Source organism: Phocoena phocoena, chromosome 9 (assembly GCF_963924675.1).
Source record: "Phocoena phocoena chromosome 9, mPhoPho1.1, whole genome shotgun sequence".
Classification (NCBI taxonomy): Eukaryota; Metazoa; Chordata; class Mammalia; order Artiodactyla; family Phocoenidae; genus Phocoena; species Phocoena phocoena.
In genome coordinates this window covers 48047834-48182965 of record NC_089227.1, presented here as the reverse complement: position 1 = coordinate 48182965, position 135132 = coordinate 48047834, and the positions used below count along the sequence as shown (strand labels likewise).

General features: G+C 38.8%; 2 protein-coding genes across 8 annotated transcripts; one reads left to right on the top strand and one right to left on the bottom strand.

Moving 5' to 3' along the window:
• Positions 1–46519: 46519 nt before the first annotated feature.
• On the bottom strand, positions 46520–113957 carry SGCE (sarcoglycan epsilon). 7 transcript variants are annotated; one of them, XM_065883425.1, is made up of 11 exons: positions 113778–113957; positions 88067–88189; positions 86060–86217; positions 80047–80119; positions 75502–75700; positions 64346–64508; positions 61760–61971; positions 60791–60817; positions 59875–60063; positions 49604–49647; positions 46520–46794 (listed from the first exon to the last, which is right to left on the bottom strand). In XM_065883425.1, exons 1-11 carry the CDS (start codon positions 113884–113886, stop codon positions 46778–46780), a joined length of 1314 nt encoding a protein of 437 aa, XP_065739497.1. In that variant the 5' UTR covers positions 113887–113957; the 3' UTR covers positions 46520–46777. The 7 variants fall into 7 exon arrangements, with proteins under 7 accessions (XP_065739497.1, XP_065739494.1, XP_065739495.1 ...); XM_065883422.1 differs by lacking the exons at positions 46520–46794; positions 49604–49647 and adding an exon at positions 97508–97615 and having other exon boundaries at positions 59871–60063; positions 113778–113886; XM_065883423.1 differs by lacking the exons at positions 46520–46794; positions 49604–49647; positions 60791–60817 and adding an exon at positions 97508–97615 and having other exon boundaries at positions 59871–60063; positions 113778–113886.
• Positions 113958–120621: 6664 nt separating this feature from the next.
• On the top strand, positions 120622–122969 carry PEG10 (paternally expressed 10). Its single transcript, XM_065883971.1, is given in 2 exon segments — positions 120622–121792; positions 121795–122969. Coding segments are annotated over 2 exon segments (2064 nt in total). The 5' UTR covers positions 120622–120903.
• Positions 122970–135132: the final 12163 nt, after the last annotated feature.

The following is a 135132-nucleotide window of genomic DNA, read 5'->3' as shown; positions in this document are numbered from 1 at the left end:
ATGCTTGAAAAGCACGTTTAAATCTGTATTGGTCTTTTAATGAAATCCCTCCTAGCATCTTGTATTATATGAATTAGAATTATAAAACTTCCGTAAAAGATCCATAAGGTAGTATAAACGAGACTTATTTTCCAAAAGTAGAGTTGAATATATTATGAGCTATAATACATCTAACATTAAGAAATAAGACTTAAATTTCTGTGATTAAAAAACTTCCGACAAACAAAAAGTCCAGGACCAGATGGCTTCACAGGCGAATTCTAGTAAACATTTAGAGAAGAGTTAACACCTATCCTGAAACTTCCCGGAAATTGCACGGGAAGGAACACTCCCAAGCTCATTCTACGAGGCCACCATCACCCTGATACCAAAACCAGACAAACACACTACAAAAAAAAATTACAGGCCCGTATCACTGATGAACATAAAAACAAAAATCCTCAACAAAATACTAGCAAACCGAATCCAAGAACATTGTAAAGGGATCATAAACCAGGATCAAGTGGGATTTACCCCAGGCATGCAAGGATTCTTCAGTATATGCAAATCAATCACTGTGATACACCACATTAACAAATTGAAGAATAAACGCCATATGATCATCTCAGTATATGCAGAAAAAGCTTTTGAGAAAATTCAACACCCATTTATGAGAAAAACTCCAGAAAGTGGGCATGAAGGGAACCTACCTCAACATAATAAAGGCCATATATGACAAACCCACAGCTAACATCATACTCGGTGAAAAGCTGAAAGCGTTCCCTCCAAGATCAGGAACAAGACAAGGATGTTCACTCTTGTCACTTTTATTCAACATAGTTCTGGAAGTTCTAGCCACGGCAATCAGAGAAGAAGAAACAAAAGGGATCCAAATTTAAAAAGAAGTAAAACTCACTGTTTGCAGATGACGTGATACTGTACACAATTATTTACAAAATACTTTTTTAAATACCATTCCAAAGCATAAAAAGGGGGTAGATCAACATTTTAAAAGGAAATTTATGCTTACCTAGAAGTGTTTGTCATGTGCAGGCAAAATCTTCATCCTTAAAAGTAACTTTTATGATATTTAAATTCAGCTGATTGTATTAGCATTTACTTCACTAATACCTAGTGGTCCTATTATATAGAAGACATTTGAGAGAATTTTTTAATAATGAAAATCACTTAAAAGGATGATAAAACTTAACAAATTTTTTAAAATTCTATAGCTACCACAGATGGATTATTTCTTTTAATCGCCAGTCCTAAAATAATAAACTAGAATTTAGCACGTGGTAAAAGTTCTCCATGTTTATGTCTTTTTAATATGAATTCCAGCCAGACCAATCTTACTGTTCCCCAAATATACTATTCCTTTGTTCCCACTCTTCATCTACCTAGATCCAACTTCTTTAACATAGGATTTAAACTCCGCCTTTTCTGTGACACCAATACTTTATCTTTTAAACTATTCTAGCATTAGTTACCTGGTGCCATTATGTTGTCATTTCTTCCATTCCTTCAGTAAGACTGTAACTCCAGAGTCAAGATGGATATAGTAACGTGTTATACAAAGTAGGTATCGAGAGGCTTGACCATCAGCTAACGGATTCTGGCTTTATTTTCTCCCATCTTAGAAACAAAATTCCTCTATATTTAGCATTCCCAAAGCAACTGCTTCGTTTATCTTCTCCTCCAGACCTGAACTGTTCTTGTCAAGATCAGCAAGAGCTTCCATACTGCTAAATCCATTGATGAGTTCTGAGTTTTCACCCTACTTGACCTATGGGCAGTATTTGACGCAGTTGATTTAATGCCTCGCCTTTCAACCATCTCCTTCACTATGCTTCCAGGACATCACCATTTCCCATTTTCTCCCTACCTCAGTAGCCATTCCTTCACAGTCCTGGATACTGGATCCTCTTCACACCCTCAGTCTCTAAATAATTTCCCAGAGGTCAGTTCTCAGAACTTCAGGTGATATTACTTAAGGAGTGAGTATGAATAGTCACATAGCTTTAAACATTATCTATATTTTGATGTCTACCAAATTTTTGTCTTTAGTCTGAACTTCTTCCCGAAAATTCAAATCCAGATACCTACCTGCGTACTTTAACATCTCCATTTGAATATCTAAAAGACATCTCAAACTTAACAAGTCTAAAACAAAACTAAGCTTCCCCACTACTGGCCACAAACAAAAACACCCACAGTCTTTTTCTCAGTAAATGGCAACTACATTCTTCAGGTGCTCAACTAAAAAATTTTTGACTCATACTTTTTGTCTTATATTTTAGTAAAACTTGTCAGCTTCATCTTCAAAATATATCCATAATTCAACCACTTTTCATCATCCCCTATGTGATCACCTTGTTCCAGAAGTCCACCAGCTCTTTCCTGGATTATGGTTACTAGTCAGCTTCATTTTTCTCTGTAGTTCCAACATACTTAACACTTTTTATTTTCCTATTTTTTTAATCTTCCATCTCCCCCCATTAGAATGTAGTCTTTCTGAGGACAGGGATTTTTCTGTTTTACTCTCTATGGTATCCGCAGCTCCTAGAACAATACCTTTCAATTACTTGCTGAATGAACTAATAAATAAATGCTCCAGAAACTATCAAGTACTAACCCCATACAAGGCAGGTGGGCAGCCCTGCAAATGATGAAAAGGAAAATTATTTTCCCAACTGCCTTCTTAGTGATTTGGACAGGAGGCTAAAGATAAGCTTTATTTGGCTGTTAGCATGTTGATTTGAATAATGTTATAAAAAATTTAACCCACTTATGCAGCCAGCTAAAGAGTGAGTTTAAATAGTCACATGGCACATAACCTGTGACTCCGCAGCAGGGTAAGAGTCTTTCTGTCCTGGATGCAAACTACTTGCAGACCTGAGTGCTTGCCATACCTGGTAGAACATAAGCTTTCACTCGCTGTGAGTCCTACCGTTCTTCATTTTTTTGCTTTATGCTGGGGCAAAATGTCAACTGCAATTTGTCTTTGTACTTATACTATTATATTTGTTATAGTAGAGAGAATTATTTCTTTGGAATCCTATCTCTATCAAAAGTGGAAAATGAAAAGATAAACTAAGAAAGCCATGTATTTTTAAAAAAGATTGTGCTTTTTGTGGAAGTCAAAAATATTCTTCTGTGTTCAGATAAAATGTGACTATGTCATAAAATACTACTTAAAAATACTACTTAAACCGTTATGAAATAAACTATATTAAAAACTATTGCCAGTACCTAGAAATATATATATGAGTGCCAGTATAAGTAAAATCAGATTAACTAATTAAATGGAAACCTGAAATTTCAACAGGACTTTAATGAAAATTTTTTAAATGATAATGCTGTGAAATTCTGATATATATTAAGTGAAACAATTGCACCAGAACATTTAACAGATGGTAAGTTTTAAAAGCATATCCATTGAATATCGCAGAAATTACATGCCAAAAAAATAAGCTTTTGAAAATAGAAGGCTAACTAGGAAAACTTATCTCCCTTGGTATATCAAGATATGGCTGAGAACTTATAGAGAAAGTTTATTAAAAGTGTAATTTGTGACATTTTCTACTGCACATTGTGTTGAAATTGTCTATTGTCTATTTCTTTTTTTTTTTTTTTTTTTTTTTTTTTTTTTTGCGGTACGCGGGCCTCTCACTGTTGTGGCCTCTCCCGTTGTGGAGCACAGGCTCCGGACGCGCAGGCCCAGCGGCCATGGCTCACGGGCCCAGCCGCTCCGCGGCATGTGGGATCCTCCCGGACCGGGGCACGAACCCGTGTCCCCTGCATCGGCAGGCGGACTCTCAACCACTGCGCCACCAGGGAAGCCCTATTGTCTATTTCTATTGTGTTAAGAGCACAGATATCAGCAAACCACCTAGTTAATTATATTTTGCTTACACAGAGAATTCTAATGTAACGGACTCAGAAACATACCTATGTCATGTTCATTATAGAAAATGATTTACTGATTTGATTGAGATCTTAAAGTTTGATATAGGCTAATATTAATAAAGTTAATTAGTAGGATAACAGAAAGTGCTATTGTGATGATCCGTGGACTTACAAAATAAGACTGAAATTAATGATGTTTTGCAAGGACATGGAACTTAAGTCCACTCATTTCACTTCCTGGGAATGGCTTTATGCTAAATTTTAAAAATAGAATACATTCTGGATATAGCCATTGATATCATAAACTGGAAGTGTTTTGTGGGTTATCTTATAGACAGGTCAGTGTTTTGTTTGATAGATTGGATGTACCATATGGGAACCTGCTATATGACAGGAGGTAGATGGCATTGTACTTAGAGATCTTTAGAACTATTGAAAGAGATTAAATTTTTTACATAATTTAAGAGAAAATGACCATTAGCCTAATTTCAAAGACTGAAATAAAGATGGCCAATTTTGACTGGCAGTTCAATCTGTCTTACCAGTTTGAATATTTTTCTGCAAAGACATTCAAAACTGATTGAATATATGACTCAATTTGTTCATTCTCAGGATAATTGTGATTTGGGGAAATGTATTTGGCAACGTTTATTCTGGTTCATTTTCTTATGCTAAAAATGGTTTCCAGAGAAGGAACGATTGGCAACTACATTCCCAAAATTATAGGGTTGACGACTAAATTCTAGAAAACTTTTTCTGGTTTTAAATCTTATAAAATGTAAAAGCGCTATATGTTTTAGCTTTTCATGTTAGTAGTGATAGTAAAAATGAGATATGAGAAAAAAGTGGAATTTATATGGCTGCCATTCAATATGGTACCAGAATCTAAATATGACAAAATTTTGGAATACCTGAATTCTATGTAATACTAGGAATAGTTGTTCTAAAATATAAAAGCTATTATACAGGTATTTTATCCATTATGAAGAATTTTGGGGACTATGAAACAGGATAAAATGAAATACTTTGTCTTTAAAGGATTCAAAGAGAAAATTTTACTGAGCATCATAATGGAAATATCTGACACTTTATATCTTAGTAAAGAATGGTACCCAAGATTCTTTTTCCAAATTCAAGGTAAACCAAGAAAGAAAAAATTTTCCATTTTCTAATTTAAAATATCTCCGGTATTATAAATGTTTATGTTATATTGAAGGCTTACACCCTCATACATTAAAAATAAAAAGGTTTGATTCTCTATCTGGCAGTTGTGTTTTGTTTTTTTTGTTTTAATTCTTAACCTTCTTTATTCTACTTTCTATCTAGTCAAAGTTCTTGACTTTTGACCATAGCTTTTTCATAACTAGGTATGTTTTGTTTTGTTTTGCCTGGTAAGTCATAGGGTCAAGGTACTGCTAATGAAAGGATTAGACTCTCCTCTATGAGACTAGATTAGATATTAATGTTTGGAGTGGCAAGATTAGTTTTAACTAAGTAATTCAGGAGAAAAATAGTGACAGCCATCTCTGGTATAGAGAGAGTAAACTAGAACTAAGAACCCACATTTTCCTTACCTCATCTCCTTCCATCTCACCCCCACCTAGGAACACTATCACTAAGAGAGAAAAAAATGATGGAAAAACATTTAGTTGAAGGCCAAGGGGTCCAGCACTTTCAAAACACATTTGTACACAAGGGACACAGAGCTGGAGCACTTACAGACTACAAAATTAAAAATGGAAACTATAGAGAAGTAATACATGGGCACGGCTATCCAAAAAAGAATTTAAATAGAGTAATGAAAGGGGTAGGACTTGTACAATTAGATGTATAGACACATTAACCTACAGTTATCAGTGTGGGATAGATGCAAGAATATATAGATTGACAGAATATGAAACAAAAACATTTTAATTCCAACAATTAGAGTAAGGTAATATTTGATTTCACATTACTAAGGAAAGATAGACATAGTCTTTAAATGGTCCTCAGACAACTGCTTAATTATGGGAGTGGGGGCAGTAAATTCCCTTTCTTACTCCATATACTAAAAGATATTTAAGATGATTAAAAGGTTTAAAGACATTCAAAATAAGAATTAGAAATAAGAGCTTGTATGTTACCAAGTCCAAGCTCATACTACTCACTGCACAACAGGGTGACTCATTGAGAGATGAGCTGTTAGGGCAAGGAACAGTGACTTTATTCAGAAAGACTGAGAAGATGATGAACTAATGTCCGAAGAACCATCTTCTCTGAGTTAGAATTCAGGCTTCTTTTATATCAGTACTAAAAGGTGGGGGGGAGGGGGTAAAATCCTGGTTCTGGCCAGACTCTGGAAGGGATGTGTTAATTCCTTCCTTCCTGCAGCTGTTCGCAGGTAGGCCTAGTCAGGATGTTTCCTGTAAGCTAAACAAAGGTATATTAGTTTAATGCTCATTACCTGGGACGCAGGGTTCCCAGAGATAGGCCATTATGTGTAATTTAAGCTTATAGGCAACATCCCTCTAGTGATTAATTTGTAATAGAATACAAAGGTTCTTCCCTATTACAATTTCCCACTGTCAATGATCCATTCCCCAATCTTGGGGGAAAAGGGATGAAGACCTCTCTAATCGCTGTTGAACAGGGGTGACGAAGAGGTGATTACAAAATGGAATTGATGAACCTTGAACGGGAAATATTCCTTAGAGTCTTTTAGTCAGTAGTACAATCCTCCTTCCTTTTTTATCTACAATTATTTGAAACTGATTAAACCCCTTAGCACTTTATTGTCTAATTTAATTGAATTTGGGGTTTTGGTTCCTGTTCCCAATACGTATAAATTCCTGTGCTATTTATTTGGACAAAATTAAATGGGCTGACCCTTCCCTAGCAACAATGAAATTATAATCAATACTTCTTTTTTTAAAGAGCAACCTTAAGTCTTCTAAGAGCTCACAAACCCGTTGCTCTCCAGGCCTCTCAGAAGTAGGGTCATTTTCGGATGATAGTGGTGCTGCTTTTATCTGAGTGTGATGAATCCATGGTTTTACTCCAGCTAACTTGACAGATGAATGTGTGGTAAGTAATACCACGTGTGGTCCTGTCCACCTTGCAGTCAGTTGATGTTCAGGCCATTGTTCTTTCCAGGTTTTAAGGAGGACTCAGTCTCCAGGTCGGAAAGGATGTAAGGCTACTTCCGTTGGATAGGCAGACCGGTTGGAGGCAAATTCATGAACAGGGGTTAGTATAGTGCCCGAAGTTTTAACATAATAGACAACTGCTAGGTCTTTAGAGCATTTATAGATTCTCCCACCCAGCAGATACCTGGAATGGTCTACCATACAATATTTCAAAGGGGCTTAATTTAAGCTTGCTTCTGGGAGCCACTCTGATTCATATCAGGGCAACTGTCAAGGCCTTATCCTAAGTTAAATTAGTCTCTTGACATTTTAGCAATGCTCTTTTTTAATGGATGATTTATTTTCTCGGTTCTTCCTATTGATTGTGGTCTCCAGGATGAACATAGTTTCCAATTAATTTGCAATGCTTTAGATACCTGTTTGATTATACTGGAGACAAAAGCAGTCCTATTGTCACTTTGAAGGGTGTTAGGGAATCTAAATCAGGGAATAATTTCCATAAAGAGGACTTTAATCACTTCAGAGGCTTTTTCTGTCTGGGTGGGATATACCTCCACCCATCCTGAAAAAGTATCCAAACACTAGCAGGTATCTGAAATTTCCTGCAGCTCAAGGCATTTGAGTAAAGTCTATTTGCCAGTCCTCGGTGAGGCAGGTTCCTTTGTGTTGACTCCCCGTCTGGGGAGGTCTGACAGCAGTCTTCAGGTTATTTTTAAGCACAAATCACGCAGTTCTGAGTGGCTTGCTGGATTATCTTGTGTAGGTTAGACCCCATCACATACTTTTTAGTCCACTGTAAGGTGGCATCTCTCATAATGGGTACTATTATGAATGTGCTACACCACAGTGTCCAAGAGTGTCTCAGGGATGAAAACAATTCCTTGTGCACTATATTTCCAGCCAAGCAAGGTGTGATCAAGAGTGAAACCCCATTCTTTGGCCCCCTCTTTGCCCTTTTCTACAAAGGAGACCTTGGCCCAAAAGAGGGATTGGAAACTCTGACATATATAAGAATTTTTGTTTGGGGGTGAGGTCTCCTAGTTGGCATTCTAGAGATTGTAAGAATGAATGATTTCATACTCCTCCAGATACTCCCGTGACCAGGACGGATTGGGATGTTTTCTGTGCCACTTTGATGTCTACCACAGACTACACTGCACCCGTATCTATCAGAAAGTCAATCAGCTCATTCCCCAGGACTCCTATCGGGAAATGGGAATTAGGTGCCTCAAGTCCAAGGGAGCCCCTGGGCCTCTTCATTCATCAGAGTGTCCCTCTGTTTCTACCATATGAGAGGCTCCCGTCTTTTATTGTTCTTATGTTTTAGCTTATGGCAATCCAATGTCCTTCCTCCTTACAGTAAGCGCATTGTTCCTTCCCCAGTGGTGGCTTACCTCTCTTCAGGTTACTCGCCTCCCAGGAATCCAATGCCACTACCAGAAGAGTGGCATTTCTGTTAATATTTGTTTTATGTATTTAGGTGCTCCTATGTTGCGTGCATATGTTAATGAATGTAATATCCTCTTCTTGTATTGATCCTTTTATCATTATATAGTGTCCTTCTTTATCTTTCTTTATGGCCTTTGTTTTAAAGTCTATTTTGTCTGATACGAGTGCCGCTACCCCTGCTTTCTTGTCATTTGTTTACCTGAAATATCTTTTTCTTCCCCCTCACTTTCAATCTATGTGTGTCCTTTGCCCTAAAGTGAGTCTCTTGTAAGCAGCATATTGTAGTCTTCTGTTTTATGTTTTTAAATCAAATCTGCCACTCTTGATTGGAGCATTTAGTCCATTGACATTTAAAGTAATTATTGATAGATTTAAAATGGCAAATATATATCTTGTTTTCCAGTTGATTTTGTATTTCTTCTTTGTTCCTTTTTTTGTTTTCCCTTTTGTGGTTTGATGGTTTTCTTTTGTATTATGCTTGTGTTTTCTTTTTGGTTTTTGTGAATCTATTGTATGTTTTTGATTTGTGGTAACCCTGCTTTTCAAGTATGTTAACCCATTACTATATCTATTTGCTTTAGACTGGTAGTCCTATAGGCTCAAACACATTCTAAAAAAAAAAAAGTACATTTTCTTACTCTCCTCCCCCACATGTTATGATTTTGCTGTCCTCTTTTACATTTTCATGTTTTCCTTTTGCTCTTCATTGTAGTTATCATTGCTTCCACAAAAACTTTTTTGATTTTCTTTTTAAATCTGTATACTGGCTTATTTAAGTGATTTACTTTCCAATTGTTATTTTCTCTTTCCTATAGGTTCTTGCTTCTTTTCTATTTAGAGAAGACCTCTCACTATTTCCTTTAGGATATGTTTAGTATTGCTGTATTCTTTTAGTTCTTGCTTGTCTGAGAAATTCTCACTTTCTATTCTAAATGATAATATTTATTAATATTCTACCCAGCAAGATTAACAAACATAAAAGGGAGAAGTTGACAGGAATACAGTAATATAGGAGACTTTAACACCCTACTCACATCAATGGACAGATCTTCCAGACAGAAAACCCATAAGGCAACAAAGATATTAAGTTACACAGTAGAATAGTTAGACTTAAAAATATCAATTAAGACATTTCAGATTTTTTTTGGACATATACACATTCTTTTCAAATGCATATGAAACATTCTCTAGGATTGACCACATACTAGAACACAAAACAAGCCTCAACAAATTTAAGGATAGAAATTATTTCAAGCATCTTTTCTGAACAAAATGGCATGAAACTAGAAATCAACCACAGAAAGAGAAATGAGGGAAAAAATAATTACATGGAAACCAAACAACATGCTCCTGAAAAAACCAATGGCTCAATGATGAAATCAAAGAGGAAATTTAAAAATACCTTTAGACAAATTACAATGAAAACACAACAATACAAAATCTATGGGATGCAGCAAAAGCAGTCCTAAGAGAGAATTTAATAGAAATGCAGGCATTCTTCGAAAAACAAGAAAAATCTCAAATATACAACCTAACCTACCACCTAAAAGAATTAGGTTTTGTCACTCTTTTTCTAAAGTAAACAAAAGGAAGGGAATAAAGGTCAGAGAGGAAATAAAATAGAGATTTAAAAAAAGAAAAAAAAATCCATAAAATCAAGAGCTAGTTCCTTGAAAGGGTAAACAAAAATTGACAAACCTCTGGCCAGACTCATCAAGAAGAAAAGAGGACCCAAATAAACAAAGTAAGAAATGAAAGAGGATAAATAACCGATACAATAGAAATACAAAAAAAAAAAAAATAACAGAATACTATGAAAATTTTTGAAAAATTATATGCCAAGAAGTTGGACAGTCTAGGATAAATGGATAAGTTTCTAGAAACACACAGCTCATCAAAACTGAGTCAAAAAGAAAGAGATAATTTGAACAGATCAATCACTAGAAGTGAAATACAATCTGTAATTAAAAAAAAAAAAAACTCCCTATAAACAAAAGTCCAGGACCAGATGGCTTCACTGGGGAATTCTACTTAACATACAAAGAACTTCTTCTGAGCCTTCTCGAACTATTCCTAAAGATTGAAGAGGGAACACTCCCAAAGTCATTCTATGAAGCCACCATCACCCTGATACAAAAACCAGACAGACAATACCAAAAAAAGAAAATTACAAGCCAATATCTTTGATGAATATAGATGCAAAAATTCTCAACAAAATATTAGGAAACCAAATCCAACAACACATAAAAATCATACACCACAATAAAGTTGGATTCATCCCAGCGCCACAAGGATGGTTCAACATAAATCAATGTGCTACCCCACATCAACAAAAGACCAAAAATCACATTATCTCAATAGATGCAGAAAAAGCATTTGATAAAACTCAACATCCGTTTATGATTTAAAAAAAAAACTCTTCCCTCCTTATAGAGGGAACAAATCTCAACATAATAAAGGCCATTTATAACAAACCCACAGCCAACATAATACTCAATGGTGGAAAGCTGAAAGCCTTCTTGCTAAAATCTGGAGCAAGACAAGGATGCCCACTCTCATCACTTCTATTCAACATAGTATTGGAAGTCCTAGTCACAGCAAACAGACAAGAAATAAAAACATATCCAAACTGGAAGAGAAGAGGTAAAATTGTCATTATATGCAGATGACATGATATTATATATAGAAAACCCTAATGACTCCACACAAAAACTACTAGAACTGATAAACAAATTCAGCAAGGTAGCAGGATACAAGATTAACATACAGAAATCGGTTGCATTTCTTTATACTAACAATGAAATATCAGAAAGGGAAAGTAAAACAAGCAAACAAAATCCCTTTTAAAATCACGTCAAAAAAAATAAAATACTTAGGAATAAACCTGACCAAGGAGGTGAAAGATTTATATGCTGAGAACTGTAAAACAGTAAGGAAATTAAAGATGATTCCAAGAAATGGAAAGATATCCCATGCTTTTGGATTGGAAGAATTAATATTGTTAAATTGGCCATACTACCCAAAGCAATCTACAGATTTAATGTGAGCTCTAGCAAATTACCCATGACATTTTTCACAGAACTAGGATACTAAAATTTACATGGAATCATAAAAGACCCAGAACTACCAAAGCAATCTTGAGGAAAAAGAACAAAGCAGGAGGCATAACCCTCTCAGACTTCAGACAATAGCACAAAGCTACAGTAATCAAAACAGTGTTGTATTGGACAAAAACAGACATATGGATCAATGGAACAGAATGGAGAGCCCAGAAATAAACCAACACACTTACAATCAACTAATCTTCAACAAAGGTGGCAAGAATAGACAATGGAGAAAACAGGGTCTCTTCACAAGTGTTGGAAAAGATGCACAGACACATGTAAATCAATGAAGTCAGAACACACCATCACACCATATACAAAAATACACTCAAAATGGCTTAAAGACTTAAATATAAGACATGACACCATCAAACTCCTAGAAGAGAACATAGGCAAAACATTATGACATAAATCATATGAATGTTTTCTTAGGTCAGTCTCCAAAGGCAATAGATATAAAAGTAAAAATAAACAAATGGGACCTAATCAAGCTTATAAGCTTTTACACAGCAAAAGAAACTACAAACAAAACTAAAAGACAACCTATGGACTGGGAGAAAATATCTGCAAATGATATCTTTCCAAAACACACAAGCAGCTCATAAAACTAAACAAGAAAACCCAATCAAAAAATGGGCAGAAGACCTAAAAACACATTTGCCAAAGAAGACATACAGATGGCCAAGAGGCACATGAAAAGATGCTCAAATTTGCTAAATATTAGAGAAATGCAAATCAAAACTATAATGAGGGGGTTCTGAAGATGGCGGAAGAGTAAGACGCAGAGATCACCTTCCTCCCCACAGATACACCAGAAATAACACCTACACGTGGAACATCTCCTACAGAACACCTACTGAATGCTGGCAGAAGGCCTCAGACCTCCCAAAAGGCAAGAAACTCCCCATGTACCTGGGTAGGGCAAAAGAAAAAAAGAAAAAACAGACAAAAGAATAGGACCTGCACCAGTGGGAGGGAGCTGTGAAGGAGGAAAGGTTTCCGCACACTAGGAAGCCCCTTCGCGGGCGGAGACTGGGGGTGGCGGAGGGGGCAACTTGGGAGCCGTGGAGGAGTGCACAGCAACAGGGGTGCGGAGGGCAAAGCGGGGAGATTCCTGCACAGAGGATCGGTGCTGACCGGCACTCACCAGCCCGAGAGGCTTGTCTGCTCATCCGCCGGGGCGGGCGGGGCTGGGAGCTGAGGCTTGGGCTTTGGTCAGAGTGCAGGGAGAGGACTGGGGTTGACGGCGTGAACACAGCCTGAAGGAGTTGTGCACCATGGCTAGCCGAGAGGGAGTCCGGGAAAGGTCTGGAGCTGCCGAAGAGGCAAGAGACTTTTTCTTCCCTCTTTGTTTAATGGTGCGCGAGGAGAAGGGATTAAGAGCGCTGCTTAAAGGAATGCCAGAGACGGGCGCGAGCTGTGGCTAAAAGCACGAACCCCAGAGACAGGCGGGAGACACTAAGACTGCTGCTGCCGCCACCAAGAAGCCTGTGTGCGAGCACAGGTCACTAACCACACCCCTCTTCCCGGGAGCCTGTGCAGCCCGCCACTGCCAGGTTCCCGGGTCCCAGGGACAATTTCCCCAGGAGAACGCATGGCTCGCCTCAGGCTGGTACAACGTCATGCTGGCCTCTGCAGCCGCAGGCCCGCCCCGCACTCCACGCCCCTCCCTCCCCCCCCCCCCCCGGCCTGAGTGAGCCAGAGCCCCCGAATCAGCGGCTCCTTTAACCCCATCCTGTCTGAGCAAAAAACAGACGCCCTCCAGTGACCTACATGCAGAGGCGGGGCCAAATCCAAACCTGAGACCCTGGGAGCTGTGAGAACAAAGAAGAGAAAGGGAAATCTCTCCCAGCAGCCTCAGAAGCAGCAGATTAAAGCTCCACAATCAACTTGATGTACCCTGCATCTGAGGAATACCTGAATAGACAACGAATCATCCCAAATTGAGGAGGTAGACACTGAAAGCAAGATTTATGATTTTTTCCCCTTTTCCTCTTTTTGTGTGTATGTGTATGCTTCTCTGTGAGATTCTGTCTGTATAGCTTTGCTTCCACCATTTGTCCTAAGGTTCTATCTGTATGTTTGTTTTTTTTTTAATTTTTTTAATAATTATTTTTAAATTAATAACTTTATTATATTTTACGTTATTTTATTTTACTTTATCTTCTTTCTTTTTTCCTTCCTTCCCTCCTTCCTTCCTTCCTCCCACCATCCCTCCCTCCCTCCCTCCTTTCTTTCCTTCTTTCCATCCTTCTTTCTTCCTTCCTTCCTTCCCTCCTTCCTTTCTTCCCTCCTTTCTTTCTTTCTTTTCTCCTACTTCTACTAATTCTTTCTCTCTACTTTTTCTCCCTTTTATTCTGAGCCGTGTGCACAAAAGGCTCTTGGTGCTGCAGCCAAGAGTCAGTGCTGTGCCTCTGAGGTGGGAGAGACAACTTCACAACACTGGTCAAAAAGAGACCTCCCAGCTCCACATAATATCAAAAGGTGAAACTCTCCCAGAAATCTCCATCTCAACACCAGCACCCAGCTTCACTCAACGACCAGAAAGCTACAGTGCTGGACAGCCTATGCCAAACAACTAGCAAGACAGGAATATAACCCCACCAATTAGCAGAGAGGCTGCCTAAAATCATAATAAGTCCACACACACCCCAAAACACACCACCAGACGTGGACCTTCCCAGCAGAGAGACAAGATCCAGCCTCATCCACCAGAACACAGGCACTAGTCCCCTCCACCAGGAAGCCTACACAACCCAATGAACCAACCTTAGCCACTGGGGACAGACACCAAAAACAACGGGAACGACAAACCTGCAGCCTGCAAAAAGGAGACCCCAAACACAGTAAGATAAGCAAAATGAGAAGACAGAAAAACACACAGCAGATGAAGGAGCAAGATAAAAACCCACCAGACCTAACAAATGAAGAGGAAATAGGCAGTCTACCTGAAAAAGAAATCAGAAGAATGATAGTAAAGATGATCCAAAATCTTGGAAATAGAATAGACAAAATGCAAGAAACATTTAACAAGGACCTAGAAGAACTAAAGAGGAAACAAGCAACAATGAACAACACAATAAATGAAATTAAAAATTCTCTAGAAGGGATCAATAGCAGAATAACTGAGGCAGAAGAACGGATAAGTGACCTGAAAGGTAAAATAGTGGAAATAACTACTGCAGAGCAGAATAAAGAAAAAAGAATGAAAAGAACTGAGGACAATCTCAGAGACTTCAGGGACAATATTGAACGAACCAACATTCGAATTATAGGGCTTCCAGAATTAGAAGAGAAAAAGAAAGGGACTGAGAAAATATTTGAAGAGATTATAGTTGAAAAATTCCCTAATATGGGAAAGGAAATAGTTAATCAAGTCCAGGAAGCACAGAGAGTCCCATACAGGATAAATCTAAGGAGAAATACACCAAGACACATATTAATCAAATTGTCAAAAATTAAATACAAAGAAAGCATATTAAAAGCAGCAAGGGAAAAACAACAAATAACACACAAGGGAATCCCCATAAGGTTAACAGCTGATCTCTCAGCAGAAACTCTGCAAGCCAGAAGGGAGTGGCAGGACATACTGAAAGTGATGAAGGAGAAAAACCTGCAACCAAGATTACTCTACCCAGGAAGGATCTCATTCAGATTTGATGGAGAAATTAAAACCTTTACAGACAAGCAAAAGCTGAGAGAGTTCAGCACCACCAAACCAGCTTTACAACAAATGCTAAAGGAACTTCTCTAGGCAAGAAACACAAGAGAAAGAAAAGACCTACAATAACGAACTCAAAACAATTTAGAAAATGGGAATACGAACATACATATCAATAATTACCTTAAATGTAAATGGACTAAATGCTCCCACCAAAAGACACAGATTGGCAGAATGGATACAAAAACAAGACCCATATATATGCTGTCTACAAGAGACCCACTTCAGACCTAGAGACACATACAAACTGAAAGTAAGGGGATGGAAAAAGATATTCCATGCAAATGGAAACCAAAAGAAAGCTGGATTAGCAATTCTCATATCAGACAAAATAGACTTTAAAATAAAGACTATTAGAAGAGACAAAGAAGGACACTACATAATGACCAAGGGATCAATCCAAGCAAAAGATATAGCAATTGTAAATATTTATGCACCCAATATAGGAGCACCTTAATATATAAGGCAAATACTAACAGCCATAAAAGGGGAAATCGACAGTAACACACTCATAGTAGGGGACTGTAACACCCCACTTTCACTGATGGACAGATCATGCAAAATGAAAGTAAATAAGGAAACACAAGCTTTAAATGATAACATTAAACAAGATGGACTTAATTGATATTTATAGGACACTCCATCCAAAAACAACAGAATACACATTTTTCTCAAGTGCTCATGGAACATTCTCCAGGATAGATCATATCTTGGGTCACAAATCAAGCCTTGGCAAATTTAAGAAAATTGAAATTGTATCAAGTATCTTTTCTGACCACAATGCCATAAGACTAGATATCAATTACAGGAAAAGATCTGTAAAAAATACAAACACATGGAGGCTAAACAATACACTACTTAATAACGAAGTGATCACTGAACAAATCAAAGAGGAAATAAAAAAATACCTAGAAACAGATGACAATGGAGACACGACGACCCAAAATCTATGGAATGCAGCAAAAGCAGTTCTAAGAGGGAAGTTTATAGCAATACAAGCCCACCTTAAGAAACAGAAAACATCTCAAATAATCAACCTAACCTTGCACCTAAAGCAATTACAGAAAGAAGAAAAAAAAAAACCCCAAAGTTAGCAGAAGGAAAGAAATCATAAAAATCAGACCAGAAATAAATGAAAAAGAAATGAAGGAAACAATAGCAAAGATCAGTAAAACTAAAAGCTGGTTCTTTGAGAAGATAAACAAAATAGATAAACCATTAGCCAGACTCATCAAGAAAAAAATGGAGAAGACTCAAATCAATAGAATTAGAAATGAAAAAGGAGAGGTAGCAAGTGACACTGCAGAAATACAAAAGATCATGAGAGATTACTACAAGCAACTCTATGCCAATAAAATGGACAACCTGGAGGAAATGGACAAATTCTTAGAAATGCACAACCTGCCAAGACTGAATCAGGAAGAAATAGAAAATATGAACAGACCAATCACAAGCACCGAAATTGAAACTGTGATTAAAAATCTTCCAACAAACAAAAGCCCAGGACCAGATGGCTTCACAGGCGAATTCTATCAAACATTTAGAGAAGACCTAACATCTATCCTTCTCAAACTCTTCCAAAATATAGCAGAGGGAGGAACACGCCCAAATTCCTTCTACGAGGCCACCATCACCCTGACACCAAAACCAGACAAGGATGTCACAAAGAAAGAAAACTACAGAACAATATCACTGATGAACATAGATGCAAAAATCCTCAAGAAAATACTAGCAAACAGAATCCAACAGCACATTAAAAGGATAATACACCACGATCAACTGGGGTTTATTCCAGGAATGCAAGGATTCTTCAATATACGCAAATCAATCAATGTGATAAACCATATTAACAAATTGAAGGAGAAAAACCATATGATCATCTCAATAGATGCAGAGAAAGCTTTCAACAAAATTCAACACCCATTTATGATCAAAACCCTGCCGCAAGTAGGCATAGAGGGAACTTTCCTCAACATAATAAAGACCATATATGACAAACCCACAGCCAACATCATCCTCAATGGTGAAAAACTGAAAGCATTTCCACTAAGATCAGGAACAAGACAAGGTTGCCCACTCTCACCACTCTTATTCAACATAGTTTTGGAAGTTTTAGCCACAGCAATCAGAGAAGAAAAGGAAATAAAAGGAATCCAAATCGGAAAAGAAGAAGTAAAGCTGTCACTGTTTGCAGATGACATGATACTATACATAGAGAATCCTAAAGATGCTACCAGAAAACTACTAGAGCTAATCAATGAATTTGGTAAAGTTGCAGGATACAAAATTAATGCACAGAAATCTCTGGCATTCCTGTATACTAATGATGAAAAATCTGAAAGTGAAATCAAGAAAACACTCCCATTTACCATTGCAACAAAAAGAATAAAATATCTAGGAATAAGCCTACCTAAGGAGACAAAAGACCTGTACACAGAAAATTATGTCACTGATGAAAAAAATAAAGATGATATAAATAGATGGAGAGATATACCATGTTCTTGGATTGGAAGAATGAACACTGTGAAAATGACTCTACTACCCAAAGCAATCTACAGATTCAATGCAATCCCTATCAAACTACCACTGGCATTTTTCACAGAACTAGAACAAAAAATTTCACAATTTGTATGGAAACACAAAAGACCCCGAATAGCCAAAGCAATCTTGAGAACGAAAAACGGAGCTGGAGGAATCGGGCTCCCTGACTTCAGACTATAGTACAAAGCTCCAGTAATCAAGGCAGTATGGTACTGGCACAAAAACAGAAAGACAGATCAATGGAACAGGATAGAAAGCCCAGAGATAAACCCACACACATATGGTCACCTTATCTTTGATAAAGGAGGCAGGAATGTACAGTGGAGAAAGGACAGCCTCTTCAATAAGTGGTGCTGGGAAAACTGGACAGGTACATGTAAAAGTATGAGATTAGACCTCCCTAACACCATACACAAAAATAAGCTCAAAATGGATAAAAGACCTAAATGTAAGGCCAGAAACTATCAAACTCTTAGAGGAAAACATAGGCAGAACACTCTATGACATAAATCACAGCAAGATCCTTTCTGACCCACCTCCTAGAGAAAGGGAAATAAAAATAAACAAATGGGACCTAATGAAACTTCAAAGCTTTTGCACAGCAAAGGAAACCAAAAACAAGACCAAAAGACAACCCTCAGAATGGGAGAAAATATTTGCAAATGAAGCAACTGACAAAGGATTTATTTCCACAATTTACAAGCAGCTCATGCAGCTCAATAACAAAAAAACAAACAACTCAATCCAAAAATGGGCAGAAGACCTAAATAGACATTTCTCCAAAGAAGATATACAGACTGCCAACACACACATGAAAGAATGTTCAACATCATTAATCATTAGGGAAATGCAAGTCAAAACTACAATGAGATATCATCTCACACCAGTCAGAATGGCCATCCTCAAAAAATCTAGAAACAATAAATGCTGGAGAGGGTGTGGAGAAAAGGGAACACTCCTGCACTGCTGGTGGGAACGTGAATTGGTTCAGCCACTATGGAGAACAGTATGGAGCTTCCTTAAAAAACTACAAATAGAACTACCATATGACCCAGCAATCCCACTACTGGGCATATACCCTGAGAAAACCATAATTCAAAGAGTCATGTACCAAAATGTTCATTGCAGCTCTATTTACAATAGCCCGGAGATGGAAACAACCTAAGTGCCCATCATTGGATGAATGGATAAAGAAGATGTGGCACATATATACAAAGGAATATTACTCAGCCATAAAAAGAAACGAAATTGAGCTATTTGTAATGAGGTGGATAGACCTAGAGTGTGTCATACAGAGTGAAGTAAGTCAGAAAGAGAAAGACAAATACCGTATGCTAACACATATGTATGGAATTTAAGGGAAAAAAATGTCATGAAGAACCTAGGGTAAGACAGGAATAAAGACACAGACCTACTGGAGAACGGACTTGAGGATATGGGGAGGGGAAGGGTTAGCTGTGACAAAGCGAGAGAGAGGCATGGACATATATACACTACCAAACGTAAGGTAGATAGCTAGTGGGAAGCAGCCGCACAGCCCAGGGATATCAGCTCGGTGCTTTGTGACCGCTTGGAAGGGTGGGATAGGGAGGGTGGGAGGGAGGAAGATGCAAGAGGGAAGAGATATGGGAACATATGTATATGTATAACTGATTCACTTTGTTATAAAGCAGAAAATAACACACCATTGTAAAGCAATTATACCCCAATAAAGATGTTAAAATTATATATATATATATATATATATATATATATATATATATAAGTGAGGCATCATCTCACACTGGTCAGAATGGGCATCACTGAAAAGTCTACAAATAATAAATGCTGGAGAGGGTGTGGAAAAAAAAAGAACCCTCCTACCTCTGTTGGTAGGAATGCAAATTGGTATAGCCACTGTAGAGAACAGTATGGAGGTTCCTTAAAAAACGAAAAATAGAACTACCATATGATTCTGCAATCCCACTCCTGGGCATATATCCTGAGAAAACTATAATTCGAATAGATACATGCCCCAGTGTTCACTGCAGCACAATTTACAATAGCCAGGACATGGAAGCAACCTAAATGTCCACTGACAGATGAATGGATAAAGAAGTTGTGATATACATACACAATGGACTATTACTCAACCATAAAAAACCAATGAAATAATGCCATGTGCGGCAACACGGAAGGACCTAGAGATTATCATACTACGTGGTATAAAACAGAGAAAGACAAATATCATATGATATCACTTATATGTAGAATCTGAAAAAAATATATGCAAATGAACTTATACACAACGCAGAAATAGACCCACAGACATAGAAAACAAACTTATGGTTACCAAAGGGAAAGGGGAGAGGGAGGGATAAATTAGGAAGATGGAATTAACATATACACACTACTATATGTAACAGATAACCAACAAGGACATACTGTATAGCACAGGGAGCTATACTTAATATTTTGTTAATAACCTACAAGGGAAAAGAGTCTGAAAAAGAATAGATATTTAGAAGTATAACTGAATCACTGCTGTACACCTGAAAACATTTACAACACTGTAAATCAACTATACTTCAATATTAAAAAGTAACAGAAAAAAAAAGTGGCATTTTGCTTTGCAATTTCCTTTCTTTGTTCCCTGTTGCTGAACACTGTAAAAGCAACATCTACCAATTGAGAACTGTTCACTCCAAACTCACCATTTAATTTTTGCAAATTTCTCCTGATATCTGAGGCATCTTGCCCCAAAAAAGATCAAATTTACCATTCTCATATTTTCAGGGGCCTTGGGATCTGCATCAGTATAACGTCCGTAGGCCTGATAAATCCTTTCCAAAAATTCAGAGAGGCAGACCAGTGGAACCGCTGCCAGCCCACTCTCGGTCCACACAGCCCGTGGTGCCGGCCACCTGCTGCCATGGGGGTGCAGGTGGAGACCATCTCCCCCAGGGTCCGGCGCACCTTCCTGAAGTGCAGGCAGACCTGCATGGTGCACGACACGGGGATGCTTGAAGATGGAAAAAATTCGATTCCTCCTTTAAACAAGCCCTTTAAGTTTGTGCTGGGCAAGCAGGAGGTGGTCTGAGGCTGGGAAGAAGGGGTTGCCCAGTTGAGTGTGGGTCACAGAGCCAAGCTATCTCCCCAGACTATACCTACGGTGCCAGTGGAGCTTCTAAAACTGGAATGACAGGAATGGCTCCCCATCTTTGGATGTGCCATGGAAGGATCTGGTGCCTCCAGATGCACACAGTGAGTCTTCAGGGAGCTTTTCCTGATGTTCCACTACACTCTTTGTATAAACATCTTCCCTGACTGAATGTGTTCTGTCACCGGCTTTGCTCTTCCCCTTTCTCCTCGTATGTACATTGACCTGAACTATACGCCATAAACCTCAAGTTACTCATTTTAGTTTGTTTTCGTTTTGGGGTGAAGACTGAGTTTCAGTCGTTTGGATCTAGGTTTCCACTTAAGTATTAGTCAAGTATTAACAGCACAAGTTATAGACTAACTTTAGAATAGGAATTGGTGCATGGGGGTGGGGTGGAGTGTGTTCAAGAATCTATTTTATTTTGGGGGATGGAAGTTTTATCTATTATATATTAAACATTCTTGCTGCTGCTGCACTGCAAAGCCATGCCAGATTTGAGGCGCTTTTTTTTTTTTTTTTTTGCGGTACGTGGGCCTCTCACTGTTGTGGCCTCTCCCGTTGCGGAGCACAGGCTCCGGACCCGCAGGCTCAGCGGCCATGGATCACGGGCCCAGCCGCTCCGCGGCACGTGGGATCTTCCCGGACCGGGGCACGAACCCATGTCCCTTGCATCGGCAGGCGGACTCTCAACCACTGCGCCACCAGGGAAGCCCCATTGAGGCGCTTTTAAGGGCCAAATTATTCTCCAAGTTGAGAGATGTCCTTGGGTTGAATTAGAAGCCCTACCCAAAACTAAAATGGGATGCCCAGTGCCTCCACTGCCCCACCCCTGCCCTCCCCTTAAATCCTGTGCCTTTTGACAGCAGATCGTTTTCACTGAGATGGGGGACACTACAGGTATCTGTCCCCAGGCCATCAGGGACCTCTGAAACCTTCATGCCCTGGCTTTTTTTTTTTCCCCATCTGTGATTTTTCTAATGGATATTCAGGACACTTGTAATCTCACAGCTATACAAGCTCCACTTCCCAAAATTTAAAAACTGTAATTGAAAGTTAAATTGAGGGTGCTGCTTGTAGACACTTACCACCCATGAAAGCCCAGCCATCATGACAAATCCCATCGTCTTAAGAAAGTGATGTTGGCCATCACAGCTTCAGCATCTCCTGGTTTTTAATGCTCAGCTTCCCCCCTCTCTCACCTTTGCTGTCCCGTGTGGTGATTTGGTGAGAGAAATTGATGCCTATTCCCCCACCCCTATCCCCACCCCCTGCATTACATATGTTTCAAGTTTTATTATTGCAATAAAAGTGCTTTTATGCTGGCTTTTCTCCAAAAAAAAAGAGGAGTCTTCATTTGGTTTTTGCTGAATTTCTTGAGTTTTGTTCAAACTCTTGCTTTGGTACCCCTTTTCAAAGCCCTGCCAAGATGCACTTACGGTAGAGCTCATATAAGGGCATTCCTCACTCACTGGGGTCCCAATTTGGCTCAGCTGTGGGTACGGCCAAGTGGGCTTCAGGTGTATCATTTGAGTCTATTAGGTAGAGACAATACTCTTCTTCCCTGGCCTTATCAATGACCATTCTTCGTTCATCTCCTGTAAGCATATCCTCCCTCTCAGGAGGGTTGCGATCTTTCCAATTAAACAAGCCTGAGGTGGAGAAAGGAATATGGATCCATGGAAACCCAGCTGGTTTCCATTTGCATTAAGGCCTCCTAGAGGATATCGGCACAAGGGAAATTGCCCTGCTCCAGAAGTGGCTCCTGGTTCAAACTGAGTGCCTTGTGGAGGTCTTAGATGGGAATACCAGACTAGGTCCCTGCGCCCAAGGAACTAACACATGATTTTCTAGTTGCCCCTGTCAGAAGGTGGGGCAGTCTGACCACTTCCTGATCCCCAGCACCAGGAATTGGGGCTGGGTCAGAACAGGAGGCAGTGGAAGGGGTGGATATATTAGTATAATGGCTGGAGCAGCTGGGACAGTCAGCTCCACCAGAGGTTGGAGCAACATATCCTCACCCTCATTCCCTTTCTTTTCGTCTTGTATGACAGATTTTCCCTTGGTTTCTTTTACCATAAAGGTGACGACTGTCTGACTTTTCCTCACCCTGATGTAATAGCACAAGTGCTGCACACAGAGGATCATCTTTCTTCCCCGCTCCTTCACAGAATAGTTACAGAGCCATTCAACGTCCACCGTAAAACCATGAATAGCAATTGATCATCTCTAACCGTTAAAAGAATGCGTTCTTCCCTTGACATTAGCCAACCAGGCTGAATTTTGGAATGGTGATTTTGGTGATATTAGGAACCCAGTGGAAACTTTTTCTCCCTGAGAATATCCCGCTTTCAGACAAGAACAGACAGGTTTTTTGTTCTTGTTGTTCCTTTCCTCCATTGACATCAGTCTGTAAGCGGAGAAACGGTACCAAGACAAAATGAAATGAAAAACCCGAAGAACAGACAACCCTCAACAAACCCTCAAGTTTGGTCTCAGGGTTTTACATATCACAAGAAACATCAACTTAACCCCAAGGCAATGTGACTCCTTGGAGAGCTGTTGGATCCAGACCAACAACACAGGAGACCACAGACAATGTACTTGACACAACAAGGGTGACAGTACATGGTGCACAGGGTCCCAAGGTAACCTATCCTAAACCCCTTGTGGAGATCCTAACAGGTACTGTGGCCACACATCGTTACAATAAAAAATCTTCCTCTCAGTCATGGGTTCATAGCTGTAATCACATCACTTAACCAAAATGTGCTTCAGAAAATTTGCTTTAGGAATAGTCGAAACATTCCCCCTTTTTTTTTTTTTTTTTTTGTGGTACGCGGGCCTCTCAGCGCTGGGGCCCCTCCCATTGCGGAGCACAGGCTCCGGACGCGCAGGCCCAGTGGCCATGGCTCACAGGCCCAGCGGCTCCGCGGCATGTGGGATCCACCCAGACCGGGGCACGAACCCGTGTCCCCTATATCGGCAGGCGGACTCTCAACCACTGTGCCACCAGGGAAGCCCCTCCCCATTTTTTAAAGACAGAAATACAAGACAAACAAAACACAAATGGTGCACACAGATGCTAGCATTCAAAGAAACAAACAAACTTGTTCACCAATCGGGTGAAAGTCCAAGAACGATTTTCTCTCTCCAACAGGGTACTTCACTCAAATACAAAACAAATTGGCTCGTTCCAGAGGAAAAAGCCCCAAATAGAGGAAAAAGAGTTTCTGGCTGTACAAACCAGAGTGACTTACCCTACTGTATTGAGCCCATCAGCTTCCAGATGTCGATTCCTTGCTCCAACTGCCAAGCCCTGGGTCAGCCAGTTCCATTTCGGGGAATTTTGAAGGGAAGACCCTCAGGACAAGTGGTCCTGGCAGCTGCTAGGGCCTTACCTGAAAATTCCCCAACTGCGGATGGCTGCCCACCAGCGGCAAGGCTCCTGGCTAGCTTTGTCAAAATTTGTTAACTAAGTTCAAGATTGTACTGCTCACTGCACGACCAGCCAATAAGTCAAGAGATGAGCTCTTGAGGCAAGGAATAGCGAATTTTTTGGAAAGCCAGCAGACAGAGAACATGGCGGGCTAGCGTCCCAAAGAACCATCTTCCCCAAGTCAGCATTCAGGCTTCTTTTATACTGAAAGGGGAGGGGTTAAAGTCCTGGTTCCAGCCAGAACCCAGAGGGCGTGTTAATTTATTCCTCCTGCGGCTGTTCACAGGTGGGCCTGGTAAGGATGTTTCCTTTGAGCCAAACAAAGGTATTTTAGCGAAATGCGTATTACCTGGGAGGCAGGGTTCCCAGATATGGGCCTTTATGTATAATTTAAGCTTATAGGCAACATCCCTTTAGTGATTCACTTGCAACAGAATACAAAGTTTCTTCCCTATTACAAGTAAATATTTCAAGATGAGAAAAGATCTACTAAGAATGAAGGAAAAGATAAAACAGAATTGTTACATCCCATGACATAAAAATTTTAAACCAATATTCCAAAAGATATTAATAGAAAAAAATACAAGCCAGAAAAATTTAGAACATGAGTATTTGACAAAAATTTAATGTCCTGTGTATATATAGAGCTCTTAAAGTTTTGAAAAACCAAGATATTTTCCAAATTTCAGTTGGTTCCTGATTAATTCTAGACAGAAGGTCACTTCATTCAGATACCTTGATGTACATTACGCAAATAATTTAACTTGGAAGAACATCAGGAAATCACAGTACTCAAAGCTAGGCTTTCTATGGATGTTTTTTGGGAGTTGAGGGAGGGGAGGATTAATTTTAATGGCCACTATATTTAGTTTGCCTTTCTTACACATTTTGCAGACTAATATTAATTAAGACTAGGTTATATTGAGCAGAAATTTGGAACCTAAATGGCCCATCTGTCTGAGAGTACATATTCCATTCTTTTTTTCTAAAGAGAATCTTGGCCAAGCTTTAGAGTACTCCCTCAGAAACTTCTGATTCTTAGACTCCTAAATTATCCCAAAAGGTGTCGCTCCTACACTTACTCGATGTCCTATTGTGCTACTACTTTTTCCCTAGATCTCTGGAATAGTAGAACTCCAGGTGTAGGATATCCAGTTTTGAACTTTCAGCTATCTAATATCTATCAGCTATGGGTTTGGCTTGGGCCAAGTGTGTAAAGGAATATTAAAGATTTGGTTTTTACCACTTCCTCAGATCCTTTAAAATGTACCTCAGAATTAAGTCAGGCAAGCACCCAGAAAAGACCACCGGTGCAGTATCTTCCTTCTGTACCCCCAGGATTTGCCTTTGGTTTGAAGCCCTTGGTCAGCATTGCAGGACACTCTACAAAACCATTACATGAAATTTATCATCATGTCACTGTAAGAATGTTGTTGATTACGTTACACAATGGCCTCTTTATATGGACTCCCAAGAGTTATTTCATTCTGGCCTTAGCACTGGATATTTGTGCTTCTCCTGAACAGTTAGTTCATTTGCTACTATCTTATGGACACTGTGAGTTGGCTTTTCAAATATGCTGATAAAAAACTAGAGCTAAATTTGTGCTCCATCCCAGAATACAGGGCACTTTGGTCTCTGTTATTTATATTAGCCTCATTCTTGGCCCCTTTTCCCTCTCATCTACTTCAAATGTTATCTGACTATACTTTTGCCCAGCCCTGTAAGCCATCTTATGTCCTTTCTTCGAATAAGGCAGTGTGGTGGTCATAAAACTGTCTTCAGACCATACCACCCAGGATAGCAATAGAGGTATACCCAGTGTAGCTCATAAAATGTTCCATAAAGCGTTCACAGTTCTCCATCTAACTCTTCATAAAAACAAGGCTGAGAGTTCTCCTGCTGTTCCCTCTACCTTATTTCTTCCTTCTCAGCCAATACTGTTTCTTTTTTTTTAATTACCAAAAATTCTAGTGGTATCTGTCCTGGTTCCTTTCCTAACTCCCAGCTCTGTTTCCCTTCTGGAGGTTACTGCTCTGAGGACCAGATGCCAGGCCACAGCCTCAAGATGTTGGTACACATGTGCCCTCAGGAAAGGGCAGTGATCTCTTCCGTGGATACTTGCTTCTCACTGTAACATTGTTATGCTACTGCTCTGACAGCATCTGGCCCCGGCCAAGTGACTTCATTTTAATCCATAAATCAGATGCTGTCTCCCCACTAGAATGTAGTCTCAACTGCCCCCTTTTTCCTGTATCCCAGAGGATGCTGGAGGATTCAGGAAGATTCCTCTGTTTCTTGTGGCTTTAGTTTTCCTGGCCCTTCAGAAAAATTTAAGACACCCTAACGACCTGTTATGATGTTGACTGAAAGGAGAGTAAGGTCTGCCCCATGCTCAATCCCCACCCTACACACAGGGGCCTTGAGAGAAATAGCAGTATTATCTTTAGAGGGACTCTAACCCATGAATTCCCAATCTGTAGTCTGTGTCAAAGTGAGGAGTGACCCTTGGCAGAGAAGAGAGGAGGAAGAAGAACCTGGCACTTGGAGGAGGTGTTGAGTAGACCATTCAAGATAGGAGGTTACACTACTTCCCTCCTTATTACCTTTTCCATATTTTTTAAAAGGGGTCAGTGTTAAAGAGGCCTCTTCCATGCAAAGGTCAGAAAAGGCCTCTCTGAGAAGATCATATTTAAGCTCTGGTAAACTCATATATAGCTAAAGAATTCTTTGAGGGAAGGTGTTTTTGTTGGGTTTTCCTTTTTTTTTTTTTTTTTTTGATGGTTGGGCCGATAAGAGAATCAAGTCATAATTATTTATTTTCAGTTTTCAATTTTTTTCTTAATAAAGTGCCTATTCATTTCCTTTATCCATATGGAACTAAAAGCTTGCCTTTCGGTAATCTGTAAGCATTCATTGTATAATAGGATGACAACCCTTTGTCTAGTTTCGCAAATACTTTCCCTGGTTGCCATTCATCTTCTATTTTGACTGATTATAATTTTTTACATAAAAATGTTCAAGCTCAAAATTTATGTCATTTTTATTCATCTCTTTCCCTCAAACCATGATGCATTTGTGATACCTGTGAAAGGAAAGGGGAAAGGATAGAAATTTGGGTAAGGAGCTGCAGAGTGCATGAAAGCCTGAGAAGTCTCAGGCAGGCTGTTGAGGAGACCTGGAGCAAGGATCACCCATTCAGAGGAGTCCTGTGTCAGAGTGGAATAGCTCGGCTAATGGACACCCACCATGCTTGCTGTTGGCTGGGGGTAGCCCAGGGAGATGGAGACCTCAGCCCGAACAATGAGGCAGCTGCAAAGGTGCTGTATCTGCAGACTGTCCACTATGGCCTTCTTCACATCGGGTTCTCTTGAAGGGCGATGTGAACAGGGCACCTCCACAGCCATCACAGTTCACCCCTGGTGTTGGACATGAATCCGTATCCACACATTTCCAGAAGTTTGTCCCACATGATTTCCACCACTTTTTCTAAAGATAAATTTTCAAAAGAGAGGTGAGTAGGACAAAATACAGTCCTTGCATCTGCAGTTAGCCTTCGGGCCACAACTGATGCTCACACCTCCCTCCTCCGCTGCCAATTCTAAATCCCTTTTGCCCCCAGCCATGCAGCTCTCCGTGGCTTACCTGGAGTTGTGATCCAAACTCTCCTTCTGGAAGGGTCTGCGTTCTCGGTAATCATACTCTTATCAGGCTGGGTTCCGCACACATTCTTTCCATCCGCCATTGTGTAAAAGCAGTCCCACCTCCTATTGTTGATTAGGATCCTTTGTCCCGTCCAAAATGGTGACTCCTCTTCTTACATGCTGGTTCATGTGTTTTGAGGGGAGATCTGAGCAGCACACCTCCGTGGTCACCCCAAAGAATAATGAGGGAAGTAGTTGTACTCAACAGGAATAAAGAAACCCAGAAAATTACAACTAAATTCACGGGCTACATCAAAGGAGCAGAAGAAAAAGTTGGGAATAGAGTCTTATATACAGGACAATTCATAATATAGTGAACACAGAATTTTAAATTAGCAAGGAAAGGAGGGGAAAAAATACAACTTAATTTTAGTCTAATCTCTGATACAGAAAGAATAGCTTAAACATATACCCAAAAGAAGAAAACAAAACGCACAGCATTGGGATACTCATTTATAAGAAAAGAAGTATTTCTCTTGGTCAAAAGAAATGCCATAAATAAATTAAAAGGCAAATTGAAAAAAATATTTTAAAAATGAGTAGACCTGTTTTTAATATTCTTATATAAAAAACTTTTACAATTTTATTTTTTTAAAGCAAGATTTTCTCCAACTGATGGCTGGTTTGTAGTTTATGGTTTCACGTGGCACATCACTACATTCCGTTACTTTGGCTACATTACATAAATCGTTTAACTTGGAGGGTACATCAGGAAGCAACAGTGCTCAAAGCAGATCATTCTGTGGGAGCTTTATTGAGTTTTTCCTTTTTTTTTTTTTTCCAACATGCCACAGTGGGCTTTTGGTTACGCCTTCCTTAAACATTCTACAGAATAAAATTATTGAGTCTGTGCTATATGGAGCAGAAACTTGGGTCCTCAATGGCCCATCTGTTTGTGATTAAGAGCAAATTCCAGGTTTGCTCCTGAGGAGCATCTTGGCCGGTCTCTACCCCTCACACACCACTCATCCTGGTGCGGCACGACCATGGTTCTTCTGGTTTTCAAGATGGAGAGAGAATGTTTCCCTTAACCCACTGTCCCCTGCCAGTTACTATTTAAATCTGCACTCTGAATCAACCAGACAGAATAGCTGTACGCCAGATATTGCCAGAGGGGTTTTACATTTTCCTATTTATTCTGCTAACTGTAATTTTAGTCTTACTGCTTCTATCCTGTTCTATATTATTTTATTACTCTTTATTGTTGTGATTGATTTTTCTTCTCTAACATATTGCAGTCGTCCAATTTTTTTTCTTTTCTACAGATTTAAACCTTTGATATCCTGCCTTTACCAGACCCGTGGTTATCTTTCTTTCCTCAGAGTTCTAATTTTATCTGAGTGGGGACATGTAAAAGGAACAGGCATATTATTGGAACAAAAATTAAAATTGCCCATCACTTCCCGCATGAAGCATGTGTACACTTCATTTTTGGCAAGGTGCTAGCTTTGAAAATACCAATGGAGTTATAAGGAGAGATCAGAAAGAAGACACCAGAGGATTGGTAAGCCTCTCTCTCAGCATTCTGCTCGTCTTTAAAATACCAGGGGAGATATGTGGAGATAACAGAAATAGGAATGTATACTGGTGCCAGCCATGTCCTCTAGCATCTTCTCTCAAGGTCAACTTCGTTCATTATTTATTTTCATGTATTTATTTTTGAACAGGGAATATATTTAGATGGTTCAAAAAATATTAAAAGAAAAGTTTTATTTTTCCTCCACAGTCCGTCATCTGCCTAATTCTCATGACTGCTACTCCCCCAGGACATGTAGCCACTTTCACTAGCTTTTCATGTATTCTTACAAAGTCCCTTTATACAGCACAAAGAAATATATATTCCCATTACTTTAACGTAAAATATACTATCCTGTCCAGGTTTCTGTACTTTTTTTAAACTTAGCCATATTCCTTGGAGATCTTTCCCTATCAGTGTATAGTCTCCCACTGTTTATTATGCCTGCATAGGGTTATATGGCAACAGCAATCTACCATTCCTTTATTGATTCCCATATTGATCCACCATTCTCTTATTAATTTGTTCCAACCAATTGCTATTACAAATAATACTACAGTGAAAAGATTTATTTATAAGGTCTTTTCCCACCAGTATGAATCTATATATAAGTTCCCAGATGTGGGATTACTGGGTCATAGGGTATATGCATTTTTAATTTTCATATTTACAGCAAGATTGCTTTCCTTAGGGATCCTAGCAATTTATACTTCCAACCAACAACGCATCAGTGCTTGTCTCCTACAGCCCACAGCCCCGATGGAGTGTTATCAAATTGCATCCTGTCATATATTTAAAAGCAGTTACTAATTCCATTTCTGTGAATACTTTGCCTATACTGTTTGCTCATTTATCTATTGTTGGTCCTTATCAACTTCAAGGAATTCTTTACACGTTTAGGAGAGTAGCCCTTTTCTATAAGATACAGATACTTTTTCTAAGTCTGTCTCTTGCTTTCCTTATGGTGTTTTTGCTTTGTAGATGTTTTATATACATATAAGATTTTGTCAGTCTTTTCCTTTATGACTTCTGGATTTTTATTTTTTTAACATTTTTATTGGAGTATAATTGCTTTATAATGTTGTATTCGTTTCTGCTGTATAACAAACTGAATCAGCTATACGTATACTTGTATCCCCATATCCCCTCCCTCTTGTGTCTCCCTCCCACCCTCCTATCCCACCCCTCTAGGTGGTCACAAAGCACCGAACTGATCTCCCTTTGCTATGCAGCTGCTTCCCACTAGCTATCTATTGTACATTTGGTAATGTATATATGTCAATGCTATTCTCTCGCTTCGTTCTCAGCTTACCCTTCCCCCTCCCCATGTCCTCAAGTCCATTCTCTACGTCTGCGTCTTTATTCCTGTCCTGCTCCTAGGTTCATCAGACCCTTTTTAAAAATATTTTTTCTTTTAAGATTCCATATATATGTGTTAGCACACGGTATTCGTTTTTCTCTTTCTGACTTACTTCACTCTGTATGACAGACTCTAGGTCCATACATCCCACTACAAATAACTCAATTTCATTTCTTTTTAAGGCTGAGTAATATTCCATTTTATATATGTGCCACACCTTCTTAATCCATTCATCTGTTGATGGACACCTAGGTTGCGTCCATGTCCTGGCTATTGTAAATAGAGCTGCAATGAGCATTGCATTACATGACTCTTTTTGAATTATGGTTTTCTCAGGGTATATGCCCAGTAATGGGGTTGCTGGGTCATATGGTAGTTCTATTTTTAGTTTTTTAAGGAACCTCCATACTGTTCTCCATAGTGGCTGTATCAATTTACATTCCTGCCAACAGTGCAAGAGGGTTCCCTTTTCTCCACACCCTCTCCAGCATTTATCGTTTGTAGAGTTTTTGATGATGGCCATTCTGACCAGTGTGAGGTGATACCTCATTGTAGTTTTCATTTGCATTTCTCTAATGATTAGTGATGTTGAGCATCCTTTCATGTGTTTGTTGGCAACCTGTATATCTTCTTTGGAGAAATGTCTATTTAGATCTTCTGACTTTTTGGATTGGGTTGTTTGTTTTTTTGTTATTGAGCTGTTTGAGCTGCTTGTATATTTTGGACATTAATTCTTTGGCAGTTGCTTCGTTTGCAAATATTTTCTCCCATTCTGAGGGTTGTCTTTTGGTCTTGCTTATGGTTTCCTTTGCTGTGCAAAAGCTTTTAAGTTTCATTAGGTCCCATTTGTTTATTTTTGTTTTTATTTCCAATTCTCTAGCAGGTGGATCAAAAAGGATCTTGCTGTGATTTATGTCAGAGTGTTCTGCCTATTTTTTCCTCTAAGAGTTTTATAGTGTCTGCCCTTACATTTAGGTCTTTAATCCAGTTGGAGTTTATTTTTGTGCATGGTGTTACGAAGTGTTCTAATTTCATTCTTTTATATGTAGCTGTCCAGTTTTCCCAGCACCACTTACTGAAGAGGCTGTCTTTTCTCCATTGTATATTCTTGTCTCTTTTATCAAAGATAAGGTACCATATGTGCATGAGTTTATCTCTGGGCTTTCTGTCCTGTCCCATTGATCTATATTTCTGTTTTTGTGCCGGTACCATACTGTCTTGATTACTGTAGTCTGTAGGATAGTCTGAAATCAGGGAGCCTGATTCCTCCAGCTCTGTTTTTCTTTCACAAGGTTGCTTTGGCTATTCGGGGTCTTTTTTGTTTCCATACAAATTGTGAAATTTTTTGTTGTAGTTCTGTGAAAAATGCTATTGGTCGTTTGATAGGGATTGCAGTGAATGTGTAGATTGCTTTGGGTAGTAGAGTCATTTTCACAATATTGATTCTTCCAATCCAAGAACATGGTATATCTCTCCATCTGTTTGTATCATCTTTAATTTGTTTCCTCAGTGTCTTATGGTTTTCTGCATACAGGTCTTTTGTCTCCTTAGGTAGGTTTATTCCTAGGTGTTTTATTCTTTTTGTCACAATGATAAATGGGAGTGTTTCCTTAATTTAACTTTCAGATTTTTCATCATTAGTGTATAAGAATGCAAGAGATTTCTGTGCATTAATTTTGTATCCTGCTACTTTACCAAATTCATTGATTAGCTCTAGTAGTTTTCTGGTGGCATCTTTAGGATTCTCTATGTATAGTATCATGTCATCTGCAAACAGTGACAGCTTTACTTCTTTTCCGGTTTGGATTCCTTTTATTTCTTTTTCTTCTCTGACTGCTGTGGCTAAAACTTCCAAAACTATGTTGGATAATAGTGGTGAGCGTGGGCAACCTTGTCTTGTTATTCATTTTAGAGGAAATTGTTTCAATTTTTCACCATTGAGAACAATGTTGGCTGTGGGTTTGTCATATATGGCCTTTATTATGCTGAGGAAAGTTCCCTCTATGCCTACTTTCTGGACAGTTTTTATCATAAATCAGTGTTGAATTTTGTCAAAAGCTTTCTCTGCATCTATTGAGATGATCATATGGTTTTTCTCCTTCAGTTTGTTAATGTGGTGTATCACATTGATTGATTTGCGTATATTGAAGAATCCTTGCATTCCTGGGATAAACCCCACTTGATCATGGTGTATGATCCTTTTAATGTGCTGTTGGATTCTGTTTGCTAGTATTTTCTTGAGGATTTTTACATCTATGTTCATCAGTGATATTGGCCTGTAGTTTTCTTTTTTTGTGACATCTTTGTCTGGTTTTGGTATCAGGGTGATGGTGGCCTCAGAGAATGGGTATGGGAGTGTTCCTCCCTCTGCTATAATTTGGAAGAGTTTGAGAAGGATAGGTGTTAGATCTTCTCTAAATGTTTGATAGAATTCGCCTGTGAAGACATCTGGTCCTGGGCTTTTGTTCGTTGGAACTTGTCGCTTCAGGTAAGAAAACTGAGGTCACATGGCTAATAGGTGGCTGAGCTGGGATATGAACTCAGGGAACCAGGCTCCAATGTCTATACTCTTAACCACCACATGAAATGATCCTCCCTCTTCACCCTAGAGGATGCTCATCCTGCCCCTTTTACAGCTGAGGACACAGAGACCCACAGCCTATTTCATAGAAGCTCACACAGCTAGTGACGAGGCGGGCCAAAAACAAAAAGAGTTAAACTCATGTGTCTACTTCCAAGTCTTGTGCTCTCCTACATGGTACACCGCCTCCCTGTGCTATCCTAAAATAAATAAATAATTAATTAAAATTTTTTAAATTTAATTTATTCAGTCACATAAATGACCATGGCAAGAGATTAAGGGTGTGCCTCCCAGATCTTCCCAATCAAACCAGAGGGCCTCTAAGAAACATAAAGGTGCTGTCCCTCTGCCATCTCAGCAGGAGGCAAAGACAGAGAAGGAATTATCTCCAAAAAATCTAGGGATGGCTTTTGTCTACTGAAGTTGATCTCAGTGAGATCCATAGAAAGCCCATAAAGTTCTTGAGAAAATCATTCCAGTGGAAACTCTGCCAGCTGGGACTGAAAATGACGGCAAACGTACAAATTAAAGGACGTTGTCTAATACCTCTCACCCACCCCCAAAATCTACTGGCAGGAAGCAGGATGATAATACATGCTACCTTTCATGAAAAAGAAAGAATGAGGATGGAACCAAGAGTCACGTAAGATTATTCCCAAGCCTTGAAACCTAATCTAGGAAAAAACAGTTGCCCAACTGGATTTCAGAGCTGTTATGGATCAATGTTTCCGTTTTATCTACCATTTTCTCCCCCTTTTGAACCAGAATGTTTATAACTATTATCCTACATTTCTCTCACCACTGTAGCCAAGGTACGTTGGGGGGAAAAACTTGTTTCTTTAGTATCACAGGTTCACAGGTTAAGAGAAATCAGACTTCAAGAACTTCACTTAACAGATGACACCCAGGAGCCTTATCTGCATCTGATTTAAATAATGTTTGACAATGAGGTTTTGGACTTTGTGCCGATAATATCATGAAATTCAAACTTAGATGATGAGATTTTTTTACTTTGAGCAGATGCCATAATAGGACGATACTCCTGAGAACATTGCCCCTAGGAAAGGGGCAAATGTTTGGAAAGGACGTGAATCTTTGGGAATCAGAGGAAGGACTGTGATAGGCAGAATTCTAAGATAGCTTCCACCATTCAAACTTTTGGTATAATTATATCCTGTATAACCCCCTCTCATTGAGTATAGAAGGGACTAAGAAAAGGGGGTGATTAGGTTATTAATCAGTTGACTTCGAGTTCATTAAAAAGAGATTGTCCCCAAGTCTGGCGTAATTAAGTGAACCCTTAAAAGAGGGACTGAGCCATTCTTAAAGGGAGAGATTCAAAATGAGAGAGATTCTCCTGTTGACTTTGAAAAAGGAGATGCCACGCTGTGAACTAGGCAAGAGGCTACACGGCAACGAACTGAGAGCAACATCTAGGAAGTGAGAATCGTCTCCAGCCTGTAGCCACCAAGAGAGCAGGGACTTCAGTACTATAACCACAAGGAACTGAATTCTTCCAACAACCAGTGAGCTTGGAATAGCACCCTGAGTCTCAAATGAGATAATAGCTCAGGCCAACACCTTGACTTCAGCCTGGCGAGACCCTGCCCAGAGGACTCACCTAATGCATACCCAGCCACTTGACCCATGGAAACTGTGAGATAACACATCTGTGTTGTTCTAAGCTGTTAAGTTTGTGATAATTTCTATATAGCAATTGAAAACAAATCAATGACTGTTATACATCTCCAATGCTCCCTCTTTTAAAAAGTATCTATTTATTTAACAAGTACCTATCTCATCATTTTATGTGGAATTGTGGGAATGACGCAAATTACTCATAGTTTAGTATATGTCTCCATATCAAGAGAGACCACACACAAATAGAAGCATCTGAACCTGATGTAGATCATTAAATCTTGTACTTTAAGTCTGTTGCTGTGTTTGGATGAGAATTTGGAGTCTTGAAAGGGGTTTAGTGTATTTTGCATGTGGAAGGAACATAAACAATCAGGTCCAGCGTGCAGACTATGGTAGATTGATTGAATTAATGGCCCCAGTTAATAGCTGCCCCTTATTTAGTATACCTGTAATCTTATATTCTTCTCCTACTCTGATTTAGGGCTCAGGCAGTTTACTTGCTTTGATCAATGACATATTAACAACTGTGTCACAAAGAGTGGCTTGAAAGAAGATGCACATTTTCTGATAACTCTTTTGTGTTTCTGTCATGCTATGAGAACATGCCCATGCCAGCCCAATTAAATGAAATAACCGTGGAGGAAACCATGTTTTCCCACCATACCAGTTGAGTCCACCCTAGATCAATAGTTAGTCAACTCCACGACACATGAGGAAATTTAACTGAGACTGAAAGAAACTTCTAATAAAACCCAGCTTAAATGGTTGACCCAACGTGAGCTAAAAAATGCTTATGATTTTGGGGGTAATTTGTTACACAGCAGAACTGTAGCAGTAGATGAATGACACATCAAGACATAAGCTGTTTAGCATAATCTAGTTGAAGGATGCATCTTCCATCCAATTTAAAATTTTTTAGGCACTTGGCATTTCTCACAAAATAGAATATTTCTCACCAAGTAGGCTTGTGAGTCACTCTGATGCAGAATGTGTCAACATAATAGATCCAAGCTATTTTAAGAAAGACCTCACATGTCTAATCCATGATTATCGACTATAAAGATGTAGCACCAATGACACTGTTATGTCTCACTAGAAATTCCATGTGCAGTCAATAAAGAATTCTTCTATCTCAATGACCCTGACTATTTGGCTTGGCCTGGGAGTTCACAATCTCAACATTCTGATCCCTGAACACAGGAGGAAGCAATTTTAATTATTCATTTCAATTTTTCAATAATTTTCAGAGAGGAGGAATCACCACAGATAAGTTAGGCCATAACTCTATTTTGAAATGTGTTTGTTCTCCTTTAGGTTTGTCTAAGATAGCCCTGTGTTACACATTCACCTGAAACAAGAACCCTGGACTTCATTATCTGTATCCATGACAGAACCTTTGAACACTCTGCACTGATACAGACATTACCACGCATTAGTATACATGTCCGGTTAACGTTTTACTAATACTGTCTGCTGGAGCCAATAAAATTTGTTTCAGAGGCTTACCACAAACTTATATACACGAAAATTTGGCAAATGGCATAGAAAATTTCTCAGATTGCACGTCTACCTTGCTCTTTGCCCTAGTAACAGTTGGCCTTTGTAACTAGGAAAAATAAGTTCAGAACTAAACTCTTGGTTTTATGCTTGATATATATTCTTTGCTCAGCCTTCCCAAACTCAGTAAATAGATCAAAAATATACCCAGGAACTAAGGCCATAACTCTGGAGATTATTTTCATTCCTCCTTTCCCCACATTTCCAAGCCATCAACAAATCCTATCAATTTTATATACAAAATATTTCTCAAAGACAAATAGTTCTATCCGTTTTTTCTTCCTCATCCTATTTCTCAAAAGTTACTCTTCTTTCCTCTGCATTAACTCCTTGCCCTTTTATCCATTCTTAGTATTTTGTTAGAGTGCTATTCTTAAGAATTTTTATTTTCACATAATGTCAGACTTGCAAAACGTTTTAAGTATACTACAACTAGTACCATATACTTAAAGTTATCAAATGTTAATATTTTATCACACTTGATTTTTTTACTTCTATCTCTCTCTCTATGTATACAATTTATTTCTAAAAGAGCTGAGAATTCCAGCTCAAGATCACACATTGCATTTGGTTGTAATGTCTCTAGTTTCTTTTAATCTGTAGTTCCTCAGTCTATAGCTCCATGAGCTTGATGCTTTTGAAAAATAAGGCCAGTTATTTTGTAGAATGTCTCTCAGTTTGGTATTATCAAATGTCTCTTCTTGTTTGATTTAGGATATGCATTTTTGGCAGAAATATCATAGAAATGGTGGTTCTTTTGATGCATTATAACAGGAGGCATGTAGCATAAACTTGTCTCATTACTGATGGTACCTTTGATTGCTTGGTTAAAGTAGTGTTTTCCAGGTTTCTTTACAGTAAAGTTACTGTTTTTCGCCAAGGTAATTGTTAAGATATGTTGATCAAAGCAGCATGTTGAAGAGATATTTACACACCCATGTTCACTGCTTCATTATTTACAATAGCCAAGAGGTAGAAGCAAACCAAATGTCTATCAACAGATGAATGGATAAAGGAATGTGATATAGATATGCAATGAAATATTACGCCACCTTAAAAAGAGAAGGAAATCCTGTCATATAATACCACATGGATGAACTTCAAGGACATTATGCTAATTGAAATAAGCCGGTTATAAAAGGACAGATACTATATGATTCCACTCACAGTAGTGAAGTAGTCAAAAAGTAGCTGAAGTAGTCAAAAATCATAGAAACGGAAAGTAGAAAGGTAGTTGCCAAGGATTGAGACAAGGGGAAAGAGAAATCAGTGTTTAACAAGTGTACAGTTTCAATTTTGCAAGATGACAAAGTTCTAGAGATCTGTTGCACAACAACGTGAATACAGTTAACATTACTGAACTGTACACTTAAAAATGGTTAAGATGGTAAATTTGATGTTATGTGTGGTTTTTGTTACCACAGTAAGAAGAAAGAACAGGATGGCCAGAACACTATGTAAAAAATGTTCATCTTCAGTGATAAAGAAGTATTAAATAGAAACACCAGTACCAGCGATGAATATTATTACTTTTGTCATCTTTGACAACCTGTCTTTGCATAGGTTAGGATGTAAATTGAAAACATTACCTTCTTTGAAAGTATTTTGGCAATATAAATACATTAAACATGGGGAAATAAAAGGATATGTTGAAGTCCTAACTCCCAGTACCTCAGAAGTTAATTTATTTGGAAATAAGGTTGTTGTAATAGTTAAGAAGTCACACTGAAATAGAGTCAGCCCTTAATCCAATTTGGTTGGAATCCTTATGAGAAGAATAGAAGAGATACAGAGACACAGACACACAGGGAGAGAAGGCCATGTGATGACAGAGATAGAAGGGCTGCCACTACAAGCGAAGGAATGCCAAGATGGCCAGCAAACCCCCAGAAACTAGGAAAAGACAAGGAAGGATTCTCCTCTAAGGTTGTAGAGAAAGCAGGGCCCTGATGACATGTTGATTTCAGACTGCTAGCTTCCAGAACTGTGAGACGGTAAATTCTGTTGTTTTAAGCCACCCAGATTATGATATTTTATTATAGCAGCTTTAGGAAACTAAAACAGTAATTAATCATTACACTGTACAGAGATAATTTTGAGTCTATGTAAATATCCTATATTACTGTAGAGATAGAAGATGTGTGTGTGTACATATATACATCTATATATTTTCTAGCTCTGTTTATTGGGAGGACTTAGAAGCAATGACACTGTAGGATATCTAGTACCCAGATCTTAGTTTCTACTTAATTATCTATTTATGATTCTTGTGTTAAACAGTTTTCTCCGTGGTGGTTGCAAAATGGTGATTTGCTAATTCCATCATATCTTCTACATTAGTTGATATTCTACTGTAAGGAAGCATTTCATTCATTTATATCAGTACAGATTCAGGGACTCTTATCTACAGTTTATAATACATTACTATACTTATTTTGTTACCCAAATTGTCTTATATTTGGCCAGTGTGAGCCCCTTCTAGCTGGCTCCTGAATTCTTTTGTAAACCTCCATTATTCTTTGGACATTTAAAAATTTTCTGGCACAAGAAGGTGTTCTGGGTCCACGCTCATGCTATTCCATCTGACAAAATTGCTAAGGGTGACTGACAAGTGATCATCTTTCCAATTTTACCTTAAGTGTTTTCTCTTAAGATAGACCTATTCTGATCATTTAATCTAAGCAGCTCCCTTCTCCAGTCCCTATTACAACACTCCTTTAACCTTCACAGCCTTTACTTATTGACATTAGATTAATTCCTTCAACAAATATTTATTTAGCGCCAACTAGTGCCAGACATTGTACTAGACTTTGTTTATTGTCTTTCATAACACATTAGGTCTGTTTTATTTACCAAACGTAATTCAATGCCTAGAACATTACAGGTTCTAAATAAATATTCACTGCATGAATGAATAAAATGACCTGATACTAAATCCAATTAGAAATTTTGAGATGGTTTGGGGGAAAAAAAAGGAACAGGGATATATTATTCTGTTAGACCAATTTATCTCAATCTTACCTCATTGTTTTAGCACTTAATTTGCTTTAGGCACACACATGGACACCCAAATTTAGGTAATAAAAAGAAGCTTGTCATATAAAAATCATTAAATATATTATTTATAAAATTACTAACATAAGTCCACAGTACATTACTGAAAACTCTTGAGAACAGGTATATTTTAATATTCAATTGTTTTAAGATTCTGTAAGTGCAATTAATATAAGGTATGTTCCTTATATAACATATTCAATAAGGTAAGGGCAATATCCTGTAATAAATGTTAAACTTTCTATAGCAAAAAATCATACCAGGGCTTCCGTGGTGGCGCAGTGGTTAAGAATCTGCCTACCAATGCAGGGGACACAGGTTCGAGCCCTGGTCTGGGAAGATCCCACATGCCGCGGAGCAACTAAGCCCGTGAGCCACAACTACTGGGCCTGCGCGTGTAGAGCCTGTGCTCCACAACAAGAGAAGCCACGACAATGAGAAGCACGTGCACCGTGATGAAGAGTAGCCCCCGCTCGCCGCAGCTAGAGAAAGCCTGCGCACAGAAACGAAGACCCAACACAGGCAAAATTAATTAATTAATTAATTTTAAAAAATCATACCAAGTAGGATTAAGAAAGATAATATAAGTATCCTCATTTTTGTTCAGGTCAAGTTCTATCATTAAATGGATTTTCTATGAAGCTGTGAAAAAAACTGAGATCTTTGAATTTGGAAATAGCAGACAAGGGACTGTAAACTTAAAATCATATATTTTTCTAAAAGAATTCAATGCAGCATTTCTCCAAAATGTGTTTATTTAGCTCAATTATTATATCTAGGCATTTTCTGTTTTTAATTCCACTGAATTAAAAATTCTATCTGATAAATTAGGTCACTGAGGATGACAGAACTACTTATCTGCATAATTATGTCCTTCATTTTCACATACAGCTATTAGTCCACAAGCACCAATCACATGTTTTGTCCAGTCCACATCTGTGGGACAATGCTTGTGTTCACCACTTTTTCTTCCTGAGTACACAGGAAGACTACATTTCCTAGCATCCATGGCAATTATGTCTGGGTAACAAGACATTACCAACACCAGAGCGTAGATAAGAGTGAGAGATGCCATTTCGAAGCCCGTCTCTTAAAAACAACCAACATGGGCTTCCCTGGTGGCGCAGTGGTTGAGAAACCGCCTGCCAATGCGGGGGACATGGGTTCGAGCCCTTGTCTGGGAAAATCTCACATGCTGCGGAGCAACTAAGCCCATGCGCCACAACTACTGAGCCTGCACTCCAGAGCCTGCAAGCCACAACTACTGAAGCCCACACGCCTAGAGACCGTGCTTCGCAACAAGGGAAGCCACTGCAATGAGAAGCCCGTGCACTGCAACGAAGAGTAGCCCCTGCTCGCAGCAACTAGAGAACACAATTAGAGAAAGCCCAGACGTAGCAACAAAGACCCAACGCAGCCAAAAATAAATAAATTAATTTAAAAACAAAACAAAACAACCAACATGACCTTTCAGCTTTAATTTCCTTTTCCATAGAAATCCTGGATATCATGTGTTCCAAATCATATAGCATACAAAATGGAGGAAGGCTGACATAGTCGCATTGTACTGTGATATTAGTGAGCAGTCAACTTTCATTGTGTGAAGCCACTGTGATTTCAGGGATACATTTGTCACATCAACACAGCTCACAACATAATTTTTCCCTAAATGAAAATCAGTCCTCTCACCGCATGAGACTCCAATGATGGAGCAAAAAAGTCATCAAGCCATTCTCCCCGATAGATGAATCTCATGTATATCACAAGTCGACTTGTATGCTGTACATCAGTGATTTCATCTCACTGCAGACTGAAATGTCGGCTAATAAATACAAGTGATAGTAATTGCCTTTAAACATTGTATGTCAATAATACTATGCAAAATCCAGCACTGCCCCTTGATCAAGACATTTTGCTAATAGCTTATTCAGCTTTCTTTCTTTCTCGTCTCAAGTGTCCATAGCATCTCTGAGCTTCTCTGCCCCAGGTTTTTCTCCAGAGCACCAAGATCTCACCCAGCCTACTCACAGCCAGAGCCCAAAAGTACGTGAGTCAGTGAATAAAAGACTAAACCTTCTGTCACGTGGAGGGAAAACTCTGAGGTTTATGCTCCATAGTTCATTACAGAATCCGCAGTAGGACCAAGTTCTGCTTTCCAGAATAACAGCCAGATGCATGACATAACCTTCACTGTCTTTCCTTCTGACCGCCTCACTCTTTCTGCTTCTATACTCTGGCTTCCTGGGATTACTTCCCAAATGAACGAGCTATTCTGGGGGGGACCCAAACTAATTCAATACTTCTGTGGTACTGCTACCTTTCATGAATTTATCTATAAAAGCAATCAATTTCATTCCCAACTGTTTTTATTAAAAAAGGAATTACATATTGTTTGAAAATGATGCAAAAACAGACAGCAAACTAGTTACTGAGGTACTAGGGAACAGATTTCTGATCCAATAAAATCCACTTTTTTAAGATGAGCACTTTTCTGTTTGGGCTTCTTTTATGTAAAATCCTCACCCCAAATCATGTATTCTCGTACATAGAGACATATATTCTATATTTGCAGTCGGAGCCCTAATCATTCCATATGTTCATGGCATTACTTTGAATCACAGTACATGTACATATTGGTATAGTGTGCTTATTGTTGTCAGTTTTCTTCTTCAGTGAACCATTTTTGAACCACTGATCCACATTTGTGATTGGGAATGTAAAGCAATACTATAGAGATCCACTGGAGCCTCTGGAAAGTAGATGCTGAAATGGAATTGCAAGTGCAAAGGTTTATTGGGGCCAAAGCTGCGAAAGATAAGAGGGGATGGAAGCAGAATTGAGCGAGGAAAATCTTCAACCCATGATGGCGATCTGACACCTCTGAAAGGAAAGCGGGGGGGAGGGGAAGCTGGATTGAGCAAAGAGGTCATCCGACCACAGTGCACATCTGACAAAGTCACAGCCAACCCAATAGAAAGGTCCAGAGAAAAGATTTCCCATCAGAGGAGTCCCAGACCCTAGGGCTCAGACCATGCTCAGTCATGGCTGAAGGGTGCCTGCCCAGGAAGTTTCTCTGTTCAGAGGCCAATGGCAGGTCCTGAAAGTGCTAACGACTGGAAGCTGTCAGTTAACTGCTGTCCTTGCAGCTGAATGGCAAATTCTTTCCTGAAAGAAGATCTAAGCAGCACGCTGCCATGGCTGTCACAGTTTAAAAAAATATAAGCACCAATATGAAAACTACATGATAAATTACCTAAGATGAACTGCAGCCTATTAATGGAATGTAAAGTGAGATGATCTAACCACAGAAACCCTTGCAGCCCATGTACAACCTTTTAAAACTTCAGATTTATTAATAACATAGTATGGTTTCAATAAAAACCTAAGTAATATTACATTTTAATTTTGTGAACTGTGAATAAAATACCATCCCTGCCTTTCTCTGTCCATTAGATTCCGGCAAACACTCAACTTTACATACCCTACTCTTTTGCTAGCCATTGGAGGAATAACTGTAACACAAAATGTAGCTGATCCACGAGTGTTCAGGTGACATACCAAGGACCAGATTCCTCATCAACTTTCACGGCGTCAATGACTATGTACACCCAGATGACTTACCAATCATATCACCAGCCCAGACCTCTACTTTGAGCTTCAAATTCATGTATCCAACAGCCCATGTCTCTCGGTTTTCTCAAGGGCACTTCAAGTTCACCTTATGTACAACTGAACTCATACTGTTTTCCTCAATCCTGGTTCTTATCCAGTATCTCTTATAACAATGGACAGCACTACCATTTGACACGGCCCCATCAGAATTAGCCCCTTTCTTTTCCTTAACACCATTTCCAAAGTATCCAATGTACCAACAACTGCTGTTTTTCACCTCCTAAATAGCTCTTTTGTTTGTTTGCTTTTATTTCCATTTCTCTAGGACGTGGGTCAAAAAGGATCTTGCTGTGATTTATGTCATGGAGTGTTCTGCCTATGTTTCTAAATAGCTCTTGAATCTCTCCATTTCTCTCCATCTCTTCTACCACCAAAGTTATTTCTCCAGTTATATCTACAATAGCCTCCTAGCTGGTCTACCCACTCACACTCTGCCCACCTCCTCTATCTCTTCTCTATATTACAGCTGGATTGATTGTACAAAAATGCAAAGTATGTCCACATCACCATCCTTCGTTCTTAAAACGCTTTTGCCTTTAAAGTCACGCATGGTTTGGTCGTACCCGTTATCTTGGGTCTCACTTTCCCAACACCTCCTCCCTATACTCCATACTCTGGCTGCACTGAACTTTCCGGTAAACTCCTACGCTCATCCGGAACTCTTCTCCCCAAAGGACTTAGCAATGCTCTTCTCTCTGCCTCAAATACTCTTTTTTCCTCCACTTCATCTTAGCAATTTCTACTCATCCTTTTGCTAGCAGAGCAAACTTCCTTAGGAAATCTTTTGTGACCCTGATGACCAGGTCACATCCCCCTGTGATAAGCTTTTGTAGCACCAATGACTTTCCCTCATAGTATTTATCACAGTTGCAATTTGACATTTATTTGTATGACAACTCAATGAATGTCTTTCTTTCCTACTACAATGTAAACTGCATGAAGGCAGAGCCTGTGTTTCGTTTGGTCCACCACAGTGTCCTCAGAACATGACTTGACTCATATTAACATACTGGGTGTACAACAGATAAGCAGCTAGAAGAGTGTTCCATAAGAAATTCCAAAATGCAAATTTGTGAGGCTGCTCCATCTTAGAATGGTTTGCGTGAAAGTTTTGATCCATCCCCTCAACTGGGTATAGTCAGGACATGGGAAGCAAGAGCTCAAATCTTGGACCACTGAACCCAGAGGTCACACACCCCACCTACATGCTATATCTGTACTCGGAGGCTCCAGCCTTGATGTCGTTTTCTACTTAATTATTCTGTAAGTACTCTCTTAGCCTCAAATTTAGCCTTAACATTTTTACCAAATGCTCTCTTCTATCATCGGTGTAGACCTACAGACGTGAACTTCCCCAAAGAGAAGGTCATCATTTATTGAGTGGCCATGGAAAAAAGAAAAGTCACAAACTTTTAGGGGATATCTGGCACCTAGAGCTGAGTTTTCATGAGTTCCTGAAAGTGCAGACAACCATTGCAACTGGTTTTTTAGGGCAACAGCTTACTGAAAAAAGGTGTTCTAATTTAAGTTCACCATTGGGACCCCAAACTCACCATGTACTCATTTGTCCTCTATGAGGGTGCTTAGTTGGGACAGAAATCCTCAGCATGGGGCAGAATCCCCACATTTTTTTACCCATAAAGTAAGGGCTACTAAGGTAGCAACAACCACTGGGAAAGCTATGTGGATCTTCTTCCCTATCGAAATATTAAGTCAGAGGCAAAATCACTGGTTTATAGGGAATTGCAGAGATTAAGGCAATTATCAAAGATTTGTGAGATGCTGGCCAATGATTCTTATCCCCATTCAATTCCTCCATATGGTCAATGTGAAAACTGATGCTAACTCCAACTGCATTTTCCAATCCCCACAGTAGTCTCTTTCCTAGAACAGATGAATACGGTTCCTGACTCCTGATCTGCAGTTCCTGATTTGCGGATCCTGTATTACTTTGTTCCTGCTCATCTGGACTACCAGGAGTAGTTTGATTTCACCTGGCAGGAGCAACAGTTTGTTAACTCTCCACCCTGTGCCACAGTCTAGTTGCCGGGAGTTGTGGCAACATTTCCTTTCTCCTAGCACATGGCCCTGACCCAATACTTTTACAACCTCAAGCTGATCAATCCAGGAGAATAGCGAGTGGCAATACCCTAGATGTCTTGGAAAGGAATATGAGGTAAATCTTTAAAAAACCAAAGATCCCACATCCTCTGTTAAGTCCCAGGAAGGTGTGGCTGGGAGGGGGAGTTTCAATGTCTGTTAAGTCCCAGGAAGGTGTGGCTGGGAGGGGGAGTTTCAATGTCAAGGACATGGTAGACTATTTCCCCTAAGTGGAAGACAAGTTGTTCACAACACTAACGGAATCTTCTTGGATTCTGGAATCAGATCTAGATAGCAATTGTGTATCCTCTGACCAATTAATAGGTAACGCAGAAATCTGCCCTGATCAGATTAAGAGAAGGTTTTCTGGTCTGCAACAAAAGCGGCCTGCTAGTTGGCCTGATGACCACATTGATCCAGTAGTGTCCAAGATGCATGAAGCATGTATATACCAACATGGTATAAGGAAACTCTGCTAAGCCTTGAAAGTAGTTTTACCACAGGGAAGCCTGGGGTTTTGGAGCTAATTCATGTCACCATCAGCACGTAACTATTCTCTTTTTGAGTAACAACTCCTGGCATGCTTCTAAAACCAAATATCTGATTATAGAGTCAGGTTAAGTATGCAGTCTGGGCTGCCCTTCATGAACTGGGGATCATCAGATCCACAATCCAAAGGGCCATGTTTACCCTAAAACAACAAGCTTTACAGGCCACAAGGATAAAAGTATTAAGTAAATGGGTAGCTCACTCGGAACACAGAAGCATAGACATTTTATACATTATAGGAAGTGCTTAATAAAAATCTCATTAAAGAAAGAACCAACACGCAAACCTGTTCCTAGCAATGAAAGATTCCTACTACAGAGGAGGCAATCAAACACTTTCTGAAGTAAATCTTGCCAGACTTCAGGCTTCATTAATAACATTTATTTTAAAGGTCACTTTTTATTGTAACAAATATAAAGTCATCAATGTTTTACAAATTGTCAAAAATGCTTTAAGTACCAAAAAAAATACATTAGTAAAATGAATGTTATATTGTATTATTTGGTATATACTGGATACTGTCAACATGCATACCATATGTCAGAAAAGCTCATGCATTATTGGAAGAGAGCAAAAATAAGATATAAGTGCTCTATTGTCTGATTACAAATTCATTGCTTCGGTTAGTTTTCTTTCTTCAGGGATACCATTTACCTGCAATGTGTAAGAATGAATATGGGCATGAGTTAAGCATGGACACTTTTAGATTTGGAGCAAAACGAATTACTGCAAGGCGTAATGTTCTATCTTCTTAACATAATTTGAAATAATTATGTTGCATTATTTCTCTGCATTTGGTTTTCAAAAAAAAGGAAATTCTAAATTAGTCATCTCCTTCTTGGGTCAAAGCTACAATGTTCCGTATTTCTCAAAAGGCGGCCTGAAAATTCCTCCCACAATAAACAAAAAGAATGAGTTTGACTGCAGGACGTATGACTGTACCTTTTAATCGTGGCTCTTTAGAAAATATCATGTGGTTTGGAAGGGCAGAGAAAATGAGAAAACCTGAAGGGGCATCAAAACTAATGGCTTGGGCCTGGTCCAAACGGTAGTGCTATTGTCAGCTCTTAACTGCTCTATTATCTCAGCTAGTGCTTAAGTCCAGCATTACAACCCCAGCAGCTAGTTCATTTCTTAAACTTCTGATGATCTTTTAAAAGAAAACAACTAACTAAAGAAAACAAACTTCAAAATATACCCTCCCTTGACAAATTCCATACAGCAAGCTGCAAACAAAATGACTTGATATCCATGGGACAAACCCTGTGCTTAAATTACCTTCATAAAGAAAACTGTGACATCAGCATAGTGCTTTGAGGTAGTTGGAAAAAACAAATTATGAAAATCCTGCACTAATGTTGTTGCCTCTTTGCGATACCAGGATAACCAGGATAGAGGGACAGCAAAGCTGTTGTGCACATGAAAATACATACATAGCACTGAATCCATGCACGTGCAGACAGAATGGAATAACTTATAAATTGAGAAACCAACTTCACTATTTCATTCACATGAACAGAATGGGAATAAGGAATGTAACTTGCCCATTTAGCTCTTCTCTTCAGGAGGTACGACTATTTGGTGTTACATTTATCAGAGGCAGAAACACAAAAATCTAATATCATAATTATAAAAGATGCCAGGCTGGTCTCTCTCCCTTTAGCACTTAGGTACTTTGGGGACTCATCAAAAACAAGAACAAGAAGAAAACAACCAAGAAGATATGGTGTACTTTAGGCAATAATACAGAAAATTACAGAAAAATATAAGAAAGCAAGAAGGTAATAGGCTATAAGTGTTAACTAAAAAGGAGATGAAAGCTTTCCTGACTCAAGCAAAATGCTTGTTCCCCAAAACCTGTCTTAGAAAAATAACTTAGAAAATTATGTTGAACAACCTAAAATCCCCCTAGGGAAATTCTTTGGCTCTTATAACATTTGCTCAGGCATAAATTATCTTTGTATTTGGAAACGGTGCCTATTACTATAACGTAGCAAGCTAACAAGTCTACTTGCTAAAAATTTATACAACTATTAGGTAAATCTCCCTAACATCATCTACTTAGGTTTCCTTATTTCTCCCAATGGGAGGCGGGGAGAAGTCAAATCTAGATTTTTTAAGTATTCGAAAGAACTATTCACTATTTTTCTAGATATTGTCTTCCTTCACTCCTTGTCTGAACTAATTAAGAATCAGAGGTATGACATCTTAGGAGAGACGGAAGTCTAGGAGGTTAATGAGGAAGAAGTTCTAGCATTTCCATTGAAGAAATATTCTTTTAAAATTATACGTCTTTTTTAAAAAGTCATGAAATTAGTGGTAGTAGGGATTCATTTATTTCTTTGCTCTTTAGACAACACACAATTACAGCCGTTTGTTCCTTTATTAATCTCCTGAATGCTCACACAGTAGCACCACTGCATTAATATACTGAACAGTCTTGTTGAAACATGTTAGCATTTAATTAAAACAAGCAATCAGAATTGTGGGGGAAATTCTTATAAACGTTATTTCATAATTAAAATCTGATGAACAACTTCATTATACTTGCCTCAAATCTTTGAAAAGTTGTCAAACGAAAATCTCCTTAAATTCCCGAAAGCAGTAATAGAGAAGATAATTTTTTGAATGAAAACAAGCAATCATTTTCTATATGTGCCTAAAGTTTTTATGAGACTTACTTAATAGCTTCCCTACCACAATACCACTATTCATACTCAGAACTCCACATCCAACTTACATTTTTAAAACTTCTCTGGCTTTTCCAAAAGAGCTACAAAGGCATTACTGGTTGCTCAGCAATTAGAACTAGGAATCAACCACTAATTAGAAAACAATCATGAATAAGTTATCTACTTGGTACAGAGATGAATGAAATAATTGGCTGTGGAAATTTTTTAGGGACACTTGAAAGAAATAAACTTAAAGAAAGCAAGTCTTAGGGAAATAGAATAGTCCAGGGAGAATTGCCCGCCATCTTGTTGTCACTGGTCATGTTATAAGAGCTTTTTAAACGGCATTAAAACCAGACCAACCATTTCTCATTTATCCCCCTGAAGCCTCAGTGATTAGTCACAATGGTTTCCTTTTGTAAGAGTCAGTTTCAAGCTGCTCACTTACTGAGACAAATCCTGGAAGCATCCAAGCTAAGAATTTTTCATACCAAGGGGAAGAATAGGGAGCTTCACTGAAGGAAGGGGATTTTATTCAGTCTTCCTTAATTAGACAGGACCTCCACGGATGCTTTTGCTGTAAGATCATTTACCCTGTGTTTATCACTCTTATGCCAATCTACGCAATGATCTAAGCTATTATTCAGAGGTTCTAACTCTGATTAAGGAATGACACAACTGTTTTGCCTCACTTGGTGAAGCTAAAGCTTCATAAATTATCTAGTAGTATAGTTATCTTTTGATCTATTAGCTTCGTTCATAAACATGAACTTATTACTTTTCATACTCACCTGTAGTCTGCTGTTGGGGAATCTGAGTCTGATGTGGCAAGTTCCTAGAAATGATTAACATCTTTTAGTAAAACTGTATTTGTCCACACACATGTTAACAGAGAGCAGACACATTAGCATGAAAAACTTATATAGCTGGAAAGACCCCAGAAATCATCTAATCCAGCACAAACACAGCCCCCCACCTCTCATAAGTTTATGGATGAGGAAACTGAGGTCTGAGGAAGATGAATAATAACAATATTTGATAATATTCATGGAGTTTCTACTACATGTTATACTCTACCTCACAACAACATAGGAGGTAGGTATTATTTTTCTCAATTTACAGATGAGGAAATAGGCTTGGAAGTCCAAGGCTACGTAGCCAGGAAGTGGTGGATAAAGATGAGAACATAGGACTCCAGGGCCTGTGTCTGTAACCTGTACACTTTCAGATCCAGGTCTAGAACACATATACACACTCACAGAACAACATATATTACCGTCTTCATTCACTGTGCCAAACCTGTGCTCCTCCATCCAAATCCCAGGGAATGACACTGGCTATCCACCCAACTGCACCAGTCAAAATATGGAAGTCATCATTGACTCTTCCCTCTCGTTCAGTTTCTACAATGAATCCCTTGGGAACCCTTCATGATTCTCCTCAATCTCCTTTGAATCTGTTTGCGTCTTCCCCATCTCTACTGCTACCTTGGTTGAAGCCATCATCATTTCTCATTTGGATCTCGGCAACTGATCTGAATTATTCCCTCATTCCCATTCTTGCTCCCTTATAATCCACTGTGCACATTGCTGTCAGATGATCTTCTGAGACACAAATCTGATTATGTCATTCAAATGAACACATTTCATTATTTCCTTATACCTACTGCAAATTAAGTTTCAAGTTTCTTAGTGTGATCTGGAAGGCCATCAATGTATCTGGTTCCTACGTGGAGCCCTCCCTGAACTTCCTGAAACAGAATCACCGCCACCATGGCCACTATCATCTGTTGCCCCCAACCAGCTCCCATTTATCCTTCCAAACTCAACCCAAAATTTGTTACAGTGGACTCATATCACTCCTATAATTTAAAAATATCCCACAGGAACGTTAATTAAAATATTTAACTTATTATTTTTAATTTAAAAAGTAACATCTCAAGTACCACCTCTTCTATGCCTCCTCACTCTCTAAGCACCCCTTTGCCAACTAGGTTACCACTGAGCGGGCTTCCATACACAAGCTGTCATTGTATTTCTCCTCACATAATGTTTAACTGCCCCAAAGAGCCTTAACAGTAAGAACCTTCCTATTTTGTTTAGCATCCCTAGCAGTAAGCATGCAATAAATTATGTTTGGATGAATACATGCAAAAATGAAGATACTTACAAAGATTCACATAATATACATGTTTATCAACACTCATATTCACCCATGCATTTTCAGATTTTGATATGAAAATTAGTTTACAAAAATGTACAATTTAGATTCTGTGTGGAAGAAATTCTAGGAGTCAGCCCCTTGCAACAGAGTAGGGCTTGATCCAAGCCAGGGATTTTCAAGGTTTTTTGTTTCTCTTCAGCAATGGAATTCCTTTTAATTGAAATCCTAAGCAGAACTCTTGATGTACAAAAGAGGTAAATGTGAGGTTGCCCGGGTTGAAACAAGGGAGCCAGGAATCCCGCCTGCTTTGTTTCCTTTGCCTCACATGCTGGACCCTAAGGCATTGGTAAGAAACCTCCAAGAAACAAAGTTTGAAAAGCGTTGATCTGAATCCTTTCAGCCAGGCAAATATTATGCTCCAAATACAGTGATCTAAACTCAAAAACAGTACATACTAAATACTGTTCAAACTTAAACTAATCCATAGGAATGGTAATGACTTCAAGTGATTTTTTTTAAAAGTTTCAGTTCCTTTTAAAATATATGGTTAAGGAAATAAAATCAGTTCTAATTCAATTTGAGGAAGTTACTTAATAATTCATCTCAATAATTACATTCTTTTTTTGCCATTCCCTATCAGCCCTATTTATCCTTGTGTGGTCTCCGAGAGTATTTTCCTTGGTTTGTTTATTCTTTCAGTACTTCACACAATGTATTTATAGTGCTTTTGATCACGAAAGTAAAAAGATTAATTTACAAACCACAGAAAGGAAATTAAGTTACAGATTTAAAGACGGGTAAACAAACATCTTTACTACCAAAGTCAAAATGCAATTTCATGGACATTTGGGAGGGGGATATGAGTTTTCTTTTAACTTCTCAGGTACAACTACTTTGGGTCTATTCTACATTAGAAATGAATACAGCACATCTTGCGTGCACACGCATGCACACACACACACACACACACACACACACACGTCCTCATTTTCTATCATCTCTAGCTCTACCTGGCCTATTAATGGATTAAATCAATACATTTTGACAAAATAAAGATACCAAAGAGGAAAAAGAAAGCCTTTCAAAAGCCCTAGATCAGGATAACCAAATTCAAAATCAATCTGTGAATGAAGTAGCTGGACCCCACTCTCTCACTGGCCAACCCGCCTGACCCTTCTATGGAACACAGTTTTAAAACCACGGATCAAAGTCAATCTACACCCTGTCATTTCTTCTCTAGCCTTCGGGGTTTTTTTTCCTCTTTTGCTACAACTTTCTAAACAGCAATGGCCTTGGTTAGGTTTGAAGAGAAATGGTTAGTTCAGAAAGTGCCACACAAATGAGTAAGAAATCTGGAGGAGAAAGTATGAGCAACTGTGTGTATTACACTGGTTTAGGGATTTAAAAGTATCTGCAGTGAGCATCCCAATTAAGTTTGTTAAGTTTGAACAATGTACATGTGCTCCTCACAACTTCAACTGAAACTCAGATGAGTTACATACAAGTACAGTGTGTGCAACAAGGTGCTCAACAAAAAACTATGTGGAGATTCCACATCCCCAGAGTCTCCAAGGTGCGCACACATGACTGATTTTGCGGTTGACCAAACTTGTGGCTACAAGTAAGCCTGTGAGTGTTAATATACCTATGATGGGCATATTTGAAGTATGTATTCCATTTAAAGGTTGAAGGGAGGTAACTCATAAGAGTGCTGCTTCAAGCATACTAGAAAAATGCCCACGACTGACTTTGCTATAGTTGAGCAGAGAATGCAGTAAGAAAATGGAAACGCTTCTATCTTTGGTGAAAGCAGGCTGCTAATGGCAATTAGACAGGAAAAGCCGGGGTTGACTTCAAACAGAAGTCCTATGATCCTTCAAAGAAAGGACCTTTATAAAGTCATCAAACTCTTTAGAATAATTAAGCTATTAGTGGACTGGTGGAAAGATTATTATGTGTAAACTGAATTATGTAGAAAAAAGATTTACAAAAACTGTAATTCTCTAAATTATTAGCATTAATTTTTTTCTATTTTTACTACCATTAACTACAGGCATTTAAATAGAAAATTATGTAAATTGGCTATTGCACAAACTCTATCCTTTAAGAAAGCAAAGGTAATAACTTGCAAATTAATAAATAAGTTGATTTGGGGGAGTACACAATTATTTATTATTTGTGCAACCATTTTAAAGTAATTTGACATTCTTGGATATCCTGTAGAGTAATTCTATGAGTAAGGTTGATGATTATCAACTCATTATGTTCCTACTTGCTTGAAGACTCAAAAGCAAAGAAAGGCTGAGGGATTTGTATAAAGCCACAGAATCCATGCCAGAGTTGAAAACAAATGACATTAGTTTAGTTATGTGGAACACAAAACACTTCTTTTGAATTAGTATGTATTCATTTAAAAATAAGAAATAGTAATATCTTTTTGGAACTTCTCAATTATCAGCAAAATTGACATTACCCAAACCTTGAATTTTCTACAAAATTTTTTCTACAAAAATGCTGATGTGGACCCTATGACTACTTTTACTAAGGAACCAGGCCATTATTTTGCTCAAAGAAGGAAGGAAGGACACAAAGAAATTGGAAACATCACCACAATTTTAAATTTCAAGATCTAATTTTAATTAAAATCAATGTAGAATATACGTGGAATATAAAGAAGAAAGGAGAAATTCATTTATTTTAGGTTCTTTTCCCTACTTTTATAAAGCTGAAAGCAAGCCTACCACAGCTTTAAACTGAAGAAGTCCAAATCTCTAGAACCAAAATCCATCAGAGAGATACTATATCTATCACTTTTAGCATATACTCGCTGAATTTTTTTAAAAAGCCAATGGCTCTGAAATATCCTTGGCTGCTCGACACTTCTTGTCAACAGGAAATCATTATCTTGATCCCCCGAAACAGTCTCTTCAACTGATATTAACTTTCATTGAAACCTAATTTTTTATTTATGGAATTTTACCATGAAGCTGGTTCTCACTATTACCCAAGGGAAGACAAATGGAAAAATACTTTCGATAAAAGCTAAAATGATTAGTTACTAAATATCTATAATTAGAAGACTTAACTTTACTTTTATACTTGTTAATTTGCAAAAGATTAAACACAACCTACTTCCTGTCTTGAGGGAGACCCAATCACCCTGGATTAAGTGTTATGTTTAGTATAATGAACAAGGAAAATTTTTGTATAGCCAATTAAAATCTTCCTAGAAAATGTTTGGGTACTTTCCCCTATTATTCCTTATATAAATTCCTCATTGACGAGGCCTCCCACTCAGGGAAAATCAATTGATACTGATGTTGGGATTAAAAAAACAATAATGAAGAGGCAGATCTACCCCCTAAAAGACCACATAATACACTACAAATTAAAGAATAAATTATTTTTTAGAAATTGAATATTTGGGATCCTCCAGTCAATACTTCACATGAAATCGCAAAATGAGCACAGTTTACAGGTGGTTTTTATCTTTTCAAGGTTTACCGTTTCTCTGTCCCATTCGGATATCATTTTATAATCAGCACTAATCTCTCACTTCTCCACACCATCCTCCTCGGCAGTTTAAGGAAGTGTGAAAATCTAGAGGCACAAAGCCCAACACTCTGGACTGTCCCCTTTCACATTTTCTTTTAGCACAGACCCCTCAGGGGGAATTAGGAGAAACCGTTCCCCCTTTAAAACTTCCCCCCACTCCCTCCACAACAGAAATACTAGAAATACTGAATCCTAAAACGTAGGTTCTTTAAGTATTTAAAGCTGGAATTCCCAGTGTTTTTTTCCTGCTCCACCATAATACATACGTCCACCAGCTTCCAAACTCCCAGAAGTAGGGCCCTGGGATCTGTACTGCAAAAGCCTCACAGGGGAGTGTAACATGCAACTTGGTTTGGGAATAACCAGGCTAGACTACTATCTCTCAACATTCCTTTTAGGAATGTTCTATGTTTTATAGAATGTTCTATAAAATTCTATGCCTTGGAATTTGACTTTCTTAATTTAAATCATTACAAAAGCTTATCTTTGAAGTACATCAGTCAAATCTGTATTATATTTTTGATGTTACATCTTTGGTCAAAAACGTAACCTCTAATCACAACAATGATTCTTCGGGCAAAGCAAATTTACTTTTAAGAATTACTTTAGAATGTGATTTCTAGCAATGAATTGTACTAAGTCAGGGGACTGCCTATAGAGGCAAAAATTCTTCTTCCTATTAATGGTAACACATATTCACTGAGCTACAAAGATAACAGATTAAGTACAGATGCAGGCAGCCTGACTATACTGTGGGATGGGGACACTCTACAGAAGACACGGCTAGTGCTCCTCAAGACTGTCAAGGTCATGGGAAGCAAGGACGGTCTAAGAAACTGCCTAGAGCAGAAGAGACTAATGAGTTATGCCAATTATTGTGTCCTAGACAGAATCTTGGAGCAGAAGAAGCTCCAAGCAGAACAAGCTCCATTGGGGGGAAAACTAGTGAAATCTGAAAAAAAAAAAAAAATCTGAAGTCTGGTTGATAGTAAAGCACCAATGTTGGTTTCTTAGTTGTGACAAACTAAGGGACTGTACGATGTTAACGATGGGAGAAATGGGGTGGGGGAATCTCTGGGAATCCTGTATTATCTTTGTAACTTTTCTGTAGCTTGAAAATCATTCCAAAAATTAAAAAAGTTTATGAGGGCTTCCCTGGTGGCGCAGTGGTTAAGAATCCTCCTGCCAATGCAGGGGACACGGGTTCGAGCCCTGGTCCGGGAAGATCCTACATGCCGCGTAGCAACTAAGCCCGTGCGCCACAACTACTGAGCCCATGTTCCACAACTACTGAAGCCCACGCGCCTAGAGCCCATGCTCCACAACGAGAAGCCATTGCAATGAGAAGCCCGTGCACCACAACGAAGAGCAGCCCCCGCTTGCTGCAACTAGAGAAAGCCCACGCACAGCAACGAAGACCCAACACAGCCAAAATTAAAAATAAATAAATATATTTTTAAAAAGTTTATGAAACAATAAATATGTTAGCAAAGATCAAAATTAATTTGCCTTATATTTTTATATTATGTGATAATTTTAAAAGTCTGTCTATATTGTCTCTCTGATCTGAAAAGTAGAAGGAACACTGTACAAAATGAAATCCCCCCTTTCTAGCAGGTGTCCCGTCTCCTGGGCCTGCTCCAGTTTCCCTTTCCACTATGTGTTCAATCACCTTGCCCATAACCTGAATCAGAAATCCTTCGAGGTCAATGACCACATTATCTATCCCTGACTTGATATCAAGATTGGTAAATAACCTAATCTCAGTTTTGACCTAATTTAGGTCTCTTATCCATATCTCGATTTTATCATCTGCAAATGATTAAACATTTTTTTACTGTCTAATTTAAGGTGCCAGTCTGGAGTCCTATGAAGCATTCTACCAAAAAGAAAAGATTACTGCGTAATTGATAAGTAACTGTGGCAGCCTCCCGTTACACAACTGCTACGAGTTCTATAGACCTCGCTGTCACGAGGTTCGCTATACCTCGTGGACTGACTTGTTTCAAAGACCCAAACAAGTTTCTATGCAGCTCTTAAGGAAAGCTTTGAATGTTCTTGAGTCTTACTTAGAAGCCAACATAAACTTTCAGCCCTACTATGCCTGAATATTTCTGCTGTCAAGTCTGAAGAATAAACACAAAATAATGTAGCTAGCCACATTATTTATGAATGATAAATTCAGTACAGTTTGTATGAATATGTGAAGATGCATGAGGGTCAATTGATAAATAACAGGCAGCATTATCCAAGGATATACCTGGTTATCAAGTATTGTGATACCTCATCGAATATCTCATTTTAACATTGAGAATTCAGTTCGATCCAAATGACCAAAATATTTATGTATGTGTGTACTTGGGCTGAAATAAACCTTCAAAAACAGGGAAGGAGTAAAAGCTGAATTTGCGTAACAGACAGTTGTGATGAATCTGAAACAATAAATTCTCTATTATCTGGCATGGTTGGAAAATGAGGTTAATCACATATTCTGGCTTATAGGGAGTTACCATAGAGACCGTGCACATATTATCCATTTCCAAGAATAAAAGAAAGATAATATAAACTCAACACTGAAACTATATTGAATGTAATTTAATTTTCCTCTGATGAGTCAGACACACTTGATGATCTTGCAGTGCCTCAGAATAATCATTGTGAACATCATCAATTATCTATGTACCCTATTTATATAGAAGTGCTAGTTAACGGACTTTTTCCATTAGCAGAAATCTGAATAATATAAAGGTTTTCTGGACTTAAATATACATGTATGGTCAAATTGTTGTAAGTTCAATAAAATAACCTATTGCATTTGCAAACAGAGAGATCTGATCAACATAAGGACAGTCTTGATGGGGTTATGGAAGGACCAGGAAGATGCATTTAGTTATAAACTAGGTAGGAAGTTTTCTTTTGCTTGTATATTAGTAGCAAAATTGCGAAGTCCTAGGAACATAGAATCAAAATAAAGTTTAAAGAGTTATCCTTATTCCCAACAAATATGGTCAGAAAGCGTTATCTAAAAAGTGACCCAGGCTTTTTTTCCTCCCTTAAAGTTTTACTGACTTAAAAACATATTCAATTTCCTCTATTCATTATAATGAATATTTCTCTCCTCTAAAATTTGATAGCATTGTTATTTTGTCAATAGAAGATTTCCCAAACTGTGTTCTTTAAATAGAGCTACCTCTTCCGATCTTTTCCGTGCTTTTCACAAAGCATATCAACACACTAAAGGCTCTGAGAACTCTTGTAGTTTAAACAGAAAAAACAAAATACCCTGTTTCTCAAATGTATCTGACCACTTCATGTTTGAAAATATATATCAACCTTTGAAGAATAAATATCGACATTTCACTAGCATTCTTGGGTAAAGAACATAAGAAATGGAAGCCTTAAAGAATTCTTTAATTATTTTCATTTTGAAAATGAATGATAAGGCTGCTCATAATTTTCATCTAAAAAAGGAGAGGAGAGATTGCTAAATTGTGAACTATTACAATATTCTTGAAATTTTCCTAATTTTTCTCATCAGTATCTAATAATCCTGGTAAAGTAGGTTTCATGATGACCCTCTAACCATCAGAGGACATAGAAATCCATCAGTTCCATTCAGTACAACTCAATTTTGTGAGACTTTAATATCTACATCCCTGATAGAATATTGTTTCCAAAACTCAAAATTTTAAATGTATGCAATTTTCCCTACTGCTAATGGAACTTGAATCAATTACACACAAACACACACACACATACATGCACACAAACACATACCTTGGTCTGTCCAACAGTAAGTATGTGTTGTTAGAGGACTTCAGGAAAATATTCATAATACTTTTAAGAGTCTCATTCTCTACTGAGCTAGCTGGGCACGCTTTCACAATATTTTTAGATTGCCAAACTATTTTGGACAAACTTATAGTCTGACTGCCTATAATACTCGTATTAATTACTGTTTAATCTTCAAATTACCACATGCTCTTTACACGGTTGCAAAATAAGCATTTGCAATGGAAAAATATACCCAATATGGTTCCCAAATAAATCTTTAATCAGTAAGAGGTTACTTTTATATCATATCCTAACGTTTATCTGTGTGTGTGTGTGTGTGTGTGTGTTGGGGTGAGAGGGCCAGATTTTTTTGTATATCCATTGTATTTACAAAAGTAAACTGAAAAGGAGGATCTCAAAAGCAAACCGTGACATCCTTGGGGAAACTGAATTTAATGCATTTTAACATATGGTTAAAAAAGAAAAGAACAGCCATGTTCTTAGAAATAAATGGCACTTTTACCTACAATTCCCTTATACCAAAACCGAGCTTCTAGACATATAACATGGGTTCTCAAGAGCAACTGGCCAGTCTCCTCAACCAATCTCCTCCACACCTATCCCTTACAAAGGCCTCTTCCCAGGCTAACCATAGTCCTTCCAGCACTACAGAGAAGGTCTGTACTAATAAGTTGTGTTTTGAGCCAAAATTGGAACTACTCATTTTGATATATAAGCAAATGACAAAAAACAAACAAAAAAACGCTGAAAACCCTGAGGCAAAAAATTTAGATTAAATAGATCTGTGGTAATAACATTAAAAACAATAGGCTAACAGAATCAAACAATTCTAATAGCTCTAAAAAGTAATCCATTTGCTATGCTTTAGGACATGCCTCTCTTTTCACAATTAACTCATCTTTGAGCAAGCATATGTTAGTTTATTAGCAGTGCCAGTTTCTTAAATATTAAGAGGAATGTCAGCTTGTTTGGATTAGTGAAGGAAAAAAAGCATTTCCTGAAGGTAATTCTATTTATTTGGGTTAGCACCATGGGGTTGGGATCTACACTATCAGTATTTTGCTATTTTCTCCTCCAGTTATAAACAAATAAATGCAACAACAATGAAGACGTCCGGTCTTGAAAGACATTAAGTAGATATATTCATGCATTAATAATTACGGTTCCAGGGGCTTCCCTGGTGGTGCAGTGGTCAAGAATCCGCATGCCAATGCAGGGGACACGGGTTCGAGCCCTGGTCCGGGAAGATCCCACATGCCGCGGAGCAACTAAGCCCATGCACCACACTACTGAGCCCGTGCTCTAGAGTCCGCGAGCCACAACTACTGAGCCCACGTGCCACAACTACTGAAGCCCGCATGCCTAGAGCCCATGCTCCGCAACAAGAGAAGCCACTGCAATAAGCCCGCACACCATAATGAAGAGTAGCCCCAGCTTGCCACAACTAGCAAAATGCCACGCGCAGCAACAAAGACCCAATGCAGCCAAAAATAAATAAATAAATAAATTTTAAAAATAATAATAATTACGGTTTCAAGTGGATACTTACTGCTGTGTTTGCATCAATGGCATATTAGTGCTCTCATAATTGTCTGCGTGTAGAGGAGGTATGATTTCCCCAGTCACAGGGTGAAACACAGGAAGTGTTGACAGGGGCCATGCTATCTCTCTATTCTTGGACATGTCACGAAGTTCTTTGGTAGATTTCTGAATAGCACTATGATGGACCAGTTGGATGCTAGGTCAAAAAGAAATAAAACCACATATATTTAGAATCACATACTAGCCCCACAGGTCATCAGTTTAAAAAAGTTACAAAATCATTTTTTCTTTTTAAAATAAGAAGACATCATTTAACTCTGGGCATTCTACAAGTTATTTCAGAAAAAGATACAGTTCATATACTTTTAACGTAACAAAACTGAAAATTAGAAACTAATTTTTAAATAAATGCATCTCTCATTAAAGTAAGCTATAAAGCACTGTGTTACTATTACAGCCCTAGGTAGCAAACTACTATTCTATTTAATTTCTATGATTAAGATAAAACTACCATAGCTTTTATATTGTTGCTTCTGATGGGGCATTTATAAATACTCACAGAAGTTTCATTTTATGGTAGGTTATTACTGTAGATTCAGGAAAACGTGTATGAAAGGTCTTTTCATCTGTTCTCTGGTTTATAGAAATGCAGATTGGGAAATCACATAATATAAATGGCAAGTTAATATTCTGAATCTGAAATATTTTAGTTTTAATTCTTATCTATATAATCTTAGTTTTCACACACTTTTTATTTTTAGTCTCACCCCTCCTTAATATCTCTATTTAGAAAGCAGCTTTCACATTTATGAAATAAACTATGAAAGATGATGAATGGAAAAAAAAAAGGCATGACACACATGTATGGAGCATGAGAAGCAACTGAGAAATGAAAAAGAAAATAACAGGAAGAAGACACTTACTCTGGTGTTTGCATGTTTCTCTTTTCCCTAGAAACAAAACAAAATTTATGAATTAAATAATAGCATTGATATTTGGAACATTAAGACTATATGCTCATGGATCTGGCACGAGGTGGAAATGCTGACACTGTTACTATTAAACGCAACCAGGCAGCATTTGCCACCAGGTTTATGACGTTACTTGGATGAGTACACATACAGAGATGGAATACTGGTGAGAAACGCACAGGAAAAAATGAAAAAAAAAATGGAGATTAAGAATCAAGCTCTTGGAAATAAGTTCCATGACATAATGAAATCAGGCTACATGTAAAAATGGAAGAATTTGTTACTTGCTGCTTTATTAATTTTTTATCCTTTGTTTTGTTACCCTGACTTCCAGATAATCTCGGGAGATTATTTTAATTGACACAGATGTCCAGAAAGTACTAACTATTCATGAAGTGAAGACTCATTACTCAAATTATCATCTTATTTTCATTAATTTACTCCTAAGTTTTTATATATCTATATATACCTTTAAATATTTAGGTGGCATCGCCCTGTTTGATAGCAGAACAATTTCAAGAAAAATTCTGACCGTCATTTCTGATCAAACTGACTGAGACAATTTATTTATTTAAAGTGCAATTACCATGTCAATAGATTCCGCAGTCTCTGCTTACACAGGATGGCTTGTATAACCAAAATATCTAGCCTCAGTTATTCTTGGGACTGTTTTGCCTGCAAGAATTTACATCTAGCCTTAATAATTTTTGAATAAAGTAATTATAACCTCTAATTTAATTTACTAGACTCAAAACTATTTTACTTCATTTTAAAGGAATAAAGTACTGTAGTTTGACTTGAACACAATTTCAATTCATTTATCAAGTGTTTTACGCACTAAATGAAACTTGGCTTTTAATGGGATCTTATATGTTATCTTAGTAGCGCTATAATTTTTTATTAGTGCTTTAAAGTACTCACACTCCTTCCCGTCGGCAGCACATGATATAAGCAAGTATTAGAAAAAGGACCAATGCTACTGCCGAGGGCACAGCCAGTGTAATTAGGAAATCCGTGTAATAGTCTCTGCTTTTCAAAGAATCGGAAGGGGGTTTGTATTCTCCACCATCAGGTAAGATCCCTTCTCCACGAATCACTTCGTGATAGGTGGACACTTGCTTTGTTTTATCAACCTGACACAAAAGAAGACAATTACACATCAAATTAATAGTTGCAAACATTATGAGAGTTTAAGATCTAGACATATCAAGACAGTCTTTGACTAATTTCTAAAAAGCAATCTTTTCCAATTACTTTATCACCTTGAACTTGTAATTATTTATGGAAACTAGGAAGAAGTAATGCATAAAAGTAATAAATTAAAGGGTGCATACTGGCCTACTTTCTAGGTCCTTCCCACGACATATATACATACATAAGTGTATACAAATATAACAAATACGTGTGCATGTGTAGGTGTGTGTGTGTACAGTTGTTCTTTTTCAGTTTACTTCCTCCAAAGCAGAAGTCCTTCACACCACTCTGTATATTTGTTTCCTAGTGACAAATCTCTAGTGCAGATGTTACAAACTGTGAACTGGCTGAGTTCACAGCCAGTTCATACTCACAGTATGTGAGTATGGTTTCTAAGGTTAGTAAAAGAGAAAAAAAAAAAGAGAGAGAGAGACAATTTCTACGGGACTACAACCTTGATCTTTCTGCCATCCAGCTGACAGAAGTAGTTTTTAGGAAAGATAGTTTAAGGAACAGGTAACCCATCCAATGCTACAGTTTCAATAAATTCTATTCCAGGTTCAAAAAATGTACAACAGTTGGACTATATTAATTTACCTCCACAGTAATTGAACTGCTTTCACTATGTTGCATTTAATTATGCTAAGGTTTTTACTGAAGGGCACTACAAAAATAGCCATGTGAAACTTGTTACTACATTTGCTCGCGGCTTAAAAGAATGTTGGGGAGAATTATCTGTGGCATTTCTCAGTATCCTCTCCCATAAAACTCCACTGGAAGAATTTTGTTAATGATACAGTGCTAGTAAAAACTTTATCTTCTGCCAAGGAATTGATGCTCTGCCTCCTTTAAGAATGAGAACCAAATAACAGATGAATTTCCTCATTTAATCTGGGACAAACTTGACCTTAGGCTTATGTTTTGGTCATAATTTAGGTCCTGATTTTCCAGTTCTTTTATATTTTATATATTATGTTTATTGTCTGACCCTTTAATTTAAACCTCCTGAAATCTTCTGTGGTAAGATGTGACCTATAAATAAATACAAGTAAAAGAAAAAACCGAAAATTCCCAACCTTTCTCTTATGAAGTCTTACCACAGAAGTTAAAATCTTCAAAGCAGAAGGCATTTTTAAACCTTTAGAAATTAGATAATTTTCCTAAACATGAACACTGTACGGCACAAGCACAAATAAAATGGTGTTGCCAGGGCCCGCTGTCTACTGGCTCTGGTGAGAGGCATCTATTTAAGTTATGACTGCAGCCACTCAGTCTTTAGCACCCTTGTACGGTTAGCCTGACGACTGAAATATTGAGCTTTGTAAATAATACACATAAACCACAGCATCTGAATGATTTTACTTGATTTGAGAAGACAGGGAAAGAGCATTATTTTCCTAAGACACAGCGACATGGAAAGAGGAGCCTGGGGCCAAGGGCCACAGGTGCTAAGTGCCAGTGTGAGCAGTGTGTTCTCCCATCCTGGATCTGGGAAAAGTGCCTGCCGCTGGTCCTCTAAGACATGAAGTGACAGTTGTGTTTATGTGTTGATATTTGTTCAAATGTCAACTTTAAACTTAGACCTAATTCACTCACCACCAATCATCAAGAGTTGAGAGAAGTTAAATCTAAAGGTCGCTAAAGAAGTGAAACAACTTTCCTATCTTCCAGAAAGGAGGATCAAAAAATTTAATATAAATTATATATAAAATATCATATATACCTTTCACATACAGGAAATCTTACCCATATGTTCCTAAGTCTTTGAGCATGCTAATAAAAAAGTGATTTAGAAAGAAATACTTAATATTTACGGGGCTGGGGGTAAGAGTCTAACTTTCCTCTGCTTTTCCTTTTATTCCTTGGTCTCTCCCTACAATCTGCATTTCTAGGACATTGAATCATAGCACAATATTGCTTTATTTCAGATTTGTGATTGTATTCTGGTCTCCCCTTCCCAAGTGGGACAGTGGCAGCATATCTGAGGCTTCCTGCACATGTCACACTGACTCCAAAATCTGTCTTGACTTTAGCAGCCACCTGGATGTCCAGGGGGAACACTTGGACCACCTGCCAAGCTAATCTGGCCCCCACAACTAATCAAGAGTAGACTGAGTACAAAAGTGGAGGTACTATTTCTTAAATGGATGCACTTTCAACGGACTTGCCAAATCCTTAAAGTCAAGGGAAGTCAACGACAGTTAACAAAGTAAACCCAGGATTTGTTCCTAAAAGCAGTTCAGGTTTTAGTCAAATGCTATCTCCAGCCACATCACTTCTAATTACATTTGCAAAAACAAAATAAAAACTCACCAACGAAATTTTGCACCAGTCGATGTAAAATTGAGTACGAAATTTTTTATCACACGTTATTACAGGCTCCATTTCTTGACTGCATCTCAATTGATTCTGAGGATTTTCAACTTCTCGTAAACAAGAAGAAAACGGAACGTCGGCACCAACCATGACATAAACGCTGCAAAAATGTGAAACACTCAGGTTATCCTTTAAGAAAATTGGAAACACTGAAAAACAATCTACCCTGAAAGCAGGATTTATCCTTTTGAATTGAGGGATTATCTACAATCATCCCTAAGGTAGGGGCCTGGGCTTTAAAAGCAGTGATTCATGTAGGGGCTTCTTTTCATTCTTTCCTTTATTCAACCAATATTTACTGGGTGCTTTGGTGTACGAGACACTCTCTTGATTCCCTGTTAATTTCTAAAAATTTTTTCACCCTATTTAATTCAAAATAATCATGTATCATATTTCAATTACAATATTTGGTAGACTACATTCAAAAATATTCTTAAATTGTTTAGAAAATAATATTATCACTAAAGTAATTATCAGTAATAAATCTTCATCTGATTTCATTTTTAATAAGATTGTGATATTACATCCTGGAGGTGTGGAGCTGTAGGCAGACTTCTCCATTCTACCTAAGAGTTTTATCCATCAGCTTTCCTACTGCAGAGACCCCTACTGTTAGGTTCCTCATTATAAGGTCCTTCAATCTTTAAGAAGCTAATATAAAAGAAAAACTATAGTTTGGTAAATACAAATTAGGCAAACAAAATGTATTTTCTTGATGTGTATCTTGGCAACTAGGGGAAAAGAACTCTATTCAATTTGCCAGTAAGAGTTTCACAATAAAAGCGAAGATAGTGATAATAGCATTTAAATAATCTTGGAGCAGCTTAAGAGGGTAGGAATTTCATAGGTTTTTTCCGAAAGAAAAGGGAAAACCAGGAAATTACTCTAAATAAATATTATTTCTTTTCCTATTGACAATGCTATAACTACTTACAAAATGGAATAAACCCATCAAAATTCCAGCTGTCTTCTTTGCAGAAATTGACAAACTGATCTTAAAACTCATATGGAAATTCAAGGGACCCACCCACACACAAAATTCTTGAAAAAGAAAAACAAAGTTGGAAGACTCACAATTACCAACTTCAAAACTTACTGTAAAGCAATAGTAATGAAGACAGTGTGGTACTATCGTTAAGGCTTGGCATGTAGATCAATGGAATAGAATTCAGAGTCCAAAAATAAAATCTTTAGTAAACTGATTTTGTCACAGGTGCCAAGACAATTCAATGGGGGAAAGAATAGTCTTTATAACAAATGGTACCAGAACAACTGGATATCCACATGCAAAAAAAAGAAGGTGGACCCCCATCTCACACCATATAAAAATTTACTCAAAAAAAATCAAAGACTTAAATGTGAGAGCTAAAACTATTAAACTCTGAGAAGAAAGCAGACACAAATTTTAACGACCTTGAATTAAGCAACAGTTTCTTAGATGTGACACCAAAAGTTCCAGCAATAACAGGAAAAAATAGATAAATGGGATTCTATCAAATTTTAAAACTTTGTGCTTCAAAGGACATCATCAAGAAAGTGAAAAGGCAACCCACAGAACAAAAGAAAATCTTTACAAGTCATATGTCTAATAAGGGACTTATACCTATAACATATGAAAGCCTCTAACAAGTCCATAACAAAGAGACAAATAATCCAATTTCAGAATGACAAAGGATCTGAACTGATATTTCTCCAAAGAAGATATACAAATGTCCAATAAGTGCGTGAAAAGATGCTCAACATCATTAGCCATCAGCAAAATAGAAATCAAAACCACAATGCGATACCACTTCACACCCATTAGAATGGCTACAATGAAAAAGACAGACAGTAGGAAGTGCTAGCGAGGATGGGGAGAAACTGGAACTCTCCTACTCTGCTGGTGGGAATGGAAAACGGTGCAAGTGCTTGGAAGACAGCCTCACAGTTCAAGAGGTTAAATATAGAGTTACCATATATCTCAGCAATTCCACTCCTAAGTATATACCCTAAGAGAAACTTAAATATATGCCTACCAAAGAGCTTGTACATAAATGTTCACAGCAACATTCTTCTTAATAGTCAAAAAGTGGAAACAATCCAAATGCTCATCAACTAATGAATGGATACAAAGTAAAATATCCATACTTTACCCAGCCATAAAATGGAATGAAGTACTGTACATGAAACAACATGGATGAACCTTGAAAACAATATGCTAAGTGACAGAAGTTGGTCACAAAAGACCACATATTGTATGACTCCACTGATATGAAATGTCCAGAATATGCAAATTTATAGACAGCAAGTAAATAAATTGTGGTTGCCTAGGGCTGGGGATTGTGGTGGTGGTGACTGTTAATGGGTGTGAGAGGGGAGTGTTGGGAGGATAAAAATGCTCTAAAATTGACTGTGGTAATGACTGTACAACTTTGTCAATAAACTAAATCCACTGAGTTATATATACTTTAAATAGGTGAATTGTATAGTATGTAAAGTATATCTCAATAAAAAAGCTGTTTTTTAAAAAAAAATGAAATAAAAGCATGGCACAAAAATTCAAACGTATGTAAGTATGAAGTCACACCCTTAATTGACAACTGTGCCCCAGAGTACCATTACACAGATTCATTTGGTTGCTCTTTATGTGAATTTTATATTTGGACTTAATTTGAAAGACTTTTTAAAAACTATGGTGTCTTTGGGAGACAAATAGTATATAATGGATTGAAATTTAAAATCAAGTTAAACATTTATAAGTTCAGAAAAAGTAGATATAAGAAACCACTGGTGGGGCTTCCCTGGTGGCACAAGAGTTTAAAGTCTGCCTGCTGATGCAGGGGACACAGGTTTGTGCCCTGGTCCGGGAGGATCCCACATGCCGCGGAGCGGCTAGGCCCGTGAGCCATGGCCGCTGAGCCTGCGCATCCGGAGCCTGTGCTCCGCAATGGCAGAGGCCACAACAGTGATAGGCCTGCGTACTGCAAAAAAGAAAAAAAAAAAAACCACTGGTAAAGAATTTTGATGATTAGTGAATAGAAACACATTCCATTTACAGGAATATTACTCAGCCATAAAAAAGAACAAAATAGGGCTTCCCTGGTGGCGCAAGTGGTTGAGAGTCCGCCTGCCGATGCAGGGGACAAGGATTCGTGCCCTGGTCCGGGAAGATTCCACATGCCGCGGAGCGGTTAGGCCCGTGAGCCATGGCCGCTGAGCCTGCGCGTCTGGAGCCTGTGCTCCGCAACGGGAGAGGCCACAACAGTGAGAGGCCTGCATACCACAAAAAAAAAAAAAAAAAAAAAAAAGAACAAAATAATGCTATTTGCAGCAACATGGATGGACCTAGAGATTGTCATACTGAGTGAAGTCAGTCATGCAGAGAAAGACAAATATCATATGCTATCATTTATATGTGGAATCTAAAAAAATGGTACAAATGAATTTACTTACAAAACAGAAAAAGAGTCACAGATGTAGAATATAAGCTTATGGTTACCAAGGGGGAAAGGGGATGGGGTGGGGGGAAGGGATAAACTGGGAGATTGGTATTGACATATATACACTAGTATATAAAAAATAGATAACTAATAAGGGCCTACTGTATAGCGCAGGGAAATCTACTCAATACTCTGTAATGACCTATGTGGGAAACGAATCTAAAAAAGAGTGGATATATGTCTATGTATAACTGATTCACTTTGCTGTACAGCAGAAACTAACACAACATTGTAAATCAACTACACTACAATAAAAATTAAAAAAAAAATATTCCATTTACAACAATTTGTTAACTTTTAAACTTCATATAAAGCCAATTTCTATCCTCTTACTAACTGCTTAGCGAAGACCATATTTTTCCTTGATAACTGTGAAATATATTTGTAAATACAGAAATAAAATAACTATTTTAAAAACCATTAGAAGTTCTCTTGCTTTTACATAACATTGATTTGCATTTATAATTAGTAAGATTTTAAATTAATTCAATTCAAGATAACATAAATAGGCATAAGCATACGTTTTGGGTGCTTTGAAATGTTTTATTTTTTTCCTCAAATTATAAAAGCAATATAAAAACATTACATAAAACGTGGGATATAAAAACAATTAACTTCTATTACCAAGATCACGATTTTCATTTTCCAATGTACCTTGCAGAATACTTTTCAAGTGCATATATTTTAGCCTAATTGCAATCAATCTCTAAAATATAATTTTGTATCCTGCTTTTTCACTTAATGTGTCCTAAGCATTTACCATATTGTACAGTCTTTGTAATTATATTTTTATAGAAGTATAATTTTTAAGTGTACATGATTTATTCAGTAATTATTTCAGAGTTGGACACGTAAGTTGCTTCTCATTTTTTGATGTTATAAATAATATTGTAAAGACTATCTCTGTGCATATTCTTTAATGTTACTATCTTAAAAGAGATGCCCAGAAGTGGAAACATTTTTATGACAGTTGACACATACTGCCAAACTACTTTCTTCTCTACTTGGATGATCCAGAAGCTTCACAAACTTAATATGTTCCGAACTGAGCTCATCATCACCCCACCCCACCTCCACCTGTTGCTCCTTCCATCATCTTCTCTCTTGGTGATTGGCATGGCCAGATGCTCAAGCACCATCATCTTTGACGCCTGTCCTTTTCCCTACATATTCAATCTATCATCAGTCTCTGACATTTACCCTGAAAGAACTCTCACACACACCTGTCCACTTTGTTCCATCCCACTGCTACCACCCCAGTTCTAGTCACTGTCACTTTCCACAGGGAGTGAAGCCGACAGCCCCTTGATTGTCCTCCTTGAACCCAGTCTCTCTCACTGTTCTCAGGGAGCCTATCTGCAGAATGAATGATATCAGTTTACAAACAGAAGCAACTGTATATTTCAAAGTTGCTAAGAGAGTAGTTCTTAAAAGTTCTCATCACAAGAAAAAAAAATTGTATCTATGTGAGGTGATGGATGTTAACTAAAGTTATTGTGGTGATCATTTTGCAATATATACTTATATCAAATCTTGATGCTGTACACCTTAAACTTATCCAATGTTATACCGTCAATTATATCACAATAACACTGGAAAAATAAATAAGTTAATAAATAAAATGCAAACACACTACTCAAGAGAAGCAGATATTGGATTTGCCTTGTAAGTCAAAAAAACATGTATTTATTGCTTCTTTTATAGAGCCAGTACGTTTCAACATGTTGGCTTTTTAAAAAAATAATTTTGTACGAGGCCATGTATAACAATTATAATTCTATGCTATACGTGCTAAAATACATCTTTCCTAATCTGCTGTTTTCCCAGATCTTTGACATGCAGCTTGTTTTGATTTGCAGCTATTTTGATAGGCTAGCCTTTTGATAGGCAGAAATTTTAAATTTTTATGAAGTGAAAGGAGGATGATTTTTACCTTCATGACCATAGCCATATGTTTTCAAACTTTCAAATATATGTAAACAGATGGGATGGGAGCATATTATCAAGTTCAAGGCTCTCAAGCAATGTTAACAAAACATGGTGACTCACAATCTTAGGCACTGGGTACTCTGAATAAAATTTGTTCCTTACGAAGGATTTTTTCTTCCAATTTGAACAACTCAATTTCCCTTGAGGTAAAAAGCATTCACTGAGTCCTTCACACATACAATGTGGAGAACCGCGTTACAGGTAAAAAATTTAAGTCAGGGGCTTCCCTGGTGGCGCACTGGTTATGCATCCGCCTGCCAATGCAGGGGACACGGGTTTGAGCCCTGGTCCGGGAAGATCCCATCCCACATGCTACGGAGCAACTAAGCCCGTGCGCCACAACTACTGAGCCTGCGCTCCAGAGCCCGCAAGCCACAACTACTGAAGCCTGCGTGCCTAGAGCACGTGCTCCCAAGAGAAGCCACAGCAATGAGAAGCCCACGCACCACAACGAAGAGGAGCCCCCGCTCGCCGCAACTAGAGAAAGCCTGCGCATAGCAAAGAAGACCCAACACAGCCAAAAATAAAAATAAATAAAATAAATTTATTAAAAAAAATTAAGTCAAAACTCTGGTTTTTGTCAGCAACAGCCAGATAAACAGATCCACTGATTGTATTTTTTTACCTAATTGTCCAAGTAATGAATGTATTTTATTCCTTATTTTATGTATATAGGAGACAAGGGACAGTTTAGAGAAGAAAGTGTCCGCATATGCTACATGTTGCCTGGGAACTCTTGAGCTCTTGAAAGAAAATGCATCATGATTCCTGCCTCTCTGCTCCACCCCACTTCTTTGTTCTGTGCATATCAGTCAATCAAAAAATAAGATGAAAAATAAAGAAGAAATAAAACTAAATAAAGAATCTAATTCAGAATAAGAAATAAAACAAAGAATAAGGTCACTTCTGGACTCTAGTTCTACTGCTTGTTACTCATCTTTACTGGAGAAGGGATGAATTATCTTAACAAAAGAGGGAACTGGCACACAAGGCTCAGACCTTTCTGGAGTTTTTTGTGGGAGGATTTTCCTGCTTGCAGAAAGGAGGCATTTAGGTTTGGTCTATTCTTTCAGCCATGTGGTAGGGCTTAGCAGGCCTACTTGCTAAAATGAAAATTTTAATACAAACCATTTTCTTCAAACGTCCCTAGTGCTTCAAGATAAAAACCCAAACAATTCTTCCAGGTGTACAAGGCCTTACATGGTCTGGTCTTTGCCTCTTTGGTCATTATCATTTCTGGATCCCTGTCCCCCATTTCCACACAAAGTAGGTTTCCAAATTGACCAGGCTTCCTCCTACCTAATGGATTTTGCCCAAGCTGTTCCTCTGCCTAGACTCTCGCTTTCTCATTTTTTGAGCTGGCTAATTTGTACTCATATTTTAAACTCAGATCAGGTTTCATCTCCTCTATGAACGCTTTGACATGGACCAGAAGTGGGAGAGGAGCTGTCTCTGTGAATACCTCAACTGTGATAGGTACAACACTGCTTTCTAATTATCTGATTACTTGCCTGGTCCCTAATAGATGTGAGCATAGACTGCATTCTTTAAAATCACTGTACCCTAGAGACTAACACATTATTCCCCCATAAAAAATACTTAATAACTGCTAAACTATGAAAGAAAAAAAGTGAATCTATGCCTAGAACTTAGAACAGATATTAAAGAAATATAGTTATAGACATATAGTTGCATTGACTTTTAAAATTTATTTATTTTTATACTTATAAAAATCGACTAATATAGGCTTCCAATTTTTACTTTATTAAGCCTTTTTTAAAAAAATTCCAATCTCATATCACCATCATTCCCTAAAAGAAAGAATAGTTGTATCAAAAACACAGGAGGCACGTTGTTTAAGAATTAAAGACTGGGTTTCCCTGGTGGTGCAGTGGTTGAGAGTCCGTCTGCCAATGCAGGGGACATGGGTTCGTGCTCCAGTCCGGGAAGACCCCACATGTCGCGGAGCGGCTGGGCCCGTGAGCCATGGCCGCTGAGCCTGCGCGTCCGGAGCCTGTGCTCCGCAACGGGAGAGGCCACGACAGTGACAGGCTCGCGTACCGCTAAAAAAAAAAAAAAAAAAAAAAAGAATTAAAGACTATCTTGTAAATCACCAAACATGGGGACAGATTCAGCAGAGCACTACAGACTGGCCTAGGACCATGACCTCACATCACAGCGGTCTTTGGCAGCCTTTGACTTACATTCTCTTCTTCAAGTGTAACTTCTCCCTGAGCCCTTTACAGGGCAAAACACAGACAATTAATTAGAGGGAGTACTTTGTGAGATTGTCTAGAGAATAAACTAGGATCCTCTGTTGTTGATTGAGGATAGATCCACAGGCTTTGGTAACCAGAGGAAACAGTGGTAGCTTTGACAATCTCTTATGAAAAGTGAGTATATTCTTTAATCCTCACACCCCGTCATTCCCTTCCTAACCACCATTTACACCGCATCACTCACCCTGAGTTGGCAGCTCTGCCATGCCCAGAATGAAACATGAACCTGCTCCTCTTTCCACCAGCTTTATCCCAGGCTAAATGCATCCATGAGTCCTTAGCCTCCGGCTCAGTGTCAAGAGCAAAGCAGCCCCGAGACCACACCCAGAGAGAGCACAGTTGCCCTGAGGTTATGGGTCTGGAAAGTGAAAGGGAATCTTTTCAGGAGGTTTAGGGTTCCTTTGCAGGAGCTTACTCACTTTGAAGGAAATCTTTATAATTGTTTTCTGTTAGATTTAGAAGGAGTTTAAAGGCTGTCAGTGAGGTCGGCAGAGATGAAAAAAATGCACATCAAGAAGGATGAGGAGCTGGGATGCTGTAGAGGGGGTTCTTGACGACTGACACTTAAGGGCACTCTGGGCCGTGGAAGGGCTGTTGGTTTACTCTGAGGGTCTACTACTGAGAGCTCCTCTTTGTCTTCTGCTGTTGGTTTGAGTAACATGGAAAAGTTTGCAGTTAGTAAATTGTGGCTGCCGTATGTAATAGGAAATACTTTCGAGGAGTTTTTTCTTTTTTTAATCAGAGACTGAGACTTATGCAAAATATTAAGCAGAACACGGTTATTAGGTGTTTAATTAACACTTCTAAATATATTTTTAAATAAAATTTTAGAAAATAAAGGGATGCAATTCCTTTGCATCTCTGATCCCACCCTCAATCTTTTCAATTTTTTTTTTTTTTTTTTTTTTTCAGTACGCAGGCCTCTCACTGTTGTGGCTTTTCCCGCTGCGGAGCACAGGCTCCGGATGCGCAGGCTCAGCGGCCATGGGTCACGGGCCCAGCCGCTCCGCGGCATGTGGGATCTTCCCGGACCAGGGCACGAACCCGTGTCCCCTGCATCGGCAGGCAGACTCTCAACCACTGCGCCACCAGGGAAGCGCTCAATATTTCATTTTTAAAGAGATTTATAGTCCATGTTATTTTCAAAACAAAGTACAGAGGCAAAAAGTTTTGTAAGTGAATCAAGAATCATGATATACACCATTAAAAAGAAAGGAAAGCACAAGAGATGAGTAAAGCACTGGATTTATTTCTAAATTGAAGGCAACAGCGTAAAAAAAAAAACAACCCTATTTTTGTTACCTTGACATTATGTAACAACCAAAGAAAATATGCAAAATCATTCCCAGGGGCAAATTTTTCTCCTGCAATTATACTCCAGTAGGATCTTATTTCATTGGTGCACATATAGGGACACTGGAGTAACAGAGTTGGCACTGGGTATAATTTATAGAAAATCTATTTTAAAAGACTTATTATATGAATACTCTGTAAAGGTTGCGGCTTAACATTAAATTAAAACTCATGGAAAGCATTTCAAGTTGGGAAAGGATCTGAGACAACAGGGTCCAAATAAATGCCACGGGACTGACAGCACATGCCTCCCGCTAGCAGGTGTTGGGGGTCAGTCAGCTAATGACTGAATTCTCCAACAAGTACTTGTAGGACAAAAAATTCTGTTCTTAATTTAGAGTCACATGCTCAGGCCCAGCCTAGACTCAAAGATCCGGAATCTCTAGGGGGAATCAGAGGCCAGGAACCTAGGTATATTCTTCATAAAGCTCTACTGGCAATTCTCAGGCTAGACATAGCTGTGCAGCCCTGTTTTAGGTCAGAGTTTGGTTTAGAGAGCTGTTAGTTCAATTTAGCCCAGTTGTTTCTTAAAGTGCCTCTACAGGTGGGGTCTACACTACTGGTTAGAGAAGCGGTGAGCCCAGAAGAAAGCACAACTATGGAAAACTCTACCAATACCTGGTTTTCATGTTGTTTCCTCCAACATCTTTGGTCATTGTTTTAACAATCACTGTGGAACACATTACCTTAAAAACCTGTTGAAAAGATTCCACATTTGGAGAATGTCTTCAGGGGAGATACCCCTGTTCATCTCCTTTTATGGTCCTCCTTCAATTACTCATTGGGAAAGAGATCCATGTTGTACCTCTCAAGTAAAATTTTAAGCTCCAGAATTATGTTTTCATAGAGAAAGCCAACCAGCAGATGATAGGCAAGCGATAAAGCAACTATTTTCCTCCAAGCACTTCTATGTGTGCTTGACTGACTTCAAAATCCATTATTGTACCATACAAGGTACAATTTAATTCTGAAATTTGTAACTTGGACTTTGCAGCTCATTGCTTATCCTTTATCCCCCTTCGGACTACTCGCTCATACCTCATCTATTGTGATCTTTTCTCTCATCTCCAACAAAGTTCTCCTTTAAAGTTTCCCTTAAATTTGATTCTTATTAACCCAGATATTCCAGTTAATTCCAGATATCATCTGTATAAATGTTACCAAGGATATGGATAAAGGAGGAGTTGGAAAAGGACATGCTACATAAAATGTGATTTATTCCGTATCTCGCATATTTATAGGATTGGTTTTTAAAAAGGCAAATCTGCCTCAACTTACGGAACAGAAATTAAACAGCAAAATTTCATTTGACATTGAGATTCGATCTGTCAATGTACCCAGGCATAAGGAGTGCTTCATAACCTCTATAAGAATGTAAGTCATACTCTGAATCTGTAAGGCTTGAGAATAGACAAGTCCCTTTCAAATGCATTGTCTCCTTTAATCATTACAACAACCCTGAGGGAGAGAGTATAGTCCCCATTGGAGCAGATGAGGAAGTTGAAGCCCAGAGGAGTGCAGCAGTTTGCCCAGTGTCACCCAGCTTGTGAGTGACAAGGCCAGGCTTTAGGAATGGGTTTCAAATCCACCCCAGCCATCAATCACCACCACATGGTGGAAAGAATGTTAAAGGCGAAGAAATAGTTTCCTAGAATAAAGTTACAGCAGTTTGTACATCCTTCTGCAGCTGATAACTGGGGCATCAACTTCCTTTGAAATTCAGGACCCTAAATAAACAGCTTCTCTATGGAAGGTACAAAAGACTTAGTGCTGTAATTTATGATGTGGATCCTCATCTATGATTAGATTTCACAGGACCTGGAACATCAGCTATAAAATCTCTTTGTCAATACAGAAAATTGCTAGTTTTTTCATATCTTTACAATAACTATTTCTTATTAAAAAGAAAAATGCAATAGGCCATCTTCCATCTATAATAAGTTTGATAAGATCACCATATTTAAAAATCCATACTTAAGGTAAGTCTGCTTACCCCTCCTTCATGTCATTGATGGGAAGCGGAACCCTGCCGCCCCTGTCTAGAGCTGACGTGATGTTTATGGCGTTCAGACGCTCTGGCTGCCACACATTTTTCACGGCCCCAAGAAAGTCTCCGAGAACCTCGCTGGCCAACATTTCTTCTACGTTCATATTTTTAATGAAGAATTCTGCTTGATACGGTAACGGGAAGTCTAATTTTGGTGAAGAAGGGTATGCATATCTTTAATGAAGTAGTCTTTTGAAAGGGAAACAAAGAACCATTTGAGATTTGTTGATTTCTGTCACAATCCTGGCTTCTGGGAACGATATTATTACTGACTTTAAAGGCTTTCTATATAACAGAGGATATATCTAAAAACACGATGTACATTAGACCCAGAACTTTATCTACAATGCAGTCAAATCTAAGGGACAGCAGAGCAATTCACAATTAGAGAAAAAAAATAAAAAGGACAAGAAAAAAAATGTCAAATCTCAAATCTGTCGCTAACTTGCCAGCGACCTGCCGGCCTCCTTGTCTTGTCAATGTACTCAGGTAGAAGCATTTCCAGAACTTAGAAAAGTATTTTGTACCTGTAGTGTTTTCAAGCTGACAGATCTTCAAATACATTGTTTAATTTAATCGTTACAATCCTAGGTAGTGCTATTTCCCATTTGAACAAAGGAGGGGCTGAACACAGCACCATCCTTTCTAAATAGAGAAGACATGGCAAAATATCTATACTTGCTTGTGGGTTGCTTATATATGATATGGAAAGCCATATTTTTAATTTGCAGTGTTACTGATCTTTTTAGAGCATGCTAAAACATCACATTTTACTAAAATAAATATTGACTGTATTTTCAACAAGAACTTTGAAATCATAGCTATTTCATTTTTTGGATCACTCCATAATTAAATATTCTAGAGAAATAATATTTTAAATTTCTCATGAAATTCCATACCTCACATTGTTAGAGATTGAGTTCGCTTTTTCCTTCCCCAATGTCTCATCAGTGATTTCCCTCTAAAGATGCCAAAATGAATATTTTAAACCAACCCAATGTCCCATTCAGACTCTCAATATAAGAAACTTTAAATAAATATAATTTATTTCAGCTTCTCAAATGTTACTCTTCAATTACAAACTATCATTTCCTGTGTTCTGGTTGTTCTGTTAAGACAAAGGATAGCTTTCTTTTTGTTTAGTAATATTTCTGTAAGAATAAAGGCTACTTTTTTTTTTAATACTTACTACGAGGCAGGCCAAGCTAAGGGAAAGAGGTGAATTACCGTATTTAACTCTCACAAGCAGAAGGTAAACAGGTACTTGTATTTTTCTCCATAGGTTCAGAAAGGGAAGCTGATCTTTCGATCATTTGAATTTACCTCATATGACTTTCATCTAAGCTAAAAGAGACTGTATATATAAAGTGCTCAATGGAGCTCCCAATATAGAGTAAGAACTGAGAAAATGGTAAACTTTAGCAATTCTTACAATAATATGCACAAGTTAATTACTTGGATTCTGCACTTTACTTAAAAGGAAAAAAAATACGTCTGGACTATACACGGATTTAAAGTCCCCAACAATAATTATATTAGGTATATCCTCTGACTTATTTCATTAAAACTCATGTACTATATGTTCTTATTTCTTATACTATTTTTATCTCATGTACTATTCCATTCTTATTTAATAAACTAAAACTAAAATTATACGACAAATAACTGAAACCTTGATGACTTCATTTATTATCAAGCCTCTTTAATATTAAAGGACATTTGATGCCAGAGATGAAATCAAGGAGATATTCTGGCTTTCGAGTTTTCAGGAGAGTTTTCTGGAGTGTGGTGTCTCTCCCTAAAGAATAAGTCTTTCAAAGCCCTAATCACAGAAGGCTCTTTACTCATCCCCTACCCTGTAATTTATTCTGCTTATGATTTTGTTAGATTTGTTTGATGTATAGCCCATCTGCAATCTTCTAAAATATGCTATGTTTATTCTCTTTTATGTAGATAAGTTTCCTGTTTTATACTGATACGTTTCCTGTTTTATACAGATAAACAGGAGCTTAATCATGCTACATTTTTCCCCATACTGAGAAACAGTCATGCAGAAAAATGTCATGAAGAACAGTTTCTTGGCAATAAATAATATTTATAAATAATACCAAGTACAGTTTTTGGGTATGCTAGAAGTCTATCATCTACTAATTTCATTCAGTGAAATTTTTCTAAAAAAGCGTGCAAAACTTTTTCCTTATTATCAGTGCTACTCCTTGGAGAACTGTTACTTGGCTTTCCCTAATCCATGTGACCCTCGGTGGCTCCTTTCTGAGACTTGCGGCCGCCACGCCCTCCGAGGCTCCAGGCTGTGCAGCTGCCTGCCGTCTACCCCGCCAAGTGCTGCTGCCAGGCCTCCCAGAGATGAGTCACAGTAGCTTTCTAACTTTGGGGAAATCCCGTGCCTGCTATATTTGGATATCACAGAGGCCAAGGGAACAGTAGCCAACAGATTGGTGGCAGGCCTCTGAGGCACTAAACCCAATTTAGAGAATCACTCTATGTACTCTCCTTGAGCTCCATGCTGTATGATTCTACATGACTAATTTCCCATTAGGTCTCCCGGAGCAGGAGACTGCTGGGCAGGGAGTTGCACCGAGCATGGTTATCCGGATATTCAACCCTTGTTACTTCTTTCCTAACCTTATCCGGGAGAAACGGCATGTGTACAGGCCATGCTCAAAGATGTACGTCCTAGTGTCCACATGCATTCCATCGAGACAAGCAAGGAAAAATGCCTGCCATTTGGTGCACTGATTTTCAGAGTTTGGGCCACTGACCCTTATGTAAAAGGAGACTTTCAAAACCCACGTCCTCGTGCTCCCTCAACCCTGATTTAAATAAGTAGCCCCTAATGCCAACTTTTAATCCTTCAGTCATCTAACAGTCTTACATTAGTATCTGCTTGAACATGGGTCCTCACATGTGTACTATGTATTGAGTACATGTGTGTGGACCCATGTACTCTGTATTGACAGATGCCTGTGTACTCTGTATTGACAGGACTGAGACCAGACTTGAGAAGGAGGAGATTCAAAACTGGAGACCTGGCTATCTTTCAGTTTGTAGGGGCTCCCATACCGGACAAAGGGTTTTGAGCCCCTCTGAGAGCATAATAGTGAGGTTAGTGGTCCAAGCCCGCTGCAATGGAAGTATATAACTAAACTGATGGATTCCCAAGGAGAAAGGGAACTTCGCAACCATTCTGCTCATTAAAGGTATTCCAAATTCTACAAGGACAGCTTGGACTGGATACAAGTATCCAATTACAATTGGAGTCAAGAATAAAAATCTCCTTGATCCAAACATGAATACCTTCCAAAAGCCCTTGGGAAGTAGAAAAGTGGGTAAAGAGTCTTCTGTCCAGGACAAAGGAACTGGTACTTGGACTTTCTTTTCATATATGAAGGTCATTTTAAATTTTAAACTAGCACATTTGTTGTCTGCAATTATTACAGCTAAAATGCCTGGGGAAAAAAAACTCAGGCTAAGGGTTTCAAAAACTTCCAGCAATCTTCTCCCCAATTATGTACTGCATTATCAATTCTATCGAAATTGCTTTCTTTCATATACTGTAAAGGTAATTTTTAACTCAGCCTTTACTGAATTATTATGAATTCCGAATTAGTAGGCTCTGATAAAATGTGTTGTGTTTGCTTATTTGTTTTCAATCATACTAGTAAATAGAAGTAAGAATATTCCTACCCAGGATGCACAACTGTTTTACTGTTTTGGGGGGAAAAATGCTGTATCAGTTCTTCTCCTGTCACCCTCATAAATGATATCTGGTATAGTATCCCATGATTTATAAACTTTAACCACAAAGTGTTTAGTGGTATGTATTTTTCCCATTGAATGCCAAAACAGGATCAGAATATTTGAGAGTGTAATTCTTGGAATCTCTCCTGTGTCCCTAACCTTCTAAATCCTTAGGCATCACTTACAATTCAAGCATGTGTAACAATAAATTGTTGTTGGACTCCAGCAATTACAGATGCATGATTAGCTATTTAGAAAGGAGACTGCGACCCAAATTATGGTTTATTTCTGTCCATCAACAACTCTTTATCATCATATACAACCGAACTACCACCGATGATAGGTTTGAAAGTAAAATAATACCAATCATGCATTCTACGATCAGCCCTACGTCAAGCACGTTTTGAGACTTAAATGATGGCATCCTTACCTCAGACTTATGAGAGAAATAGTATTCTTAGTCTCACTTTACAGATGATTTAACCAAGGCCTGGAGAAAATAAGTGGCCTCTACATTTGGTTCCCTACCCTGAGGTTTTCAGCACCAAAACACATCGTGATATTTTATAATGAATTAAATATTGTTTAGTTTTCTACATTTTACTATTTCATTAGTTATAGTAGGTATGTGGTCCTTTAAAATCCTTAACTATGTTTTACATACATATAAAATATAATGAAATACTTCTTGCAAATAAGGAAACAATCAGCAACATATTTTTCCATACCTACCTTCTGCTGACATTATATTAATTATCAAATTATGCCTTGCAGTCTCAAAGGTACGCCTATTGTAGGCAGTTATCTATTAGAAAAAGAAAGTCATATTAAAGAAGTAAAATGTTATTTGGAAAACGAAATTCATTAAGGACAAAATGAAAACAAATTGTCGTTCTTTCCATTTTCATTATTTGTTTATATACTTACAAAATATTCCTTCTCTGGACAAGAATCCAGAGCTTTTAGCCATATTGTGGGAAAACAGATAATTAGGTATATTTAACATGCTAAAACGAGTTAAAATCAGAAAAACCCTTTTATAGAAGACTGTTAAGTGCCAGTAGCAGTGCAGATGCATCATTAGTAAATGGATTAACCATTACGAATTACTTACCAGAGCTGTTCTAAAATTTCAAAAAAGCCAAAACAATATATTGGTGTACTTTTAAATGGAGCTTAAGGATCATACCAGAAAGCACACTTTAAAACACGCACATCTCTGTGCACATCTCTGCACACCAACCAGTCAAGAAATGTCACGAACCCTTTGGAAATCACGTCTCACAATGGGAGTAGAGCAGTAAGGATCACAGTCTAAGAAGCTGATGGCAAATGCTCAAAAACACAAATCAATCCCTTCACAGAGTCAAATATTAGTAAATGTTTGCAGAGCCAATGAACTTACATCAAAGTCAATTCAGAAACAGCCACTGCAAACAACAAACAAAGCAAAGGCCAACAACAGGATATGGCTTCAAAAATCAAGGAATAATTAACTTTATAACAGATATTAAATCACTCAGACACAGGCCTGCAGTACCTCAAAAAAACCCCCAATGATTGTGTAAACGTCTTAGCATCCCAGCACTAGCCTTCTGGCATAACTGCAGCTGTAGTTGACACTGAGACAAGAAAGACAAAACTGACGCACACTGAAAAGAAATATCTTGCATATTTAAAAACAAGTATCAAAGATTTTAATAGCATCACATATGAGCTTTAAATAAAATACATTACACTCATCAGAAATATTATTTGAGAGAACAGTGAAAATCAGAAGTTTGGAATAAAGAATTCCAAACCTTTAACAATATTTCAAAGTACATATTCTGAAATGTGTCTTATTCCACAAAGATAAAAGCACTTATCTCTCCACAATCTGTCAAATTTCTTTTGGATTTAATGATTTCTTTGTTGCTCTCCATTGGGACACATGATCAATTAGGTTCACACTGAACACTAAAATTAAGAGTAGTCATTAAAATTAACAAGGCATTATTGTTCACAAGCAAATGAAGAAATGCAAAAACATTTGGGAATCCTCATGATTTTAAAAGTTTACCCTGCAAAAAATTTAATAATATTCTCAGTGGAAAAAAAATACTAGATACTATTTGTTATAATATCTCAAAGCTAATGCTAGAAAAAAAGATTAAACATTTTCAGATTAATGGCAATATTTTTCTGGCTAGCCTTCCCATAATTATCACAAATTTCATTATTGTAAATTTCATAAATTCTAATAAGTGTTTTTAAATCAGAGGCTACACAAGAGAGTGAAGAACTTTTCATGAATCCGGAGGAAGAATTTTATTACCTGAATTTATATTTAATGCTTAATTTTAACAGCTGTAACAGAATGCAATTCTTCTATGACTTCTAATGAGATATTTAAATACTGTAATATCCTCAGTCGAATTCTACTTATCATGATGATGTGAAGCCCTTCATAGCAAAGAGGCATGCATGTTTGTGCACTTTCTGATCCCCTATTTCTAAAATAGTGGTTGATCTATTTTAGATGCTTAATAAGTAGCTACTGAATAAATTAATTAGTGGATATATATGATTAAATATTAGTTTAAGATATGCAAAATCTTTTGACTATATTATTAAAATATTTTTAAACACTGAAAATGTTATTATATATGGATGTAGAAATGAGTTATTTACAGATAAATCAATACTGTGTTAGATGAAAGATATGCTAAGTTTTCATAAGCTTTTAAAAAAATTTAATTAATTAATTAATTAATTGGCTGCACTGGGTCTTTGTTGCTGCGCTTAGGCTTTCTCTAGTTGTGGCGAGCGGGGGCTACTCTTCGTTGCGGTGCGTGGGCTTCTCATTGCGGTGGCTTCTCTTGTTGTGGAGCACGGGCTCTAGGTGCATGGGCTTCAGTAGTTGTGGCCGTGGGCTCTAGAGCTTGGGCTCAGTAGTTGTGGTGCACGGGCTTAGTTGCTCCGCGGCATGTGGGATCTTCCTGGACCAGGGCTCGAACCCGTGTCCCCTGCACTGGCAGGCAGATTCTCAACCACTGTGCCATCAGGGAAGCCCTCATCATCTTTTTAGATATTATTTGATACATATTCATAACATTGTATGTTGGTAGTAAGGTATAATGCACTGCTGTGAATCCTGGTTCAACACGTGTTTCTCTCCTACCCTAGCCTCTTGCCTCTCTCCAACCAGAGTAAACATTTTGGATTTTGTGTTTATCATCCCATCCATTTTAAATATAGTTTTATTATCCATGCATGTATGCTTAAAATATATTGTCCATTTTTCTGGGTTTTGAGCGCCTATGAAAATAGTAAACTGTATGCAGTCTTCTGAGGTTTGTTTGGTTTTTTTCAACATTATGTTAAAAACATTCATTCATGTTGCCAGGCAAGCTTAAGTTCATTGCTGCTATAAATGTTCACTGTGCGAATACCCGACAATTTATCTATTCTCTTGCTGCTGGACTTCTGGATCTCAACTGGTTTGTGGGTTTCCAGTGTTTTCCTATACATACATTGCTCAGTGAACATGACTGTGCATGCCTTTGGGTGGACATTTGCAAGTGTTTCTTTTTTTTTCTTTTTCTTTTTTTTTGGCCATGCTGCGTGGCTTGCAGGATCCTAGTTCCCCGACCAGGGACTGAACCCAGGCCACAGCAGTGAAAGCACCAAGTCTTAACCACTGGACCGTAAGGGAATTCCCTGCAATTGTTTAAGTGCATATCTGGAAGTGGGACTGCTAGATCATAGGGTATAGTGATACTCAGCTACGTGAAATATTCCGTTTTCCAGCCCATATCCATTGCAATGACCTTTACTGAGGATAAAATTCTCACTGAGGTTCTAAACTGAATATTCCTCCTTACTGAGGAGAGTAAGTTTCTTTACTTAAATGGCATTGATGTCTCCTCTTTGGTGAAATGTCTGTTCATGTCTTTTTCTTATTGAAATTGTAGGAGTCCTTTTTATATTTTACATACTTATCATTAGTCAGCTATATATATTTAAAATATCATCTTCCAGCTTGTGGGTTGTCTTTTCTTTAATGTTTTCTTTTGATGAACAGAAGTTCACAAGTTTAATATGGTAAAATTTATCAATCTTTTCTCTTAAATAAAAAAATTTAGGTGTTATTTAAGATATCTTTCCCTCCCCCAAACTCAGAAAGATACTCCTCGACAGTTTTATATAATAGTTTAAATTTTTGCTAAATCCTTAATCTACCTAGACATGAGTTTTGTATTTCCTGTGAAGTAAGAATCTAATTTTATGTTTGCCATATGCTGAGCACCAGTCAATAAATTGACCTCCTTTTCCCTAATCTGTGATCTCTGGCAGCATCTCTTTAGACATACATCATTGTTCTTTATGTAGATGGACCTGTCTCTGGGCTCCCTATTTTATTCATTGGTTAATTTGTCTATCCCTGTATCAATACAAACTTATGATTGATTACTACATATTTACAATAAATCTTGCTATCTGGAAAGGAAAGAAATCTTTCCCCTTTTTATTCTTCTTTAAGCATGTCTTGATTTTGCTTTATTATCTTCTTTATAAATTTTAGAATTAGTTGCCAAGTTCCGTGAAATAACCTACTGAGATTTTTTTATTGGAACTGCATTGAATCTATAGATCAACTAGGGGGAAAGTGATGCTTTCATGATTTTCAGTCCTCCTATCCCTGAATGAACTATCTTTTCATTTATATAGGCATTCTTTAATATCAACAAAGTTTTATCATTTTTCCCATACAGAACTTGCATACCTTCTGTTAGATTTATTCCAAGTACATTATAATATTGTTGCTACTAAAAAAAATGGTATCTTTTAAAAACATGTATTTTTCTCAGTACTTGTACTTAATGAATAAATATAACTAAATTTTTTATATTGATCCCATAGCTTACTGCTAGGCTTTCTGAAGATTTTAATAGCCTATAGACTCTTTATATCATTGACTATTCCATTTCTTCCTTTCAAATAGTTATAAATTCCTTTTTCTTTCTTTACTGCACTGGATAGGACTTCTAATATATTCTGTAATGGATGTGATACAGGGGGTCATTCTTGTTTTGTTCCTGAATTTAAATGGCATTCCTCTAGTGTTTTCCCATTAAAAAATGATGTTTGCTATTATTTTTGATAAATAACCTATTAGGTTAAGGAAGTTCACTTATATTCCTAGTTTGCTAAGAGTTATTTTTTTCTTATCAAGAATAGGTGTTGAATTTTATTAAATGCTTTCTCTGAATCTTCAAGGTGATTGTGTTTTTCTTTTTTAATCTAGCAAGGTGGTGACTTACATTTATATATTTCTTTTGTAACTTTACTGAGTATTTTAAAAATTATTTTGACAATAACTCCAAATAACTTTCTTTCTTACATCTACATATATTTCTATCTTATATCAACATTGCCTTAAGAAAGCAGATTTATAGATAGAAATCACTGAAATGTCATGTTAATACAAACTTCACTTCAAATGAAGAAACACCTTCTCTCAGCCAGCATGGAAGCTCAAATCCAGAGTCCACGGCTGATTAAAACTTTGGAGAAAACCTCAAAGCATGTAATCTCCTGAGAATCTACAGAAATTCTACAAATTTTTGGTGGTAGAAAACATGCCACGCAGGACATATGCAAACTCCTGGCAATTCCACTAGCAGTTCCTATGCTGGTGCCCTGGTCACTACCAGTAAGCTTTTATGGAATTGAAGAGTTAAATTCCAGTTTAAGATCCTAGAGGCATCTAGGCATGAAACTATAGTAGGCCTCTCCTGCCGTTAATGGCCATTATAATTCTGATTTTGTTAGATATAGTAAAGAGTGAAACACCTTTAGCTTTTACATCCATTCATGAAAAAAAAATTAATTCCCATTAAAAGTTTGATGTCATCATTGTTTTTGTTTCAACTTCTAATATCTTCCAGGTATGATATTAGGTACTGGTAAAAATCTGATTAATTATAGCACCATCATCACTCCCAAAGTAAAGGTCAAACATATCCGCATGGCTTACAGAGCCCTCAAAGATCTGCTCCTACCAACATCAACACCTCCGTTCCCATCATTTGCCCTCTGGAGTGCATCCTGTCCTCCAGCCACACTTGTAGTTCTCTAAGACTATGTGGTTATGTTTATGCCTCCAAGATTTTGATGTGCTGCATCTTCTGCCTAAAATAGCCTTCCTTCTACTTAGTGAATTTCTATTTACCCTCTTATAACTCTGCATCAAACAGCCCCTTCTTATTATAACAGTTACGTCAGTGCTGGCTAAGTTTGGGTTTCCATTCAGTGCTTCAACCCCTGAACTGTAAGACATGGCAGAGCACAGCTACTATTCATCCTTCTACCACGGACACCTATCATAATGTTCAGCACATGGTAGGGGCTCAAAAGACGTCTCCTTAATGACTGAATGAACATGAAATCTGAAATTAAAATTTGGAGAAAATAAGTGTTTTAAGTTTTTGTTCATTTTATTAAATAGAATTCACAGTAATTTATTTCTTTTAAATACCTTTTAATTTTTTTCACTAATTTAGACGACGCTTTTTTATATAAAAGCTGAAACAAAAAACTGTAGATGAACAGAAAGGAATGGTACATTTCCAAATGTTATCTAGTGTGTTTTCATGCATAAAATACTGAAAACCACTGCCATGTAATTTTAATCACAACATTTGAAACTCAAATTACAAAAAAATCAAGAATATAATTTTGCTCTTTCTAAGTAAATTACCTCAATGACTGTTGGTTTCCCCACATTTTCAGCCGTTGGAGACCCATATAGGACTCCATCACTGTATGGTGTCCTTTGGATATACCGAAGCCATCCAGGCCGGTCTGGGTAACCCATTAAATTTGTGTTAAATGTTATGGGATCATTACTAATCTCGCCTAGGTAAGAAACACAAAAGTAAGATATAAGACAGTTATTTTCACATGTTGCTTTGATTGTTTCAATAAAAATATGTCTGTCTAAAAATTTTTTTCTTAACATTTGTAGCAAATTAAATACACACCAAAATAAAATCCATCTGGGAATTTAGATTAGGGCCTCATGTAAGAAAAATATCCTTTTGGTTGTTTAGTTAGTCTAGAAATCTGATTCAACAAAGAAAGCATATTCATACAATTTGGGGGTAAATTTCCTTTTCTTTTTTGCAGGGAGGAGGTCACATAGCAGTGGAAAAGTTCTACCAATGAGACAACTATCTTTCAGGAAAATCCCCTAATCATGTTGATGCATTCATTCTTCTGAGAAACCTTCCTTTCATGAAACTCTGAGCACTATCAAACTCATCTTAAGGGATATCTCAAAATTATAAAAGTGTCATCAAAACAAAAATAATGTAATTTAAAAACAATGGAGGATGAGTTGAAAAAAATCCAAATCCAAGTCCAAAAGAACTTCAATAACATGACATTTATTAATAATAAATAATAATGGTGTCATTTTATTAGCATGTGCCTGGCCTCTACAGGCACTATTTCATCTGATTTTCAAACATACCAACGAAAGTAGTACGCTTATTAGCCCTAATTTTATTGATGAAATACGTAATTTTCCATGTTAATTCTTCATGGTCATATTAAGTGGTGAAACTAGAATTTTTTTTTTTTCTTCCAGTACACGGGCCTCTCACTGTTGTGGCCTCTCCCGTTGCGGAGCACAGGCTCCGGACACGCAGGCTCAGCGGTCATGGCTCACCGGCCCAGCCGCTCTGCGGCATGTGGGATCTTCCCGGATCGGGGCACGAACCCGTGTCCCCTGCATCGGCAGGCGGACTCTCAACCACTGCGCCACCAGGGAAGCCCCTGAAACTAGAATCTAATCTTGGCTGACTCCAGAAGTATGCTCTTAACTACATTTTCTTCTCCAGTGTTGAAGCTGCTGCTCACAAGGTTTAGCTATATAGTTTTGCAAAAAGAGAATGCCCCTCACGAGAACACATTTTTTAAGTAATTGATGAAAAAAGACTGCCTTGTTTCTTGAATGCTGGTGAGAACATGCTTAACTATATTTTACGAGTGTTTTCAGGTATGCTATTCATCATATAATCCACAAAAATAATATTTATATTAATTCTAATGCTGGAATTTTCAGAAATTCATTTTTATTTGTTACTTAAGTAAGTCATAATAACAATGTATTTTCTCTTGCTATTCTTTCTATCTTCGTTAATTTGATGGCATTTGTGACAATCCAACATAACATAATTTAAACCGATAGTAAATTAAATAGGACTTCGTAACTGGTATTACTTTGAAGAAAAATTAATCTCCATCATACGATTATGAAGTTATATAAAATTATCTCATATTGTAAAAGTTTTTTTGAGAACTCTTTCTTAATACCATATTTCAATCTCTTCTACAACATATGTATAGTTTTCCAAAAATCAATGTACTCTGTAAGATTCTTAAGTCTTAATGTGTAAAATTGTAATTGTACATCTATAATTATTTCTCTGAGAATACAGGTAGATCATTTGTCAGAGGCACAAAACTCAAGACTAGGAAATCAGAAATACACTTTCTTTAGATTTCAAAAATGAGTTATTTCCTTCGGTAATTAAATTTCTAATCTTAAAATAGGAAATATTCTATAACAATCAATTTATCACATATCCAGACCATGTCCAGTAATGTCAGTAATATTTGATCATATATCATCTAGATTACGCACATTGAACAAAAAGAAAAATTTAGTAAACTAACCACTTTTTTTCCCGCCAGAACATACCAGGTTTTGGGTAAGGTGGAAATTCCCCCTTAAAATACTCTCTTTCCAAAACATGTACAAAGAGGACACCTGCAGATGGGTAGACATTCCGATCAGAGTGCACCTTGGAGAAAATAGTGTACACTGAAAACAGAGAGGGAAGATAAGAGACAGAAAGACAAATAATGAGCTCTGCTTTTGAAAATTCACTTACACTGTAAAGAAGGGTTTCACTATGTAGAAATTTCTGAGAAAACTGAAGCAACATGCAAGATTGTTAAGAAGTTTGTTTTAAAGGGGAGTGGTTTTAGGACAAAGCATGGAACAACTCTCAACTTGCTGTGTTTATAGACTTTTCAAATATTATGTAAGCAGAATTAGGCATATTTAATATTTTAAATTATTATTAAATAATAAAGACATCCATGAAATCTCTTTTGTAATTTTTATGGAGATTATTACCAACAAAATACATCATGAGAACTGATCAGCTATATAATTGCTACAGTACATTTTTTCTTTTTTCAAAGCAAAGTACAAAAAGTCATTTTTTTTAAATGGTAACAATCTCCACCGTATTAACTGTTTGCCAGACAGAGCATATCGAACTACATAATACCATTGATATATGTAAGGTGACTTTCATACATATTGATACTTATAAAAATGCATTGGATACTCTTTCTTTGAGTATTATTCCCCCATCTTTCCTGGAAATGATTTATTCCTCTTTACCTGATCTCGACATTTAATAATTCACACATACAATCTAGTCTATTATGCTACCTCCTAAATAAGCAATAACAATTACATCACAAAATTCAGTGCAAATCATTTCTTTAAGTGAGATGGGGCAGATTTCATGATTTACTGGTTACTTAAGATACATGATGTGAGTACATTAAAATGACCAAATTGGTTTGATTAGTCTCAACTTATCGTTTTTTTTCCTCTGATATCATCATCTCCACCAACACAATACTGCCATTACCCTTGTCACCTCTACAATCTCTTTTGATTTTCTATCTTCCTGTTTGGCTACTGGCTGCAATTTTTAAACAGATAAACCCTATCAGGCAAGTTCTTTCTCTTAGTCACTGATGGATTTGTAAATGTAGTAATTAACCTTAAGAACTCAAGGCTGCTCAGTCCCGGGCTCACAACTAACTAAAAGCCCTTGGATGGCAAAATCACTGACAGTGAATTTTTCAGCATAAAAATAGGAACTCCCACAAAAATGTTTCTTTATCTGTGAAAACTTGCCCCTACAGTTCTGTGGATGGCTGCCAAAAATGGGGAACTGAACTAAAATATTTGGCTCGTAGCTTCATGTATCCATAGCTTTACTACTAAAAACACAACTTCAAAGGCTGTGGTAACAGAAGGAAGGAAGTGGCAAGTTAGGTTTAAATTAGGTAATAGGGAGACTCGTTCTTTCCTGACTTGTTTTGTACTAGCACTGGTAAGCATTCCCATGGCATTTAGAATACCCATTCTCTACCCAAGAGCAATTTACTCACCTGTGAAAATGGTCCCGTTCCAAAAAAACAAGAATAAGTGAATCACAGAAAAATAGTAAGGATGAGAATTAAAGATTTTTCACCAGCTGGATTCCATGGCATCCGCTGAATGCTTGGTGCTGTGGAGAATGTGAAGATGAAGGAGACCCAGTCCCTGCCTTTCACGAGCTCACCATCTGGTTTGGGAGACCAACACTCCCCTAACTAGGTATGACCCCAGAGAGACAAACTGCTCTGGCAAGACCCGGAAAGATGGTGAAGAGCAATGGAAGCTGGAAAGACCTGGGAAAGGTTTATATAAGAAGTAGAATTCAATATGGCTTTTAAAGTGCTAGCAAGATTCTGAAACTCAGAGATGGGCAATTTCAGCGTTGAAATGTGCAAGACACAAAAGTGGGATACTGCAGTGCCCTTTCAAGAAATGGAATTAAGCCAGTAACGCTAGATCCTGGTAGGGGGTAGGAAAACTGGGAAGATGAGTCAAATTATGGAGAGCTGTGAACTCCTGGTGAGAAGTTACTTCATTCTATACAGAAAGGAGTTTAAATTCTAGATCACAATCCTACATCCAAGGCAGAGGAATGTTTTGCATAATTCAAAGGAATCTCTTTGGAGCTTATCCAATTTATTCTTTCTAGAGATTAAAAACACCTTTAAGTCCAGCACTGAACTTTATTTACCTTTGTTATTTTCTCGGCACCTAGAAGGTGTCTGGCATACGTGAATAATTTTATAAATGGATGAATACATTCTAATACAAAGCACTGTAGAGGGAAACACAGTTCTTATGTTTGTGTTCTAAATATATATAATACTTAACTTCATTTTCAGTTTTGTAACCTAAATTAATTCTCATATGTGTGTAGCAGTTTATGGGTTACCATCCTCCATTTACATTATAAACCACTAACAGTCTCCCGTAGTTTTTGCTGACATAAGGTGGTAAAAGCTAGCTTTTAAATCAAAAAGAAAAGTTGTTCATATTAATAATATTGAAATGGTCCTATTTTCTATATGGCCCATGGCAGGGCCTAAAATAGAACCATAAAAGGGTACTTGTCACTGTTTATTACCTCACTTCAAGGACTAGTGTAGAACATCTCACTTTCTGCTTTCATAAAACAAAACAAACAAAAAAAACAACAAACAACATTTCTACAATCTACAGAGCCAAACCACAATCTACCATGGCCATCCTGGGTTTTAAGATTACATGCACATTTCTTTATTCATGTGTAAAACTGCCTTTCTGCAATCTGCTGAACTGCATACTTGCTGGTCAGTTACCTTGGCAACTCTGCAGTAAAGCCTGCTTCACCGTAAGTATAGTAGGCCATTCACTTTGAGAAAAACATGATACAGATGTATGACACACTCATCATCTAGAAATGGAAAATGACTAAGCCACTATGTCTTGTTTGTGAAAATAATACTTCCTTTCTGTAGCATCAGTTTAAATTATGGGCACCCAACAGAACGTTTTAGAGAAGTGCCCTTTACCTTACCTTTCCCATTTGTTACTTGCAAAAACAAATAGCTCTTCAACAGAGGCTATTTGGGCAGTATTTACACCTAGCTTCCTTTCAAAAGCAACAAAGTGACACAGAGAATTCAGACTTATGGGCTCTTGTTCTAAACATGAGCGATATAAACAATACTGATAGGGTTTGCACTAACACCAAAAAAGTCTGTTACTTAACAGTGAACACATGTTGCACTCACGTATGTCTAGGTAGTACTCACAAACAGCAAGCTTGGCGCATATTGTTTTCCCTAAAAGAAAGTCTTGAAAATGAAATTGAAACACTTTAACAATCTCTGAAATACACATCTCTGAAAAAAAATCTCTGAACAGTCTCTGAAATATACAAGCATACAGTGCCTTGCTAATCAAGCTGAGGTCACAGGGTCTGGCTGCTCTGTGTATTGCATGGCTCTCCAATCCTTAGGGCTGCAAATCCATTACCTCTGCAAACACATGCCACTGGATACAAATGAAACTAGAAACCAGTCTGTGGCTAAATCCGTGCAAATCCATCACCATTAATGGGCAAAACAAACCAAAAGTCCAACCCACGGGGGGTCAAAAACATCATCTCCAAACCACAAGGGTAGCTAGATTTGCAAAGATTAAAAACTGAAGACAGGTAGTCATAAATAACGGCATTTTTTACAGGAAAAATTACATATCTGAGTTGAAAAGAGCAAAAGGATATGTGGGCAAGTGGCGGGGTTATATTTCACCCTCCCTAAATGCAGGTCCAATATTCCTTGTTAACATGCTACCAAAATCTTTCTATAAAACTGTTCCCTGTATGTTTTAATCATAAGGCATAGAAACTACAAACCATTTTCGAAAATGTATCTTATGGGACAGCAGAGAGCCAAGAACCAAGTAACAGACGGTGATGGCGGTAGCAATAAAGTGGGACCTCACGCTAGCTAAATAGCATCCTGTCTTCCTTTATTAATAGTCCATTTGGAATTCTCTCCCTATGGGAGCAACACTGAGATGAAAATATGAGGGTGCACATTTGTGTGCTTACTTACAATTACTTAAAAACAAAAGCAAATCTGTATGTGTTTAGTAAACATCAAATTTTGAAAGGGTTTGGTGGTGCATTGCTAACGAATCTAGAGCTAACACTTCACAATTATCACAATGATTTTTTTAATGGCATATGCACGTGCACAGGCACATACAAAGTCCACTCTCTACAAAAAGAGTCCGGAGAACCCCTATCAGCCCTTTTTCTGCATCAAGAACAAGGACATGACTCTAAACTGGCTGCTGAGTGTGACACCCTACAAGTCTCAGCTAGATTTAAGTCTTAAAGTCTCTCCTCTGAAGTCATAAAGGATTGTCAGTATTCACGTCAAGGTGATCTCTCTCTCACAGATGCTTTATCAACAAATTAATCACTTTAAAAGGTCCACTTACATCATCATTTTCTAATTTTTGCAGTTTGAGAGAATACCGTAAAATCTCAGTTTCGCAGGAACCCCAACGAAGGGAACATTTTAGAGAGCTGAGTTTTCTAAAGTACTCAGCGGTCGATCCTTCTTCATGATGGCATAAGATCATCATTTGGCACATCAATTATTGCACTTCCCTCTATAATACAGTCATGCCCTTATGGACTGTTTGGTTGCCTTGTCATTTACCGATCCCAGTAGCACTAGCGGGTCACCGTCTGCTAATGCTTTTTATGGTTGTGTGTTTTATAGATTTTCTGTTTTCTCATCTGTAGACATGTTGTCAGCCGTCACTTCTCATTGCTATCCATGTTTCCTGTAACAGCTCCTCTATCCCTTCTAATTTGCTGCTATTAATCCGCTGCAGGTTTAGAAACCAGGCTACCAAGTGAGGTGGGACTGCATGTTAAAGTAAGAACAAATTTGTACTGTCTTAACGCACGCAGGGCTCTGCCAGGTGTGAAAAACAGGAGCCTGCATTTGCTGCATCTGTTTTTGCTACCCAGAGACCCCTTTGTGGTGTAGTTCCTGATTCTTAGTTGACACAGTATACTTCTGAAAGTCTTAACTATAATTGGGAGACAGCCATTACTTGAGGAGGTGGCAACATAAACTCTATGTATTAAATGCATTCAGAAATAAATAAGTGTACCACAGAAAGTCTTAATTCAACCCATATGTTACGTAAACAAACTGCCAAATCAAAAGGAGGGGATTTAATGTGCTGTATAAAATAATTTCTTACATATTTGATGTGTGGGAAATATACCGCATAATTTAAACGAAGAGATCTATTGATTAAGTGATCTATTAACCTTAGCAATAGCTAAATCAGCCTAAGAACATAACACACTAAAATAAGTAATTTATTAATAAGAAACTGAAGCCCATTTCCAAAAGCATTTCAATTTTGTTAATTTGTCTCTCGTGTTCAGAGAGTTTTAAGACGTAAGCTACTCATTGGGAAACATGACAAGGGTGCTTTAACTGAGTGCAAATTAGTTAAATAAGATAGTGCATATTTTCCAACTGTTCATAGTATTGCCTTAATAGTATTATTTGAAAAAAATTTGGATAAGAATGATGAAGAAGACTTTTAAATATGTTTAAAATACAAAGATAATACTGAATAGCCCCTTATCCGGTACAGCTTTCAAAATAAACTTTTGCCTAAGCAACTAGGTATCCCAATTCCTTAAAATCCTATTTACAGAAGAGACACCACGTCTCTGCTAAAGAATTGGAGTATTATTAAAAAGAAAGTTACACAAAAATACAATTGCTGAAAACTTATTTTACTATATGATCATCTCTGATAATTAGAAACTGTAAGTACGGACAGAAAAAAATAAGACTTGACTTCTCTTTTATAGTTTTAACAGCTAAAAGCTCTTTATGACGCTCAGAGCCCCTGTATACACAGCACTCCAAGAAGCTGCTACCAATTAATGGCAATTGATTATAAGAGATGAATTCCACTTGATATCTCTGCACCAAGAGAACTCATTTCAGGGTTTTCAGAGCTTGATATATTTATGGTTTCCTTCCTAATTTATTTTTCAATGTGTTATTTCTATAGTCTAATTGAAATTTAATTACTAGACCAGATAATGTCTGTAGAAAAATAGTTTGAAAGGCATCAATATGCAGCCAGGTAAACAACCTGTTTTGTTTTTGTTTCTTCCTCTTTAAAATTTACCCTGTGTTTTATCAATCCAGCTTTATAAATCTTGGCTTAGAGTCAAAAGCTTTTCTCCGCAGTCTACCCTTCACCCCTTAAGTTTACTCAACATCAAAGTACTGAAGGCCATTCATTGGGCAGTGGTCAGCTATTGTTTTATTTCAGTCACAGATAGTCCACACCTGGGCTGTAGAGCTCATCATGGGGAAGGTATTAAATTGCCTTTTAAAACTTCACTCCTCTAAGAGATAGGCCACTTTTCTCTACATGAGGTAGAAAAGAAACCACTACTTGGATCTTTTTCTACAAGAAGCAGAAAGGTTACTTTGTGAGATTCCCCTCCCCCCAACCAAAGCCACTTACTAAAACCATTTTTCTATACTAGAGTTAAATATCCTGATTTTTCCATAGAATGATCATGTATGTGTTTGTTTTGTTTTGTTGTTTTTTTCTTAAATGTCGGCTGGAAAGGGGTTGCAAACCATTTTCAATTGGTAATCAATAAACTTGGTCTCATAGAACACTGCAATTGAAAGGGGCTTTAGATGTCATCCTGGCAGGGCGTGCCAAATAACCTTCTCTACTAAGAGACAAATCATTGCATTACTTCCTGCTTGGATATGGCCTCAGCATTCTACTCAATCCAGGATTCCTGACAGATAACATCAATCGGAGTTTGCATGCAAAAAATCAAGTTCAGTCCTTCATTTTATAGTTAACAAAACTGAACCCAGAGAGGCTGAATGACAGGTTCAAGCTTACAGGACTAGGAAGAGGAAGAGCCAGGACTTGAACCCAGGGTAGTTACGTATTTTGTTGATTTGCTAACATGAGGTAATACATTTGGTGGCTGTCCATTACATTACTACAACCCACTAAAGTAAACTCATTACTCTCTGTGTAAGATATTTTAATAATGCAGAACTATAATGATAGGATTTAAATTAGAGGAGGAGACCAGGGAGGTAGAAGCAAAAGAATGAGTTCAAGAGAAACTGAGGAAATAAGAGAATGCGATAATCTGAACTGGTTACCTCAAGATGTATTGATCATTTCGATTTTGAGAACTACAGTTATGGCTCAGGTTCCAAGGAGAAAATCAGTTTGAGGTCCAGAGGGAGCATGAAATTTGAAAAAGGAAGAGATGGAGATTCTAGAGAATGCTATGGTAAAGGCCTTGGAATACATTTCACTAAGAAGAGCGCCATAGCTGAGCCTGACAGCCGGTTAGAGAGTACCTTTATGCAAAATCAAATAGGAATGGAGGGACACGCTTAAAGAGGACAGAAATTCTAGGGATCAACGTTAAAAAGAAGAAACTGAAGAAAAGGGAAAGACTGCAATTTAGTGCAAAATAGTGTGAAGTCCAGAGGAAGGGTCTTTAGTGATCTTGTGTGAGGCAGCAGGAATCACGGCAGGTCCCAAATCCCTGGGAGATGACAGAAGTAAACTGCAGATGGCAATACTGAGGGCCATCTGGGGCCATAATTGGTAAGATTAGAAAACGGGAAGGGGCTTCCCCGGTGGTGCAGTGGTTAAGAATCCGCCTGCCAATGCAGGGGACACGGGTTCGAGCCCTGGTCCGGGAAGATACCACATGCCATGGAGCAACAAAGCCCGTGGCCACAACTACTGAGCCTGCGCTCTAGAGCCTGCGAGCCACGACTACTGAGGCCGCGTGCCATGGCTACTGAAGCCCATGCGCCTAGAGCCCGGGCTCAGCAACGAGAGAAGCCACCACAATGAGAAGCCCTTGCGCTACAATGAAGAGTAGCCCCGCTCGCCGCAACTAGAGAGAGCCCGTGCGCAGCAACGAAGACCCAACGCAACCAAAAATAAATAAAAGAAAATAAAAAGAAAACAGGAATAGTGGATGTGCCGAAGAAGCCGAAGGCCCTCAGCCTGATTAAGGAGCAGCCCAGATAAGGCAGTCGGGGGTGATTCCCTTGAAGGAAACAGAGAAAATCCCTTGAGAATATCCAAGGAGGGTGTGGGGAAAGGACTGTGGGATGATGCGCTTAGATCCTAGAACAAGTGAGTCTAGTGCTTTTGAAAACAACTTTTTGTGAACTTTTCATGAGAGTTTACTGTTATAAAAAACTCTTTTCTTTTATATTAGAGATGAAAATTCCTTAAAAATGCAAAGGTGTTTGTGGGTTTGTTTCAAAGACAGCAGAGTAGAAGAGATGCTGGGAGCCTTGGTCCTACTGTGAAACAGATCTGGGAGTAGAAGATTCTAGCTGAGGAATAATTTGATGCTAGCTGGAAAAAAAATCAGTGACCCCCAACTCAGAAATGTAAGAAGAAAATGAGGTAAGCCAGGAATCACTCCTACAAGATACCTAGAAAGTTTTATATGGCAGTAAGGCCATTTTATCACATAAAATTACTGCTCTTTTCAAAATATTTTAAAACCGTTGTTTTTTTTTCACAGATATTCTGGTTACCCCAAAGCTATGGAGACTAGGCTACTGCTCTGCTAATGTTCTGTTCATGACCACATATAGCCCAAATTGTGTGTGGGGGTGGGGGGGGAGGGTACGGTTAAGAGGGATTATAAAGACAAGTAATCCAGAAATATTAAGTGAAAGCTCATATTGATAATTGATATTTTTAAAACAACTAATCTTTTGGTTTTTAAGTAAGTCTTTTTCTCCCTGATGAAATGCATTATTTCAAAGGTCCCGACGTATTGCTAATGAACACATTAAAGATAGGGAAGAAAAATTTAGAAGGACAATCAATCATTCAAGGGTCAGGCTATCTTTTCCATAGAAAACAAACGCCATCTAATTAGTTAATAGCAAACATACCAATTTGGTTTTGCAACAAAAATCATTCAAAAAATCATCCACAACTAGCCAAAATATTTTATGACCATTTTTCTAAGGTTATGTAAATACTGTTTTTAAACGATTTATGTTCAATGTACTTCTTAATGTTTTTCAATGTTGTAAGTAAATTGTTATAATAACCACACTGGGACAATTTTCATAAGTGGCAAGCTAGTGACTGGATAAGGGGCAACAATAGGTTAAAAACAAGAATTATTTTTGGTTAAAAAAAGGGAAAACTACAGCAAAGGAAAAAAACTTGGAGAATAATGGATTAAGAACACAGAGGATCAGAAGCTTTAGAAGATTAGGAAAACAAAATTTGATTTTTTTCAGACTGACTTATCAAAAAAAAAAAAAGTCCACACATGACTAAAAAAGCAAAAGGACTATTGGAAGCGGACATTTAATTGACTCCCCAAAAGGATTTAGATTTACAACCTAAACTCACCATCTTTCTTCCCAGCAGTCATTTTTCTGCTGATAATAAAATTGTTGGCCTGTTTGGTCTTCCAGTTAACTGTTCCACTTATGCCATCAGCACAGCTTAATAAAAAAGCTTTTCAGAATAAAACAAATGCACAAAAAATGAAATTAATGTCAAATTAAAATGACTATCACAAATCACCTACTACATATTAACTGGTATCAGATTCCTTCCAGCCCCAGTGAGCTGTTTAATTCCATTCAATAAATATCTGTTGCATGTCAATACAAGGAATATATGGGGATACAAAGTAAAGACACAGTTCCTGCCCTCCAAGGAGCTTACAATCTATAGGGATTGATAATTCATGTACCAAAATATATATGTAATATATAATATAGTGTATATGCATAGCAATTACACATATACACACAGTGGTAGAAAGCATACCTGCTACAATAGCACTGAGAGGGGAAGCAACTTTCCCTGGCTAGGAATGTTGTGATAAGTTTAAAACGTCTTTGAAATTTACAGTTGAGTTTTGGAAACATTACACTGGCAGCAATGAACAGAATCAGGGTCAGTGGATACTATACAGGGGGTTATCTCTGGAGTGTAGAGTAGCAGTCAGCCCATAATCAGGGGTTGAAGAAAGGAAGAGTAAAGGTGGGGCCAGTTACAAGACATCATGGGAGAGAATACTGACAGTACTTCTCAAATTGCTGGATGTGGGCTAAAAAAGAATAATGGCTTTGAAGTTTTGATCCAGGATGACGCAGAACAGTGATATATTAGGAATGCCAAAAAAGAGTCCATTTCAGTAGAAAGATGACAAATGTATTTGGGGATATGTTAAATGTGGGGGTACCAGTTGGATATCCAGGTGAAACCACCTAAGAGGAAGATGGAAATAGAGCTCTGGTTCACAGGAGAATCTAAGGTAAGCTTCAGATGCAGATTTGAAGTTCATCACCAGAGAAATGATTATTGAAGCCAAAGCCCCAGTGCAATTCCTTAAAGAGATCATGCTCTCAGGTAACACGCATTAGACTGTCAGGTACAAAATGATCTGGAGAAGATACACATTCACGTTCTTGACCTATTTGCCTATACTATTTCCAATCATCCAAACTACCAATCTTACTGCTTACTCTCCCATTTTTCATCCTTATCTTCCAGACTTGATATTTGGGTACCATTTTCCTAACTACAACATTGGGTCACCATCTCATTCTCCCTTCCTCTAGCCATCTCAGATATGTTCCCTTTGAGCTCAGCTCAGTTCCCAAATCCCCCAGGGTGTACCCCGTAGTTTTGTCCTAGCTTCTGGGGTTGAAATATATAGCAAGAAGGAATGCATGAAAAGTGGGAGGGACAACAAAGGCAGAAGAACATGTTAATAAATACATTTACATAGCAAAAACCAGAGGATAATTCAGCAAAGAAATAAGAGACAAGGCGGTCAGAGAGGTTGGACAACTGAGCCTGAAGTGTCATATACATATGTCAACAGAAGAGTTGTCAAAAAGGAGAGTGTGATCAACATCCTCACTTACTGCAAAAAGGTCAAAGAGGATGAGAGCTTAGAAAAGATGGCTAGATGTGAAAGGGGAGAAATTATTGGTGACTCCTTGAAAGTGGAGTTCCAATAAAGTGGTAAGAGTAGAAGCCAGACAGCAAAAGGCCAAGACGTAGATGCAACAAACAGAGTTAATCTTTTAAGAACACTGGCCAGAATAGGGAAGCAAAGAGATAAGATGATATGGCAGACTGAGGAGCAGCAAGGTAGAGAAAAAGATTGTTTATTTTAGTGTAGGGAAACAAATTTTGTTTATAAGCTGAGGAAAACACATAAGGAGAGAGAAAGAGACTAGGTGTAATGAAAAGGAACATAAATGATGAGACACAATCCCAGAAAAACTAGAATGGGTGGGACCAAGCAGAAACATACAATATACATGTATTTGTATATTGTACAGCATATACAAAGCATATATGCTTTATACAAGCATATAAAGAAAATACTTCATGAATCAGAGAGTAAGGACAAGTGAAGAGAGAAACATTTGTTGGGGTACAGGACACCTAATGTTGAAAGAGCTCCTCACCCTAGTAAATCAGAGGTGAAATGGTTATTTCCTTCTCAAACTGAATTCTGAGTAAAATTCTAAACTTAAACTAAATTATGAGAAATACCAAGTCCCCTTCCAAAATGAAAAAAAGAATACAACTCAAAACCCAAGTTATTAAAAATAAACAATCAAACAAAACCTCAGGTGATCATTTCAGTGATACCTGGGAGTCGAAATCAAAGGCCTTAGCACCCCAAGTGAATAAATGAGTTGGTTGGTATTGAATTTTTAAATTATGTAAACCTAAGTATACTAATTTTATATCTACTAAAAGACCAATCTTATGGCTGATTCACCTAATAAATGGTTGATTCACCTAAGAACTGAAGTTATGTCCTTTTAAATCTAGATGAAGAATACAGTGGTCATTTCCTAAATAATTTAAGCTAAAATGGATCAGAAATGTTCATGGCCTCTTGTGGCAAAATATCCCACCTCCAAGGGTTTTCCTAATTGCTGGGTTCCAAAGGCAACATGCTAGTTACGTAAGAATCACCTGGGCAGCTCTCTAAAAATACATATTCTCACACACCCCAAAAACTACAAAATAAAAAAATTTAAAACACATATTCATGACTCCACCATGGAGAATCTAGGTAGGTGGGTTACACAGTTTCATCAGGTGATTCTCACACACAAATACGAACTCTAGAAGACCAACAGAAGACCTACAGAACCCAAGGGTATATAGGATATTCAACCAAGTCACATCAAATGTGACAAACGTAGGGCTAACCCTATAACTGAAAACTTTACTCTCTCTTATCCCCAACTGGCCCACAGATGCAGCCAATTTGCAAGAACATGAAAGTCACTGCTGTACAGTGGGAAGTCTCAACCTAGAAAGACAGGAAGCAGGTGGCCAAATTCTTCTCTACAACTCTTCAAAAAACAATGTATATATGTGGACCTGACAAGCAACATTTACATTTAAATCCATCACATCACCCGGTCCTGAGCAAGGTGCTTTCATGTAGACTGTCTAGTTCAATCCATACAAAACCAAGAGATCTGTTAACATGTCTGAAGGTTATAGAGGCTTCATTGAAGAGCAGAATGGAGTAAACCCTGCAGGCAAGCAGGCAAGCAGGCACGCTTCAGAATCCTCCACTTTTCCATGGATTGGGGAGTTACCATAAAGAAAGAAGGGCTTGGGTGTCCAGACAGCACCCCTTTTGTTCCTTCCTTTATTCTAGCCCAGTGGTTCCCAGACCATGCTGTGCATAAGAATTATTGTTCAGTTATACACACAAAACTACACATAATGTACTCCATAGGTAATTTAAAGGATTCACTAGGGTAACTTAAGTCTATGGAATTTTTTGCCTTATACTCTGGCCTTTAGAACCTCACTAACCCATAAGATTTAATGTCACTGCACATCCTTGCCGGGTGAACCGACGTATCATTGCTCATGCTTTCCAGGTCCTGTGTAAGTGCAGCCTACTTGGCTTTTACAGACAAGAATTTCAAAATTCAAAAGACAAATGTGATTGGTGCCTCAGTTGTTAAAAAATAGAGGCAGGGTAAAATAGTTTAAACACATCTCACAGATATACCTCTGTTTTAAGGCTGGCATTGCTTTGAGCATATTCAATTTTTTTAAGTTTATATTGATCCCTCTAAAGTCCTACTTCGACCACAGGAGACCACAGTCCAATAAATCTAAATAAAAAGACAACTTTTTACTGCTCTACTCACCAGACAATGTCAATAGAGGCAAGACACAACACCACGGATAATGTGTCTGCTTAAACATTCAAGTCCCACACCTTGAGGGAGAAATCTCAGTAACACTGAAATATCTATTTTTCACTGTGTGTCCAAGATCATGGATCCACTTAGCTAACTTCTTGTAAAGAAAATTATTGTAATCTGTACATTGACAAATGCAGAATACTCACTGGGGAAAAAAAAGGTAGTATTTTAATAAGCTTAATTTTCATTAGAAAAGGAGCACACCATTTTTTTTCTAGGAGAACAAATTTCCTTAGGATGGGAAAACATGACTCAATTTTTGAAACTATTTACTCTGTACATTACTTTTCAAGATTAAATCTAGTATGTAAAAAAATAAAGTCGGCCTGTATAGACTGATTCTTGGACTCCTTCCAAAGATAATGGACCATCCTCAGAAATCCTGAAAGAACTCCACTGCACTCATTGGGTTCATGACAATCTATGCTACATTTGTACCTGGATATGAGTTTTGCTCTAATTCATAAACACAAAAGCAAAGAATAATATGAATCTTGTGTTTACAGAGCCCAGACTAAGACGACAGTCACACAATTAGCTAGCATAGCATGGTATACAATTTAACCAATTCCTCAATGCTCCCTCTCAAAACTCATCAAAGCCTGAATTAATCCAATGGTGACTGGCATGCCCTTAAATTCCCTAGAAACCATTCAATCCTTAAAGTTTGTCTTAAGGTTCCATGATTCATGCGGAGTCTTGTAGCAGCATGACTGCATCTCATCTGGCCTGGGGCAAACACTCTCTGAAGAGACATGACTCTCCCAAACCTGAATAATTTGCTGACTTAGTGAGGAAGGGTTTGCTATTTAATAAAAGCAATTGAAGAGCTGTGAATAGTGACTGATTGCTGATGAGCTAATCAAAATGTCAAGGGATAGAAATAATAAATAATAATTTAGTCTGACATCACTGTCCAAGTAAGTAGCAGAATATGCCAGATGAAATATAATCTGATTGACACACTCACCTTAGAACCAAACTGTCAAGTCTTTCTCTGTCCTCTGTTTCATCTGTCTCTTTTCCTATTTCACTCAAAGGGGACAAAGACTTTGTTTTCATAAGTAGGAGAGACAGCTCATGTCGCCTACATCTCTTCCCTTCTCTTATCATTCCTCACGTCATTATGGCTCTCCCTTGCCCTCTACATTTTCTCTTCCCTTGTCTATGCAACTATCCTTAATACTTTTAAAATTGTCTCTTATGCTGAAATCTTGTTTTTATATTTTTCTCTCTAAAAAATGTTAGCTGACATTATCATTAGCTACCAAGTTTTGAGTGCTAAGTACAAGGCACTAAAGGTTTTACACATAACTATTCTAATCCTTACATCATCACTATGTGAAACAGGTATTACTACTTCCATTTTACAATGAGGATAAGAAGTCTTAGGAAATTACGTAGCTTATCCCAGGTCATTATGTTTAGTAAGTAGCAGAGTTGGATTTTGAACCCATTTCTTGACTGACTTCAAAGTCCCCGTTATCTACTCAGCGATACGATCCCCAAATGGTTAAATGGGAAAGCACTCTGTGAACTGTATATTTCTTAAGTAATTTGAGATATTATTATTATTACTAGTAGGTCCTCTTCAACTTACTTTTCTTTCTAGAAAAAAATAAGTTTTCCCTGACTGCTGGATAAGAAACAGCTAGCAAGGAGGCAATACCCATGAGAATTAATCCTATGTGTTATGTACGTATGTACACACACACACACAATTCATTAAAAGAGGAAAGCTAAAAGGTTAGTTGGAATCTATGGAGAAAAAAATGGCTTTGCTGAGAACTGTCCACCCCAACCTCAAAGGGAGTCAGAAAAAAATATTCCTAAGAGAAGTGTAATAGCAAGACTTCAAACTGAAAATGCTAGAATGAGAAGCCTCTAAACTTCGTTAAAACACAAGAGCTGGCGGGGCAGAATGTAAGTAATTAATATAATTTAAAGTTATTAGAATTTTATAATTTTAGCACAAGCTAGGTAAGACTTTAGACTTTAGAGTGAAATAAAAATTGGGAGCACAGAAAGGTAGGGTTTAAATCAGCATCTCTGGAGACAGAGTGCCTGGGTTCAAAATCCCAGTTTTTCTCCACTGGGCGAGTTATTCAATGTCTCTGTACCTCAGTTTACTCATCTGGTAGGGCCAGAACAGTGCCCACTTCATAGAGGCATTGTGAATATTAAATGAGATAATACACTTAAAACCCTTAGAAGAGTGCTTAGCACACAATGATGTTCTCAAAAAATATAAGCTATTATTACATTTACTCTTCACTTGATATGAAGGAAATTTTAGATTTCTTTAAATGTGTTTTTTTCTAAAAAATAGATGTTCAAATGGAAAAACTATTGTCACTACAGTTGGCATTATAGAATATAGCACTCTTTTTTTTTTTTTTTCTTCACGGTCATGAGACACATGAAAAATGATATTTGTATGGCAGAGTGGAGTAAATACTAGAGGCTGCTCACCAGCGGAAGGAGAAGCCCAGGGGCTCCAACCACCCCAAACTTCACAGGGCTAAGAAGACGGCATCTTAGCAAGTCTTCATTCCCAGTACCGGCCAAGGCAGACTGGTTGAGAGCTGCAAGAGCCAGGTGTGATAAGAAGCAAGTTATAATTGAGGATACGGGGGTGGGGGGAAGGGTAAGCTGGGACGAAGTGAGAGAGTGGCACGGACATATATACACTACCAAACGTAAAATAGTTAGCTAGTGGGAAGCAGCCGCATAGCACAGGGAGATCAGCTCGGTGCTTTGTGGCCACCTAGAGGGGTGGGATAGGGAGGGTGGGAGGGAGGGAGACGCAAGAGGGAGGAGATCTGGAAACATACGTATATGTATAGCTGATTCACTTTGTTATAAAACAGAAACTAACACACCATTGTAAAGCAGGTATACTCCAATAAAGATGTTATAAAAATAAAATAAAAAGAAGCAAGTTATATTGATATCTGTACTCTCTGACTCTCACAAACTCTTAGGTATTTATTCTGAGGAAATAATGCAACAAAAGCAAAAACTGCACGGACACAAGATTCGACTTTGCATTACATATATCAAAACTGGATGAAAAATTAAATGTCTGATAAAAAAAAGTGTTGGTTTGATAGAATAGTTCATGGAGAAGGGCGGGTTATCCACTTCTCTTTTGAGTTTTACACCTTTGCTCAAACAGCCCAACCAAGGCACGTACTGGGTTTTCACTGCCCGGAAATGGTACTATCTATATTCTATCTGAGAAACACTAGATGCGTAAGGAGCACCAGTGGGACCCTTGAAAATGGGATACATAATATATGCAGTAGTTACACGCACCATTACAATTTAATGTCCTCATCTGCAAAATGCTGGACTTTTCTGAAATTAATAAAATTAGCGAAAGTTAGAATACAAAATACTATGCAGACGGTGAAATCTAGCCTAATAGTGCAATCTAGTGGGAAAGGATTAAAAGGCAAAGTGGTTAAGAGCTACTGGGTTAGGGAAGCAAAGCTGTAGGAAAAAATTCTGCTCAAAATAAAAAATATAACAATAATATACTAATGGGTCTTTACTTGAAACAGTCATTATTTTTCTTTATTATAGAAGCCACACATTTTCATTGTAATACATTCAAATAGTATAACCAGGAGGGTATAAAATATAAAAGTCCCCTCCAATGCCATCCTCCTAATGCCACTGCAGAGGGTACCCACTCTTAATAATCCCTGCATCTTTCCATATTCTATGCATATGCAAACGTACGTTTATACACATACACATATAAACACACACATACACCATGCTTTTCTTTACATAATGTGATCACACTTTCTCCCTTAGCATATATCTTGAACGTGTTTACATGATATCACATTTTAAGACTGCAAAGCTTCACGCTGTGTGGCTCAATCATAATTTATTTATCATCACCTCAAACTCAGCCTGTCCAAACTAGGACTCCTGATCTTTCCCTTAAAGTTTGGTCCTCTTCCGGCATTCTTCATCAGGAGCATGGTATCACCATTCATTCTCATGAATACAACAGAAATCTAGAAATCATGCTTGATATTTCCTGTCACTCTCCACCCCAAATTCAATCCACAACCCACTCCGATTGCTGTTTACCCCTCAAGATATCCCTCCTATCTTCATTTCCCCATCACCACCCTAGCCTGGAGGTCATCATCTCTATTCTGGGTTAGTAAAGTAGCCTTCGAACTACCGCTTCTATTCTGATCCCTCCAATCCTTGCATCACAATGCCGCCAAAGTGCTCTTTTTGAAATGCAAATTTGATCAAGTCCTGCTTAAGCCCCTCCAAAGACTTCCCGTTGGTTTTAGGATGAAGATTACACTCTTTAAGGTAGTCTAACAGACCCGGCAAAATTTGCTCCCTGACCCCCTATCTAGCCTCCTTTCTGTAGTTCCCCTTCCCTCCCAGCTCCAACATCACTGGACTTTTTCCAACACCTTCTATTTGCCAGGGTAACCTGCCCCAGGGCCTCTACAGAGCTCTTCCTTTGACCTCAAATATACCTTTCCTCTTCACCTCTCTCAACGTTTACTCATCCTTCAGATCTGAGTACCTACTCAGAGAAGCCTTCCTTAATCCCCCTGTCTGGCCAAATCCCCTGCTTAGAAATTCTGCCAGTGTTTGTAGCACTTATCATAGTTCTGAGGGCACATTTATATGTGTGATTAATTGATTAATCTTTGTCAACCCCGCTAATGTAAAACTTCCCTAACGGCTGGGAAAGTGTATTCCCCAGCATCTAACACAGTCTCAAAACCAGTCAATACTCAAAAAATAAATGAATGAAAAAAGTATTAGTTAGTAAGATGACCCAATTTTTTTTCTAGTTTTTCATTATTACTATCAATCCTACAAAAAACGTCCTTATATTTTTATTTTTCATCACTTAAAGGAGTATATTTGTAAACTAAACTAGAATTTAAACGGCTAGACAAAAAATAACATACATTTCAAATTTTGATAAGCACATGTAGCAACCTGTTCTGTTTCCACTTCTGCAGTACTGGCCTTTGATTAGAATCAATTCTATAACTACAAAAAATGAAAGATGTTAAAGGTGCTACACTGATTTAACTCTTTCATAGGACAGAAGAGCCACAGACATTTTACGGCACAGTGAGAAAACACCAATTTGCTAAGGAGAAAAAAAACAAAAAAGAAAAACCATGGGGCTAATTTTTTCTTCTTCTGCATTCCAAAGTAAAAAAATCAACTTTACTTCTATGTCTATTGCTGAAGAAATCAGGAACTAAAATATTTCACGTTAACTGCTATAGGAAAATTAACTGCGATCTCTTCTTTCAAATTCACAGTGAACCCCAAATCTCCATAATAATCAAAGTGGTGACCAGATGAATGAGTGAAAAGCTAAAGAATGGGAAAGAATTTACACTGGAGCTGCCTAACTCCTAAACATTTTTGAAATGAGCGGCTTCATTTGTCAGAAGAGAAAAAGTCTGCCTTCCGTGTCACAACAGATGCCGTGGCGGTTCCCGTGGTACAGAATGCCAAAGAGCTGGTCTACAAAATCTGATTAGTCCAAGGCAATTAAGTAGAAAATGAGACGTGCTAAAGACGAGCGCTTTTTAAGTGATAAGACACATTTAAACCGCGATCGCATAAAGAGTGCATAGAAATTCTTAGATGAAGACACGAAAAATAAGAATTTTACCAAAGTGACCCAAGAAGAAAACAGCACTTCAGCTTTACTAATATGTTGATTTTTGCAAGAACAGAACATGAATAAGCACAGCAACTCATGTTTCAAGGCTACCTGTTTATTTCCTAAGATAACTTCTTGAAGTTTTAAATTTTAAACGTTGGAGATCATTTGCTTCCCAAACCCAGGAGCAGAGGAGCGAGTATTGCATTCAAGGAATTGCAAGTAGCCGCCCGCAGATCAGGTGCGTGAGCGCTGACAAGCCAGACGCTCATCGCTGAGCATTTCTCTCTCGGAAATTTGAGCTTAGCTCAGGAACGCCTGTGGCATCTTCAACAACTGGGAACCCAGCCATCACAAGTTGCCCGGTGTACTACTACTATCCCACAAAAGTGCACGACACTTTTATAAAAGATAGAGAAAATAAGAAGAGGAGAAACTTGTTCAACATTAAAAATACACTTCACATAGTCAAGGTTAGCTTGCCCATATATCTGACCTAACAATTTGAGTGGAGGAGAAAGTTCTGGGTGTCGGGAGAATAGGCAGGAGTAAAAGAGGCAGGAAAAAGTTGGTTTAAAAAGATGACCGAAGAATGTTCTCTTCTTTCTTCACATTTCTCATCGGAGTCTTAGTTTTCAAGGGTCAGGGGCATAAAAATCGTTGCTATGGAGTCAGATGTGTTACAGGTTATCAGTTCTTAGAAGTGGGGTCCTGTGTGCATACTCTACAAGTTAATTTTGAGCAATCACATTTTCAAAGTTAGAGATGATAATCAAAATAAACAATCAATAGGCAGATGAAGAGGAAAGAAAAATCTGTCCCGAGACGTGTTTGAAACGCTAAGACTGGCAGTCAGAAACGAGGCTAACTTGAAAGGAAGAGAAGTTAAAAGAGCACAGGGGCCGCAGCTACTTTTCATTGAAAGGTTTTATTTTCTATTGAAAAGCTAAAAATTGTAACTGTTAAGTATTGCAAGGACATATAAGGGGGGGAGGGCGGGGACTGCAGAAGGGAGAATGGCTCCACATTTCCCCTGAGTAAGAGGCTCCAGCAGCTGAGGTCTCAGCTGCCCAGCAGCGGTCCACTCCCCCTTAACCCAGGGCGCCCCCCAAGGCATCTGCAGCCACTCTGCCTGAGAAGCCCCTTCTCAGCAAGCAAGAAACACTACGAAAGGAACAACTCTAGGAAGCAAGTTAAAGCCAGGATAACTTGCAGGGGGGGAAACAACTTTACTTCTACAGATTTTCATGTTTGAAATGAAATGAGAAGGGAGGAAAGAATGTGTTGAAATGTCCTGTTGCAGCTGTTTTCAAGTTGTAAGAAATCAACCTGCAACACATAGGACTATTCTTTTTAGATAGTTGATCGGAAAAAATAAATGTTTCCATCACAAGTATCTTTGCTATCCTACACTAAAATGTTATTATGGCCTTCAAATTAAATATTCATTACAAGAAAGGTAAATATTTCTGATACTTTAAAATAAGAGACCAAGTAAAGGTGTTAAGTTGATTCCCTTCCTCAGCTGCACTGTTAGAAAGCCTCAAGTTGAAATCCATCTCTACCTTTCACCCACTGCAGCTAGATGTGCTTTCTGAAGCAGACAGAAGGGAGTTTACGTCTACTTTTAGTCTTCAAGCTAAACATTTCCAGACCCTTGGAGGATACCTCCTATGACAGGATTACCAGACCCCTCACCATCCCCACAGACTGTTCTGGAAGTTGTCTACTTTGTCAATGTCTCTCTTTAAGCGCGACAGCCAGAAATGGACACAATACTACAGATGTGGTTAATTAGAGCAGGGTACTGTTAATTTTTGTGACATATGGACACTACACTATTATCGGAATCTAAATTTGATATTTTTGTAGCCATGTTATGCCACCAGTTCATACTAACTGTCCTTTTCCTCAAAAACTGCCACCATGTAAAGTCACCTCCTTCCTTACACACCAATGAATTATGATGCATTTACTGCTATAAAATATATTTTTGAATAGCACTACAGCCTACTTAAACCTTGTTAACTCTAAATTCTGTTATCTATTTGTAACAGTTAACCTTTTTTCAAGTCAACCATGGGTTTTAAAGCAAGCATCTTAGATCTTCATCACAGTTATCCATAAAAATGTTGAAAAAGAGAAAACCTAGGGCAAAGACTTGTGATCCTTCACGAGGGACTGCTCCCAGACCCAAACCCAGTAAACCCCACACCTGGTGGGTACTGGCTCAGCCTGCCTCATGCTCACAAAGCAATCCTGCTAGTCTAACACAGCATCCCACACACAAGAGCATCCTAAAGTCTTGACAAATGCTTAGCTGAAAGCAAGATTCACTTATCTTTCAAAGCAAAGCGTAAAAAATCTATACATATTAAAATTATAGTCATGTAAAAATATATATGCACATGGAACAAAGACTAGAAGGGAAGGAACATCAATGGAAACGTTTCTTCTAGTGTCAGATGGTGGAGATTGTTTTTTATTCAATACTGTCTTTACTATAGTTACATTGTTTAAAAAAACTGAATTTTGCTTAGACAGAATTTTGCTTGTTAGCAGTTCGGAAGCAGTTCACGTGGAACAACTTTAAGAGCATTGAGACTCTATCCGATTCTACCAACCTGAAAAATACTTGTTGATCTTTAGAAACACCAGCTTCCTTTTCTGAATTATGCACTGATGCTTTTGGCTTAATATTTTTAGAAATCAGGGAGATAGCAAACTGGAGAACTGGATCCTAAAGTTCAGAAAAAGCCTGGATGTCATGCATGTGTGTGTGCCCAAGTGTCTGTCTATCTGTCCATGTTTGTCCGTCTATCTGCCTACCCATGTGTATCTGTCTTTCTATCATGCCTGTCTCTCTGTCTCTGATGGAGGGATTGGAAAGGATAGAAAGAAAATAATCACAATGTTAATATTTCTGTGAAGCTCTGGACTTAAACAGAGCTCCAGACCAAGAATCTCTAACGGACACATAAACCCATGTCATCTATTCACTTACAGTCTTTTTTACACTAAGAGTAGGAAATAAGACCAACAATAGAATTTACACTTCGGTGTCTAGAACTGACTTAACGGTAAGTTTTAAGAAAAGGGATCAGATAGAGTAAGTGTGGACAGTTAGTAAAAAAGAAAAAGAAACAAAGTAGCTGGTTATTTTGGAGAAAATGTGATCCATAGATACTGCACTTATTACAATCCCAACCAATCTGTATATCTGATTGAGAATTTTTTAACATGTCAGGGTTTCTTCAATGCTTCAACACTTTGTTTGGAGCATGGTTTTTATCAGTGAAAACCAGTGCTAGAAACTGGATACGTGTTACTTTTCTCTCTCATCGGTTTTCTCACTGTCCCTTGCTAATTTTCAATGTCTGAGAGACAAGTGAAAATTCCGCTTTGCTTAGAAAAACAATTTGTCCACCATACTAGAATTTAAACTAAATATATGAGGTAAAGCAACAGTTTTGGGATTTATGGCAAACTCTTATAATAAATGGATAAAATGATCAAGTACTAAGTCCAGTTAATATTTGACAGCTGAAAATTTTACTTTGCTTAGAAATAAATTTTTCCTAATATACTAAAAGGTAAGTCAAATGCATGTGGTAAATCAGCAGATTCATAGAGCCACAGCAAACTGTCATCTAAAATAGATACAATGTCCGACTAGAAAGTCCAGTTATTATTTGACAAGTGAAAATTCAACTTTATTGTTTCGGAATACAATTTTCCCACCACCCAAGAAATTAAGCTGAACATATAAGGCAAATCAACAGCTTCACAGATACATGGCAAATTGTCTTAAATAAATAAGACGTCCAATTAGAAACTCTAGCTATTATTTGACAAGTGAAAATCCCACTTTGTTTTTAAATACAATTTTCCCACTACACTAGAAGTTAAAATACAGGTGGTAAATCAACGGCTTCACAGATCCACAGGAAATTCTCATAAAAATGGATTAAAATGTTTAGATACAATGCCCAGTTATTATCTGATAAAGTATATAATGCACGTTAGCACCTCTTTTTGCTTTGCGTGTAATCTTGTGCAAAACGGGTGAGAAACAAACAATAATGGGAACAAATATCTGAGAAAATCCAAAATTCACTCATGATATCAAATGTCAAGAAAGTGTTTTAAATTCCTGTCTATTAAGTTGGGGGGTGGTTTTAAATGTAGTTTTGTTGTTTTAGGTAACATGTTATCTCAAGTATTTATCTATTAACATTGTATTTTTGTTTTTATGTTTAACATTGTTTTGCTGCTTTAGATTAAAAAGTTTTATCAAAACTACTTATCTACTGATGTTGTTTTTTCCTTAGAAAAATCTATTTCTGAGCAAAAATTATTTCATATGTAGAAGAATAAAAAACACAAGGAAATATAACAAATGATTACTATGTGTATGTTAGAATAGTGAGATCAGAGGAAACTCTCTATTCTTTGGTTTTAAATATTTCCGTACCAATGTTGTTCATTTAAAATTTTAATTAGAAAAAGTAATTAATACTATTTCCTTTTTAAAAAAACTCTGCAAATTTAATGTTATTTAGATAGTTAAGGCTCCTTGAAGAGAAAAAATGGAGGAAATTAATTTGATCCCATTTTCAATTTTTAGAAAGTATACACGTGCAACTCTGTGAAAAATGTATATTATTTAGGCACATATATATGCACAGATAAAGTAGAGCCCATAATGTTTACTGGGGTTATCGCAGGATGAAGATATTACAGGTGATCTTGATTTTCTTCTTGATTTTTTTCCCCCCAGTTTCTGGAGTTTTTCTTCCCTAAATTTTGTACAATGAATAGGAATTACTTTTATTATGATAAGGATAATACTAAAGCTGTTTTTTTCCCACACACTCCCCCCCCCCACCAAAAAAAATCCTGGCTAACATTTTGAAATAAAAATTCAAATAGGTTCAAACTTGTTCAAACTTTAAAAGTCTTGGGATAGATTTTTAAACCTGAATTTTCTCTATCACCTATACTATTTTTTAATTTCATTTTTTAGAAAAAAGAATGTCTATCAGTTAACAAACAAGTAAATGAAGTAACTTTCCTGGATTAAAAATGCTAAGAATTTGACAGTCCGGTGGTCACCAGAACAGTACTCTAGCATACATAAGAAATCCTGAAATTCTACATTGCAGAAAAGAGTGAACATCCTAAACATTAAAAGGCACTAGGCACTTCTAAACAGTATAATTATGTTCACCCAACTTCCTAGAAAAATATCTTTCAGTGTTGGATATCTGCACTTCATTCATTCACATATCTGATAGTCAACATTTTATTTCTGATTAAAAAGTAGAATCTCAATAAATGTGCTACAGTTCTGTTTACTCCTAGAAAGGCTCGCTTTAAGTGAGATCTCTGCCATCGTATCATCTACAATGGGTCAAATTCTTATCTATCCTCCTACAATGGGTCAAATTCTTATCTATCCTCTATGTATAAAATAATCTGTAGCAATGTTACTGAAATATGCTCAGTTTTAGCCTTTATATACAAATGTGTCTCATCTGTGTTTCAGGAACCTCACTCAGTTGTAGGCAATTGGTTTTTCATTTTAAACTCCTTTTACTAAGATTATCAACAGATTGTCCCTTTCCTCAGTGCGTAACACTCTGAGGCACTTAAATGGAAACCCACGTTAAGGCTTTTTTTCCAGCATCCTTCCTTCCAGTATTTTAAAGTCTTGTAACTCACTGCAATTTTCTCTAACGTAAAATATATGTTTATACGTATAAATATACACAAATATTTGCGGCCGAATCTCGGCAACACGCTTCAAAGGATTAAACGTGCGGTAACCGTGACTAAATGTATTCATTCACCCTACAAGATTTAGAAAAATGTAATGTTGCAGAGAGATCTAGGTCTCTGCGTAAACCTCGTAATCACCACCACAAGGCCGTAGCTGGGAGCCTCCGAAGCCCGCCAACTACACTGGAGGCATCCACAGCTGTTTCTAATTGTTTTTGCTTTCTCGAAATAGTGCACTTGGTGGGGCAAACCGTTCTGTTTGCAGCATCTCTGGCCCCCAGCCGAGGTTAACCCTGACCTCAACACCCTGTTTGGCTCCTAGCGTTTCATGATTCCTTTTCCCTGCTCCGCAAAACCTAAGAAAAACGAGATTTTCGTCGCCGAGAAATTCTCTTAGAGGGGAGAATTAGGCGTTTCAAATGCACATTTTTGTGTTCTCTCCAGATCGGATTCAAGAAAAGGAAAAAAAAGATGCGTTTGTGTAGAGGGGGGCGCAGCTTGACACCCATTTCCTACAGCGCGCCTCTGGGCCGCAGAGCCCCATTCGCGGGGTAAGCCACAACCACCCACCCCCCCCCGCAAATGGTCAACGACCCCCAGCTCTTTCAGGCAGGGATCGGGAGAGGTTCACCACCAGGACTGCTGGGGGTGGGGTGGGGGAGCAATGGGAATGTAAATTAGAGATGGAATTTCGGCGCCTCTGGGCAGGGAGGGGCCCCGTAGGGGGCGCGGAGAAAAAAGGCCAGCGGTCAAGCCTAGTAGGGGACGTACAGGGCCCGGGAAGTGGGGTGCGGGGCGTCCTGGAGGAGGGGTGCACCGGGGATTCCGCAGCAAGAGGGGCTGATGCCCAGAAAATGCACCCGGGTACCCAAAACCCGGGCGGGGGATGGGGAAGCGGCGGCCTGTTGGCCCCAGGACCTCCAGTCGCGCGCGGGCCACTAACCTGTCAGCAAGAAGGTGCCAGTGGTTGCGGGGCTCATCCTGCGTGTCCCCCGACACTGTCCCGTCCAAGCACAAGGGTCTCCCAGCTCCCACCACCAGGGCAATTGCATTCTTGGCCTGCCTAGGCCGGCCGTCCTCGATTCTCCACTCCCCTCCCTTTCTTCTTTCCTCCCAGCTTGGCCAGTTCAGCATCAGCATCCTGCACCCCCTCCTTAATCCCGTGCTCCCTCTAGCGGCGGGCCAGTGTAGCGTGGCCATCGCCCCAACCCCCATCTCCCCCACCCCCCCATCCACCATCCCCCATCCCCTCCGCCCCCGCTCTCCCCTCCGCCCCCCTAACCCGCGAAGCACGCTGGGATTTGGCGCCCCCCTCCTCGGTTCAGCCTATATAAGGCTCCCAGTCGTCGCTCTCAGTACACGCGCTTCAACTTCGGTTGGTGTGTGTCGAAGAAACCTGACTACGACCTGAGGAGACCAGCGGAGAGGGACCACCGAGCCTCGCGAAAGGTCCGCTGAGCGGGCTCGCGTCCGGAGCCACTCCGGGCTGCCGAGCACCCAGCGGAGCCCACGCCTGGCACAGGTGTGGGACCCCATCCTTAGTGTCTTCGCAGAGGAGTCCTCGCGTGGTGAGTATGCGGTGAGGATGTTTCTTTTTTTTTTTTTAAGATCACATTCATTCCCCCTTCTTATCAGAAGCTGCGGGAGATGGAGTAGCGCCTGGAATGTCTCCACGCACACCTTGTCACGCCTTCACTGGCTGTGCCCCAAAACTGCATGGAGAAACCAAGCCTTCAGGGCTTATGATTTCCAGAACCTAAGTCCAGATACGGACTGTAGACACATATGAGCTGCGGACAAACATGAGCTGTAGACGGACATGAGCTACAGACCAATTTGCAAATACGCTGCAAAGTGATATGCACTACAAACTAATTGGCGCTTCAAATGCGCTACAAACTGATGAGCGCTTCAAATGCGCTACGGACGGATGGGCGCTTCAATGCGCTACAGACTGATGGATGCTTCTTTGCACTAGAACCAGTATGAACTGCAACGATATGTGAGCCGCAGACTGATGACTGATTTGCGCTCTAAATGCGCTACAAAATCTGAGCTGTAGAAGATCAGCTCTACAAAAATGATAACGATTAGCACAACAGCGCTTCATTGCGCTCCAAGACAGGAACCGCAGAGGTACATGAGCTGCGGAACAATTTACACCTAAAATGCGCTACAAAGTAATAACAGCTGCAGAGGTACACAAGCTGCACTGTTTTGCGCTACAAAGAAACCAGCTGAAGTGCACATGAACTGAAGAGTAAGATTACTCTGTCTTCTTGGAGGAACCCCACCCTTTGTCTCTTACACACCTTTTGGAATGGCTCCCACTATGTTTTTCTACAGGACGGTTCTCTACATGATGGTGCTGTTAGACAAAATGGAGCCCTGGGCAAAAATTAGTGTTTAACATTCTGTCCACACCATTCCTGCTATGGCAGTGGAGTGAGTGGAAGGGCGCTGACTTGAGCGTAAAAAATCTTTTGGTGGTGGCAGAGCGGGCTGCCTTGCCTAGTTGCGCTTGATTGAAGTGGTGGTATAGTTGTAGTGGTGGCGCGAATTGGCGTCCAGCAACAGTTTGTGGAAACTGGTTTGCTTAGTCTTGGAAGGCGCGGGGTGGTGGTGGGGGGATTGGATCTGGGGGTGATTGCTCTTGTTGCATGAAATGAATCTGCCTGTTGGAGGCTGGTGGGAGGTGCTTGGGGAGGGGGGAATCCTGGGAGAGGCATGCAGCCAGTCTCAGACCTGCCCCGCCCATCCTAGCGCGCCTTCTCTGCAGTATCTCCTAGGAACAGGCTTAGCACCTCCCAGCACCTACTCAGAGCGCGCCTCCTCTGCGGCGCGCCTTCCCAGAGCGCGCCTTCTAGACCCTGCCTCCCCAGACCCCGCGTCTCCCCGAGCCCGCCTCCTCTGAGGCGGTTCCTCTAGACCCCTCCTCCCTCTGAGCCCCCCTTCTCTGGAGTGGCTCCTCCAGACCGCACCTCTCAAAACTTGGCCCCGCCCTGAACCAGCCTCTTCTGGGCTGGCCTATGGCCCCACCTCCCCAGGGCCCACCGGCGCCTGCGCAGTGTGGGCCCCCCACCCCTCCCATCAGGTACCCCTCCCATCAGGTACCCCTCCTTTGCGCCTGCGTCTTCGCTGCCTGCGCCTGGCTGCACAGCCCAGCTCTCCTGCGGTTTCGCTGCTGCGGTTTCTCTTCTGCGCCGGTTTTGCTTTTTATCCACCAGTGTCTAATAAATATAAGAAAAATAAATAAGAACAATTAACAACAATAGTAATTATACATGGCATTAATAAGCACTTTGCATATGTTAAACAACATAATCCCACAATTTAAACTCCTGATAGTGGCTTATGAAGGGTGCTTCCAAGCTGACGTGGCTGGCGCCTCTAAAGGCAATCTAGCTAAACGTTTTTACTGCAAATGAAAAAACATTTTAAATGCTTTTAACATCATTTTAAGATTTTTTAAACCTTAAAAAATTAAAATTTAATTTTTTAAAACTAAAAAACTCAAGTTCTTTTTGACACACTAGTGGACCTTTGTGGTGGGACCTACTGGAATCAGACGCTTTGGTGGCTACAAAATAAAGAACAACTTGAACTTTGTTTCACAGGAGTTTTAAGATACTTTGTTGGTGCTACTGGCTTGGCCTCTGAGCAAGGATGAGGTGTTTATCTGGATTTTTTTCTTGGAATTTTAGGGGATTAGCCCTGGCTAACTTGCCTACATAATTGTGCCTGACACATTGTAGGCACAAATAAGTGTTAAATGACCAGAGTAAACTGGTTTATTCAGTGTCTTCCTTGGTGTCTGCAGTTGTGTTCTGGTTTTTTGCTCCTGGCTATTTCCTATGGTGTTTTGCTGTCCTGGGTTGTCCAAGACATTGCTTGCCTTATCTCCCTCTCATTCAACAGGATCTTTAAAAAAAAAATAAAATAAAATAAGCATTTTTAAGCTCCAATAATGTAAGCAGTAATTATAATTCAAAGCAACTAAATTAATTCAAAGCACTCAAAATAATTATCTTTTTTATAAACCAAAAAGCAAAAGCTAATTATTTAAATTTGGGGCAAGTGGATTATTTAATGGTACATAATTGTCATTTAAAATTTGTGTAACGTAACAAAGTGGTTACATGAGAAAATATAGATTGAAGGTTTTAGCTGGCATTTAAAAATATCTCTATAAAACAAATTTATAGCTAACTGCCAATCGCTATTTATGTTTCTAACTAAATGAAGAAATTTTAAAACCTGGTTCCATATATTAGAAACCATGAGCCAGGACTGTTACAGGGGCTTTTAGAAGCACTGGCTCCCAAAAACCTGTCACACCCCACCAATCACCCCTCCCCCCAGCCCCCAACAAGTATACAATCTATGGATAACGTGTGCTAATCATAATTACACCTTTCAGTAAGTCCCCAGGCCCCTTTTACCCACCTTGCCACCCTGACCCCTCTTCTCTTTAGAATTTGTGTCTGCATTTTAAAGAGGTTCAAAACAATGGTTTGAAAAATGTGCATATTATTAGAATTTGCATTTCGCAAATAGTACTCATAGCTCTCAAAAAGAAATGTGGACGTTTGCAAATGTAAAACAATTAAGCACTGTTTTAATGAAGTGTCATTTACTAGCGCAATGTTTAATGTATGGCGGGTTTTGGCTACTTTTGCACCTTGGTGTGTTTGTAGGGGGGGTGCGAGGGATAGAAAGTTTCAAAAGTCATTGTGAAGAGTCAAAGATGAAGCAAATGTCTTTACTTCTTAAATAGAGTAATACTGAACTCTTTTTCATGTGTAAAGGTGGCATCTGTCCCAGGGAGCTTAGCTTTATGCTGTGTGTCCTTCCAGGTTTTAGGCACGGGGCCCCTTGACCCACCTTCCCAGTCCAGCCCCTACTAAGGGGGTGTTTAAGGAGCCATAGTCCTATATTCAAGACAAGTTAGGGTTCTCCTGTTCCCATGTTAACTGGTGCTCCAATTGCTGTTTAAACATTTGTAAACTTTATTTATACTGTTGACTTGCCTGCCCACTGCCCTATCACTTTTAATGGTTAAACGACTCTGTTCTGGGCAGTTAACTGTTTTAGGACTTAGAGTCCCACCCCAAATTACAAACCCCGGGAGTGTAGGCCTTAGGCCTGATATTGGTAAAAGTTAAGGGCCTCAAACCGGTGACCTCGAAGGTAAAAAAAAGGCCCTGAATTTGTTTGACCAGCACTGTATTTAAAATTTTTACAAGAATTAAAAGATGGGGGGGGTGGGGTATGCATCCCCAAGTTAAATAGCTGCAGCCCCTTCCTGTTTTCCTATCTCCAGTCTCTTCTCACCTTTATATTACCTTCCTGTCACCAAAAGCATTTGAATTTTAAACTCTTATTAATCTTGTTTCCAAAAACAATACAGTGATTGTTTGCTGATTTCCTAATGTGTTGTTATTTCTCTCCTATCATGTTTTGCAGATGTGAAAACCATCAGACCTGGGCCTCATTAAAGCCCACCCCAGTGACTGTGATTGACATATAGGTTGTTAACCTTCCTGACCTGGGTCGCGATGCTCCAGGCCATGCTGTGAATGCCTGTTCAGAAGTCTTGTCTCTAAGTTTTTAAGTATTAGTGTCTTGATGACAGAAGTGACACCTGAGTCACCTGACCTGTGCTTATTAGTTGCTTTTTAATGGGACATTAAAACTCTTAAGTTTAATTAATAAAAATTGCATTATTTTGTGACCTCATTTTCTGAATGTCACCAATATAATTGTCTTTAAGCAGCTGGAAATGAAACAATGTCACAGGCTATGATGTGTTAATTACATCTTCTGATTTTTTTTTTCTAAACTTGAAGATTTTATCTTGCATGTCAACTATTAGCTGTTTCCATAGCCTAAGCTACTAAAGTAATTAAGTAGCATTTAAAACTATTAAAATGGCACAGTAATTCTGTTCCTTAAGGACTCTACTTGCTGTATAGCCACTCCTTGAAGAGGCCATACCCACAGTCCAGGGCATAGAGAAAATGGCTGTGGATGGCAGGGCTGGGGCAGGGGAGGGGCCTAAAGAATGAGGAGGGGTCTTAGGAAGGAAGGAGGAAGGGGTATTTCTCTACAGCCAAGCATCATGTTTGATTACCATCACCTTTTTTTTTTCCCTTGTACACTATTGGTTGAAATATTAGCTATTTTTCACCTAACTTCTCTGAATAACACGTTTATCTTTGTGGCTTTATTTTACATAATTAATTTGGTGTCCATTTTTTACCTTGATGGGTCAGAGAGGAACAGGTGACCAGGACTGCCAAGTTAACATGTAGTGAATAGGCAGTCTGCCTGCTTTACATATTATATTTTTAAACTTTTGAGCACTTTCCTAGAGTTTTCCAAATATGAGAATTTGATGCCTGTTAAAAAAATCATCAAAGTGTTAAAATAATTACTCGAAATGAATTTAACCCTATTTCCAGGAAGTACACAGGCCCTGTGTGCTGATTTATTATATGTATGATTTATTGTCACCCTACCCATAATTAGGACATTTAACCCCCCTGTCCCCCCCCCCCCACACACAGTCACTCACCCGGCTAGGAGTGACCCATCGCACTCTCAAAACTTTTGGGTGGGGCTGTATTGACAAACCTTGTTTAAAAACCTGGGATTGCACACTGGTGACCTGCAAGCCTAAAGAGGCCCTGGATTTGTCTGACCAACACAGTATTAAAAAAAAAAAAAAAATTAGTATCTTTAGTGGGATGTGCATACCCAGGTTGCCATAGTTGCAGCCCCTCCCTGTTTTAATCACAGCCTCATTATACAGAAATTTAAAGTTTCTGTTCTTTATTAATAACTTCATTAATATCAGCTAACAGTTATTGAATACTCACTATGTGCTTTACCTGCATTATTTAATTAAATCCTTATAAGTTTGAGGTATACTATTATTGGGCTTCTTTGAATGTCCCATTTTATAGCCCAGCTACTCCTAGGAGATGTCAATTAATATTTGTTGATTGACTGCATAATAAGGAGGGAAACTGATATACACAGGTTGCTGCTCATTGCCATTTCTGTCCCAAAGGGAGTTCTCTTTGGGAAATCAAATTATGGTCCGAAAAGTAATTCAGACAATCCGAACTGGTTTGGTGGCAGTTGTTGTTTGTTTTGATGACTAGTTGCCTTCTCTGTAGAGGTGGATCAGGGTCAAGACAGTGGGCCAGAGTGCCCCTCTCCCCCCAGGTTGATGAATACAGGCACTGTGATTTTTAACTCACCCCTCCCTCTTCTTTTTCTTGGTTTTCTATTGGCTGGAATAGTAGCAACTTTTCGGGTAGCTTCCCTAATAATAAAGTTATAATTTTGACTTTATTTTGTGTAACTTTTCCACTATCAATCTTTGCTTGAAAGTTTCTTGCTCTGCTCTCTCCTTATAAAACTTCTTGTTTGGAGTGTCTCCTCATTCTTTATTAGTCAGTAAAGGTCATAGTGCTGTTGATACAGTTGTGTATTGTTGTATCATGATGAACAGTTGATTCTTGAGGAGGAAAAAGTCATTTGGACATCAAAAAGTAGGATGCTTTTCATTATCTACTGTCCTACTGATTAATATCTTTTTTGCAGGGCTTTTGTCTGTTTATGAACTATTGATGTGAGCAAGCAGAACAAAGAGATGCTTGAAATACTCATGTGTTTAGAGTACTTTAGTAGATACTTTAAATGATAAAATCTTCTTTGTATTGTGGTGCTTTAAATACATATGTTGAATGTATGCTTTTATCTTCACTTACAGAAACAAAAAGCTTCTGAAAACCAAAAGGCGAAAGGGTGGAAGAGGAGGCCAGGATCCAGGCCTCTCTCCCTACCGGAGTGAAGCTGCACTTGGGAGGTCTCCTCCCACCCCACCTCTCACCCTGGGGCCCGACTGCCCACCTCCTCCTCCTCCGCCTCCCCCCAACGATCCTGCCTCCCCCTCCAGCTCCCCCTGCAGCGGCCAAAGGGGCCAGTACAACCCCAACCTGGCCGAACGAAGGCGGGAGGATCTCTCTGAAGAGATCAACAACCTCAGAGAGAAGGTCATGAAGCAGTCCGAGGAGAACAACAACCTGCAGAACCAGGTACAGAAACTCACAGAGGAGAACACCTCCCTCCGCGAGCAGGTGGAGCCCGCCCCTGAGGAGGAGGAAGATGACATTGAGCTCTGCGGAGCTGCAGCCGCTGCTGCCCCAGCCACTCCGATGGAGGAAGAGAGCCCAGAAGACCTTCCCGAGAAGTTTGACGGCAACCCAGACATGCTGGTGCCTTTCATGGCCCAGTGCCAGCTCTTCATGGAAAAGAGCACCAGAGATTTCTCCGTTGATCGCGTGCGCGTCTGCTTCGTGACAAGCATGATGACCGGCCGTGCTGCCCGCTGGGCCTCCGCCAAGCTAGAGCGATCCCACTACCTGATGCACAACTACCCAGCCTTCATGACCGAAATGAAGCATGTGTTTGAAGACCCTCAGCGGCGCGAGGCTGCCAAACGCAAGATCAGACGTCTGCGCCAAGGCATGGGGTCAGTCGTCGACTATTCCAACACTTTCCAGATGATCGCACAGGACCTGGATTGGAACGAGCCTGCCTTGATTGACCAGTACCACGAGGGCCTCAGCGACCACATTCAGGCGGAGCTGTCGCGCCTCGAAGTCGCCAAGTCGCTGTCCGCACTGATCGGCCAGTGCATCCACATCGAGAGAAGGCTGGCCCGGGCAGCTGCCGCCCGCAAGCCGCGCTCCCCGCCACGTGCGCTGGTGATGCCTCACGTCAACAGCCACCACCAGGTAGATCCGACCGAGCCCGTGGGAGGTGCCCGCATGCGCCTGACCCAGGAAGAAAAAGAAAGACGCCGAAAGCTGAACCTGTGCCTCTACTGTGGGAATGGAGGTCACTACGCCGACAACTGTCCTGCCAAGGCCTCGAAGGCTTCGCCGGCGGGAAACTCCCCGGCCCCGCTGTAGAGGGACCTTCAGCGACCGGGCCGGAATTAATAAGGTCCCCACAAGATGATGCAGCTTCATCGCCACACTTGCAAGTGATGCTCCAGATTCATCTTCCGGGCAGACACACCCTGTTTGTCCGAGCCATGATTGATTCTGGTGCTTCCGGCAACTTCATTGATCACGAATACGTTGCCCAGAATGGCATTCCTCTGAGAGTCAAGGACTGGCCAATACTTGTAGAAGCGATTGATGGACGTCCCATAGCATCGGGCCCAGTTGTCCATGAAACGCACGACCTGATCGTCGACTTGGGAGATCACCGTGAGGTGCTGTCGTTCGATGTGACTCAGTCTCCGTTCTTCCCCATCGTCCTAGGGGTGCGCTGGCTGAGCACACACGATCCCAACATCACGTGGAGCACCCGATCGATCGTCTTCGATTCCGAATATTGCCGATACCATTGCCGGATGTACTCACCGATACCACCCACGCTCCCACCACCAGCACAACCGTCATTCTATTACCCGGTGGAAGGATACAGAGTTTACCAACCCGTGAGGTATTACTACGTCCAGAATGTGTACACTCCAGTAGATGAAAACGTCTACCCAGACCACCGTCTGGTTGACCCTAACATAGAAATGATCCCTGGAGCACACAGTATTCCCAGCGGACACGTGTACTCACTGTCGGAACCCGAAATGGCAGCTCTGCGAGATTTTGTGGCCCGAAACGTGAAAGATGGGCTCATAACTCCCACCGTCGCACCCAACGGAGCCCAAGTTCTCCAAGTGAAAAGGGGATGGAAACTGCAAGTTTCTTACGACTGCCGAGCTCCCAACAATTTCACCATCCAGAATCAGTATCCTCGACTCTCTATTCCAAATTTAGAAGACCAAGCTCACCTGGCGACGTACACTGAATACGTACCTCAAATACCAGGATATCCGACCTACCCTGCATATGCCACGTACCCGACCTACCCGGTAGGATTCGCCTGGTACCCCGTGGGGCGAGATGGACAGGGGCGATCGCTCTATGTCCCCGTGATGATCACCTGGAATCCGCACTGGTACCGCCAGCCACCGGTGCCCCAGTACCCACCGCCACAGCCGCCGCCGCCACCGCCGCCCCCACCCCCGCCGCCGTCTTACAGCACCATGTAAATACGCATCATGTCCTTCAGGATCTCTGCCCTCGAAATGAACTCCTGTTCAGCTTCTCAATCAGTGACTGCGTGCTAAATTGGGCTGTTGCACCTTCAGACCAACCTGAGGCACAGGTTTTCTCTGAAACGGCTACAGAAGATCAGGGCCACCCCGGACTGGGGCACATCCTAAAGCACCAACAGACCTCCACTGATTGGTGGAAGTGACAAAATATTTACCAACGAATCATCTCTGTTTTCCACCTTAACTGCCAGTCTAATTAAAATTCGTAATAAGTTTACTTCCCAGCAAACCCTGGAAGCCTGGGTTTTACCTGCTGAAACCTCTGTCACCATATGAATGATTGGCTGCCAGGTTCCTCATTTAATAGTTACTGAGAAGCTGATGCAAACACAGGAAATGCTGTTTTCTTTATAGAGGGGGAGACAAGGAGGAGGAGGACATGACTTTTCTTGCAGTTTCGGTACTCTCTTTACATCTTTGGAGGACCGAGGCCTTATTACGGAAGCCACAATTTCTGGTGCAAGTGTGAAACGGCTTCCGTGATCTTTTTGCTGCATCCTTTGAAACTTCACCATCTTCAAACTCCACTTTCATGATGCAAGGAGTAGCAACTCAACTGGTTCCCCCAGGAGCAGGCAAAACCCCTGCAACAGAAACACCTCAGGCCTCGGAAGGAAGTACTCCTAGATGGACGTTGGCATGTTTGAGTGTGCCTTCACATCCTGGTGCAAATCACATGTACCCAATAACTCTGGCTTTGTCACAACACCTTAGCATCACCATGCCAGCAATGGCTTCCACAAAACCTTAAACCTGGTAACCAGAGACTATTGGTGGCTCCAGGTGTATTAAATGTTTGTGAAATGTGATCACCTCTCAGTCATGTATGAGGGCTAACGAGTAGCAAATCAAAAGGACTCCTAAATCCCCTTACCCAACTCTTAAAGGGGAGACTCAGAGTTAATGTTACCACCTTGACCTGGAACTTCAGAAAGAATTTTCAAGAGCGTTGTTAATTGGCTGGAAGAGCATCACCTGAAGTCTTGGGAGCATCTATCCATATCTCTGCCTCCATATGCATCTGGGCATTTCATCAGCAGTCCCCTCACTAGACTGTAGCACTAGGATGCTTAGGGAGGGGGAATGATTTTAGCACCCTCTAGGGGTTGGAGCCGATAAGCTGCCAAGGAATGAAAGGCCTGCGAAAGCAACTCAAAGCAACAGACAACACAAGAGTTGTCTTCAATCCAGTAACATCAGCTGGTGTCTCCCGGACGCTTTGTGCTAACCTGGCACTGCCTGACTTCCTTTAGCCTGGTCCCTTGCTACTACCTTGAACTGTTTGTCTAACCTGTCTCTTTCTATTTACTACTGCCACTAACCCTGCTGCAGGATTTGTGTCATCCCTCCTGCCTGGCTGCTGAGACTCTATTTTGCTGCCATGCATGGAGAAGAAAGAGGCAGGCTTCTCGGAGCATGTGTTTCAACACACAGTCTCCAACAGTTTGAGTAGGAAAACAACATGGTGTATATTTCAAATTGCCTGTCATGAAGAGGAGTCTTATGGTGAAGTTTCACTTTTCATCAACATCATCTTTCACATATTCATGATCACCCACCCTTATCCTTGCATGTTTAAATACTTAAAAGTTTTAGCTGTAGGTTGATAGTGTCCTTTTAACAGTGTTTTAAAGTGGTGACTCTGCTTTCAAAAGTGATTTCCATTGAATTACAAAGTACTATCCAAGTCTTATTGTTAAATTAATTAAAATGGATAAGTAAGGTAGTATAAAATATTTCTTTACTGTGAACTCTTACAACACTGTGAATGAGAGGCTCCTCAGAACTGGAGTACCTGTATAATAGTTCATCCTGTTCATCTTTAAACTTCTGTTTTAACATCATCCATAATTTCAATTTTTTTTTATTGGGCCTTTAAAAACCCACACAAGATGATATACAAATTCAAGGAAGATACCTAATTGGCTATTTAATTCAAAACAACTTTTCCTTTTTTTTTTCCCCCCCCAATGGAAGCAGAAAGCTTGTCAGTCACTCGTATTTTAGAGTAATTACTTTTTAAATGGTGCATTTGTGCTTCTGGACTTTTTGAAGCGTCACTTCAGTTTACCTCAGATACCAATCCATCCTCCATACATTTGAATTTAAGTAGTTCTGTGTCACATTTACAGTTGTCACTTGATCTTCAAGCTGCAGAGGGCCTAGAAATGGGCTATTGTCTGCAGCCCCGGCATGTGCACATGGACATTTGCCATCACTGCAAGCAGAAGTCTGGAAATGTGGCAACAACAGCTGTCAGGGAGAGCATGGTGGTGTGGGTGAACAACCCACGGATGAAGTCCCTGACACGCTTTTGGCTGTTTCGTAAAGCTTGTGAAAACCTGTTTGGCAGTGTGTACTATGCTCTATAGCTATATATGCCATCTAGAAGTGTAGGTGTTAAGGATAAGTAATCTCAAATTTATTCTGTAGAATCAGAATTAAGTTTCCTTTCGCTCATGTGATTTATTTCATTGCTGTTGATCAACTATTTTAACTGAATACAATCTTTTTGGCATTTCCCAACAAAATGCCTTATTCAACAGAAAGGGGAAAGCAAAGAATTAAATCTCTAAAGAAGGTGGAAAGGGAGCAATGTAGAAACAAAGGAGATAAATAAATTAAAACATCAAAATTATTAAGAAAAGCCAACAGTCTACCTTTTGAAACAAACTGGCAAAATTGATTGACTTTTGGCCCAAATTTTCAGTGTTAATTAAAAAAATCAAGGAAGAAGGTATAAGCTCCCATTGTTAGGCGGACGTGGAGAGAACTAGCTAAGGTCACCATGGTAGGTTGTTGAAACGGAGGAAGTTTACATACATTTCTGAAGGGTCAATTTAGTTTGAGCAATGAGGTATTTGTATTAGATACTGGAAAATGGAGAATTAGTTGGAATAAATCGTGAGCTAGCACAGTGAACTTGCAGGTGCACAAAATAAGAGGGGCACATCTACATAGTGCAGTCTGGATTTCTGTTTAAGTTTGCAGGTACCTCTTGGACTCCTGAATTGATCCAGTCATCGTCCACCACAGATGTCTAACATCAGATAGAATTCCAAGATTGGCAACAGAGAACACTCTGCTAGAAAGACCTGGGCAGAGATAAAGGACCACCTGCAGAGATGAAGAGCCTGATGGGAACCATGCTGTGTTTTCATCTTAAAGAAAGAATGCACATCGGTTGGGACTGAAAGTTCTTTGTTGTTTCAGATTGTAGAATGCTATCAAATTGGTCTGTGGAAAATTGCATTGTTTCTATATCTTTGTGTAATCAGTATAAGTAATTGGGGATATATATATAATCATAAGTATTTTAGAGTGGGAGGGACTATTAAGTAATCTTAAGTGGGTGGGATTAGTTAAAAAGCATGATATAATGTATTAGATATCTCTGTAAGTGGACATGTGTACTTACTTGTGATCCCTTACCCTATGATTGCTACCCCTAAAGATTTCAAATAAATTCAGAGGGAACTGCAGGGAGATCAATCTTTTTAGGGCTATTAAACATGGATAAAAACCTAGTGGGAGAAAGTTCAAAGATGACTGGATAAATAATTTAATAGAGCCACTCGGCCCTGCATATTCACTCCAGGGATTGAGATTGTAAGCAAAGCCTTTAGAGAGTTAGGATAGATAGATGCCCTTTGAGAAGTTGTTGCTGGAGTGAAATTGATAATGATGGAGAGTAAAGATTCATGGAAGTTACAGGAAAATGATGAATAAGAACCATTGCTTATGCCCCTGTCAGTAGCCCTCCTCCTCACCTCTGCCCCTTTTCCCTAACTCTACACCTCCTACCTATCCCTGCCCCACCTCCCTGCCCTTCCCCATTTTATTGCTGTTTTCTCTTTACTCTGTATTTCTATTTACTAATATTGTATTGATGTTAGAGTAAAAATTCAATAAAGATTTAGTGGTTAAGTGCAAACTGTGTCTCAATCATTTCAGCATACACTGGCATAAAGTGAACAGGGTGGGGGGGAGGACAGGAAAGGGGGAGAGGGGGAAGGAGGGAAGAAGCGGGAAGAGGGGGAAAGAGGAAAGGAAGGAGGGGTGAGGAAGGGGGGAGAGGGGGAAGGAGGGGTGGAGAGAGGACAAGGGAGGGTGAAGGAAGGAGTTAGGAGGGTAGGGGGTCTAGAGGATGGGGTTGGGGGGGAAGGGGGGGGAAGTGGTGGGGGTAATATAATGAATACATCAATCAAGCAACCCAGTATCCATTATTTACCCAGAATACTCCAGGAAATCAACGAAATCATTCCTGCTGCAAACGTTAATGTATAAAATAAAGCCACACAATTAATAGTGACTCTATGGACATAATAAAAAAACTTTTTAAGCTGCAAAACTTTAACATATAAATTAAAGCCACACAATTAATAGAGATTCTACTGACATAATATATAAAACTATTTTTATATAAATTTTACTTGGAATATTTGAGGTTTATTAATAGAAAATTATTAAAACTTCAGTGAGGATAAAAAAATACCAAATATAGTCAGGTATGACGTGCAGAGAAATTAGGATACAGATGTTTTTAATGCCAAGTAACACTAAAACAATATCAGAGTGATCATGAAAGTTATCTAAGGAAAAGTGACAAATGAGGTTCATGAGGCACTCAACCTATCAAATTTCAAAACATAATAACATTAGAGTTGTAGAATAATAGGCTGCATATACAAAACCTGAACTAAATGTATAATGGTAATCATTTCACAATGTAAGTCAAACCATTATACTGCATACCTTAAACTTATGTATGTCAGTTATATCTCAATAAAACTGGAAGAAAAACACCAACAGTTTGCCAGCTTCCCCCCTCCTTAGAAAAAGAAAACCTGAAAAAGGGACTCTTGATGATGTGCCAGTTTTGAAGAGTTACTGGGTTCATGTGACATGGTGATGACATAAACACAGTCGTTTATTGGGAATTACACATGGGAGACGATGACTAAATGGAATGATCTGGGGTAATGATGGACACACAACCTAAAAACTCTCACTTTGGAAACACACTATCCTGAATAGTTACACATCCAGCCCAGAGTTCACAAGGTCTCCAAGGTGCGCTGGGTGGTGGGTGGAACTGGCACAATTGGTAGTGGGACACAAATGCTTGCTTTGGGGGCTGGGGGTTACTTATAACGTAGACAATGTGGTGTTAGAGCTATTAACCAAACCACTTTGAAAGGAAACTGAAGTACCCTATACATCCCTGTTTTGTTACACCTACACTCCTTCCCCTTCTGACCCCCACCCCTCTTCCTAAACCACATGATTAAACAGAACTTAAGGGAAAACACACAGATTATAAAAACATATAAAAGCAATTAAACAGATGTGGAGAAGAGCTGCTTTTGATCCATACCTCAAAAAATACACTAATGGATTCCAGATAAATCAAGAACTACAAAAAGGAAGAAGTTAATGGCAGAAGAGGGTAAACAAAATTACTCATGGAATCATAATCGCAATCAAAACTAAGACCAGCGGTTTTGAATTCATAAAGAACTGCATAACATAATGAAAAAATATATGGTACACACCTATAAAATATGTGATAACTAACATATTACCCAAGCATCTAATATTTTCCTGGAGAAATTAAATACCCAACCCCCACCCTTTACTCATTTTCTGGCTTTTTTTTTTTTTTTTTTTTTTTTGGCGGTACGCGGGCCTCTCACTGTTGCGGCCTCTCCTGTTGCGGAGCACAGGCTCCGGACACGCAGGCTCAGCGGCCATGACTCACGGGCCCAGCCACTCCACGGCATGTGGGATCTTCCTGGACCGGGCCACGAACCCGTGTCCCCTGCATCGGCAGGCGGACTCTCAAACACTGCGCCACCAGGGAAGCCCCATTTTCTGGCTTTTTAAAAAATATATAAAGAATCTAGATGGATAAATAATAAAGCTGTGTGTGTGTGTGTTCTGGCTTCCTTGAATATATGTAGAGAACAATCTACATGGATAAATAATAAATAAGTAAATAAATAAATGTGTGTGTCTCCTGGCTTTCTTCAATATACGTAGAGAAGAATCTAGATGGATAAACAGTAAATAATAAATAACTGTGGAGAGGAGCTTCAAGATAGCGGAGGAGTAAGACGTAAAGATCACCTTCCTCCCCACAAATACATCAGAAATACGTCTACATGTGGAACAGCTCCTACAGAACAGCTACTGAACGCTGACAGAAGACCTCACACCTCCCAAAAGGCAAGAAACTCCCCACATACCTGGGTAGGGCAAAAGAAAAAAGAATAAACAGAGACAAAAGGATAGGGACGGGACATGCACCAGTGGGAGGGAGTTGTGAAGGAGGAAAGGTTTCCACACACTAGGAAGCCCCTTCGCAGGCAGAGACTTTGGGTGGCGGAGGGGGAAAGCTTCGGAGCCGCAAAGGAGAACGCAGCCACAGGGATGCGGAGGGCAAAGCGGAGAGATCCCCGCACAGAGGGTCGGTGCCGACCAGCACTCACCAGCCCGAGAGGCTTGTCTGCTCACCCGCCGGGATGAGCAGGGGCTGGGAACTGAGGCTCAGGCTTCGGAGCTTAGATCCCAGGGAGAGGACTAGGGTTGGCGGCGTGAACACAGCCTGAAGGGGCTAGTGCACCACGGCAAGCTGGGAGGGAGTCCGGGAGAAGTCTGGAGCTGCTGAAGAGGCAACAGATTTCTTTTCTTGCCTCTTTGTTTCATGGTGCACGAGGAGAGGGGATTAAGAGTGCTGCTTAAAGGAGCTCCAGAGACCGGTGTGAGCCACGGCTATCAACACGGACCCCAGAGACGGGCATGAGACGCTAAGGCTGCTGCTGCTGCCACCAAGAAGCAAGCACAGGTCACTGTCCACACCTCCCCTCCTGGGAGCCCGTGCAGCCCACTACTGCCAGGGTCCCGTGATCCAGGGACAATTTCCCCGGAAGAACGCACGGCGCGCCTCAGGCTGGTGCAACGTCACGCGGGCCTCGGCCGCCGCAGGCTCATCCCGCATCCGTAACCCTCCCTCCCCCCAGCCTGAGTGAGACAGAGCCACCAAAGCAGCTGCTCCTTTAACCCCGTCCTGTCTGAGTGAAGAACAGTTGAGCTACATAAAGAGGTGGGTCCAAATCCAAAGTTGAACCCCGGGAGCTGTGCGAACAAAGAAGAGAAAGGGAAATCTCTCCCAGCAGCCTCAGGAGCAAGCGGATTAAATCTCCAGTCAACTTGATGCACCCCGCATCTGTGGAATACCTGAAGAGACAATGAATCATCCCAAGTTGAGGAAGCGGACTTTGGGAGCAATGACATATATATATTTTTCCCTTTTTCTCTTTTTGTGAGAGTGTATGCTTCTGTGTGTGATTTTCTATGTATAGCTTTGCTTTTACCATTTGTCCTAGGGTTCTCTCTGCCCGTTTTTTTTTGTTTTGTTTTTGTGGTACGCGGGCCTCTCACTGTTGTGCCCTCTCCTGTTGCGAAGCACAGGCTCCAGACACGCAGGTTCAGCGGCCATGGCTCACAGGCCTACATGCTCCACGGCATTTGGGATCTTCCCAGACCGGGGCACGAACCCGTGTCCCCTGCATCAGCAGGTGGACTCTCAACCACTGCGCCACCAGCGAAGCCCATTTGTTTTGTTTTTAAGTATACTTTTCAGGGCTTGTTATCATTGGCGGATTTGTTTTCTGATTTGGTTGTTCTCTTCTTTCTTTCCTTTTTTATAATAACTTAAAAAATTTTTTTGAAATAATTATTTCTTGCTTTTCATTTTAATAACTTCTATTTTATTTTACCTTTTTCTTTCTTTCTATCTTTTGTTCTCCCTTTTATTCTGAGCCATGTGGATGACAGGCTCTTGGTGCTCCAGCCAGGAATCAGGGCTGTGCCTCTGAGGTGGGAGAGCCAAGTTCAGGACACTGGTCCACCAGAGACCTTCCAGCTCCACATAATATCAAACAGCAAAAATCTCCCAGAGATCTCCACCTCCACACCAAGACCCACCTCCACTCAATGACTAGCAACCTACAGTGCTAGACACCCTATGCCAAACAACTAGCAAGACAGGAACACAACCCCGCCTGTTAGCAGAGAGGCTACATAAAATCATAATAAGGTCACAGACACCCCAAAACACACCACCAGTCGTGGACCTCCCACGTGAAAGGCAAGATCCAGCCTCATCCACCAGAACACAGGCACTAGTCCCCTCCACCAGGAAGCCTACACAACCCACTGAACCAACCTCGGCCACTGGGGACAGACACCAAAAACAACAGGAACTACAAACCTGCAGCCTGCGAAAAGAAGACCCCAAACATAGTAAGTTAAGCAAAATGAGAAGACAGAGAAACACACAGCAGATGAAGGAGCAAGGCAAAAACCCACCAGGCCTAACAAATGAAGAGGAAATAGGCAGTCTACCTAAAAAAGAATTCAGAATAATGATAGTAAAGATGATCCAAAATCTTGGAAATAGAATAGACAAAATGCAAGAAACATTTAACAAGGACCTAGAAGAACTAAAGATGAAACAAACAATCATGAACAACACAATAAATGAAATTAAAAATTCTCTAGAAGGGATCAATAGCAGAATAACTGAGGCAGAAGAATGGATAAGTGACCTGGAAGATAAAATAGTGGAAGTAACTACTGCAGAGCAGAATAAAGAAAAAAGAATGAAAAAAATTCAGGACATTCTCAGACACCTCTGGGACAATATTCAATGCACCAATATTCGAATAATAGGGGTCCCAGAAGAAGAAGAGAAAAAGAAAGGGACTGAGAAACTATTTGAAGAGATTATAGTTGAAAACTTCCCTAATATGGGAAAGGAAATAGTTAATCAAGTTCCAGGAAGCACAGAGAGTCCCATACAAGATAAATCCAAGGAGAAACATGCCAAAACACATATTAATCAAACGATCAAAAATTAAATACAAAGAAAAAATATTAAAAGCAGCAAGGGAAAAACAACAAATAACACAGAAGGGAATCCCCATAAGGTTAACAGCTGATCTTTCAACAGAAACTCTGCAAACCAGAAGGGAGTGGCCGGATATATTTAAAGAGATGAAAGGGAAACCCTACAACAAAGATTACTCTACCCAGCAAGGATCTCATTCAGATTTGACGGAGAAATTAAAACCTTTACAGACAAGCAAAAGCTAAGATAATCCAGCATAACCAAAACAACTTCACAACAAATGCTAAAGGAAATTATCTAGGCAGGAAACATAAGAAAAGGAAAAGACCTACAATAACAAACCCAGAACAATTAAGAAAATGGTAATAGGAACATACATATCTATAATTACCTTGAATGTAAATGGATTAAAAGCTCCAACCAAAAGACATAGACTGACTGAATGGATAAAAAAACAAGACCTGTATATATGCTGTCTACAAGAGACCCACTGCAGACCTAGGGACACATACAGACTGAAAGTAAGGGGACGGAAAAAGATATTCCATACAAATGGAAATCAAAAGAAAGCTGGAGTAGCAATTCTCATATCAGAAAAAATACACATTAAAGCAAAGTCTATTACAAGAGACAAAGAAGGACAGTACATAATGATCAAGGGATCAATCCAAGAAGAAGATATAACAATTGCAAATAGTTATGCACCCAACGTAGCAGCACCTCAATACGTAAGGCAAGTACTAACAGCCATAAAAGGGGAAATCGACAGTAACACAATCATAGTAGGGAACTTTCACACCCCACTTTCACAAATGGACTGATCATCCAAAATGAAAATAAATAAGGAAACACAAGCTTTAAATGATACATTAAACAAGATGGACTTAATTGATATTTATAGGCCATCCCATCCCAAAACAACAGAATACACTTTCTTCTCAAGTGCTCATGGAACATTCTCCAGGATAGATCATATCTTGAGTCACAAATCAAGCCTTGGTAAATTTAAGAAAATTGAAATCATATCAAGTGTCTTTTCTGACCACAACGCTATGAGACTAGATATCAATTACAGAAAAAATCTGTAAAAAATACAAACACATGGAAGCTAAACAACACACTACTTAATAATCAAGAGATCACTGAAGAAATCAAAAAATACCTAGAAACAAATGACAATGGAGACACGACAACCTAAAACCTATGGGATGCGCCAAAAGCAGTTCTAAGAGGGAAGTTTATAGCAATACAATCCTACCTTAAGAAACAAGAAACATCTCAAATAACCAACCTAACCTTACACCTAAAGCAATTAGAGAAAGAACAAAAAATGCCAAAGTTAGCAGAAGGAAAGAAATCATAAAGATCAGATCAGAAATAAATGAAAAACAAATGAAGGAAATGATAGCAAAGATCAATAAAACTAAAAGCTGGTTCTTTGAGAAGAAAATCAAAATTGATAAACCATTGGCCAGACTCTTCAAGAAAAAAAGGAAGAAGACTCAAAACAATAGAATTAGAAATGAAAATGCTGAAGTAACAAATGACACTATGGAAATACAAAGGATCATGAGAGATTACTACAAGCAACTGTATGCCTTATTAAATGGACAACCAGGAAGAAATCAACAAATTCTTAGATATGCACAATCTTCCAAGACTAAACCAGGATACAGACCAAACACAAGCACTGATATTGAAACTGTGATTAAAAATCTTCCAACAAACAAAAGCCCAGGACCAGATGGCTTCACAGGTGAATTCTACCAAACATTTAGAGAAGACCTAACACCTATCCTTCTCAAAGTTTTCCAAAATATAGCAGAGGGAGGAACACTCCCAAACTCATTCTACGAGGCCACCATCACCCATATACCAAAACCAGACAAAGATGTCACAAAACAAGAAAACTACAGAACAATATTACTGATGAACATAGATGCAAAAATCCTCAACAAAATACTAGCAAACAGAATCCAACAGCACATTAAAAAGATCATACACCATGATCAAGTGGGGTTTATCCCAGGAATGCAAGGATTCTTCAATATATGCAAATCAATCAATGTGATACACCATATTAACAAATTGAAGGAGAAAAACCATATGACCACCTCAATAGATGCAGAGAAAGCTTTCGACAAAATTCAACACCCATTCATGATAAAAACCCTCCAGAAAGTAGGCATAGAGGGAATTTACCTCAACATAATGAAGGCCATATATGACAAACCCACAGCCAACATTGTCCTCAATGGTGAAAAACTGAAATCACTTCCAGTAAGATCAGGAACAAGACAAGGTTGCCCACTCTCACCACTATTGTTCAACATAGTTTTGGAAGTTTTAGCCACAGCAATCAGAGAAGAAAAAGAAATAAAGGAATCCAAATCGGAAAAGAAGAAGTAAAGCTGTCACTGTTCGCAGATGACATGATACTATACATAGAGAATCCTAAAGATGCCACCAGAAAACTACTAGAGCTAATCAATGAATTTGATAAAGTAGAAGGATACAAAATTAATGCACAGAAATCTCTTGCATTCCTATACACTAATGATGAAAAATCTTAAAGTGAAATTAAGAAAACACTCTCATTTACCATTGCAACAAAAAGAATAAAATACCTAGGAATAAACCTACCTAAAGAGACAAAAAGACCTGTATGCAAAAAACTCTAAGACACTGAGGAAAGAAGTTAAAGATGATACAAACAGATGGAGAGATATACCATATTCTTGGGTTGGAAGAATCAACATTGTGAAAATGACTATACTACCCAAAGCAATCTACAGATTCACTGCAATCCCTATCAAACTAACACTGGCATTTTCACAGAACTAGAACAAAAAACAATTTGCATGGAAAAAACAAAAGACCCTGAATAGCCAAAGCAATCTTGAGAAAGAAAAACGGACCTGGAGGAATCAGGCTCCCTGACTTCAGACTATACTACAAGGCTACAGTAATCAAGAAAGTATGGTACTGGCACGAAAACAGAAATATAGATCAATAGAACAGGAAAGAAAGGCCAGAGATAAACCCACGCACATATAGTCACCTTACCTTTGATAAAGGAGGCAAGAATATACAATGGAGGGCTTCCCTGGTGGTGCAGTGGTTGAGAGTCCACCTGCCGATGCAGGAGACACAGGTTCGTGCCCCGGTCTGGGAAGATCCCAC

Excerpts from the sequence above, each read along its gene's own strand:
- SGCE (XM_065883422.1), bottom strand. The coding sequence starts at position 113,886 with ATGCAATTGCCCTGGTGGTGGGAGCTGGGAGACCCTTGTGCTTGGACG. Across the intron at positions 88,190-97,507 it reads GACTGCTGGGAAGAAAGATG|TGTACACTATTTTCTCCAAG; the intron begins GTGAGTTTAGGT and ends CTCTGTTTTCAG. Across the intron at positions 64,509-75,501 it reads ATCAATGACATGAAGGAGGG|CGTTTATGTCATGGTTGGTG; the intron begins GTAAGCAGACTT and ends ACATTTTTGCAG.